The sequence below is a fragment of the Lolium perenne genome, chromosome 6, assembly GCF_019359855.2.
Source record: "Lolium perenne isolate Kyuss_39 chromosome 6, Kyuss_2.0, whole genome shotgun sequence".
NCBI classification, from domain to species: Eukaryota; Viridiplantae; Streptophyta; class Magnoliopsida; order Poales; family Poaceae; genus Lolium; species Lolium perenne.
In genome coordinates, this window is record NC_067249.2 from 18,187,236 (window position 1) to 18,331,414 (window position 144,179).

Genomic DNA, 144,179 nt, shown 5'->3' on the forward strand with positions numbered 1-144,179 from the left:
CCTGGCCCCATTTTATGATTGTACTCCTTCTTGGCCGCATTTTCCTTATTTTTTTCGATAGTTCAAGGAACTGCTCCGATTTCTTTTGCTTCACAAATTCTGGCCAATCATGTTGCAGTTTCTCATATTGTCCTTTGAAATCCGGAGTCTTGCCCTGGTTGACAAAGTCATGGGCTAGATTTTGCTTGTATTTCCGGAATGCGTTGGCCATCCTAGAAAGAGCGAACTGTTTGACTAGCTTGCGCCTCTTCTTGTTTTCCGCAATCTTGTTACCCTCCTCATCGTATTTGCGGTATTCCGGAGGTAGAACGAAATGTTCCATAAGCTTGTTGAAGCAATCTTTTTTTTCTCTCTTATCGACAAAAGTGAAACCAACACGTGCCTTCTTTGGCTCATTCCACTCTGGCGGGTGATCGAGACGGTGTCTCTGACAACGGCTCCGCATTGGCCGACAAACTTGGTGGCGTTCTTCTTGGGCTCCAGCGGCCTGCCGGTTTCTTCGTCGACAACATCGATGGTGCATGTTTCTCCTGCTTTCATCGTCTTGGTTGCGCCACGCTTTGACGACGTACTCGATTTTTTCGACGATCCGGCCGAGGGCTAAAATAAGAAAGAGAGTCGCGCGCGTTAGTACACACACATTTATTCAAATCAGTTAGTTGTATCACCAGACGCTCAATATGTATATATATATATATACCTCGGCGCCGGAGGTGGTTGCTACTTCCAATTGAAGATCGTCGTTTATCGACGTTTCTTCGGCATCATCTGCTTGCTGACGGCGCCCTTCATCTTCACACTCAAGGTTCAGATAAGAAGAGATATCATCTTCTTCTTCTCCGGTCGGCACATATGGAATATCGCCTTTTATGATGCCGAACATATGGTCTTCAGCGTCCGGATCATAGTTGTCCAGAATCGGGTCAGCTCTATCGTCCGCCATATGTCAGTCCTGAAAACATGTAGTCAAAACAAATTAATTGTGTATATGCCAGCATTATCACATCTCTTCTACATATAAAGAGAGAGGGCGACGAGGGAGGCGAGAGGGGGGACGCGTGTATTAGATGTGTATATGCGGACGATCGACCTCGCCTCGCATGCAGTGACCGCGTGACCGAGAGAACGGTGGTGGTGGCGAAAGGGGGGACGCAGTGACCGCGTGACCGAGAGACCGGTGGCGGTGGCGAAAGGGGGACGCAGTGACCGCGTGACCGAGAGACCGGTGTGGCGGTGACCGAGAGGGCGGTGGCGGTGCCGAGGACACATAACCCTCGCCGCCCCCTCTCGATCCCAAATAAAATTTTGTTAAGTTAAAATTTTGATCATTAAGTCTAAATTTTGTGGCGGTGGCGGTGGTGGTGGTGGTGGCGGTGGTGGTGGCGGTGCCGATCCTTCTCTCTCTCGTAAAAAAACAAAAAAAAACCCCGCGCGTATACGGAGGGGGCGGCGAAGGCGTCTCGTCGCCCCCTCCGTATACACGCGGGGTCGGTGTCGAAAGGGCGGTGGCGAAATGGCGGTGGCGGTGGCGGTCCCTCCTTTCTCTCTCTTTCTCTCTAGCGCGCGAGAGGGTCGCGCGGCGCCCCCTCCGTATACACACGGGGCGAGCGCGCAAGTTTTTTTAAGTCAAATTTTACTTTTTTAAGTCAAATTTTCGTTTTTTTTAGACAAACTTTTTAAGTCAATTTTTAGTTTTTTAAAATCAAATTTTAGTTATTTTTATATTTGTTTTTGTTTTGTTATTAGTTAAGATCTGTTTACTAAAAAAACAAAAAACAAAAAACAAAAAAGGCCGGCTGCTCATATCTTCTCTCTCTTTCTCTCCCCTCCTCTCTTTCTCTCTCAGAATCGGTCGGGCCAGCGGCGCGCGCGACGGCGCGGCAGCGAGGCGACGCGGCGGCGGGCGAGGCTAGGACGGCGACGGCGGCGGTGCGAGGCTAGGGCGCGCGGCGGGGGTCTTCGCGCGCTCGGCGCGCGCGCGCAGCGATCGAGGGCGCGCCGGCCGTTACCTTGGCGGCGGCGGAGACTCCGTTCGGCAAGGGCGCGGCGGCGAGGGCCGCGGCGAGGTCGTCGAGGCGCGGCGGAGGCGGCGACGGCGTCAGAGGCGGGGCGGCGACAGCGTCTCGGTCGGGCAGCACCTGCGGAGAAGACGATGGGCGCGCGGAGAAGAAGAAGTGGCGCGGGCGCCGCCCGCGCGGGCATTTATAGCTCCAACCTTTAGTCGCGGTTGGGGAGCCCAACCGCGACTAAAGGGTACCCTTTAGTCGCGGGTGGTGACCCCAACCGCGACTAAAGGATTTTTTCGCCCCAATTTGCGGTTCCGCGGAGAGGACCTATAGTCGCGGTTGGCCAGGCCAACCGCGACTAAAGGCCTTTTTTCAAAATACTTTTCATTTCAAAATTTCAAAAATACAAATAATATATCAAAAAAATCAGAAAAATAAAACTAATTCATTTCAAAATTTCAAAAATACAAATAATATATCAAAAAATTCAGAAAAATAAAACTAATTCATTTCAAAATCTCAGAAATACAAATAATATATCAAAAAATTCAGAAAAATAAAACTAATTCATTTCAAAATCTCAAAAAATACAAATAATATATCAAAAAATTCAGAAAAATAAAACTAATTCATTTCAAAATCTCAAAAATACAAATAATATATCAAAAAATTCAGAAAAATAAAACTAATTCATTTCAAAATCTCAAAAATACAAATAATATATCAAAAAATTCAGAAAAATAAAACTAATTCATTTCAAAATCTCAAAAATACAAATAATATATCAAAAAATTCAGAAAAATAAAACTAATTCATTTCAAAATCTCAAAAAATACAAATAATATATCAAAAAATTCAGAAAAATAAAACTAATTCATTTCAAAATCTCAAAAATACAAATAATATATCAAAAAATTCAGAAAAATAAAACTAATTCATTTCAAAATCTCAAAAATACAAATAATGTATCAAAAAAATCAGAAAAATAAAACTAATTCATTTCAAAATGTTTAAAATACATATAATATATCAAAAAATTCATAAAAAGAAAACTAATTCAATTCAAAATTTTAAAAATACAAATTATCAAAAATTCATAAAAATAAAACTAATTCAATTCAAAAGTTCGTTGGCCCCCTCTTCCCGCCTCTTTCCGCCGACCCCCTCTTCCCTCCTCGTCTTCCCGCCATTTCTTCCCTGTCTTCCCGCCTCTTTCTTCCCGCCAATTGTTTCCCGCCAATTTCTTTCGGCCTCTTTCTTCCCGCCAATTTTTTCCCGCCAATTTCTTCCCGCCACTTTCTCCCCGCCTCTTTCTTCCCGCCTCCTGTCTTCCCGCTCCCATTTTTCCCGCCATTTGTCACTACATATAGGTAGCCCGGCTTGGCCAGCATTATCACATCTCTACAATCTCTCATCACTCTCTCATGGCTTCCACCGCACCCACTCTAACCTACCAGCAGGTGGAGGAGCTTTGCGCCTCGAACTACCCTTGCCCTCAGGGCTACCGCGTCCCTGCCGGCTGGAGCCTAAGCGCCGGCGGCGTGCCGGTCCCTCCCGTCCCTCGAAGTGCTGCGCGCCGGCGGCCATCACGAACCACTACTACCTCGACCTCACGCCGGAGCAGCGGATGAATCCCGCCGGCATCCCGATAACCAGCATACTTGGGACGCCTTCTTCATCAATCGGCGTGAGAGGGCGCTCGCCAGGTATGAGGAGGACGGTCTGCCTCCTGGAAACTTCCACGAGGCCGGCCGTCGGCTATGGTGGTACGGCCGGACTCTGCAGAGCGTCATGGACTACATCATGGCCGGCGATATCCCCCGCCTGCGCTACCCTCAGTTCGAGCCACGAGCGCCGCCCGACGACAGCGACGGCAGCGACGGCGACGATGCCGGCAACTTAGAAGGCGACGACTACCAGTACAACGGCGGCGGCTATGAAGACTACGAGTATGCATATTATACGCCTAGGCAGGAGTATGACTAAATCACTCCAAATTTCATGTATGCAGGAGTATGACTTAGTCACTCCAAATTTCCTGTATGAAGGAGTATGACTTAGTCACTCCAAATTTCATGTATGCATGCAGGAGTATGACTTAGTCACTCCAAATTTCATGTATCATCAGTGCTATCTCGAGTCAATTGAATCATTCGAAAATGGACACCAAACACATCACGGGTAATATAATTCACATGATTCATTCAACAAAGTTTGGTACAATAAATTATTACACATCATTTCTTCCCTTTTGTCCCTGCTTGCTTACGATTGTGCCGTATCCATGGAGCATCCTCATCATTTAACTTAATGCTTGGGTCGGTGTTCACTTTGAAGGGCGGAATTTCAGCAAACATATTATAATCTTCTGACATGTCTGTCTTGTCCTCCACTCCCACGATGTTTCTTTTCCCTGAAAGAACAATGTGGCGCTTTGGATCATCGCATGATGTACTGATCGTTTTCTTATCTTTCCGTTTCCTCGATTTGCTACTCATGTCCTTCACATAGAAAACCTGAGCGACATCTTTCGCTAGGACGAATGGTTCGTCAAGATAACCAAGATTGTTGAAATCCACCATTGTCATTCCGTATTGCTGGTCCACCTTTACCCCACCTCCTGTTAGCTTGAACCATTTGCACCGGAACAAAGGGACCCTAAAGGAGGGTCCATAGTCAAGTTCCCATATCTCCTCTATGTAACCATAATATGTGACCTTTTGCCCATTCTCGGTTGCTGCATCAAAGCGGACACCACTGTTTTGGTTGGTGCTCTTTTTATCTTGGGCGATCGTGTAAAATGTATTCCCATTTATCTCGTACCCTTGGAAAGTCGTTATAGTCGAAGATGGTGTCTTGGCCAACATGTACAGCTGATCTACAACCTTATTGTCACTCATTAAATGTTTTCTCAACCAACTGCCGAAAGTCTCCATGTGGGCCTTCCTAATCCAGGATTCAGGCTTCCCAGGGTTGTCCGAGCGTAAAATATTCTTGTGTTTCTCAAAGTACGGAGCAACCAAGCTGGAATTGGTCAGAACTGTGTGGTGTGCTTCAGTCAGAGAATGGCCGTCCATACATATCATTGATTTCCTTCCGATCGTGCCTTTTCCACTTAGTCTCCCCTCGTGCCGCGATTGAGGAAGACCAATCGGCTTAAGGTCGGGAACAAAGTCAACACAAAACTCAATTACCTCCTCATTTCCATAGCCCTTGGCGATGCTTCCTTCTCGCCTAGCACGGTTACGAACATATTTCTTTAATACTCCCATGAACCTCTCGAAGGGGAACATATTGTGTAGAAATACAGACCGAGAATGGAAATCTCATCGACTAGGTGAACCAGGAGGTGCGTCATAATATTGAAGAAGGATGGCGGGAACACCAACTCGAAACCGACAAGACATTGGATCACATCGTTCAGAATCGTGGTAGAACTTCTGGATTGATTACCTTCGAGAGATTGCATTGAGGAATGCACATAGCTTCACAATGGGCAGTCGAACATTTTCCTCAGGAGCCCCCTCAAAGCAATCGGAAGCAATTGCGTCATAATCACGTGGCGTCGTGAGACTTCAGGTTTTGGAACTTTTTCTCCGCCATGTTTATTATTCCCTTTATATTGGACGAGAATCCTGACGGGACCTTCATACCGCTCGGGCATTCAAAAAAGATGACCTTCTCTTCTTTGGTCGGAGCGTAGCTGGCACGACCTTGAAACCGTTCCGGATGCCGGTCATCATGTTATTTCAAACTTTGCTGGTCCTGCCGTGCTTCCTTTGTATCATTTGACTTCCCATACACGCCCAAGAAGCTTAGGATGTTCACGCAAATATTCTTCGTAACGTGCATCACGTCGATTGCAGAGCGGACTTCTAGGACTTTCCAATATTCTAGCTCCCGGAATATAGATTTCTTCTTCCACATGGCTACGTGCCCGTCAGCTCCCTTCGGAACCGATTGTCCGCCAGACCCTTTCCAAAGATGACTTTCAAACCCTTGACCATATCAAATACCTCGGCACCGGTGTGTTCCCGAGGCTTCGGCCGGTGATCTGCCTTGCCGTTGTAATGCTTGCCTTTCTTTCTTCGGATGACCGTTCGGAAGAAATCGACGCTGCCCAAGGTACCCGTTCTACTTACAATTTGGCAAATGTACACTTTCAGTCTCATGTAAGCAGTGCGTGCATGCATTGTATCCCTTATTTGACAGTCCCGAAAGGTTACTAAGAGCAGGCCAATCGTTGATGGTTACGAAAAGCAACGCTCGTAGGTCAAATTCCTCTTCTTTGTGCTCATCCCACACACGGACACCAGGTCTGCCCCACAGCTGTAAAAGTTCATCAACTAATGGCCTTAGGTACACATCGATGTCGTTGCCGGGTTGCTTCGGACCTTGGATGAGCACGGCATCATAATGAACTTCCGCTTCATGCACAACCAAGGAGGAAGGTTGTAGATGCATAGAGTCACGGGCCAGGTACTATGGCTGGAGCTCGCTCGCCAAAAGGATTCATGCCATCCGTACTTAGACCAAATCTTATGTTCCTTGCGTCAGCTGCAAAATCTTTGAACTCTCTGTCGATCTTTCTCCATTATGCTCCATCTGCGGGGTGTCTCAACTCCCCGTCCGACTTACGGTCCTCTTTGTGCCATCGCAACAACTTGGCATGCTCTTTGTTCCTGAACAGACGTTTCAACCGTGGTATTATAGGAGCATACCACATCACCTTGGCGGGAACCCTCTTCCCGGGTTTCTGGCCCTCAACATCGTCACCTGGGTCATCGCCTCTGATCTTATAACGCAATGCGATTGCATACCGGGCATTCATTCAAATTCTCGTATTCACCGCGGTAGAGGATGCGATCGTTGATGCATGCATGTATCTTCGAGAACCTCTAAACCTAGAGGGCAGACAACCTTCTTTGCTTCGTACGTAGTGGCGGGCAACTCGTTATTCTTTGGAAACATATTCTTCAACATTTTCAGCAAGTTTTCAAATGCCGAGTCAGCTACACCTGCCTGTGCCTTCCATCTCAAGCAAATCCAGCAGTGCAGCCCAGCTTTTTCAGACCATCATCGCATCCGGGTACAGCGCCTTCCGTGATCCTCTAACATGCGATCCAAATTCTCCCTCTCTTTTTCAGTTTCGCAGCGTCTCCGTGCATCAGCAATGGTCCGACCAAGATCATCAACGGGATCATCACGTGCCTCTTCTTCACCTTCCCCTTCACCTTCCCCTTCACCTTCAAAGCATCCTCCATGAAAGTATCACCGAAATGAGCAAGATAGCTTTCATCGATGAAATCATCCCCTTCTTCATCTTCTTCCATTATAACCCCTCTTTCTCCATGCTTGGTCCAACAATTATAGCTTGGCATGAAACCGTGCCGAAGCAGGTGCATGTGAACATCTCTTGAGGAAGAGTAACCCTTCTGATTCTTACATTTAACACATGGACAGATAACAAAACCCTCCTGCTTGTTCGCATTAGCCACTACGAGGAAATCTTTCAAACCCGCACTGAACTCGCCGGAGAGTCGGTTACCGTACATCCATTGTCGATTCATCTGCATTATTATAATATAAAATATATAATTAACCATCATGCATTTGTTAAACTAACTAGCTACAAACAATATAAATTAAACAATGAACTACACACACATGCACATTTTATCAACGACACATCAAAGGTTCAAGTTGCTAACCGCGATCGAGGAGGAAAAAATAAATGAGAAAGCTCAAGTGTGGCTCCAACACTTCATATCATGTTTGTTTCATGCTCTTGGGGCATTTCATCAAACACCTTATGTGCATAAGAGGAACCAAAAGCAAACCTAACACCCACTTGTGAGCTTGTGAAGAGAATGGCACCAAATGGCTAAGTGTTGGCTGCTGGATGGGTATATATAGGGGAGGGGCTTTAGTCCCGGTTGGCCTGGCCAACCGCGACTAAAGGCCTTCGGGCACCTTTAGTCGCGGTTGGCCTGGCCAACCGCGACTAAAGACCCCCCACGTGCACCGGCTGGCCACCGAGCGCCCTGGGCCCAGGCCTTTGGTCGCGGTTCTCCTCCCGAACCGCGACTAAAGGTACCATTTGTCGCGGATCCTGCAGCATCGCGACTTATGGGGCTCACCCGAAGCCTGTTTTTCCACCAGTGTACACAATGGATAGTAGCCATGGTTTACTTATGGAACTAGCCCGTTCATGCTTCTTTGTTGTTTGTCATTAAGGATAGTAAGCAGTAACCACTAACCAGAAACAAAACTAGCATGTGTACCAGATTTCACTATGATAAGCTTGCCCGTAGATTCCTACTGTAGGTACGTGGAATCCATTAGTACAATCAAATATCACCCGCACGCAGATTTTATCAAGGGGAAGACTCCAATACAAAGTTCCAACTTGACACATACAAAGAAGAGGAGGCGAGATGGTGATCTGGTGGTGAAGAAGCAGTGGGTTCCCCCACCATCTGGATGCGTAAAACTAAACGTGGATGGCTCTTTCCATGGTGAAACAAAGGATGGAGGAGTGGGTGCAGTCCTACGTGATGACAGGGGTGCAATCATTTTCACTGCTTGCCATTTTTTGGGTGCTTGATCCTCTGCGTTGGAAGTGGAACTAGTGGCATGTGTGGAGAGATGTAGACTCACGCGCCAGTGGATCAATCTTCCATGCATCGTAGAATTGGATTGCTTGGAGGCGGTAATTTTGATTAACTTACCTGGAGAAGACCGATCAGCTACAACCGACCAGCTGAAGGAGATCAAGTTTTTGCTGGTACGAGAAAGAGAGTTTAGGGTACAGCACATTAACCGAGAGCAAAACTCAGTGAGCCATGCACTCGCTAATTTGGGACGTACTGAAGCCATGTCCAATTTTTGGTTAAGTACGGGTCCACTAGATATACCCCAACTCTGTATCAAGGTTGCAATCCTGATAATTAAGTAATATATTCCAATTTGCAAAAAAAATATAGGTTGCCTTTCATTTAAGAATGGGATCAACGCTGGACAACACCAAGGGGATCCAAACCAGGAGGACAAGCCGTTGAGGTGGTCTCTTCGTGTTGGTTTGTTGTGCTTTCAAGGGTTTGCCAGGCTGTCTATGTGGACGTGGGATTTTATTCCTTTGTGAGTAGTACGTCTTGGTGTGTTTGTATCGCATTTTTCTTTTCTGTAATTTTTTTTTGCGAAAATTCCACCGATCTATTAATAATCATCAACAGTAGTACAAAGATGCCTAAAAGTAATAAAAATTACAAAAAGGTCATTGGACCACCTAGCGACGACTACAGACACTAGCACGAGCCGAAGGCGCGCCGCTGTCCTCGCCCCTCCATCACCGGAGCCAGGCAAAGCTTGTCGTAGTAGAGCTTGTTGTAGTAGACAGACGGGAAGTCGTCGTGCTAAGGCCCCAAAGGACCAGCGCACTAGAGCAGCAACCATCGCCAATGATGACAACCGTAGATCGGAAGAGACTGACCTGAAACCACACAATCGAACACGAGAGACGACCGGATCTCGGGAGATCCGCCGGACACACAACTCCACACGCCCTCCGCCGACGCTAGATGCACCACCGGAGCGAGGATAGGACGGGGAGGACCTTATTCTGACTTCAGGAAGTAGCCGCCGCCTCACCATCCTGAAGAAGACACCGAGAACAAACTAAACGAAGAACTGAAACCTTCCCGCCGGCGAGAGGCTGCGGTCCGCCACACCTCCAAGGCCCCAAGGCCACCGGAGGCGGAGCGGACCGGCAGTGTCGCCGACGAGAGGGACGAAACCCTAGATGGGTTTTACGCCACCACCTGATCGTCTGTGTCTTTCCCGTACCGGTTCGTTTTCTATTCTGTAATTTAACTGTACAATTCTCTCATCCTTAACTAATAAATTGAGGCAAAACTTTTTCCTCTGTTTCAAAGGAAAAAAAATCAACGCTGGATATTTAAATTGTACTCCACAATATGCACACGTGAAGAGCACTATTTATTAATCCATACAATTTAATATCTTTGAAACTATGGATATATAAATAGATATGCAACGAGGAAAGACATGTTACACTTAGAGAACCCATAGTCACACAATATTCTTGTTGCTGACACCGCTATTTTATCGGAATGATGAAGCCCTTTATTTCTTGTAATAAACGTCACAAAAGGTACAAACAAATGAAAAGAACTTATATGGTACCCATTCAACACATATCGAGTGGGTTGGGCTTCATATTTGGATTAGCACGACGAAGAGATTTACGGGTTGGTATTGCCAAAACCAGATCCAGCGCCGCTGCCGCCTCCGTTCCCACCATTGGTGCCTTGTCCGCTTCCACTACCACCACCATTAGAATATGCATTTGCATTACGATATCCATAATAGTAGTTATTACTTGCATCACTAGAGCCGGATCCATAGCCACTACCAGATCCATAGCCACTAGATCCATAATACCCCCCGGTTGCTTGTCCTCCACCACCACCACCACCGCTACCGCCTGAGCTGGAAGATTCACCAACATCACTTTCATATATATACATCGGAGACTCAGCCGACACCGGACCCTGAGCCTGCAATGGAGCCTGAGCCGACACCGGACCCTGAGCCTGCACCGGAGCCTGAGCCGGCACCAAGCCGACTACCGGATCTTCAGTATATCCACCATTATAATATTCACCATTATAACCACCATATCCTGAGCCGGCACCGGACCCGCTGCCGGATCCAGTACCGCCGGGCTGGCTATGGCCACTCCCTTCACCTCCACCTCCACTGCTTGCATGTGCACCACTGCTTGAACTCTGGCCAAAACCAGCTCCGCTCCCTGATCCTGAGCCACCACCACTCACTTCACCCCCACCCCCTCCCTCTCCAGATCCTGTTCCTTGAGAACTAGAGTATCTAGCCACCCTTCCAGCATTGGCCAATCCAATGCTCAAGAGTACAATGAACCCGAGAGCAGCTAGTTTAGCGCTTGCCATTGTGAGAGTTCAGATGAGGTGAGTTGCTAGAGAAGCTTGTATGTGGGTATTTATAGTGCTAGAGGCCATGCACTCCTCTTATTTTTATAGCATGTTGGTTGTGTAGAATCGTCATGGAGGCCAAGTAGAGACTTGAAAAATGAAAGGTGCCAGCCATACTATAAGACAGCACATGCGAACATCCACGGCTCCAGCTGATGCCGGAGAGACGACTTGGAAGTTTCCATAGTCGACTTTGACATATTCCGTGGGAGACGTAAGAAATGTGCATGCATGCAGTCAAACCATGCAAGATGTGCCACCACCATCCATCCTCCTCCTCTCAAAGCAAGAGCTCAACGTACATAAGCCGCCTCTAGCATGCCCAGATGAACCAATCAAACCTATCTTCTCTACTAACGGAGTATATATGCAGTTTTGCATGTACTACATGCTTGGTTTGTCTTAGATCTAAGTAACCATGATTTCACAAAGATTTCATTTAGATGGATGATCAAGTGGGCCGGGATCGGAGGTTTCCACTTACATCGAAGTGGACGTAGTACATGCACACGTCGCCGCTGCTGTACTGCATGCAGTGAACATCCATCCATTGACTAATTTTGGGTCGTGGTTGAACCATACATGTGTGAGCTGAGCTAGCTTAAGCTTTACCCATGCGTATCTACTAAATTAAGCTTTTCATTAATAGAGAAGAATAGGTGGCCAGTTTATTAACGGAAAACCGGCCAAAAACCGGTACAACCACCCATGCCAACCGTCATGGAACACAACCGTCGCTAGGGGACACACAGCCACCCTGGCAACCCACTGAAGCTGCACAAACACCACCGAAGCGAAGATCATCGTCGAGGTTGCTCACCGGCGTCATCGTCATCACTCCGCACTCCGTAGCGACTCCAACTTACCCAAAGAAGCGACCACCAAAGAAGACCTTGCCGAAGCGGCACCACGAAGCTCAGGCTCGCGAAAGCCAAACAGGTGGCTCCTCGTGTAGGGGAAAGAAGCTCCGACTCGGGTGACGAGCTCCAGAGAGGGGATGCGCAAGACCCGCACCGAAGGAGAACTTCACCTGGACCTCCCCTTGCAGGTCATCATACGCCGCCCAATAGAAGACACTTGAAGAACATGGCAGCTCCGGCTCCACAACAACGGAAGACCAACATGGGGAAAACTCGAACACTTCGGGCCAAGCCGACTAACAAGGTTTTACCGCGACCAAACCATCACTCATCAAAGCCATTGTTGCCACATAAGTGTTATCACCAGAATTTGACCGAGTCAGAGGTGGGCCGCGATCAAGATGGGCTTGAAGATTATACGTGGAAGATCTCTGAAGCGGCCTTGCACGAAGAGTTTGGGCTAGATTGCCCGTGTATCTGTATTATAGTAGATCGCATCTTAGATTAAAAGTTAGAGTTTGTCTCGTGCACGGTGGGGATTATTCCCACGTTAGAAAGTCCCCTGGACTATAAATATGTATCTAGGGTTTATGAAATAAACAACCAACGTTCAACCACAAATCAATCTCGGCGCATCGCCAACTCCTTCGTCTCGAGGGTTTCTACCGGTAAGCATCATGCTGCCTAGATCGCATCTTGCGATCTAGGCAGCACAAGCTTTATGTTGTTCATGCGTTGCTCGTACTGAAGCCTTTTTGATGGCGAGCAACGTAGTTATCTTAGATATGTTAGGGTTAGCATTGTTCTTCGTATCATATGCTATCGTAGTGCAACCCTTGCATATCTAGCCGCCCTTACACCTATCTTAGGTGTAGGGGCGGCACCCCGCTTGATCATTATTTAGTAGATCCGATCCGTTACGGTTGCTCCTTGTTCTTCAAGGATTAGTTTAATATCTGCAATAGTTAGGCCTTACAAAGGGTTGGAGGATCCAGCGGCATGTAGGGTGTCGTTTGCTAGTCCTAGACAGGATGTTCCGGGGATCAACCTCGTGTTGGTTTTTAGGCCTTGTCTAGGATCGGCTTACGATCACCGTGCGTGGCCGCGAGGCCCAATCGTGAGTAGGATGATCCGATTATGCGGTGAAAACCCTAAATCGTCGTAGATTGTTTTAGCTTTATCTTGATCAAGCAGGACCACCATATATTCGTGCACCTCGTACGAATCATGGGTGGATCGGCTCCTTGAGCCGATTCACGGGATAACCTGAGAGCCGATCGAGGCTCGTATTTAATGTTTACGTGTATGCCATGCAGGAAACTAAGCGAGGCATCTCCATCACCTTCCTGACTGTGCATAGGTCAGGTGGCACGCCCTTGCATCAGCATCGGACGTGTGTACCAGAGGCTTTGCGGGCCGTCGCTCGGAGGGACCAGGGCCAGCCGCAGCCCTAAGTTGTTCCCGGCTCTACTGTGTTGCCCGTCGCTGCCCGCCGGTGGGTTTTGACCGCAACACATTCTGGCACGCCCGGTGGGACGAGCTTCGTCATCAACCACATCGCCATCTACATCTGAGATGGCGGACGGCACTCCAGTCACGTACGAGGATCTGACCGAGGAGCTCAAGAAGAAGTATGACGAGGTCAAAACGATCCTCGAGGCCGACCTCATCGGCTCGTTTCACAGAACCCGTTCACATGGCATCAGGTGGAAAGGGTTCTCGCCTCAAGGTGCGCTCGATGGAATAGACCTGTCTGCCCCATCAGAAGAACGCACTAGGTCCCTTCGTCAGGAGATTAACTACATGGTGGCTCACTCGCTACACCGCCACTCTGAGAACCTGGTGAACACTTTGAAGCGTGTTGCTCTTCGAGTGATCCAGGAAATCATGAGTCGTCAATACTCTCCGTCAGGACCAGCTCTCGGGACACACCAGGGAGAGATGCCACTCCAGTCCCGGCCACCGCTGCCATTTGCGTTGGCAGCACCAGAGGTGCCGAATTCACCGGCATTCGTCGTCTACAAGATCGGTGGTGACCCTAGCGACTACCAGTTTTTGTACGAGGCGCCTAAGGAGATCCCTCACGGGTACATGTGCACATACGTGCCGGCGCAGAATCGGGCACTCGCAAACCAGACTGCAACAGCAGGGACTTCTGGAAAAGCAGGAGGAACGTCAGCGACAGATCTTGAGAAGCAGACGTGGCTAGCTACGTATGCCACTCCAACAAACCTCCAGAGCGCAGCTCCTGCAGTTGGCTCAGAGCTGGGAAAGCAAGCATGGCTGGCTAAGTACGCCACCCCGGCGAATCTTCAGAGTTCGACTCCTACAGCCAGCACCGCGGATCAAATCAGCACGATCCTGAGAGACCAGTTCGGCATGGTGCCGAAAAGAAGGACAATCGGCTATTCCAAGCCGTACCCCGACGAATACGAATTGGTCCCGCTACCACCCAAATATCGGCTCCCTGATTTCTCCAAATTCAGTGGATCAGATGGTTCCAGCTCCATCGAGCATGTGAGCCAATATTTGGCACAGCTAGGAACGGCCTCAGCGTCGGATCCACTACGTGTGAGGTTCTTCGCACAGTCCCTCACAGGATCGGCTTTCGGGTGGTACACTTCATTGCCACCAGACTCAATCCGGACTTGGAAGCAGTTGGAAGAACAGTTCCACATGCAGTATCACTCAGACGCTTCCGAGTCTGGCCTTACCGATCTAGCACAAATACGTCAGAAGCGTGGAGAAACTGTGGCAGAATACATCCAGCGCTTCAGGAATCTTAGGAACCGATGTTATTCGGTTCGTGTGACTGAAAAAGAAGCAGTCGAATTGGCAGTGGTGGGCCTTGCATCACAAGTCAAGGACGTGGCCTCTCAAGCAGACTACCCTTCACTGGCGCACATGGTTCGTAAACCGCGCAAGATATGAACAGCGCCACCCGGACTTGTACCAGGATAAATTCAAGCGTGCGGTAGTCTTGGTTGAGGCAGACGAAGATGAAGGCTCTGTGGGAGATCAAGAAGTAGCAATGGCTGAATGGACTCGGGGGGCAACCCCCGTGTCCTGCAAATGGGTCAAGCCACCAGGTCCGCCCAGAGGCTTTGATTTTGACGTGACCAAAACTGAGCAAATCTTCGACCTCCTACTCAAGGAGAAGCAGTTGAAGATACCCGAAGGCCTCAAAATCCCCACGGTACAGGAGCTGAACGGAAAGCCATACTGCAAATGGCATAACTCAGTCTCCCATGCCACCAACGACTGCAGGGTTTGGCGTCAGCAGATCCAAATGGCGATAGAACAAGGACGTCTGATTTTTAACCAGTACGCCATGAAGGTCGACACCCACCCCTTCCCCGCCGTTAACATGGTGGAGTGCACTTACCCTGAAGGTTGCCAGCCGGGATCCTCGTTCAGCATCAACATGGTAGAACCTGGACACCACGCTGGCAAGGACGGAGACGAGGGCAGCTGCTCTCGTAGCAAGGGCACAGAGGAAGCCGCTCCACGCGATCGGCTCCGACACGACGGCAAGCGCTACATCACAGAGGGAGAAGTGAGGAATGTAAGATATCAGCGACCTCTCTCTGATCACCTCCTCAACAAGTACGTGAGTCAGTATGACCAACGCCGACGATCCAGCGATGATGATGAAAGAGAGCGTCTGGCTAGAGAAGCCAGAAGACATCGTCGGCATGATCGCGATGAGGAGGAGTACGAGCGCCGTGCCAAGGGAAAGGCAAGGGAGCAAGATGACGAGGATAGGCACTGGGACTGCCCCTTCTTCAGACACTGATGGGACTCAGGAATGAGCCGATTGCCTACAATCGGCAATTGCCCAGAATGCAACCAGAAGAAGAAGGAGGCAGCCAACGTGTCCGTGTTCAAACGTCTAGGGCCTCTCCCACCACAAAGCAAACGCGCTGAGTCCCCTCGGATGGAAGATCTCGAGGATTCGGAAGACGAGGGAGAAGAAGAAGAAGACAGGTACCACCGTCCAAGGTGGTGCCCTGATGGACTCAGCCGTTCCCAAAAGCGCAGGGTTCAGCGACTGCGTGGCTTGGAGGAAGCCGAAAGGCTATACCTGCACACGCTAAGGAAAGCGCGGCCTGATCTGGCCGCAAAGGTCCAGCAAACCTTGGATGAAGAGGGTCGACCACGGAAAATGGAGTGGCGCCCCAAGCAAAGGAAAGCCGATGGTGAAACATCGGCTGGCACAAACATGGTGTTCATCCTTCCTTCGGAGTTCAGTGCTCCAGGATCAGACGAGACACCCAATTTTGACGACTGCAAGCACATCAACGTGACACGGGATGGGGTTAGGCTGGTCTTATTCCCCGGCCTGACTGTGTAGCAAGAACCAACCGATGAGCAAACGTGGCGAGGCCGATCCTAGGGATCGGCCCCAAGGATCTATGAATGAACATTACAAAACCTTCATTGAACGCTTCGATCAATATGGGTGCCGATTCTAGCAATCGGCCGAAATCATCCTCGACATACGTTTTGCCTGGGTTCAGCGCTGATCCAACAGAGGATGCCTGAAGAGCCGATACCCTCAATTACTTGAAAGAATCGGCTCGGGGGGCACTTAGATGGACAAGACACGAGGATACGAAGTTGGAAGTGGCTGTTAAATGTCCAACAGTTCAAGATATATTCTCTGATGATGATGGATATTGAAGTATGGGGGCCGATGCATAAATAAATCGGCCATGTAAAAAAAAACAACAAATTTTTTAAACACAAGCCGATGCATGGCCATCGACTCAAGAGGTACAGCTGATATAAGCAGAAGCCCGATGGAGCAGTTGTTGAGTTACAAGGAGAGGCTCTACTGGATGAATTCCTTCTCAAGACCTCCAACTCCTTCTGCAAGTCTTCAAGTTCAGCAGTGCCAGTGTAAGCATGCAGATCAGGTTAAGGGTGAGTCCAACAAAGGGAGCATACCTATCCTAGGAGTATGAGCACAGCCGATGACGAATCAAGCGGCTATGGCGTTTTGCCTGGCGTAGACCAAGGTGGCGGCTTGGTCGATGTCACTTTCAGAGGTTGTTACGTCCAGAGTCTTGGAGGGCATCAGAGTCTTGGAGAACCCTTTCAGTGCGTCGGTTCTTTGGGCGTAAGCTTTCCTGCCACGTTTTGATGGGAACTGAAGAGGCTCGGGGGGCAGCTCGCCATGAAATATCTTTGCGCTGGAGAGCCGATTTTGTTGGAATCGGCTGGTTCTGCATTCTAGCTTGGAAGCCGATGGTGACACATTTGGCTGATTCATTACTCGCCTGGGATGAGGCTCGGGGGGCAACTCGCCCGAGAGGTTCTTGGCTTTGGGAGCCGATTTTGTTGGAATCAGCTGGCTCTACATCGCAACTGTTCTGAAGAATGATGCTTTTGTTACAGAGTTATCAGTTTCAGCATCCAAGCTGATTCAGCAACAGTTCCAGGGCTCTCTTAAAAACGCCCGCTCAAGATCAAATCGCCGGTCTGCTGCAGTCGGCTGCACCCAGTGCTATCGTCATCGGCAGAACTGGCTAACTTGGAAGGATGACTGAATTGGCCTGTCTCGCAGATTATCGTGAGAGACCAAGGCGTGGCCCCATCTGGTCATTAAGCATTGGTTAGGCTAACAATCGTCAAAGTCAGATGAGGAAAAATCGGCTAAATCAGCATAAAGAACATCGGCAAAATCAAAGGAAATTTTTCATTGATAATAAGATTTCTTACAAAGAGAAGCCGATTGTTCAGCAAAAGGGACAGATTGCTGCTGCTAATCCTATACTAGTAGGTCCCTATTCTAAGGGCTGTTGCCATCTTCGCCGTCGCTGGGGTAGCTGCCCTCATTGCTGCTGTCGACGAATCCCTCGGTGCTGCTACTGTGACCTTCAGCGGAGGCTTCTTCCTCGTCATCATCATCGTCCTCGTCTGACCAAGCCCAGCCCCGGATGCGTTTTGCCGGCGGTTCATCGGAGGAGGTGTCGTCCTCCTGTTCCTTCTTCATGTCGGAGGAGATGTCTTCGTCTTCGACATCCTCTTCTTCTCTTTTGGTGACGGAAGTGAATTTACCCCGGAAGGGAGGGTCGTCGTCGTCGCTCTCCGCCTCCAAAGGTTCGTCAATCAGGAACCGGAGGTCATCTTCCCCGTCAGTTAGGGGCATGGCCCCATCCGACCAGACGAGGTCCTCGCCCTCTGGCACGAAATCGAAGTCCCACTCCCGTGTGTCCCAATGCTTGGGAGCGCGCTTGTTGTACGCCTCCGTCTGGTTGTGCCCTGGGGTCGACTCGCTTGAGGAAGAAGATTGGAGAGAAACGGAAGAGGAGGAAGAGGGCGACATGGCTATGGAAGGAGAGGGTTTTTTGGTGCCGATAGCTAGAACAGAGGAAGGGGATGAAGAGGGCTAATCGATCGGCACGGTTAAATAATGAGGAGCCTGGTGGAGAGTTAATGCCATTGCAGTTTCCGAGGAGGTGATGCTAAAAGCTATCGAATTTTGCAGAGAAGCTGAGAAGACAGGGCATCATGATGAAGGATACTGCAACGTTTCTGCTCTGCCACGACATGACCCTTCGAAGGAAAAACAGAGTGGTTTTGAAATTATCATTTCCAAAACCAGGGGGGCTTGTGTTATCACCAGAATTTGACCGAGTCAGAGGTGGGCCGCGATCAAGATGGGCTTGAAGATTATACGTGGAAGATCTCTGAAGCAGCCTTGCACGAAGAGTTTGGGCTAGATTGCCCGTGTATCTGTATTATAGTAGATCGCATCTTAGATTAAAAGTTAGAGTTTGTCTCGTGCACGGTGGGGATTATTCCCACGTTAGAAAGTCCCCTGGACTATAAATATGTATCTAGGGTTTATGAAATAAACAACCAACGTTCAACCACAAATCAATCTCGGCGCATCGCCAACTCCTTCGTCTCGAGGGTTTCTACCGGTAAGCATCATGCTGCCTAGATCGCATCTTGCGATCTAGGCAGCACAAGCTTTATGTTGTTCATGCGTTGCTCGTACTGAAGCCTTTTTGATGGCGAGCAACGTAGTTATCTTAGATATGTTAGGGTTAGCATTGTTCTTCGTATCATATGCTATCGTAGTGCAACCCTTGCATATCTAGCCGCCCTTACACCTATCTTAGGTGTAGGGGCGGCACCCCGCTTGATCATTATTTAGTAGATCCGATCCGTTACGGTTGCTCCTTGTTCTTCAAGGATTAGTTTAATATCTGCAATAGTTAGGCCTTACAAAGGGTTGGAGGATCCAGCGGCACGTAGGGTGTCGTTTGCTAGTCCTAGACAGGATGTTCCGGGGATCAACCTCGTGTTGGTTTTTAGGCCTTGTCTAGGATCGGCTTACGATCACCGTGCGTGGCCGCGAGGCCCAATCGTGAGTAGGATGATCCGATTATGCGGTGAAAACCCTAAATCGTCGTAGATTGTTTTAGCTTTATCTTGATCAAGCAGGACCACCATATATTCGTGCACCTCGTACGAATCATGGGTGGATCGGCTCCTTGAGCCGATTCACGGGATAACCTGAGAGCCGATCGAGGCTCGTATTTAATGTTTACGTGTATGTCATGCAGGATCTAAGCGAGGCATCTCCATCACCTTCCTGACCAGGTATAGGTCAGGTGGCACGCCCTTGCATCAGCATCGGACGTGTGTACCAGAGGCTTTGCGGGCCGTCGCTCGGAGGGACCAGGGCCAGCCGCAGCCCTAAGTTGTTCCCGGCTCTACTGTGTTGCCCGTCGCTGCCCGCCGGTGGGTTTTGACCGCAACACATTCTGGCACGCCCGGTGGGACGAGCTTCGTCATCAACCACATCGCCATCTACATCTGAGATGGCGGACGGCACTCCAGTCACGTACGAGGATCTGACCGAGGAGCTCAAGAAGAAGTATGACGAGGTCAAAACGATCCTCGAGGCCGACCTCATCGGCTCGTTTCACAGAACCCGTTCACATGGCATCAGGTGGAAAGGGTTCTCGCCTCAAGGTGCGCTCGATGGAATAGACCTGTCTGCCCCATCAGAAGAACGCACTAGGTCCCTTCGTCAGAGATTAACTACATGGTGGCTCACTCGCTACACCGCCACTCGAGAACTCCGGTGAACACTTTGAAGCGTGTTGCTCTTCGAGTGATCCAGAAATCATGAGTCGTCAATACTCTCCGTCAGGACCAGCTCTCGGGACACACCAGGGAGAGATGCCACTCCAGTCCCGGCCACCGCTGCCATTTGCGTTGGCAGCACCAGAGGTGCCGAATTCACCGGCATTCGTCGTCTACAAGATCGGTGGTGACCCTAGCGACTACCAGTTTTTGTACGAGGCGCCTAAGGAGATCCCTCACGGGTACATGTGCACATACGTGCCAGACTGCAGTAACTGGGCACTCGCAAACCAGACTGCAACAGCAGGGACTTCTGGAAAAGCAGGAGGAACGTCAGCGACAGATCTTGAGAAGCAGACGTGGCTAGCTACGTATGCCACTCCAACAAACCTCCAGAGCGCAGCTCCTGCAGTTGGCTCAGAGCTGGGAAAGCAAGCATGGCTGGCTAAGTACGCCACCCCGGCGAATCTTCAGAGTTCGACTCCTACAGCCAGCACCGCGGATCAAATCAGCACGAGCCCGAGAGACCAGTTCGGCATGGTGCCGAAAAGAAGGACAATCGGCTATTCCAAGCCGTACCCCGACGAATACGAATTGGTCCCGCTACCACCCAAATATCGGCTCCCTGATTTCTCCAAATTCAGTGGATCAGATGGTTCCAGCTCCATCGAGCATGTGAGCCAATATTTGGCACAGCTAGGAACGGCCTCAGCGTCGGATCCACTACGTGTGAGGTTCTTCGCACAGTCCCTCACAGGATCGGCTTTCGGGTGGTACACTTCATTGCCACCAGACTCAATCCGGACTTGGAAGCGCTTGGAAGAACAGCCCACATGCGTATCACTCGACGCTTCCGAGTCCGGCCTTACCGATCTAGCACAAATACGTCGAAGCGTGGAGAAACCGTGCGTAATACATCCAGCGCTTCAGGAATCTTAGGAACCGATGTTATTCGGTTCGTGTGACTGAAAAAGAAGCAGTCGAATTGGCAGTGGTGGGCCTTGCATCACAAGTCAAGGACGTGGCCTCTCAAGCAGACTACCCTTCACTGGCGCACATGGTTCAGAAACTGTCAGCATATGAACAGCGCCACCCGGACTTGTACCAGGATAAATTCAAGCGTGCGGTAGTCTTGGTTGAGGCAGACGAAGATGAAGGCTCTGTGGGAGATCAAGAAGTAGCAATGGCTGAATGGACTCGGGGGGCAACCCCCGTGTCCTGCAAATGGGTCAAGCCACCAGGTCCGCCCAGAGGCTTTGATTTTGACGTGACCAAAACTGAGCAAATCTTCGACCTCCTACTCAAGGAGAAGCAGTTGAAGATACCCGAAGGCCTCAAAATCCCCACGGTACAGGAGCTGAACGGAAAGCCATACTGCAAATGGCATAACTCGCCTCCCATGCCACCAACGATCGCAGGGTTTGGCGTCAGCAGATCCAAATGGCGATAGAACAAGGACGTCTGATTTTTAACCAGTACGCCATGAAGGTCGACACCCACCCCTTCCCCGCCGTTAACATGGTGGAGTGCACTTACCCTGAAGGTTGCCAGCCGGGATCCTCGTTCAGCATCAACATGGTAGAACCTGGACACCACGCTGGCAAGGACGGAGACGAGGGCAGCTGCTCTCGTAGCAAGGGCACAGAGGAAGCCGCTCCACGCGATCGGCTCCGACACGACGGCAAGCGCTACATCACAGAGGGAGAAGTGAGGAATGTAAGATATCAGCGACCTCTCTCTGATCACCTCCTCAACAAGTACGTGAGTCAGTATGACCAACGCCGACGATCCAGCGATGATGATGAAAGAGAGCGTCTGGCTAGAGAAGCCAGAAGACATCGTCGGCATGATCGCGATGAGGAGGAGTACGAGCGCCGTGCCAAGGGAAAGGCAAGGGAGCAAGATGACGAGGATAGGCACTGGGACTGCCCCTTCTTCAGACACTGATGGGACTCAGGAATGAGCCGATTGCCTACAATCGGCAATTGCCCAGAATGCAACCAGAAGAAGAAGGAGGCAGCCAACGTGTCCGTGTTCAAACGTCTAGGGCCTCTCCCACCACAAAGCAAACGCGCTGAGTCCCCTCGGATGGAAGATCTCGAGGATTCGGAAGACGAGGGAGAAGAAGAAGAAGACAGGTACCACCGTCCAAGGTGGTGCCCTGATGGACTCAGCCGTTCCCAAAAGCGCAGGGTTCAGCGACTGCGTGGCTTGGAGGAAGCCGAAAGGCTATACCTGCACACGCTAAGGAAAGCGCGGCCTGATCTGGCCGCAAAGGTCCAGCAAACCTTGGATGAAGAGGGTCGACCACGGAAAATGGAGTGGCGCCCCAAGCAAAGGAAAGCCGATGGTGAAACATCGGCTGGCACAAACATGGTGTTCATCCTTCCTTCGGAGTTCAGTGCTCCAGGATCAGACGAGACACCCAATTTTGACGACTGCAAGCACATCAACGTGACACGGGATGGGGTTAGGCTGGTCTTATTCCCCGGCCTGACTGTGTAGCAAGAACCAACCGATGAGCAAACGTGGCGAGGCCGATCCTAGGGATCGGAGGTTTCCACTTACATCGAAGTGGACGTAGTACATGCACACGTCGCCGCTGCTGTACTGCATGCAGTGAACATCCATCCATTGACTAATTTTGGGTCGTGGTTGAACCATACATGTGTGAGCTGAGCTAGCTTAAGCTTTACCCATGCGTATCTACTAAATTAAGCTTTTCATTAATAGAGAAGAATAGGTGGCCAGTTTATTAACGGAAAACCGGCCAAAAACCGGTACAACCACCCATGCCAACCGTCATGGAACACAACCGTCGCTAGGGGACACACAGCCACCCTGGCAACCCACTGAAGCTGCACAAACACCACCGAAGCGAAGATCATCGTCGAGGTTGCTCACCGGCGTCATCGTCATCACTCCGCACTCCGTAGCGACTCCAACTTACCCAAAGAAGCGACCACCAAAGAAGACCTTGCCGAAGCGGCACCACGAAGCTCAGGCTCGCGAAAGCCAAACAGGTGGCTCCTCGTGTAGGGGAAAGAAGCTCCGACTCGGGTGACGAGCTCCAGAGAGGGGATGCGCAAGACCCGCACCGAAGGAGAACTTCACCTGGACCTCCCCTTGCAGGTCATCATACGCCGCCCAATAGAAGACACTTGAAGAACATGGCAGCTCCGGCTCCACAACAACGGAAGACCAACATGGGGAAAACTCGAACACTTCGGGCCAAGCCGACTAACAAGGTTTTACCGCGACCAAACCATCACTCATCAAAGCCATTGTTGCCACATAAGTGTTATCACCAGAATTTGACCGAGTCAGAGGTGGGCCGCGATCAAGATGGGCTTGAAGATTATACGTGGAAGATCTCTGAAGCGGCCTTGCACGAAGAGTTTGGGCTAGATTGCCCGTGTATCTGTATTATAGTAGATCGCATCTTAGATTAAAAGTTAGAGTTTGTCTCGTGCACGGTGGGGATTATTCCCACGTTAGAAAGTCCCCTGGACTATAAATATGTATCTAGGGTTTATGAAATAAACAACCAACGTTCAACCACAAATCAATCTCGGCGCATCGCCAACTCCTTCGTCTCGAGGGTTTCTACCGGTAAGCATCATGCTGCCTAGATCGCATCTTGCGATCTAGGCAGCACAAGCTTTATGTTGTTCATGCGTTGCTCGTACTGAAGCCTTTTTGATGGCGAGCAACGTAGTTATCTTAGATATGTTAGGGTTAGCATTGTTCTTCGTATCATATGCTATCGTAGTGCAACCCTTGCATATCTAGCCGCCCTTACACCTATCTTAGGTGTAGGGGCGGCACCCCGCTTGATCATTATTTAGTAGATCCGATCCGTTACGGTTGCTCCTTGTTCTTCAAGGATTAGTTTAATATCTGCAATAGTTAGGCCTTACAAAGGGTTGGAGGATCCAGCGGCACGTAGGGTGTCGTTTGCTAGTCCTAGACAGGATGTTCCGGGGATCAACCTCGTGTTGGTTTTTAGGCCTTGTCTAGGATCGGCTTACGATCACCGTGCGTGGCCGCGAGGCCCAATCGTGAGTAGGATGATCCGATTATGCGGTGAAAACCCTAAATCGTCATAGATCGTTTTAGCTTTATCTTGATCAAGCAGGACCACCATATATTCGTGCACCTCGTACGAATCATGGGTGGATCGGCTCCTTGAGCCGATTCACGGGATAACCTGAGAGCCGATCGAGGCTCGTATTTAATGTTTACGTGTATGCCATGCAGGAAACTAAGCGAGGCATCTCCATCACCTTCCTGACCAGGTATAGGTCAGGTGGCACGCCCTTGCATCAGCATCGGACGTGTGTACCAGAGGCTTTGCGGGCCGTCGCTCGGAGGGACCAGGGCCAGCCGCAGCCCTAAGTTGTTCCCGGCTCTACTGTGTTGCCCGTCGCTGCCCGCCGGTGGGTTTTGACCGCAACAATAAGACGCCACACGGAACACCAACATCGCCGGTTGGACACCTGCCAACCGCGATGTTGTGTGCGTCCAGCCCAAAGAAACCCAAGCAACATGAAAGAGAACAAGATCTTTAAGACGATGCCCCAAAGGAGAAAAGCGACACCCATCGCCCGACCCATAGGTCTAGGCTTACACCCGAAAAACTTGCTCCGAGGAAAGACGAAGTCGAAGAAGACCCCACAGCGGCACCTCCAAGGAGAAAGCAACGTCCATAGGCGCCGCCACCGCCGGCCGGCGAAAGCCGGGTAGACCTTTCACTTGGAGCTTCTTGATAGCCACCTCACGCAACCAACCATGCCGCCATTGAACCGCACACCCCGGCACAGTGCCTGCGCCAGCGACACGCCAAGACCACCACCAAACCTCGAAGACCAGATCTGGCCACCCAGATCAGGCAACCACCCACGGCCGCACAACACCTCAGGAGCCCGACGCACTTGCCGCCGCCGAAGCGCGCCACCACCAGAGCAAGGGAGGAGAGTTGCCACCCCACCAAACCTCGCCGGAAGAGCCGCCGGGAAGGCACAACTCGTCGCCGCCGTAGCACCTGGCAGCCATCCACGCCGAAGCCACCAGACCGTCGAAGCAACACCCCCTTGGCTTGGACTTCACCACGTCACGCAGCCGAGGGAGGCCCGAGCCTTACCTGCCGCCACCGACCGGGTTACCGCCCCGGGATCCACGAGGGACTGCCGGAGGCCCCCATCCCCTTTGGAAATGAGGTCCGCCGCCGCAGCGAACCGAACCGGCGGCAGCGGCGGTGGGAGAGACGAGGTCACGCCGCCCGGCGGCGGCTAGGGTTTGGGCTCTCCCGGGGCGCCAGAGGAGGCGACACGGGAGTCGCTTTTTCGTATGTCTAATTGTGATGTGGTCTCCCCGGCCGATGTTAGAGAGAACAGAAATCCATTAAAAGCCGTTGATGGTTGGTGCATGCATATTGATATTCATGTTGACGAGCAAAGTCTATGAATATATAATTAGCATTAGCTTGTAAGCGCCAGAGTGGGAATGATGTTGTTGGTTACCAAACCGCATGACAGTAGTTCAGTAGTTTGCTGTTCTAGGTCATTATGTATGAATTGTATTTTCAGGGTAGAGATCACCACATAATTAGTTCAGCGCATCATCAGATTCATCATAAAATTAGTTCTTTTGTTGCTTTTTGTGGATCCTTATCTAATGCAAACTGATTGGATCGAGCAGATTTGCATGCACTACAACAATAGATTGTAGCAGGGAGAAGAGGTTTGTTGTCATGGGTCCATCTCATTCTCAACATTGGAGTGGGGGTATAGGGTTCAGGGTTTATAAAATTTTGACTACAGCTCGTTTTTTCTTACCCGAGCTCCATCATTTTCCAAGTCTCAAAATTGGCTTGGCACAAGTGGGAGGCTCAGCATGCTTTACTTATGGAATTAACCGGTTTTTTGCGATTTCTTGTTGGTAATGCTAGAAGTCTATCTACATGCCAAAGGCGAAGCTACGCAATGATGAATTCAGAGGCTGCGGCATTTTGCAGATGCAGCTCATTTTTTTGAAAATTTTGAAAACATCACTTAAATTTCAAAAAAAACTCTAATTTTTTCATTGGTTTAGACAATGATGTATGTTGTCAATGTTTAAAATTTCAACTCAAAATACCATATATTCTAGCCTGTGCAAACATGAAAAATGTGAGTATATGAAGTAGTGAACAATGTATATTTTCAATTCTCCAAAAAAATGTCAAATTTTGTTAATTTTGTAGGTGTTTCGATATGAGATTTTGCATGTTGGTACAATACATGATAAAACTTTTCCTGAAATCATTGTTTACCTACTTTTCCTGAAATACTAGGAATGGACGGAAAACTGGCACAAATGAATCTTCTTTTGTTAATTTTTTTTTTTGAGAACTTACAAATGAGTCGACTATTTCGATTGGTTCGTGGATATGTAAAGCTGTCTGTAGTGGGCTTTCCCTTAGTTTAGCTACGATGGGCTTTCACACTCCCCCGAAGAGATAACAAGTTTTGGGCTTCAATCTCACTTGTGCTCCAACACACATCCTCCTGTGCGTGAGCTGTGAGCACGCCGCGATGTCGCCGGCGGCGCCGCTGGACGACGACAACCTGCTCTCCGAGATCCTGCTCCGCCTCCCACCGCAGCCTTCGTCCCTCCCCCGCGCCTCCCTCGTCTCCAAGCGCTGGCTCAGCCTCGTCTCCGACCCCCGCTTCCTCCGTCGATTCCGCATCCACCACCGCCGCAACCCTCCCCTCCTCGGCTTCTTCGACCGGGACCTCGTCTTCGCACCTACACTGGAGCCCCCCAACTGCGCCCCGCTCGGCCGCTTCTCCTTGCAGCTCGACCGCTACCGCCACTTCCGGCTCCTTGGATGCCGCCACGGTCTCGTACTAATTCTCCTCGCACCTACGACGCCCGCCAGAGGAAAATCCGGGTGCCAACTCCTAGTGTGGGATCCCGTCACCGACGCCCAGCGCCGCATTGCCCTTCCCCCGCAGTTCGGCAAGGCAAAAGACCTACCCAACCAACGGTGTCGTGCTTCGCGGTGCCGGAGAAGTCCACTTCCAGGTGGTCTTGGTAGTGGCAGACAACAGGGACAAACAAGTTACACGGTTGCTTGCATGTGTTTACTCGTCGGAGACCGGCGCATGGGGCGATCTCATCTCAACGCTGCATCCATCCATGGTTTCTACGAGCAGCAGGCCTGCTGTGCTGATTGGGTATTCTCTTTACTGGTTCATCACTGGGAGTTCGTCGAGCATACTTGAGTTCGATCTGGGTAGGCAGAGCCTAGCTGTGATACCTTTGCCGCTGCCTGTGAATGAGTTTGACATGAGCGGGTACTCGGTTATGCGTGCAGATGATGAGGGGCTTGGGTTTCTCTTTCTGTCAGAGGGAGACAAATTCTTCATGGGTCCTGGCAAGAACTATTGAACTGGACGAGCTACTTTCCTTGGATCCACAGAAGGACCATGCAGTAGTATTAGGGCTTGCTGAGTACAACAATGTGGTGCTCCTCTGGACATCTATCGGCACCTTTATCATCCAGCTTGAGTCATTGCAGTTCAGCAAACTTCTGGACACCCACCCGCTGACTTGTAATGCTTTTGAAAGTGTCTACACTGCAGGTAATAGCATGCCTTACATTTTGGGTAGCTGCCTGTGCATAGCAAAACCAAGTTATTTTTTGATAATTGGTTGATGGAATTGCTGCTCACCTCCTTTCATAATAAGCTAATAATGTTACATTGTATGTTTTCACCTATTTATTTTTCTGTGTCATGATCCCTTCAACATATAACAACATTGTTCTGACAGCTAGCCATCTCTGCTTCTGCAACGAGGTGTAATAACTACTGCATCACAATTTTGGATTCCCTTAGTTGTGGCTGTGAGTAAATAATGTTGTTGCCTGCCTATTGACATATTTGAGAATTGTATGATGGCAGTATTAGTGCATACACACAGTAAAGATGTTCTCAAGATTTGATACATGACGGTTGGAAATTGAAGACAACTACATTTAGAAAATTAGCTTAACACATTAGAAGCTTAAAAAATAGTTGTATTTCTTTTTATTCAATATTGTTATCATTGCACTTGCTAGTAATCTTAAATCCATACTAACAACTTTGGTTTCATATCAACGAAGTAGTGGTCGTTTTTGTTACTTATAAAAGGGTACTGCTGCAAGAGAGAAAGCTCATTTGTGCCCAAGAAAATAATTGAGTTTATTTCATTTATTGGCTAAATGTTTTACACAAATAGCCATGATCACTTTTATTACCAAAGTATTCGGGGGTATGGGTATATATATATCGACATGGCATGGAGCAAGCTTACAATTATTTTTATATAACTTCTCCCTTCCAATCAGCTAATAAGCAAAGTGTTCATATTGTTCATTTTTAAGACACTTAGTCAGTGTGTACTGTTTTGACAATATTCTCTTTATTTAACAGAAGATTTAGTTTTGTTTTGTCATATCAAATTCAAACCTGAATTGTTTTTCCTCAAACTAAATATGCGAATTTACCTAAATATCTAATTGGTCATTGGTTCATTGATTCCATATGCTTGTAGGAACGGCCATTGGTAGTGGAGATGGTGGAGCTGAACTGTTGCACAATATATAAGATGATTGGTCAGATAAATATGCTGTCGCAAATTAATGACGTACTGGATTTCGTAGGTAAGCTTATCTCTGCATAGCAGCAGAATGAAATATTTCCTTCCTTTGCTTTGTGGATACTTTTCTCTTTTACTTTCATTAGATATGTCAAGTCTGAGTGCAACTTGTATGTTATCTCCTCTATGCAAGTACAGTTGATTTCAAATTTCCTTTATTAATACAGGCTTATAACAATTGCCATTACACATCACTGTTTATCTGTGATCCTTATGATACATAGTGCTCGCTTGGAGTTATGTACAATTATGCTAGTCTTATGCAATTTGCTGAAGAAATTTCTCAGCATGTCTGTGTTATCACTCTAACTTACATGTGTATGATCCAAGAGTCTACAGCATCTTAACTCGTACAAGGTTTTCAAATGGTTACTATAGTCAACTGCTAGGTAATAAATATCATGGTGGTATATTCAATAAAATATTGAGGACAATCTTCTTATCAAGGAAATAGATGACAGTAATCTGGATATTATCTAATAAATTTTAGCATTTTTATAATTTATGCTTGGGCGTCCTCTCTAAATAGTTGAGATTGGAAACATGAAAAACATTAAATCTTACCAACAAATAGTGTTGAACAATATTAGCATTGTATTTTGTCACCCTCAATAATAACTGAATGTTAGATACGACATCTAAATGACATCTTTCAAGATTGACCTTGGATTCATCCCTTATATTCTGTCAATGCAGACCAAAGTCCCTAAAGCAAAGATCTTCCGCTTTAAGAACTTTCAGGTTAACCACCCAAGCTTCATAGAGGTGTTTCAACAAGCTTATATTCTCCCTTGCAAAAAACAGAGACGGCAGTGGCGCATCTCTTATAAACTCAAAACCACTAGAAGAGCACAAATCTTTCCCGCCTCTTGTTTCTGTTTTCATTTTGGAATTCAGGCGTTGACCTTATCGATGGTCTTGAAGAACAAAGGCCTTGTTCGTTGTAGAAAGACTTGCAGAGGAATTATTAGGGCGCCCATTAAGGCATTAGCAGACTCCTTCACCACAAGCAGCTGCACTGGAAAAAAAAGAGCCGCACTATCTGAAAACTTGAATTCATGTGGTGGCCACTAAAGCCTATAAGAAATCTCATTGCATCTCTTGCCGACAGATAGGGCTCCTCGACCAGTGATCATGAAGCCAAAGCTGTTATCATCTGGAGAGCGTTTAATTGCAGAGTGGCTGTCTTGGCTGACGACCCACACATGTTCTTTGATCTTTCTGAACTTGTCCAACAGGTTGAGGATCTTGGCTACCTCTCAAACCCATTCTGTAAATAGGAGATTGCTAATGTGGTCAAGGAAATTCCCCTGCACCATTCCCCAGGTCCCAGCGGCTTTAATGGGCTGTTCATCAAGTGATGTTGGTTGATCACATAGGCAGATTTTGCAGCCCTATTTTTGATGATTTTGAGGAATCTTCCATTATTCTTATACCAAGCTAAAAGATACTACACTTGGACATTCAGGAAGCTGCCAACCCCTATCACGCCCAAATGGATATGAGCATGTCAACATTGACTCTTTAGTCAAACATAAGCATTAAAATGTAGCCTCCTATACATGGTAGCCATCAATGGGATGAGTCATGATACATTAAGAGTAACACTCCCTCCCTCCGTTAATAGATGTCCAGTGGTTCGTCTAAATTTGGATGTATCTATGCCTAAAAAATGTCTAGATACATTCGAATTTAGACAAATTTTTGACATCTAAAAATAGACAGAGGTAGTACATCCAAATAGAATATTTCATTTTAAACGAAGCAAGTAAAACTTGCAAAGGTTAAGTACCCTTCTTACCTCCTAAGTTAGTCTGGGCATCCTAAAACAGCTTCGGCCTCTAGTACAGTTTGTTTGGTCCAAACTTCATATTGTGATGGTTTTGTACAGTCTAATTTTGTTCGATTTTGGTTACCAAATATTATATACTCTATACATGATAAGAAATGGCAAGACTAGGTTCGTCCTTGAAACTGCTTTCAACTTGAATAGTCGTCAAGTTATAGTTTTTGATTCTGTGCAGAGTAAAAATAAAATCTATTTTGAACTGAAGGAAGTATTAATTTATTAGATGACGATCGCTTTCTTGAGGGTTACACTGCATGAATTGTATTAATTTCGATCTGCTACTGACAATCTCGCTCATACATTTCTGAAAAATATGCCTACTAGCTGCAAACCAAGTGCATCAGTTTTATTCTCCACGAGCCCCTCATATGTCCATGACAACAGTGAATACACTAACTGATTTGGTTAGCTAGGCAGTTCAGCATTTCCCTCTAACGAGGTATTTGAGCCATGGTCTTTTATCTTCTGCTGAGATCAGTTGGATCCATCTTACAGAAAACATCAGTTGTATCGATATACTTGAGAATATGTGAACCAATAAAAGTTGATGGCATATCACTTGGAATTAAGTGTACTGCTGGTTTTGTCCAATATCTAAGATTATTCAAGTTTTAGCATTTAGTCAAGCTTCCACACTGGTGAAGCTAATGTATAGTGTCAAGTCATACAAAAATTGGGAGATATAACTTTGTTTTTTCTGAATTAATACTTTGACAGCACAAACTGGTTGACTGATGACATTGATTGCTTTGCAGATATCTAAAGTTACATTCCCATGGCTGAGATGTGGAAATGTGTAGGTTCTTCCGTTTCATATGCTCCAAGGTCCATGCTGATTTTGATCATCTATATAGTACACTCTGGTGAACTGTGAAGTGGACTTGTAGGATTTTATCTCATAATTTGGTAGTTCCCGCCTGTTGTCAAATTTTTGTGGACAAGTCGACTGACATGATGACACGAATGACTTGCTTAAGTTAATGTGTTATTCACTTTATTATCTTCATGTTGTATCTAGCAGGGGATCTTAACATTGAATTTCTACAGTGTCCCTTTTTTGTGTGTGTGTGTATTTTTGTTGAACTCTTATGTAATTCTGGCTGGCGATAGTTGAGTCTTGAAATGGCACTTGCCTTGCGCATTTGGCAATATATGGTGTTGTTTGTCACTGCAATAGTGATTCACAAACTTTGACGTTCACAAAGTTGTATACATGTGGCCTATGGAAGTAAACGTACAATGTTTATAGTAGGCGCTAGCAACTTATTAACTATTAGATGTATATATTTGTATATTGTAGTTTTTCCATATTTGCACTTGTATCTGTGCTATATATTGTGGCCTTTGGCCCCTGGTAATACAACAAGTCTATTACCCTAACATGGTATCAGATCTGTAGGTTAGCTCCTCTCCTCGCAGCCGCCGCCGCCCGCCTCGGCCTCTCCCTCGCCGCCCGGTCGTCCGCCCGCCGGCTGCCCGTCCCGACCTCGGCCAGCCGCCCGCCGGCTGCCGCCGCCCGTCCGCCCGTTCCGCCCTTCCCGACCTTGGCCGCCTGCCCGCTGGCCACCCGTCGACCCCGTCCGCCTCCACGTGCGCGTGCCCGCCTGTCTCTATCGCACCCTCCAGTCTCCGTCTCCATCTCAGTTTCGTCCCGTCAGAAAAGAAAAAATGAGCTGTCTTCCTCGTCGGGCTATCTTGCGATTCCTCGATGCCCGGTGATTTTTGATGGCATGAATTACACTGATTTCACTGCCTTTACGCACGTCCACATGCGCGGCATTCGTCTTTGGGGTGTGCTTTCTGGTGAGGTCCTCTGTCCGCCGCGCCCCAATGCTCCTACGACGCCTATTCCACCGACGCCCGTTGCCCTTGCCCCCGATGCTACTCAAGAGGTCAAGGATGCAGCCAAGAGTGCTGATGATACTGCTCTAACTGAGTATGAGTGGAAGGTCCAGGAGTATTCTACCGCTGTTGCCACGTACCGACTGGATCTGACTGACTACGCTCAGTGGATAGATGAGGATGCTCGTGTTGCTGCTGCTCTCACTTCCAGTGTTCTGCCTCAGTATGCTGCTGAGTTCATGGGTCTTCCCACTGTTGCTGCTCAGTGGGCTTTTCTTCATCAGCGCTATCAACCGTCTGGGGATGCTCTTTACCTGTCTATGGTTCGCCAGGAGCATGCTCTTCAGCAGGGTGATTCTACTATTGATGAGTTCTACACTCAGAGTGCTGCTATTTGGCGTCAGCTTGATTCTCTTCGTACAGCTGTGTGTGCCACATGTCCCTGGTGTCTGTGCGCACGGATCTGAAGTTTCAGCGCGTATTTGAGTTTTTGTCGCGGCTCCGCAAGGAGTTTGAGCCTCGTCGTGCCCAGCTGCTTGCCCGTGGTCGTGTTCCGTTCTCTGAGGTACTGTCTGAGCTTCCTGCTGAGGAGACTCGTCTTCGTGGTGCTGGTCTTCTTGAGGTTCCCTCTGTACTTGCAGCTCGTGGTCCTCCTGTGCCGTCGGCTTCGTTGCGGTCTCCAGTACCGCCGATACTTTCTACTCCTCCGGTCCATGGCCAGAGTGAGCCTCAGCAGCCTTGTGGTATGACATCACCTTCTCGTCCTCCCTGCTCCTATTGTGGCAAGCCTGGCCATGATATCTCTAGATGCTGGAGGAGGGATCCCATTTTACGTCAGCAGTACCATGCTCGTAAGCAGACTGGTTGTTCAAGATCTTCTGCAGTTGCACTGTCTGATCAGGACATTATCCGTGTTCTTCGTGGTCTGCTCGCTGCTACAGGCTCTTCCTCGACGGGTACTGCTGGTTCTGTGTCTAGCTCTTCTGGCACTGCGCGACCACCATCTTCTACACAGTCAGGTACGTCATCCCCGTGGTATCTGGATTCTGGAACTTCTTTTCATATGACTTCTGCGTCTTTTATTCTTTCTACTCTTCGCTCTCTTATTTCTCCTGTCCGTGTTATCACGACTGATGGTACCTCTCTTCCTGTTTCCAGTCGAGGCACCCTCTCTACTACCTCTTTCTCTGTTCCTGACGTTTCTCATGTTCCTAGTCTTAAGATGAACCTTTTTCTCGCTAGTCACCATCGATTCTGGTTGTCGCGTCATTCTTGACGCTGATTCTTGTGCTGTTCAGGACCGCCGTACACATGCCCTGGTTGGAGCTGGCCCTCGCAGCCTTGAATCTCCCGGGCTATGGGAGTTAGACAGGCTTCGCGTTCCATCCACTGACACTTCCTCTGCCAGTTCTCATGCGGTTGCTGCTTCCGTCACCGGCTCTTTTCAGCAGTGGCATCATCGTCTGGGTCACCTTTGTGGCTCCCGTTTATCGTCATTAGTGCGTCATGGTCTTCTGGGGTCTGTCTCAGGAGATGTGTCTTTAAATTGTCAGGGTTGTAGGTTAGGCAAACAGATCCAGCTTCCCTATCCTACTAGTGTGTCTGTATCTCAGCGACCTTTTGATTTAGTTCATTCAGATGTTTGGGGTCCGGCTCCCTTTGCTTCAAAAAGGGGTCATCGGTAATATATTTTATTCATTGATGATTTTTCACGGTACACCTGGTTGTTTTTATGCGCTCTCGCAGTGAGGTGCTCTGTATTTATCAGCGCTTTGCGGCCATGGTTCGTACTCAGTATTCCACGCCTATTCGTGTGTTTCGTGCCGATTCTGCAGGTGAGCATATCTCTCAGCACCTGCGTGGTGTCATTGCTGAGCAGGGCACCCTCGCTCAGTTCTCGTGTCCCGGCGTGCATGCTCAAAATTGTGTCGCCGAGCGTAAGCATCATCATATTCTTGAGACTACCCGTGCTATGATGATTGATTCCTCTCTTCCGCCGCATTTCTGGCTTGAGGCTGTCGCTACGTCGACTTACCTCATTAACATTCAGCCTTCGGCTGCCCTTCAAGGTGGCATTCCTCTCGAGCGTCTCTCTGGTAGTTCTCCAGACTACTCGACTCTTCGTTTATTTGGTTGCGTTTGCTATGTCCTCCTACCTCCTCGCGAACGCACCAAACTGACTGCTCAGTCTGTTGAGTGTGTTTTTCTCGGATACACTGATGAGCATAAGGGTTATCGCTGTTGGGATCCCGTTGGTCGTCGGATGCGCATCTCTCGTGATGTCACGTTTGATGAGACACGTCCTTTCTATCCTCGCCCCACCTCTGGTACTTACCCGGTAGATGATATATCTTTTCTTCTATTTCCTGATGCACCTCCCGCTGTCCCTTCTCCTCGACCTCTTACTTCTGATGCACCCCCTTCGACCTCAGCGCCATCCTCTCCTCCGTCTAGTTCCCCTAGTTCTCCTGGTTCTCCGGCTTCAGACCCTTCCTCTGTTGTTCCTTCTTCCTCTTCTTCTAATGACTCGTCTTCCGCCGATGAGCTTCCCTCTTCACGTCCCGTTCGTCAGCATCGTGCTCCAGACCGTCACTCTCCTAGTCAGTATGGTCTCTCTGTCGTCTCCGAGACGACTTCTTATCGGGATGCCGAGCGTCATCCTGAATGGCAGCTTGCCATGGCTGAGGAGATCGCTGCGCTTGAGCGCAATGGCACCTGGGATCTTGTTTCTCCCCCTTCTGGTGTTCGTCCTATCACGTGTAAGTGGGTCTATAAAATTAAGACCCGCTCTGATGGATCTCTTGAGCGCTATAAAGCGCGTCTTGTAGCTCATGTCTTCCAGCAGGAGCACGGCCGTGACTATGATGAGACTTTTTCCCATGTGGCTCATATGACCACTGTGCGTACTTTTCTTGTTGTTGCTTCTGTTCGACGCTGGTCTGTGTCCCAGCTTGATGTTCAAAACGCTTTTTTTAATGGCGAGTTGAGTGAGGAGGTTTACATGCAGCCTCCTCCTGGGTATTTTGTTCCCGATGGGATGGTTTGTCATCTTCGGCGTTCTCTTTATGGTCTGAAACAGGCCCCTCGTGCCTGGTTTGAGCGCTTTGTCTCTGTGGTGACTGCTGCTGGTTTCTCTCATAGTTTTCATGATCCAGCGCTATTTGTTCACACTTCTCCTCGTGGATGCGCTCTTCTCCTTCTCTATGTTGATGATATGATCATTACTGGTGATGATCCTGAGTATATTGCCTTTGTCAAGGCTTGTTTTCGTGATCATTTTCTTATGACTGATCTTGGTCCTCTTCGCTACTTTCTTGGGATTGAGGTCTCCTCCACTTCTGATGGTTTTTCTATCTCTCAGGAAAAGTATATATTCAGGATCTTCTTGCTCGTGCTGCTCTTGGGGATGAGCGCACTGTGGAGACTCCTATGGAGCTTAATGTTAAGCTTCGTCCTACTGATGGTGATCCTCTTCCTGATCCGACACGTTATCGCCATCTTGTTGGGAGTCTTGTTTATCTTGCTGTCACTCGTCCTGATATCTCTTATCTTGTTCATATTTTGAGTTAGTTTGTCTGAGCTCCTACCACCGTTCACTACAGTCATCTCCTCCGTGTTCTCCGTTATCTTCGTGGCACGATCACTCGTCGCCTTTTCTTTCCTAGTTCTAGCTCTCAGCTCCAGTGCTATTCGGATGCCACGTGGGCGAGTGATCCTACGAATCGTCGTTCACTTTCTGCTTACTGTGTGTCTCTTGGTGGTTCGCTTGTTGCTTGGAAGACGAATAAACAGGTAGCGGTTTCTCGTTCGAGTGTTGAGGCTGAGCTGCGGGCTATGGCTTTGTTGATTGCTAAGGTGACATGGTTACGGTGGTTGCTTGCAAATTTTGGGGTCTCTGTTACGACACCCAGCCCACTTTTGTGTGACAGTACAAGTGCTATCAGTATTGCACGTGATCCGGTCAAGCATGAGCTTACCAAGCATATTGGTGTTGATGATTTTTATACACGTGCTCAGGTGCAGGCTCAGGTTGTTGCGCTTCATTATGTGCCTTCAGATATGCAGTTGACGGATTTCTTTACAAAGGCACAAACCCGAGCACAGCATGACTTCTTACTCTCCAAACTCAGTGTTGTGGATCCACCATTAGTTTGAGGGGGTGCTATATTTATATATTTGTACATTGTAGTTTTCCCATATGTTAGGGGGCTTCCTGCATATTTACACCTGTACCTGTACTATATATTGTGGCCTTTGGCCCCCTGGTAATACAATAAATCTATTACCCTAACATTAACATCCTACCTAATCCCATGGTCGACTAGCTAACCAGAACCATGCACTGAAGTATGTGACGTCTCCCTTCAAGTTTAGCGGGATAACAACACATCTTGCGTAGAGATCACAAGAAGCAACTAACCGGGGATCACAAGAAGCAACACATCTTCACTACGCTCGTCGACAGTATGTAAAGGGATCACAGGATAAAAATAACTCAAATCACAGCAAACTGACAATGAATCATCAATATATTGGTAGCATAAAAGTGATGAACAACGAGTTGACGACCCAGTTGAGTACTCTTAACTAGCACGTTGATCTGGACATTCAAGCACAAGCATTAGAACAATCCAGCAGTTTACATTGCAGGGCTGACCTACAAGTTCTTGTGATTGATTTTGACGTACTCGTCCATACGAAGTACCAAGTACCTTGCATATATGGAAGATATATGCATACCATAAAATAGTTGTAATTAATAAAGATCGACAGGTCATGCCGAGATCAGGTTAAGCAAGACAACCAGAACTGGTGTATCCATCTATAGTGGAGTAGCAACGCATGATGAGACATGCAATGCCAAAACCAATTAATTTAAAACATTGTTTATGCCAGCAGTAATACAACATGTGATTATATATTATATGCAAATCAAAGAATTTGTATGTATCACATGAGTGTCATTTGCTTTACCGGCATACACAACTTTGCTAATTTACTGCAACTATAGCGATTTCCTCATACCAGTAGAGAGCAATATGGCACCAAGCTTTGCTTAATTAGGACAGTCACAATACATCTTATCTGTTGTATTAATTTTAAGCTATGAGAAATAGTATCAATACAAGTCAATTAACCATCCATAGATTTGTAAATGTCAACATAGTGAAGGAATGAGGAACCATAAATTCTATTTTTAGGGTAGAGATCACCACATATATAATCATGGGAGCATACGAAGTTAGGTTTTTTTGTTGGGTTGTGGATAATTATCACATGCTAACGGATGGATATTTGCATGCACTACAACCATAGATTGTACAAGGGAGAAGAGGTTTCTTTTCTTGGGTCTATCTCAAGATGGTTGTACAAGGCATGTGTAGCATATTTCACCATGCACAACTTGTTGAACATATATTTTTCGATAAAGTGTTGAACATATATATCACCTTGAACTTAATAATGAGGTTATCAACGCTGGATATTTAACTTGTACTACACAATGTGCACACATGAAGAGCGATATATAGTAATACATAAAATTCAATTACTTTGAAGTTGTGAAGAAATAACTAGATATACAGTGATGGAACACATGCTACATTTAGAGAAGCCCATAGTCACGCAATATTCTTGTTCTGACAGTACTAACGTTTTATCGGAATGATGAAACCCTTTATTTCTTGTAATAAACATCATTAAAGGTACAAACAAATTAAAATAAATTATATGATACCCACTCGACATAGAGAAGGTTGGGCTTCATATTTTGATTAGCATGATCAAGAGTGTTACGGGTTGGCATTGCCAAAACCAGATCCAGTGCCGCTGCCACTTCCACTCCCACCATTTGTGCCATGTCCGCTGCCACCGCCACCACCATTGGAATATGCATTTGCATAGGTATTTTCTTCATAGTATTTATTAGTTGCATCGCTAGAGCCTGATCCACTACCACTACCAGATCCATAGCCACTAGATCCATAATGATCTCCGGTTGCTTGTCCTCCACCACCGCCACCACCGGTACCGCCAGAGTTAGAAGATCCAGCAACATCACCTTCATACATATCTTCACTATATCCACCCGAGCCGGAGCCGGCACCAGACCCGCTACCAGATCCAGTACCATCGTATTGGCTACCGCCACCCCCTTCACCTCCACCTCCACTGCTTGCATGCGCACCGCTTCTTGAACTCTGGCCATAACCACCTCCACTCCCCGATCCTGAGCCACCACCATTCACTTCACCCCCACCTCCGCCCCCTCCAGATCCTGTTCCTTGAGAACTAGAGTATCTAGCCACCCTTCCAGCATTGGCTAATCCAATACTCAAGAATACAATGAACCATAGAGTTGCTAGTTTTGTACCTGCCATTGTGTGAGTTCGAGTGAGGTGAGTTGCTAGAGAAGCTTGCATGTGGGTATTTATAGTGATAGAGGCCATGCATTCTTCTTATTTTTATATCATGTTGGTTTCGGGGGTCTTTCGTCCACATTCAGACAGCACATGCGAAGATCCACGGCTCTAGCTGATGCCGGAGAGACGACTTGGAACTTTCCATAGCCGAGTTTGACATATTCCGTGGGTATCGTAGGAAATGTGCATGCATGCAGTCAAACCATGCAAGATGTGCCAGCAACATCTCGATCATCCTCTCAAAGCAAGAGCTCAACGTACATAAGCCTCTAGCATAAGCCTCTAGCGTGCCCGGATCAACCAATCAAACCTATCTTCTCTATGCCGTTTCCCATTTACTACTTGCTTGGTTTATCTTAGGGCTAAATAACCATGATTTCAAGAAGATCGCATTAGCTGGATGATCAAGTGGACATGGCGCCCCATGGGCTGCGGGATGCCATTTGCGATGCCAAGCAAGCGTTGGACAAGCAGTGCATAATTTGACCCCGCCGGCAGAGTCGATCAAATCGACTTGAGAAATCTGCACGTTGGTTCGCATTGTCTTGTTTGTCTCCGCTGCTGCTGCTACAGTAGACATCCATCCATTGACTGATTTTGGGTCGTGGTTGAACCATACGTAAATGTGTGAGCCAGCGTAAGCTTTATCCGTGCGTATATCTTTGACAGGCGAGGAGATCGCAATAAAGAATTTCGAGAAAATGCTCTAGCTCGATAGGTTACAATAACTGATTTATGATAATTTGTTTCTAGAACTACTATTTAATGAAATGAAGATAACATTGAATTATCTAGAAATGCCGATTTCTCTGAAGGTATTCTTCATGTCACTGTTGTCGCGACATGTATGTCCTCACTTCCTGAAAATAGCCACACCTCACATATTTAACGGATGTGAGAATTTATAGATTTTACGGGTGAAGGCATGAGAGCAAGTTATTTCGCTTTTATTTTTAAAACAAAATATTAAAATAAAATATTCTCTGAACCACTCGTTAAATTACAAGTGATTTTTATCGTTGTGTTCCTTTGAAATTTCCTTTGAAATTAGGCCATATTGAAAGGTTTCGACAAACTTTTTCCACGCATTTTCAAAACTAGTACAATTATACTTGGTAGCGGAGACGCCCCGCACCCCCTAGTATAGATGTTGTGTACTTCTTCTCGAAATAGGCTTTCGCCCCGTTATATTAATATATCAACAAATTGATACAAGATAGCGACCACCATTGGGGCAAACAGCACAACAAAGACCAAGAGAAATCATAAGAAGAAAAGAAAAGAAAGAAAGAATGACAATGCCGGATCGACGAAAACGCTGATGATCCGCAACCGCTGCGCCCTCCGGAAGATTCCCACCACGAGCTTAGCCCTCCGAACCGCCGCATACCAAAGAAGCACCTTCAAGAAGGGATGCGACGATGACGACGCTGCTGCCCGGACAAGCCTAGGGTTTCCCCCGGTATGCGGAAGGGCAGTGGGAAAGGGAAACCCCGACGCCCCTCAAGAGGGAATGGTGGCGCCCGCGAGCGTCACCGCGTCGGTGTCGGCCATCGACAAGGATTTCTCCCGTCCCCCAAAGACCCACGGCCCCGGACACTCCGTCACGGTCCGCCAACCTCGCCACCCACCAATTCGCGTCACCACGGTCACACAACCACCACCACCGTCTCACTGTGGCCCACTGACGAAGGCCGACGAAACCGATAGGAATCACCCCGAGTCGAGGGGAGCCTGGACAGCAGCCACGCGGGAGGACGCCACCTCCACCGCCAGCTGCGGAGACAGACCGGACGCAGCTACAGCCTACAGGAGCAAACCAGGCCCCTCTGGCCCGGCCGAGCCCGAGTATGCTTGTTATTGGAAGTACATGTGACACACTTCCAAGTAATGTGTCCAGTACGAGACTGCATATATGGAACATGGGGGCATGTGAACCCACTTTTTGAAAGTTTGTGATCTCAAAACATGTTTTAAAAATCGAAGCACAAAATAATTTCCCAGATGATCTCAAATATGTGCCCTGGACATGAGTTTCGTGACGAATTTTTTTTTATTTTGTCTCGGCAAAAAAGTGAAATTTTGCAGGGCTATATAGCAGTATATATGTGACGTATTTTGTCTTTTTTAGATTCTGAAATAAAAAAGTGGTTTCTCCGCGAAAACTTTCTACGCACACATGGAACATGCGTACGTACCGGGATATTTTTATTTTAGAATTTTTTAACATTTGGACAATGCATTTTCCAACTAGGGTTCACATCCGTCAAGTACTTGTAAAACTAGTTTGCATCTATTTGGAACTACAAGCGCTACACTCCCAAGTACATGTGCCTGCTGTACTTAGAAGTAAAAGAAAACTTCTTCCACGCGAGGGTTGCTTCTCATTCGACACACTACACTCTCGTACATGGATGATCAGGTCCGTCCGACCCAAATGTGGTTTTCATTAAGCCTATTCTTAACAGAAAAGTTAAGAAAACTGGGTTTCCTAAAAATCCTATTACAAAACTTTTTCTAAAACTGTTTGCTAATCCCCACTAGCCAAACAACAGGGTCTAGACGTCCAGTAAGGCCCGACTGCTAGGTAATAAATAATATGGTGTATTTCAATAAAAGATTGACTGCAATATCTAATAAAATATGACAATCTTCTTCTCAAGGAATCTCATATGTAACATTCGGTAATAAAAACGTTAAATCTTACCAACATATAGTATTGAATATACAATATTAACATTTTAGTTTGTCACCCTCAGTTTAGAACTGAATGTTACACAAGAGATTTAAATAACATCCTTTTTAAACAGAAGGCCTCACGGCCCGGCTTTATAAATAAAGCCCTCCTGGCAACGGTACATGCAAGTTAAAGTTATACAGACCATACACGCACACACGCCCACACGCCCAAGGCGTCACAAGTACGACCCTCCCAGGTCTAGAAGGCAAACAACCCACACGATACAAAGCCGAACGGCACAGCTCAGCGGGCTCAACCAAAGTAGATAGAAGCTGAAGCAAGATCTTGGTCAAGTCGCCGCCTGGGTCCTCCGCTACTCAGCCCGTAGTCGCGCGTAGAGCCTCCTGACGTCGTCCACCGCCGCGTCCAGCATCGCCCGGTCCCTCTGTCTGACCAGAACCCTCCAGGACTGCATATGAATGAGCATATGATAGAAAACATCAGCTGGGTTCCCGATCATCTTTCCTTCAAAGACTAGTTTGTTGCGCGTGTTCCAAAGAGTCCAACACATGGCAGCAAACGTGAACCAAACTAGCCTACGAAGGGGGCCGTAAAGCCCCTGGGCGATTGCAATGAACTCCCCCGGTCCCGTGGGGTTCCAGTCGCAGTGGAGGAGTTCCCTAACCCCAGCCCACATGAGTTTGGCGATGGGGCAGGAGAAGAAGATGTGATTGCAATCTTCAATCTCCTGGCACAGAGCGCACCTCCCGTCCGAGGGTCCGTGGCGCTTGGCAACTTGCTCAGCAGAAGGTAACCTACCACGGATGAGTTGCCAAAGAAACACCCGAATCTTAGGGGGAACCCTGGTGCGCCAAGCTTCTTTGAAACAGGTGACTGTCGCTCCCTGCGTCAGTGCAAGATAGACCGAACTGGTGGTGTATGTCCCTGACGCATCAAGGGACCAGGACACTTTGTCATCCTCAAGACCCGGCTGCCAACCCATGGCCTCCCGACGAAGGTTGTCCCATTCAACCATCTCAACCATCCCAAATTGCCGCCGAAATGCAACACCCCACTCCCCGGGGTGCCCATCCGGTGGCTTGGCATCAAACACCGAGATGGACGGATCCGTGCAGCAACTGAATAGGTGGGGGAACCTGGCCATAAAAGGGCCCCTCCCAGTCCACCAGTCCAGCCAGAACCTGGTGCGCCTCCCATTGCGCGCCACGTGCTTGGCTCCAAGTTTGAAGTACCATTTAATCTTCTGAATGGAATTCCAAAATTGGGAGCCTCTGGTAGGGACCGTTTCGTCGAAGAGATCCCTTCCCCCAAGATACTTAGCACGGATGATGTCCGCCCAGAGACCATCCGCGTCTTGGTACAGCTTCCAAATCCATTTGAGCATCAGAGCGATGTTCATGAGTTTGGTGTTGAGGATTCCCAATCCTCCAAACGCTTTGGGTTTACAAACCGTAGCCCAATCCACCATGTGGTACTTGCGTTTGTTGCCCACTCCTTCCCAAAAGAAGCGAGCCCTGGGTCTGTCCATGGATTTATGGGTGCTGTCAAAAAGCATGTACAAGCTCATGGCAAACTGCGGGAGGCTGGACAAGCACGAGTTTGTCAACTCTAGCCTGCCTGCCGAGGCCAAGAATAACCCCTGCCATGGGTCCACCCTGTGCCCAATCTTCTCTGGCAGGAAGTTCCAGTCCGCTACCCTTAGCGCCTTATCACTGATAGGTAGGCCCAAATATTTGATGGGGAATTCCCCCCGCTTGCAGTTAAGCATGTGGGCCACCTGATGTTGAAGTTCCAGTGGTACCCCGGTCACCACCACTTCACTCTTATCAAAATTGATCTTCAGCCCTGACATATTCTCGAAACACAACAGGATAACTTTGAGGTTCGCAATCCCTGCGCCTGTTGGTTTGATCAGAACCAAAGTATCATCAGCGTATTGTAGATGTGTCACCCCCCCCCAGGGATGAGATGCGGGATCACTCCCTCAATGTGTCCCGCCCGGTTAGCCTTAGCCAGGATGGCCGCTAGCCCATCTACAATGAAGTCGAATAAGATCGGGGAGAGTGGGTCCCCTTGTCGGACGCCCCTCGCATTCCGGAAGTACGGACCAACTTCCCCGTTCACATTTATCGCCGTTTGGCCCCCTTTGACCAACTGCATAAGGCGATGCACTACCCGTGCCGAGAAACCTTTCCGCAAGAGAATCTCCTGCAGGAAGTCCCAGTTGACCCTGTCATAGGCCTTCTCGAAATCAAGTTTAAGAAGCAAGCCCTCTTGCTTTCCCACTCGGAGTTCATGTGCAATCTCGTGGAGAGCCAGAGCGCCCTCATGCAGACATCTCCCTTTGATGAAAGCAGATTGGCTCCGGTCCACCGTCCTATGAGCTAGCGGTGCTAATCTAATCGCGTACGCCTTAGCCACGAACTTGAAAATGACATTGATCAGAGCGATAGGTCTAAACTGCGTGATCCGCTCCGCCCCTTTAACCTTGGGAATTAAGGAGATAATCCCAAAGTTAAGCCGGGCGACGTCCACCCTCCCTAGGGCGAAATCATTCAGCATCTGGAGGATGGGTTCTCGCAGGATTCCCCAGAATCGCTTAAAGAACAGAACCGGTAGCCCGTCCGGTCCCGGCGCAGAGTCCGGTTTCATGCTAGCCAGGACCTCATCGAGGTCCTCAGCGGTGAACGCGACCTCCACGCCCCAGTTTTCCTCGTCCGAAATCTTCTGATCTGCATCCCAGAGATCAGGGCCAAGGGCAAAGACCCGCTCTTCCCCTTTAGCCCCCATCAAGCCCTGATAGAACTGGTAGATGTGCTCCATGAGGGCTCGCGGCTCCTCCACCTCGCCCGCCTCGGTGATGAGCCGTGGAATAGAACACTTGCGTTTGCGGCCATTCGCAATCGCGTGGAAGTAAGCGGTGCACGAGTCACCCTTCAGGGTCCACTGAGTCCTACTCCGCTGACGCCAGTATTCCTCGTCCACCCTGTCTAGTGCAACGAGTTGGTCCTCAAGGAAGTACCGGAGGCCCCACCCCTCCTCATCTAGACCGTTGGCATCCGCCACCCGATCTAGCTCTTCCACCGGCGCTAAGGTTGGTACGGAAGTCCCTCTTCTCTTTACCCAAGTTGGCCCCCCACCCTTTGAGGAATTGCCTGGAGTTCCGCGAGACATATTGCCATGCCTCAACCGAGCAACGGTGCGGCCCATGGTCAAAAATGAAACCGCGAATTTTCTCCCTAAGAAGGTCCCCAAACCCCGGCACCCCGAGCCACCAGGTCTGGAAGAAGAACCTCGACTGGCAAATAGGTGCGTCCTCGCCACTGCTAAACAAGAGAGGGGAGTGGTCAGACCCCACCCTTGTGATCGTAGTGAGCGAGCAAAGAGGGAACGCCGCCTCCCAAACCGGCGAAACTAGAACCCGATCTAGTACACACTGAGTTGGGCGAAGTCGTTTATTCGTCCAGGTGTAACGGGCCCCTGCCCGTTCCACCTCCCGGAGAGCCATAGTAGCGATAGCCTCATTGAACCGTCTAACCCTGGACCAAGAGATATTTGCGTTACTCTTGTCACTAGCCGCGCGTATCAAATTGAAGTCGCCCCCAACCACCACCGGGTATGGGGCCGCCGCCACGGCCTGGGTGAGTTCCCCCAAGAACTCATCAGAGCGACGGTGATCAGCCGGCCCATAGACCAAGAAGAAACACCATTTGAGTTTGTTACTACGTTGGTATATCGATGCACTGATGAAGAAGTTCCCCTTCTGCCATTGACCGACCTCGAAGCAATCGTCCCGAAAGCCCAAGAGCATGCCCCCAGAGTGCCCCTGTGCGGGGACCCAGCTCCACCCGAATTGGCCCCCCATCTCCAAGCTACGAAGCTCGGAAGCGGAGAAATCCGCCTTAATCGTTTCTTGGAGGGCCACAATGTCAACCCGGTGCTGCCTAAGGTAGGATTTGAGTTGTCCGCGCCTCCCTGGCTCCCCAAACCCCCTAATATTATATATGAGGGCTCTCATGAGCGAACGCCCCTCGTCGCCCCGCGCCCCTTGCGCACCGTTAGCCGGGGGCGGCGCACCCTTGCGCGAGCCCGAATGTCGTGAAGTGTTAGGTTCTCGTCCGACGACTCTTGTCCGGTCGCGTCCGAGGCCTCCGGTGTGGTATCCGTACCACTACCAAGAGCCGCATCCTCCCTGGATGGCGCGCCCTGATCGGTGGCCTCCCTAGCCAACCGGTCCAAAGACGCCTGTTCCTTGCGCGCCGCGAGCGCCGCAAGGGAAGCCTGGGCCAGCTCTTTCGCCCTAATCAGCTGCAGAGCCTCCTGAGGTGAGCCCTTGCCGGGGGCAAACACAATGGCGCTGTCCAACAGAACAGACGAGAGGTGTGTATCGGGAAGGGAGGGAAGAATGGAGAAGTCAGCGTCCGTACCTGTCACCGGTGGAAGCTCCAGGTTCTTCGTCGCCGTCATGTTCTGCGCCTTCTTCATCATGGAGATCGCCGCTGCGCCCGCCGTCCTCGAGCTCTTCCGCACCGGCGTCGGCGGCACCGCCGCCTTCTTGGTCGCCTTGACCGGCCCCTTCACCGAGACCGGTACCACCTTGGTCCGCTTGCCCTGCACCAGGGAGACCGCCGCCGTCACCTCGCCATGTAGGTCGAGCGCAGGCCCCGAGCCCTGCCCCGCCGCCGCTCCTGTCTCCACAGCCGTGGCAGCCGGCGTGTCCACCTCCATCACCGAGGAAGTCCAGGTCGGGCTCGCCGGCAGAAGCGAGGGGCTGCTCCCCAGCCCAGGACCGACCGTGTCCGTGACCTGGGACACCGTCTCCCCGGAGGCCAGCGACCCCTCCTCCAGGACCATGTCCGGCTGGGTAGGGGGCAGCCCTCCACCCTCCTTCCCCGGGCCATCCACGTCAACCACGTCCTCCACCTCCGCAAGGATGGCAAAGCGTCCCAAGCCGGCCAACCTTGGGAAGGTCTTGATGTTGGATCCATATTGATCCGCCACCCTCCCCAGCTGTGGAGCACTCCTCGAGCCCCCAAACCCGGCCAGCTGGGCAGAACCCGGGCCACCACCTTGCTTGTCGGTGCCCTTGGCCTTCTCCTTGTCCTTGTCATTTCCGCGCCTGCGGTGCCTGTTCCATGCCTCACCATCAGTGCTCCTCTCCTCGGACTCCAGATCATCCCCGTCGTCGTCGTCTCTCGGAGCCGGCGGGCGGGGTGGGCCACCCGAGCCACCCGCACCCCTCGCCCCCAGCTCCGCATGGATTCCCACCGTAAACGGCTCGCCATTGACACAAAGCTGCACAGTCCCCTTCACCCTCTCCGGGTACCTGCACTGGAATCGCATCCTCACGGGCTCCGTCTTCCACTTCTTGATGGACAGCTCATCCACCTCCATCGGACGCCCGACCATCGTCATTGCCGCCATGAGTCGGTCCTTGACCATCAGGCTCCCAGGCAGTCCAGTGATCTGTACCCAAACAGATGGGAAGGACGGACCCGGTCGGGGGGACACGAACGCCTCACGGATGTCCACATCGCACTTGCTCAGAGGCAGGTAAATCTTGCCGCGCCTGGTGCTCATCCGTAGTGTCTCCCTCGACGGAAACCTGACGCAGAACTCCAAATCAGACACCTTCGTCACCTGCCAGTCCCAAAGGTCGTCGAGGAGGCTCTTGAGCTCGTCCGACAGCTGCAGCGCCGTGAGAGGTGCGGAGGTGAAATGGATCACCGCCTCAAACTGCACGTCCTCCGCCGGAGCTTGGAGCGGCTCCACCTCAATGTTGAAGAAACCACCACCCGTGATGGCGTGACCATAGGACTGCAGCAGCATCGGCCGACCACGCGTGGGACAGCCCGCCGAGACATGGCCGGTCTTGCTGCAGAGGATGCAGACCGGGTCATTGACGCAGTCCGCCTGGAAATGGCCCTCCTGCCCACAGCGAAAGCATTCGCCGCCAACCGCGACTGTCGCCGACCCGCCGGCAGCCTTGGCCTTTCCCTTGGCCTTCGGCTGGGGGGGTGCTCCCTGCACACCACCCTTGGGCTTGCCGTGTTGGGCACCGCCGCCACGCGCCGGCCCCTGCTGCCCGCGGCCCCGCTGCCCCTCCTGCTGCAGGCCCCGCCGGTCCTCACCTTGCCGGCCGCCCTCCCAGCGGCCATTGTTGTTGTTGTAGGGGCCCTCCTGCCCGTTGCCGTCGTAGTAGCGGCCGCCCCCCTGACCTTGCCGGCCCCTGCCATAGCCGTCGTTGTCGAGGCGCCCGCCACCGTCATCGCGCCCGCCGTAGAAGTCAGCGCGGCCGCCGCCATCCGCGCGCCCTCCACCCTCGGAGCGCCCGCCACCGTCAGAGCGGCCGCCCCCGTAGCCGTCGTTGGCGCCGCCCGAGTAGCTGTTGCCGTGCCGCCCGCCGTTGCCACCGGAACCACGGCCCTGGTTGTCGGAGCGGGAGTCCCCGCCGCCGTGATCGTCGAAGCGCCTCTTCCGGCCATCGCCGCCCGCACCACCGTAGCCTCCGCTGCCGCCACCTCCTCCGTTGCCCCCGCCCGCCATCGCCACCACCTCCGCAAAGGATCGAGTGAGAGGGGAAGGAGCTGGAATTCGGACAAGAGTGCGGAAGGGGAGAGTGGTGCCGCGCCGCACTCGCTCTTCAGGTCTCGCAGGGAACCCTAGATCGGGGTCTCTGCATCCTTTAGGGATCCAGAGCCAGCGTCGGAGCTGGGCTTGGGCCAGGTCCGCCAGTTCCACCGAGGCCGCCCGCAGCCCAACAGAGGAAGAAGCCCCTCCTTCTCTGTCCCCACCGCCAAGGGGCGGGCCCAACAGAAGAAAAGGCTGGTCCAGCCCATCCGGCCCAGGAGCACACCAAGGCCCAGGACCAGCACCTTCCGAGGCCGGGGCCCACGAGCGAGAACCAGAGGCTGGGGACGTCGGTGCCTCCGGCGACCCCCGCCGCGTCGCACCCTTCTCCCCGCCGTCCGGCGTCGGGGGCCGGACGACCTCAGCGCTCGGAGTGGATCCCCAGGCCTGGAGCGCGCCGCCGCATCTCCGTGCACCAGCCCCGCGCGAGGCGCCCCGCTCCCGCGGGAGGGGCTCACGATTCCCAAATCGTGAACGCCTACCACCAGGCGCAAAAGCCGCCCGCCGCCGCCGTTGACCCCGACGGCCAGCGCCGCCCACGCCGTCGAGAGCCCGCTCCAGGAAGCCACCCAAGGTTGCCCGGGCAGAGGGTCGACGAGGAGGCGCGCCGTCCGAGGAAGGCTCCTCCTCAGACCCCGAAGCCGAGTCCATCCCCGCGTCCAGCTCCTCCGCCGCAAGGGGGCCGCCCTTCGCCCAGAACTTGCCCCAGCCTCCCGCCGAGAGACGCCCAGGAGCCGACGCCGTCCCGCACGCCGCGCCGGTCGGCGGCGGCCGCCCTACTTCGCCGGCGAGATCTGGAATTTGAAAATCGCCGCTGCGGTCGCCAGAGCCCGTCCGTACGGGCGAACCGTTATCCATCCCTCCTTCAAGATTCATCCCTTATATTCTGTCCATTTAGAGGAAGTCCCTAAATCAAAGATCTTCAGCTTTGAGAACTTTTGGGGTAACCACCCAAGCTTCATAGAGGAGCTTCAACAAGCTTGGAGACTCCCTTGCAAAAACAGAGATGGCAACGGTGCATCTTCTAAATTCAGAAACACTAGAGGACCCTTTAAAATCTGAAGCACAAATCTTTCCCACCTCTTGTTGCTGTTTTCAAATTGGAACTTAGGCGTCGACCTTATCGGTGATCTTGAAGAACAAAGGCCTTGTTCATTGTAGGAAGGACTTCAGAGGAATCATTAGGGTGCCAATTGAGGCATTAACAGACTCCCTTAATACAAGCAGTTGTACTGAGAAAAAAGCTGCACTATCATGCTTCAGAGTTGAAAACTCGAATTCATGTGGTGGCCACTTAAAGCCTCTATAAGAAATGTCATTCCATCTCTTGCCGACGGATAGGTCTCCCTGACCAGTGATTATGAAGCCAAAGCTCTTATCATCTGGAGAGCGTTCAATTGCAGAGTGGCTGTCTTGGCGGTCCCACGCGTGTTTTTTGATCTTTCTGATCTTATTCAACTGGTCGAGGATCTTGGCTACCTCTTGACCCCGTTCTGTATATTAGAGATTGCTAATGTGATCAAGGAAATTCCCCTGGCCCTGATGGCTTTAATGGGTTGTTCATCAAGTGATGTTGGTTGATCATTAAAGAGGATTTTTACAGCCTTTTTGATGATTTTGAGTAATCTGCCATCATTCTTACCAAGCTAAAAGATACTACACTTGGACATTCAGGAAGTTTCTGGCCCCTATCACCCCCAAATGGACATGAACCTGCCATCATTGACTTTTTAGTCAAACATACACCTTAAAATGTAATCTCCCATACATGTAGCCATCAATGGGGTGAGTCATGATACATTAAGAGTAACTACATCCAAATAGAATCTTTCATTTTAAACGAAGCCAGTAAAACTTGCAAAGGTTAAGTATCCTTCTTAGTTCTTACCTCCTAAGAAGTTAGTCTGGGCATCCTAAAACAGCTTCCGCCTCTAATATAGTTTGTTTCGTCCAAACTTCATATTGTGATGGTTTTGTACAGTCTAATTTTGTTCGATTATGGTTACTAGATATTTTATATTTAATAATTAATACTCCCTCCACGCCACAAAAGATGTCTCAGCTTTTCAAAATTTTGATGTATCTAGACATGAAGTTGAGACATCTTTTGTGGGACTGAGGGAGTACATGATAAGAAATGGCAAGACTAGATTCATCCTTGAAACTGTTTTTAGAGTAATGGTCAAGTTATTATTTTTGATGGTGCACAGAGTAAAAATAAAACCTATTTTGGACTGAAGAAAATATTAATTAATCAGATGATGATCTCCTGCTTGAGGGTTGCACTGCATGAATTTTATTTATTTCAATCTGCTACTGACTCTATAGATCACACATTTCTATAAAACTAGTGGTTGGGGAGCCCCATGGGGCGCCTCCTTACCGGTCTGCTAAACATCTATTATCTGACCCAGACCATGCAGCAAAATAAACACAGCATAGCTTACAACAACAATCAACCATCTCAGTGAACAAATATTATGTGATGCAAACCGTATACATAGGTCAGCGCAAGATTGCATTGTTTCCCCTACCATCAATTTATTACAGAGTACCATTTCAACTAATCAATCTTGAATGTATTGCTTGTTTCACACATCTAGAAAACAAACTCATGACAAGCATTATGCCAGATATGCCTTGAATTGACAGAAGCTTACATGCTTTTTTCACCCTGACCAACCCCTCAAGCAGGTAGGACTGAGAAGTCAAGAATCTTCAGTTTATTAACAAAGTCTTCACTCTCCAGCTCATTACATATCTAAATTGTGAAGATAAAACAAACTCATGACAAGCACTATGCCAGATATGGCTTGAACTGACAGAAGCTTACATGCCTTTTTCACCCTGACCAACCCCTCACAGGTAGGATTGAGAAGTCATGAATCTTCAGTTTATTAACAAAGTCTGCACTCTCCAGCTCATTACATATCTAAATTGTAAAGATAAAGGCTGCTATCTAACAGAGTACTCAATCCCCTAAATTTTGGCACATCTAATCTACTCATCTGGCTAGAAGATAATCATAATCCTCTGCTGCTGAAATTGATGTATCCTGAAACTATGAAAGATGCTCGTGTCAATCAAAACTTTATCTTAGGTCACAGAAGTATCACATTTCAATACTTAAGTTGCAAACAAACTCACCAGAATCCAATTAACATTGCTTCACAAATACATGCGCTCAGAATCGGGGTTGCCCCCACCCTCCTGTTTGGGCCTCTATATTGGCCTTCTCAGCACCGTTCCTGGCGACAATTCCAAGTCGTCGTAGTTCAGTGGTCATCATGGTAAAAGCATTACGGGCTTACGGCAGTAAAAAAACCTTAGAATTGACAAATAAATATAATTCTTCTTGGAAAGAGGATAGCATTTTACTTACCTGATTATCCGAGCAGTGTAACAGGTGCCCAACCAACAATACAGTTGTGGTTGTGTTAGTATGGAATCACTAGTAGAAATATGGCCTTTTGCACCGGTTGGTAATGGCCATATGCACCGGATGGCCAACCGGTGCAAACCATCCGGTGCAAAAGGCCCCCCCATTTTGCACCGGTTCGTAATACGAACCGGTGCTAAAGGGTCTGCCGCGGCAGAAAAACGTCCCAAAACGCTGCCGCGGCAGAAAAACACTTTTTTTTTGAATTATTTTCTACTCCTTTTTTTTTTCTTTTTTCGGAATTTCTAATATTTTAGTTATTTCACAAGGTTAGTCTCTAACTACCCTTATCTCTAATCCAATTACTTACTCATGCCCAAACTTCCCGCTCGGTCACCCATCCTCCCACTACTCTAGCACTAGCACGCTTAACTTCCAAGTTCCTTTCCATCCCGCATCTAAGTGTTTCGCGCGCATGTATGTGATAGTAGTATCATATCAATCCTATTAACATGTCGATCGATGTCATATTTCTTTATTGTTCGAATTTCAAATAATTATTTTAATAAACCAAAGTAATGTTGTAATAATAATCCTGAATAAATAAATAAACATTAACTTTATAATTTGTATTATTTTTAATTATTTTCAATTTTTTAATTTTTAATTTTTTTTTTGCCAAACCTAAAACCTAAAAATTTGAAAATCTTATAATTTTCTAAAAGTAATAGCAATCTTTATGCAGGATGCAATTATTAATTTTAATTATAAAAAATAAAAAAAATATGAAATCCTAAATTTCTGGAAAAAAACTAAAATCTTCCTGCTTTCATATTTTCATTTGGAATTTCCAAAATCTAAAAATTAGCTAACCGGGTAAACCCTGGTGAATTCGGATGTAATTTTTTCCCACGATGATTTTGATATATTATACGTTTTTTTTCGACGTCGTATGCAAAAGTTAATGCGGTTTTACCATTTTTCAAACATTTTTTGCAATAAATGTGAAAATTCAAATTTAGCAAGCCATGGGCATTACAAGATGCTCATGAGCAAGCATATATGAACACACTTGAGCATCTGGCGAGCTTAGTAACTAAAACAGAGCCACAGGGAGGAAATTAAGCAAGAAAGGAAAGCCTAGCAACCAATTAGATCAGGAATTCTTGCACAGAGCTACGGCTGGGCTTCACAGCAGCAGCACAGGCATAGCGCAGCAGCTTAGCACAGCAGGAGCAAGCACCATGGCGCTGCAGAAGAGCACAATTGCTCATGTGCAGGCAAGCACGGCACAGCAGTAGAGCTAGCAGAGGAAGAAGAACAAGCACACGAGAGTGAGGGAGAGGTGGCGAACGTACCGGGGTCGAGCAGGCAGACAACCATGGCGGCAACGGCGGCACACGCCAGGGCACGGCGGCGCCAGGCCAAGCCAAGCCATGGCGGCGCCACAGCACCACCCCACCATGGCAGCACAGCCACGGCGGCCCCATCACGCCAGGAGCTCGGGGAGCCGCGGGATCACGCGGATCCCGTAAGCCTAGCCATGGCGAAGAGGGTCGAGGACGAGCGGGAGCGGCGTCTGCTCCAGATCAACACGGATGGAAAGGATCGCCGTCACAGGGCGGTTCGATTACGCCCCATGGCGAGGGCCATGGCGGCCGGAGACCGCCGGAATCGGCCGGCGACGGTGAGGGCGACGCAGGTCGCCAGAGAGAAAGGGGATTAGGGTTAGGTCGAGGCGGCGCGAGGTGGTGAGTGAGTGAGCGACCGCTCGGGTCGGTTGGACCCGAGCTGGTCTAACCCAATCCGCTGGGCTCCACTGACAGGTGGGCCCAGGGGCAATTGTGACTTTTCACAATTCAATTAAAAACCAGAAACTTTGAAATTCAATAGAAAATTGATAAGAGCTCTAAAAAAATAATTAAAAATATGAAAATTGATCAGTATAAAATTCTCTATCTAAATAAAATAGAAAAAAGAATTTTTGAAGACAAATAAGAATAAGTCTTAATTTGATGATTTAAATAAGGATTTAAATCACACATATTATTTTCAATAAAGAAAATAAGTCCATTAATGCATTTGGACTTTAAAAACACCTTGACAACATTTCAAGGTTGTATTTACCCTAAGATAAGTATCTCCAAATCATTCTTAGTAATTACCTCTCACATAAAATAATAAGACATCGGAAAGGGGGGAACAAACCCTAAAAATGGAAAGCATGCATAATTGCTTCTTTAACCATTGCCCTTATTGGACAATGATGCTATTTTTCAGAGACAGAGGACAAGGGTCAGTCCACACCATCCAACTGAAAAACTTTGCAGTGTTCAGGCAAGTTCATCACTTGCTCATGTCATTTGAGTATTTCTATCAAATTACTTGCAAAGTACTATGATTATCACTATTGCATAAAAACCAAAACCACTACTTTCATAACTATGAATATGACTATGTGGTGGGCAATGGAACCATGGATTGTGTTGATATGGTGGAGGTTCCATTGCAAGGGTTTATATCCATCTAGGATTAAACAACAAATGTCGCCAGTGATTCTTGTGCCGTAATACCCATGTTAACCATAAGATCCGGAGTGGGACGGAATAGTCAAAAGTGTTTCCACCTCTCGTTCATCAACGGATGCGCTTTACCTAGTACACTTGTAATCCAAGGGGGCAAGAGGTGAGGCTGGGGAGTCCTAAGTCCCCACGGCATAGTCTGTAGTACACTTGTCGCCCGAAGGAGCAAGCGGTGAGGCTGGGGAGTCCTAAGTCCCCACGGTATTGCGGTCTATGATGGGTTGCAGCTACCGGCGTAGGAGTGTATGGTAGAGCCCAGCACTGTCGTCGTGGTCGGGGTCCACCTTGAAATCTACAGGAATAATGGGACCGGCGTGGACCCAGGGTCGGGGCATGCAACAAAGGGTGGGTGTTCGAGGTAGCGGAGGAACATGATTGGCTAGACCTTATACCGGGCCTCACACCGAAGGAAGTGTGGACGGGAAAGCTGCCCGGTTGGCACCAAGGTTAAGATATCTTATGGGTAAAGCAACACACCTCTGCAGAGTGTAAAGAACTGTGACCTGTCACTCCCTGTTCCGGGATATGGAACTGCGAACGCGGCCGGAAAGGAGCTCCATGAAGTTCTAGTATACCGGTGAAGGCTGACGGACATAGCTTTTGGAAATAAAAGCAATCTCTTGAAGAAATATTTATCAAAACTTGCATTGGTATTAGACTTTTTGGTCTAATATCGTAGTTAGTGCATTAAACACCTCTTATCTATAATGAACTTGTTGAGTACGCTCGTACTCATCCCACTCTTAAATCCCTTGCTTAGATTGTCTGAATTGTCTGGAGGAGGACTACGACAACAATGAAGGAGCCGAGATCATCGGCTATGAAGAACCAGACCTCTCTGGAGGTATCGAAGGCGTAGACTACCTCATAGTCTACGGAACCGGGGAGGCTTCCGGAGGAGATCAAGCCTAGAATCATCTAGTAGGAATAGAAGTCGAGCAGCGTGAACTCTTAATACTTAGCTGCTCGAGAGAATAAATGTACACCTTAATGAGACATCTATATTGTAAGTTAAGTTGGGTTCGCCTCGAACCCAGGAGTATTCCTCTTAGGACCCAAGAGGAGCTCCGAGACGATATGTGTATGATTATTGTAATATTAAATGAATGAGTTATGGACCTGCTATGTTCTGTTGTACTACTCTGAGGGATGTACTATTTGCGGAATGGTACTTCGTGAATGTTATATCAAAGACTGGCATACTACAACATGCAAGTGGTATGCAGGGTCACCACAGTTGGTATCAGAGCAAAAGCTTTGACCTTAGGTTGGAACCTAGTAAATGGGACCAAACGTTAGGAGTCAAATAGGACTAGTAAAGAATTCTCTAAAAATATGGTGTATATTCAATTGAGAATACAACAATCATATCTTTTAGTGCGATAATTCTTTATTATCTCTATTATGATGCATTATTACTAATCTTATAATCTTTCTATTTCTATAGCCAACATGGCAAGTTCACGCCCGGGACGAAACGTGAAAGTGATGGATTCCACACTGAGTGAATATGAAGGAGGACTTGCAGATATTCTACGTGCCATGTTACTTGAATTTGGGTGTGATCCCCAGATCCAAGTAAAGAAATACATGTACTACGATGGTACTGTATTGGCAAAGTGTAGGGTAGGACTGCGACTTCCTGAATCTTTGGGAATGAGCGTAGTAATGCCAGCAGGTGAAGCCAGAACTATCAACACAGCCTACCATATAGCCGTTATGAGAGCCATCACTGATATTCGGGAGCATAAGACGAAAGAGCTTATGGGTTCCGAATTCACCCACATTCCTCATATGCAGGAGGAAGAAGATCCCATGCTTAACCACTTCAAATATGCAAAACGCAAACCAATAGCAGCTGCAAAATACATGGATAATAGCCGCAACTTAATATCATTGCTCTTTCAGTTGAACCATCATCTGACGGGAGCAATTGATACGATGCTAGAGGAGTTTACTGAACCCAAGGAGGAGACTAGGGGGAAAGAACCTATGGAGAATGTGGTGCATACACCAGTTTACTCAGCTGGTGATTACATTAGTATTGATCCTCTTGAGCGTGAAACTATACCCGTTACACCTGGGAACTATCTGGGTAGTTCCTATGGGGGATATGAGGGTGGAGAGGAATCCGGAAACAATCAGCGTTCCGTGACTCCTATAGAAAACTCCACGGGTTGGCGTTGGGGATCTGATACTGGAACTCATAGTACTTCAGTGTATTATGACGGAGAGATGAATGAGGACGCCACGACCCAGAACCAGATGTAATTTTTTCCCACGATGATTTTGATATATTATACGTTTTTTTTCGACGTCGTATGCAAAAGTTAATGCGGTTTTACCATTTTTCAAACATTTTTTGCAATAAATGTGAAAATTCAAATTTGTTAATTTTCCCTAATAGTAGGTTGCATAACATACATGAATCTCAAAAGATTTTTTTTTTGAATAATCTATCATTTTCTTTTCTATTTTACAGTGTTAAAAAAGGCGATCCACGGGGGGGGGGGTGAGGTGCGTGGGGAGCAGAAAAACCTTTTGCACCGGTTCGTGTTACGAACCGGTGCAAAAGGGTAGACCTTTTGCACCGGTTCGTAACACGAACCGGTGCAAAAGAGTTTGTGGCTGACGCCAACCCTTTTGCACCGGTTCGTGTTACGAACCGGTGCAAAAGATCCCGCACGAACCGGTGCTAATGCCCCCTGGACGTGCAGACCGCACGAACCGGTGCTAATGACCCCTTTAGCACCGGTTCGTGCCAAATCCGGTGCAAAAGCACTTTCGAGGACAGGATAAAAGCCCTTGTTTCTACTAGTGAATAGGAGGGGGAGCACACTTTGGCTGCCACCGCAGTCTGCAGATAATACAAGAAAGAAACTTGTTTATTCAGAATCATCGTTCCAGAATTAGCAAAACTAAGTACTTCTGAAATTATTCGCAAAGATCGTGTAAATTAGTTCCTTTGTTGACATCTTTGCTACCACAAATGTTTTTACTATTTACTGGATAATGTGAAGGCATCTACCAGCACTAATGTTTTTACTATCCATTTCTTATTACTGAGGTTAATTTGACCACTGTTTTTGCTTTACGTATATTACGCGCAGGTAAGGATTGAACCATGCCTTGGTCAAATTCCCTACTATTGGGAGGAAACCCTAGCCTCCGGGTCGCCCTCGGGCGACTCCGAGGCGACCCCCGCGCCGCCGCCCACCGACCCCTCCCCCACCTCGCCAACAGCTCCCGCCGCCGCCGGAGGAGGCCGGGCCGCGGCGGACGGAGGCGGCGGGGAGCACCTCCGGCTCTCTTCCCCTAAAAATCCAAATCCCCGAGCTCCCCCAACCCCCTCCTCTTCGTCCGCCCCTGCGCGCCGCCGGCCCTGCCGTGCTCGTCCTCGGCGCTGCTCCTCCGCCGCGCGGGCGTGCTGCCCCTGCTCCGCCGCGCGGCCTGCTGCCCGTGGGCGGTCCCGTCGCGGCGGCGGCGGGGCGTCCTCGTCCCTGCGCGTCGCCCTGGCGTTGGCTGCTGGGAGCCCTACGTCCCCGTCCGTTCTGGCCGTGGAGGCCACGGGGCTGGGCCTGCCGGCTGCCCTCCGCCATGGTGAGGCTCTCCGGCGTCTGCTGTGCGCCGCCCCCTGGTGCCATGCGGGCCTGCTGGGTCGCAGTGCTCCTCTTCCATCCCCCGCTGGTTCTGGCCGTGGTGGCTCGGGTCTCCTCGCGTGAGGCTTGCCCCTGGCTCCTGTGTTTCCCGGCCTTCCATTCTCGCCCCGGGTGTCCGGCCGTTGATCCCGGCCCCCGGCGCGCGGCTCGGCTTGGACGGCCGGCGATGTGGGCCCTCTGCAACTCGACCGCTCCCCCTTCACTGGTGGCCCGTGTCCACCCCTCGCCGCGGTCTCCTGCAGGGTGGGGGAGGTTGGCCTGCCCCGATGTTTTGGTGTAGTTGCACATCCGGGCGAAAGCCTATGGACGACGACGCCTGCGGGCGCCGTGCTCCTCCGTGGAGGCGTCCCCTTGGCTCTGTGCACCTCCCGACACACTTGGGGCAGCACTCGCCTCTTGTCGGCCCGCTGGCCGCCCGCTCGTATACTTGCGGGACGAGGTTGTTGTCATGGTGGCCCGACAGAGCTGCCTGGACGTCCTGGGGTTGCCTCAGCTTGCGCCGCCCTTCGACCACGGGGTCGGCACACCGGTGTCGTCGCCCCAGTCTCGGCTATCCGACGCCCTTCGACTGTGTTTGGTCTCGGCAGCACATCGCCTTCGGCAATGCTGGCGGCACACCGGTGTCGCCGCACGGACTCGGCTATCCGACGCCGTTCGACTGTGCCGGGATGCTTCTTCGCGTGCTCTTGTTGGTGTCCTCGTATTCCACCACCTGCTCCCCTGGTCTGCCTGCCTGCGGTGTGTATTCCTCCGGAGATACCCGTTTAGCGGTCGGCTTGAGGTCCTCAAGGTGACGTCTGGTTGTGGCCTTGTCTGGTTCGTGCTTGTGGCGTGACTCTTCCCCGCATCACCCTTCGACCACGGGGTCGGCACACCGGTGTCGTCGCCCCAGTCTCGGCTATCCGATGCCCTTCGACTGTGCTTGGTCTTGGTTCTGCAGGTCTTCGTCGCCGCCCCTCGCTCGCATGCCAAGTCATAGTGACTGTCCTTTGAGGTGCTAGCCTCCCGAGGGGGTTCGGTTGGCTTCGGTTGTGCTGACCTTCCCCTTCCCTTGTGTTCTTTTGTTTCTTTTTTTGTTTTTAGGTGTCTTCTTCTCCCCTGTACCCCCTGTATCTCCTTCTATCTGTTTGTAAGAACATGAGCCTGCCAGGCTACTTTCGTGGAATATAACAAGCGGTGGGGTTTTTCCCCCGTCAACCTCGAAAAAAAAAAATTCCCTACTATTTGTTCAGATTGTATTATACTCCAGATCGGAAGAACTACCTTCTTACAAGTACGTGAGATGCATGTATACGTACTCCAATGTAATTGTGCATCCTATTAATGCAATTGCAAGTATCTTTATGTCACCATGTTTCATTCATCTAACTGACCAACACAATATTATATCTTACTATTTGTTAGTGAGTTAGTTGACAACATGGCATTCAGATTGGGTCGCCACTGAGACCCGAGGGGCGCCCCAAGAAAAGCTAATCACGAGAGTTTATTACAACATAAATAACAACATGCATAGGCCAAAGTTAGGAACATTTTACTGCTGATATAAATCGAACTTTCTTATTTGTCCAACAAAATAGATTTGGGACATTAGTGTAGTACAAATAGATCACATAGCTCTCAGCCAACAAAAACTAAGGAATTCAGTGACAAGATTAAACAAGTGTACCAAAACAACGTTATATTCTTTTTTATGTATGCACGATCCATGGCTAATTAATCTTGTTTTTACATCCGAAATGTCCCCTCATCCATCTTTGTATGAACAAAATAAAAATATCATCATCAATGTGTTAAAAATGTACCTCAATAACAGAATTAATCTTGCCCAGGGCATAGCTAGCACCTAGCAGCATGGTATTTGCTCGGTCACGTATCTTTCAGTCGGATGAACAGCAGGAACTCGACCAGACCATCGATCTCTTCTGGTTTGTCGAACCATCCAAGAATGTCCGTCAGAAGCACCAGCTGAACAAGCAACAATATAGAATCGAAGTTCAGAAGAAATTACAGATAATTTTAGCGTGTATTAACAGCTACCTAACGGTACTGTCTCGAGCACATTTCTCTCGATATCATCAGCCAATTTCACGGTAATGTCAAACATGACCCAGCTAGAAACGACCACGCATTTACCTGTAAAATCAAGCAGGCAATTTCTTATCAAGGAAAAGGGAACAATGACGAGCAAACCACTCCTACATGTAAATTATGACCTCGGCATGTACCTCGTAGGAAGCATGAACATAATTCGGTGTAAAATATCCAGCAGCAAGCTAGAGAAGCATCCTTACATGCGAGCTGTAGTCCACGAGAGGATCTTGAGCACGGTGGCATTTCCTCGCAAGCGCGGACACGACTCTCACCGCAACCCGGAGGTTCTCCTTGGAGTGCCCACGCACCATCCCACCGCCTCGGTCCGCCACCGAGAGGTCTTGCCAGTTGCCAGAGCACGGGGTCCCGGGACATGATCCTCGTCGAGGTCGCGCGGTGGCTGGCCGCCGCTCGCTTTAGATGTGATGAATTTTGTTGCAACGCTCGGGACGGCGGCCGGTGTTGGATTGTAACGTGGACATGACACGGAGAGCCGGAGAACCCATCGAGTTGTGATCGAACTACATATACGATGACATGCATCACGTGCCAGTTTTGGTTTGCTTAATCTGACGTGGCACATCACCTACGGATGTCAGCTTCCAGTTTCATGGGTTAATCATGGAACAAACTCTTGGAACATATATGTGCTAATCATGCCGAGTTTCACTTCAAAAAAAAAAAAAATCATGCCGAGTTTCATGGGTTCGTGTACCCTTCCCAGGGATCCACCAGCTGATATGGTCAAAATAAAAAGGAAGAATATGCCCTCTCATGTAATTAATTCCACGTTATATTGTGCTACTATACCTTGACTCGTGTGAGAACAAAGATTTTGCCATTTTTAACTTGGATGGCACGATGACGTGGGCATAGCACAGTGGTTGAGGTTGTTGTGGTGCACCCTAACGACCAGAGTTCAAGTCCTGTCAAGGACGAATTTCTGAAATTATCACGCCAAGTCCCGGTTCTACTATATCACTAGTGTTCTAATTTCTCCTAGGCACTGTTTCATTTAAAAAAAAACTTGGTTGGCACAAGTTTCTGGAACTTTCATCTTACACTAGTTGAATGCCCGTGCGTTGCTAAATATTATTATTTTCTGCATATGTAAACATAATACATCTAAAAATTCACCCATAAAGAAATATAATATTCAATAATAAAATTATCCCCTTTTAAGGTGCAATTCGATAAAAAGCTATAGTTAAATTTTCATATGCATAGAAAGTAAACGTTGATCTACTTATATCATTCTCAAGCTAGGTGTCCATGCATTGCTATGAAATAAAAAACATAAATATACACAATATTCTACTGATCAATAGCTCGAGAACAAAGCCCATTTCCAACATCGTCTAGACGAACGTGGCTTCATCCTCGCGCTTCTCTGTCACCAACAACAAGCACAAAGCTCTTCTTTTTCTTTCTCTATATGACATTTGGTTCTTCTCAATCACCAGTGTGTAAAAATAAGGCAATATGCAATCTTTAGAATCCATGGTATTTGTTTTAAGCTTCAATCTAGCATGACAATATGTTCAAAATATAGTAAGGTCCATAGAAGGAGCAAACAGGGTCATATATATGCAAACTTCTCGTGATCAACAACACACGTTAATGCTAACATTCAACTTTTTAAAATTTTGAGCACTCGGAGATTAAAAAATCTGAGGGACGTAAAAGCACTCAGGAGATCAACAAAAAAAATGATTGTCAGCACTTAGATCAAGTTCACGCTACTTTACATCTTTGGACTTGTATCTCAATTAAACCTTATAAGTTGTCATGGCTTGTTGTCCTTGAAATGTCTAAATCGTACCATTGCCAAACCGGAAAATAGTAATCTGAATTAATCCATCTATACATCACAACGGCAGAGAATAAGATTTTTTTCATAATAATAAAATCGACTGTGCTATGCACCGTCATTTTTTCCTTTAAATGCAAATACCAACAATATCAAAATACATAAAGGAATAAAGGCATCAAGTTTGATTGTAGATCTGCATTGCAAAATTATGTATCTGAACTAATTATTTTTCGAAATTTTGTGTCCAAGAAAAACAAGCAGTGCGGTACCAATCATGTCTCCTCGTTGACCATCACACTATCTCTGTAGTATGCATATTTATCTTTCAGCGTTGTAGAAAACTATCACCCACGGTTTGGGCAGCTAAACCAAAATATGTCACTGACTATACATACCTTGAAGTTGCATGATGGCCTATTCATTGGTATTTGAATAGTTTCCAAAGTTTCTTGGGCACTTCGTGATGACCTCACGATGATAAATTACCTAGCATCGGTATTGAATGGATCGTACCGAACAAGGGGGGGGGGGGGGGGGGGGGTGAATGGCGCTACGGCAAGTTTTAGTCTTTTTCAATTTTTATGCAACGGAAGGTAAAGGTGAGAACTTTAGCGATAGCGGTGATCCTACAATGATTCTAGGACAAGTGCAACAAGTAAAGGAATCAACAAGATAACAAGAGTAAGGAGCGAGATAACCGGGGGCGCGGAGGCGAGGCGAGGTTTGTTTCCCGCAGTTCCTTCCACAATAGGAAGTACGTCTGCGTTGAGGAGGTGCTAGTCTCACACAAGAGACTAGACGGCCACACCACGAAGGAAGGCCTCACCTTCTTCCTCGAGAGAGCTCCACGAAGGTGCTCTCCCTCTTCCACTAAGGCACCGGTCGAGGCGGTGATTCCTTCACAAGGTTGGGACGAGCTCCACACACAAGGATGCTCCCAACACCCTATGGGGCTAGTACATCACCAAGCTAGGCTCCATAGCTGCACATCTCCAATGCTCCACCATAGGAACCCTACCACCAAGATCCACTAAGGAATAGCTAGTATTGGTGAAATCTGTAATGTCCCAGGTTTAGAGGCGATCGAGGGGTAGATTTTAGAAAGCGGTGTGCATTGCATTGTAAATTACCGGGGAAATTTCGCGCTTTTAAAACAAAATTGCATTGAAGGGGGACAAGTTTCTCTCTCGACACCTTACAGGGTTAGGGTTTCGAGAGTGCGATGAACTTGTTCCTACTTATCTAAATTAGGGTTTTGAGAAGAGAGAAGTGATATTGCATTGAAATCTTAAGTTGCATGATTGAATTATAAGTTAAGTTGTTTGAATGAATTCAAACCAAATTTGAATTTGAATTTCAAATTCAAACATCAAATGGTTATCACATAATTCAAACTTGAGATGATTTATTAAACAATTATCATTAATCAAGAATATGAATAACAAAACACTTAGACAAAGCTCATTAGAGAGAAACTTGAGCTTTATTGATATTCACACAAAATACAATGTCATTACAATATCCAGAATAGATAAATGAATTTACAACACATTACAAGAATTGATGAAATAGAAAATGAAAAAGGGAAATTACAAGTTATTTAAATGTCCTAAACTACATTGTTGATCATCATGTAATTCTTGCTCAAGAAGATCTTGATCTTCATCTTGATCAGCACTTGGTCCCTGCACACACACACACAAAAACCAAACAAGGATTAAGCCAAGTGGCAAAGCCACTTGGCAGGTTAAAAGAAAACTGGAATTGAGCAGATATGGATCAGCTCTGCCGAGCTGATCATCTCACCACCAGAACCAAGCCAAGTACAAGGCACTTGACACACACACACAGCCAACCTGCTCACCAGGCAGTGTGCATGCTCACCAGCACACACAGGCCAGTGAGTCACCTTAAACTGCAGGCCAAGCTGTCGACCAACAGAGCAAAGCCAGGAGCATATAAAACCTTGCCACAGTAAACCCTAGCATCTTCATCGACAGGATTGCACTGGTAAGCCACCAAGAACACCAAGAACAGCAAGAACAGGAAGAACAGCCAGAGCTGTTCAACCTGTCCAAACTCACCACAGAATCAGTCAAGCTTCAGAAGCTCACCAGGAGGAGCAGGGCAAGCAAATCAACCATAAGATCAACACAGAAGCAAACCTCTACATCAACCACAAATCTTGGAGCTGGAGTGAGGTATACCAGATAAGCATGAGCAAACCATGGTTTTGCTCATAATTAAGTATACTCATGCATCACAGAAGCAAAAAGGGTATGAACCCTGGATGTATCATCACTTGGTTGCTAAACCAATTGGTGCCAGCAAATACAACTAAGGCTAGAAGGAAATCAAACCAGGGAACACTGGTTGTGACAACACAGTGTCACAACCAGAGAAATCCAGCATGGATTTAGTCCTATGTAGCCATCCAGATCCACCAAGCACCTAATAGTCTAGCTAAACCATCAGATTGATAGGCAACATGTGCCTATCTTGTTTATCAACACCAAAGCTACTGGTAATTCACCAAGTGATTAGCCAGTGAGCACCTATTCATCAAAGAAAGCCAACACTGGTGGGAGCCACCCTAACAGCAAGGATTTACTGTCAGGGATACCTCAACCACATCACAAAATTCCACAGTTAAGCTAAGCACATCTATCATTACCCAGATGGGTTCAAAAGGGAGCTAGGGTACCAACAGAGGTTGGCATCCCTCTAGCTCTAATAAATCAACTCAAATGATCATCACTGCAAGGCAGTTCACATCATTTATCTACTCAAATAAGCAAGGTAACAGAGATAAATGAATTACACAAGTAACCAATGCACCAGAACCTTGCACATGATCCAGAAGATCACTGCAAGCAACAATAATGCTTGAGTAAGCAATAGAACCCACTAGCACAAGTGTATGTGTCACACAGATACCAGAATGAGCACCAGATAGGCACTGCCAGAAGCTTAACAATTAAACAACAAGCCATTGTTGATCACATGCTCACCAGAGCTTGCTAACATTTGATACATATGGCTATAAGCAAGCATAGTACCAGATAATTAAATAGCCACACATAATCAACAGTTGCTTCACAGATAATCAAATGGATGATTTATAATTGTATCCAGAAGCACATCAAATACATGATGTACCACTGGATCAAGCTAGACAAGGATGGCACACACACATAATCAAGCCATAACAATAACCAGAGCCATTAAGCAAGTAATTGATTTAACTGTAACATGACCAGTAGCAATTTAGCAAGCCATGGGCATTACAAGATGCTCATGAGCAAGCATATATGAACACACTTGAGCATCTGGCGAGCTTAGTAACTAAAACAGAGCCACAGGGAGGAAATTAAGCAAGAAAGGAAAGCCTAGCAACCAATTAGATCAGGAATTCTTGCACAGAGCTACGGCTGGGCTTCACAGCAGCAGCACAGGCATAGCGCAGCAGCTTAGCACAGCAGGAGCAAGCACCATGGCGCTGCAGAAGAGCACAATTGCTCATGTGCAGGCAAGCACGGCACAACAGTAGAGCTAGCAGAGGAAGAAGAACAAGCACACGAGAGTGAGGGAGAGGTGGCGAACGTACCGGGGTCGAGCAGGCAGACAACCATGGCGGCAACGGCGGCACACGCCAGGGCACGGCGGCGCCAGGCCAAGCCAAGCCATGGCGGCGCCACAGCACCACCCCACCATGGCAGCACAGCCACGGCGGCCCCATCACGCCAGGAGCTCGGGGAGCCGCGGGATCACGCGGATCCCGTAAGCCTAGCCATGGCGAAGAGGGTCGAGGACGAGCGGGAGCGGCGTCTGCTCCAGACCAACACGGATGGAAAGGATCGCCGTCACAGGGCGGTTCGATTACGCCCCATGGCGAGGGCCATGGCGGCCGGAGACCGCCGGAATCGGCCGGCGACGGTGAGGGCGACGCAGGTCGCCAGAGAGAAAGGGGATTAGGGTTAGGTCGAGGCGGCGCGAGGTGGTGAGTGAGTGAGCGACCGCTCGGGTCGGTTGGACCCGAGCTGGTCTAACCCAATCCGCTGGGCTCCACTGACAGGTGGGCCCAGGGGCAATTGTGACTTTTCACAATTCAATTAAAAACGAGAAACTTTGAAATTCAATAGAAAATTGATAAGAGCTCTAAAAAAATAATTAAAAATATGAAAATTGATCAGTATAAAATTCTCTATCTAAATAAAATAGAAAAAAGAATTTTTGAAGACAAATAAGAATAAGTCTTAATTTGATGATTTAAATAAGGATTTAAATCACACATATTATTTTCAATAAAGAAAATAAGTCCATTAATGCATTTGGACTTTAAAAACACCTTGACAACATTTCAAGGTTGTATTTACCCTAAGATAAGTATCTCCAAATCATTCTTAGTAATTACCTCTCACATAAAATAATAAGACATCGGAAAGGGGGGAACAAACCCTAAAAATGGAAAGCATGCATAATTGCTTCTTTAACCATTGCCCTTATTGGACAATGATGCTATTTTTCAGAGACAGAGGACAAGGGTCAGTCCACACCATCCAACTGAAAAACTTTGCAGTGTTCAGGCAAGTTCATCACTTGCTCATGTCATTTGAGTATTTCTATCAAATTACTTGCAAAGTACTATGATTATCACTATTGCATAAAAACCAAAACCACTACTTTCATAACTATGAATATGACTATGTGGTGGGCAATGGAACCATGGATTGTGTTGATATGGTGGAGGTTCCATTGCAAGGGTTTATATCCATCTAGGATTAAACAACAAATGTCGCCAGTGATTCTTGTGCCGTAATACCCGTGTTAACCATAAGATCCGGAGTGGGACGGAATAGTCAAAAGTGTTTCCACCTCTCGTTCATCAACGGATGCGCTTTACCGTAGTACACTTGTAATCCAAGGGGGCAAGAGGTGAGGCTGGGGAGTCCTAAGTCCCCACGGCATAGTCTGTAGTACACTTGTCGCCCGAAGGAGCAAGCGGTGAGGCTGGGGAGTCCTAAGTCCCCACGGTATTGCGGTCTATGATGGGTTGCAGCTACCGGCGTAGGAGTGTATGGTAGAGCCCAGCACTGTCGTCGTGGTCGGGGTCCACCTTGAAATCTACAGGAATAATGGGACCGGCGTGGACCCAGGGTCGGGGCATGCAACAAAGGGTGGGTGTTCGAGGTAGCGGAGGAACATGATTGGCTAGACCTTATACCGGGCCTCACACCGAAGGAAGTGTGGACGGGAAAGCTGCCCGGTTGGCACCAAGGTTAAGATATCTTATGGGTAAAGCAACACACCTCTGCAGAGTGTAAAGAACTGTGACCTGTCACTCCCTGTTCCGGGATATGGAACTGCGAACGCGGCCGGAAAGGAGCTCCATGAAGTTCTAGTATACCGGTGAAGGCTGACGGACATAGCTTTTGGAAATAAAAGCAATCTCTTGAAGAAATGTTTATCAAAACTTGCATTGGTATTAGACTTTTTGGTCTAATATCGTAGTTAGTGCATTAAACACCTCTTATCTATAATGAACTTGTTGAGTACGCTCGTACTCATCCCACTCTTAAATCCCTTGCTTAGATTGTCTGAATTGTCTGGAGGAGGACTACGACAACAATGAAGGAGCCGAGATCATCGGCTATGAAGAACCAGACCTCTCTGGAGGTATCGAAGGCGTAGACTACCTCACAGTCTACGGAACCGGGGAGGCTTCCGGAGGAGATCAAGCCTAGAATCATCTAGTAGGAATAGAAGTCGAGCAGCGTGAACTCTTAATACTTAGCTGCTCGAGAGAATAAATGTACACCTTAATGAGACATCTATATTGTAAGTTAAGTTGGGTTCGCCTCGAACCCAGGAGTATTCCTCTTAGGACCCAAGAGGAGCTCCGAGACGATATGTGTATGATTATTGTAATATTAAATGAATGAGTTATGGACCTGCTATGTTCTGTTGTACTACTCTGAGGGATGTACTATTTGCGGAATGGTACTTCGTGAATGTTATATCAAAGACTGGCATACTACAACATGCAGTGGTATGCAGGGTCACCACAGTTGGTATCAGAGCAAAAGCTTTGACCTTAGGTTGGAACCTAGTAAATGGGACCAAACGTTAGGAGTCAAATAGGACTAGTAAAGAATTCTCTAAAAATATGGTGTATATTCAATTGAGAATACAACAATCATATCTTTTAGTGCGATAATTCTTTATTATCTCTATTATGATGCATTATTACTAATCTTATAATCTTTCTATTTCTATAGCCAACATGGCAAGTTCACGCCCGGGACGAAACGTGAAAGTGATGGATTCCACACTGAGTGAATATGAAGGAGGACTTGCAGATATTCTACGTGCCATGTTACTTGAATTTGGGTGTGATCCCCAGATCCAAGTAAAGAAATACATGTACTACGATGGTACTGTATTGGCAAAGTGTAGGGTAGGACTGCGACTTCCCGAATCTTTGGGAATGAGCGTAGTAATGCCAGCAGGTGAAGCCAGAACTATCAACACAGCCTACCATATAGCCGTTATGAGAGCCATCACTGATATTCGGGAGCATAAGACGAAAGAGCTTATGGGTTCCGAATTCACCCACATTCCTCATATGCAGGAGGAAGAAGATCCCATGCTTAACCACTTCAAATATGCAAAACGCAAACCAATAGCAGCTGCAAAATACATGGATAATAGCCGCAACTTAATATCATTGCTCTTTCAGTTGAACCATCATCTGACGAGAGCAATTGATACGATGCTAGAGGAGTTTACTGAACCCAAGGAGGAGACTAGGGGGAAAGAACCTATGGAGAATGTGGTGCATACACCAGTTTACTCAGCTGGTGATTACATTAGTATTGATCCTCTTGAGCGTGAAACTATACCCGTTACACCTGGGAACTATCTGGGTAGTTCCTATGGGGGATATGAGGGTGGAGAGGAATCCGGAAACAATCAGCGTTCCGTGACTCCTATAGAAAACTCCACGGGTTGGCGTTGGGGATCTGATACTGGAACTCATAGTACTTCAGTGTATTATGACGGAGAGATGAATGAGGACGCCACGACCCAGAACCAGATGTAATTTTTTCCCACGATGATTTTGATACATTATACGTTTTTTTTCGACGTCGTATGCAAAAGTTAATGCGGTTTTACCATTTTTCAAACATTTTTTTGCAATAAATGTGAAAATTCAAATTTGTTAATATTCCCTAATAGTAGGTTGCATAACATACATGAATCTCAAAAGATTTTTTTTTTTGAATAATCTATCATTTTCTTTTCTATTTTACAGTGTTAAAAAAGGCGATCCACGGGAGGGGGGGGGGGGGGGTGGAGGTGCGTGGGGAGCAGAAAAACCTTTTGCACCGGTTCGTGTTACGAACCGGTGCAAAAGGTAAAGATCCCGCACGAACCGGTGCTAATGCCCCCTGGACGTGCAGACCGCACGAACCGGTGCTAATGACCCCTTTAGCACCGGTTCGTGCCAAATCCGGTGCAAAAGCACTTTCGAGGACAGGATAAAAGCCCTTGTTTCTACTAGTGAATAGGAGGGGGAGCACACTTTGGCTGCCACCGCAGTCTGCAGATAATACAAGAAAGAAACTTGTTTATTCAGAATCATCGTTCCAGAATTAGCAAAACTAAGTACTTCTGAAATTATTCGCAAAGATCGTGTAAATTAGTTCCTTTGTTGACATCTTTGCTACCACAAATGTTTTTACTATTTACTGGATAATGTGAAGGCATCTACCAGCACTAATGTTTTTACTATCCATTTCTTATTACTGAGGTTAATTTGACCACTGTTTTTTGCTTTACAGATATTACAGCAGGTAAGGATTGAACCATGCCTTGGTCAAATTCCCTACTATTGGGAGGAAACCCTAGCCTCCGGGTCGCCCTCGGGCGACTCCGAGGCGACCCCCGCGCCGCCGCCCACCGACCCCTCCCCCACCTCGCCAACAGCTCCCGCCGCCGCCGGAGGAGGCCGCGCCGCGGCGGACGGAGGCGGCGGGGAGCACCTCCGGCTCTCTTCCCTAAAAATCCAAATCCCCCGAGCTCCCCCAACCCCCTCCTCTTCGTCTGCCCCTGCGCGCCGCCGGCCCTGCCGTGCTCGTCCTCGGCGCTGCTCCTCCGCCGCGCGGGCGTGCTGCCCTGCTCCGCCGCGCGGCCTGCTGCCCGTGGGCGGTCCCGTCGAGGAGGCGGCGGGGCGTCCTCGTCCCTGCGCGTCGCCCTGGCGTTGGCTGCTGGGAGCCCTACGTCCCCGTCCGTTCTGGCCGTGGAGGCCACGGGGCTGGGCCTGCCGGCTGCCCTCCGCCGTGGTGAGGCTCTCCGGCGTCTGCTGTGCGCCGCTCCCTGGTGCCATGCGGGCCTGCTGGGTCGCAGTGCTCCTCTTCCATCCCCCGCTGGTTCTGGCCGTGGTGGCTCGGGTCTCCTCGCGTGAGGCTTGCCCCTGGCTCCTGTGTTTCCCGGCCTTCCATTCTCGCCCCGGGTGTCCGGCCGTTGATCCCGGCCCCCGGCGCGCGGCTCGGCTTGGACGGCCGGCGATGTGGGCCCTCTGCAACTCGACCGCTCCCCCTTCACTGGTGGCCCGTGTCCACCCCTCGCCGCGGTCTCCTGCAGGGTGGGGGAGGTTGGCCTGCCCCGATGTTTTGGTGTAGTTGCACATCCGGGCGAAAGCCTATGGACGACGACGCCTGCGGGCGCCGTGCTCCTCCGTGGAGGCGTCCCCTTGGCTCTGTGCACCTCCCGACACACTTGGGGCAGCACTCGCCTCTTGTCGGCCCGCTGGCCGCCCGCTCGTATACTTGCGGGACGAGGTTGTTGTCATGGTGGCCCGACAGAGCTGCCTGGACGTCCTGGGATTGCCTCAGCTTGCGCCGCCCTTCGACCACGGGGTCGGCACACCGGTGTCGTCGCCCCAGTCTCGGCTATCCGACGCCCTTCGACTGTGTTTGGTCTCGGCAGCACATCGCCTTCAGCAATGCTGGCGGCACACCGGTGTCGCCGCACGGACTCGGCTATCCGACGCCGTTCGACTGTGCCGGGATGCTTCTTCGCGTGCTCTTGTTGGTGTCCTCGTATTCCACCACCTGCTCCCCTGGTCTGCCTGCCTGCGGTATGTATTCCTCCGGAGATACCCGTTTAGCGGTCGGCTTGAGGTCCTCAAGGTGACGTCTGGTTGTGGCCTTGTCTGGTTCGTGCTTGTGGCGTGACTCTTCCCCGCATCACCCTTCGACCACGGGGTCGGCACACCGGTGTCGTCGCCCCAGTCTCGGCTATCCGATGCCCTTCGACTGTGCTTGGTCTTGGTTCTGCAGGTCTTCGTCGCCGCCCCTCGCTCGCATGCCAAGTCATAGTGACTGTCCTTTGAGGTGCTAGCCTCCCGAGGGGGTTCGGTTGGCTTCGGTTGTGCTGACCTTCCCCTTCCCTTGTGTTCTTTTGTTTCTTTTTTTGTTTTTAGGTGTCTTCTTCTCCCCTGTACCCCCTGTATCTCCTTCTATCTGTTTGTAAGAACATGAGCCTGCCAGGCTACTTTCGTGGAATATAACAAGCGGTGGGGTTTTTCCCCCCGTCAACCTCGAAAAAAAAAATTCCCTACTATTTGTTCAGATTGTATTATACTCCAGATCGGAAGAACTACCTTCTTACAAGTACGTGAGATGCATGTATACGTACTCCAATGTAATTGTGCATCCTATTAATGCAATTGCAAGTATCTTTATGTCACCATGTTTCATTCATCTAACTGACCAACACAATATTATATCTTACTATTTGTTAGTGAGTTAGTTGACAACATGGCATTCAGATTGGGTCGCCACTGAGACCCGAGGGGCGCCCCAAGAAAAGCTAATCACGAGAGTTTATTACAACATAAATAACAACATGCATAGGCCAAAGTTAGGAACATTTTACTGCTGATATAAATCGAACTTTCTTATTTGTCCAACAAAATAGATTTGGGACATTAGTGTAGTACAAATAGATCACATAGCTCTCAGCCAACAAAAACTAAGGAATTCAGTGACAAGATTAAACAAGTGTACCAAAACAACGTTATATTCTTTTTTATGTATGCACGATCCATGGCTAATTAATCTTGTTTTTACATCCGAAATGTCCCCTCATCCATCTTTGTATGAACAAAATAAAAATATCATCATCAATGTGTTAAAAATGTACCTCAATAACAGAATTAATCTTGCCCAGGGCATAGCTAGCACCTAGCAGCATGGTATTTGCTCGGTCACGTATCTTTCAGTCGGATGAACAGCAGGAACTCGACCAGACCATCGATCTCTTCTGGTTTGTCGAACCATCCAAGAATGTCCGTCAGAAGCACCAGCTGAACAAGCAACAATATAGAATCGAAGTTCAGAAGAAATTACAGATAATTTTAGCGTGTATTAACAGCTACCTAACGGTACTGTCTCGAGCACATTTCTCTCGATATCATCAGCCAATTTCACGGTAATGTCAAACATGACCCAGCTAGAAACGACCACGCATTTACCTGTAAAATCAAGCAGGCAATTTCTTATCAAGGAAAAGGGAACAATGACGAGCAAACCACTCCTACATGTAAATTATGACCTCGGCATGTACCTCGTAGGAAGCATGAACATAATTCGGTGTAAAATATCCAGCAGCAAGCTAGAGAAGCATCCTTACATGCGAGCTGTAGTCCACGAGAGGATCTTGAGCACGGTGGCATTTCCTCGCAAGCGCGGACACGACTCTCACCGCAACCCGGAGGTTCTCCTTGGAGTGCCCACGCACCATCCCACCGCCTCGGTCCGCCACCGAGAGGTCTTGCCAGTTGCCAGAGCACGGGGTCCCGGGACATGATCCTCGTCGAGGTCGCGCGGTGGCTGGCCGCCGCTCGCTTTAGATGTGATGAATTTTGTTGCAACGCTCGGGACGGCGGCCGGTGTTGGATTGTAACGTGGACATGACACGGAGAGCCGGAGAACCCATCGAGTTGTGATCGAACTACATATACGATGACATGCATCACGTGCCAGTTTTGGTTTGCTTAATCTGACGTGGCACATCACCTACGGATGTCAGCTTCCAGTTTCATGGGTTAATCATGGAACAAACTCTTGGAACATATATGTGCTAATCATGCCGAGTTTCACTTCAAAAAAAAAAAAAAATCATGCCGAGTTTCATGGGTTCGTGTACCCTTCCCAGGGATCCACCAGCTGATATGGTCAAAATAAAAAGGAAGAATATGCCCTCTCATGTAATTAATTCCACGTTATATTGTGCTACTATACCTTGACTCGTGTGAGAACAAAGATTTTGCCATTTTTAACTTGGATGGCACGATGACGTGGGCATAGCACAGTGGTTGAGGTTGTTGTGGTGCACCCTAACGACCAGAGTTCAAGTCCTGTCAAGGACGAATTTCTGAAATTATCACGCCAAGTCCCGGTTCTACTATATCACTAGTGTTCTAATTTCTCCTAGGCACTGTTTCATTTAAAAAAAAACTTGGTTGGCACAAGTTTCTGGAACTTTCATCTTACACTAGTTGAATGCCCGTGCGTTGCTAAATATTATTATTTTCTGCATATGTAAACATAATACATCTAAAAATTCACCCATAAAGAAATATAATATTCAATAATAAAATTATCCCCTTTTAAGGTGCAATTCGATAAAAAGCTATAGTTAAATTTTCATATGCATAGAAAGTAAACGTTGATCTACTTATATCATTCTCAAGCTAGGTGTCCATGCATTGCTATGAAATAAAAAACATAAATATACACAATATTCTACTGATCAATAGCTCGAGAACAAAGCCCATTTCCAACATCGTCTAGACGAACGTGGCTTCATCCTCGCGCTTCTCTGTCACCAACAACAAGCACAAAGCTCTTCTTTTTCTTTCTCTATATGACATTTGGTTCTTCTCAATCACCAGTGTGTAAAAATAAGGCAATATGCAATCTTTAGAATCCATGGTATTTGTTTTAAGCTTCAATCTAGCATGACAATATGTTCAAAATATAGTAAGGTCCATAGAAGGAGCAAACAGGGTCATATATATGCAAACTTCTCGTGATCAACAACACACGTTAATGCTAACATTCAACTTTTTAAAATTTTGAGCACTCGGAGATTAAAAAATCTGAGGGACGTAAAAGCACTCAGGAGATCAACAAAAAAAATGATTGTCAGCACTTAGATCAAGTTCACGCTACTTTACATCTTTGGACTTGTATCTCAATTAAACCTTATAAGTTGTCATGGCTTGTTGTCCTTGAAATGTCTAAATCGTACCATTGCCAAACCGGAAAATAGTAATCTGAATTAATCCATCTATACATCACAACGGCAGAGAATAAGATTTTTTTCATAATAATAAAATCGACTGTGCTATGCACCTTCATTTTTTCCTTTAAATGCAAATACCAACAATATCAAAATACATAAAGGAATAAAGGCATCAAGTTTGATTGTAGATCTGCATTGCAAAATTATGTATCTGAACTAATTATTTTTCGAAATTTTGTGTCCAAGAAAAACAAGCAGTGCGGTACCAATCATGTCTCCTCGTTGACCATCACACTATCTCTGTAGTATGCATATTTATCTTTCAGCGTTGTAGAAAACTATCACCCACGGTTTGGGCAGCTAAACCAAAATATGTCACTGACTATACATACCTTGAAGTTGCATGATGGCCTATTCATTGGTATTTGAATAGTTTCCAAAGTTTCTTGGGCACTTCGTGATGACCTCACGATGATAAATTACCTAGCATCGGTATTGAATGGATCGTACCGAACAAGGGGGGGGGGGGGGGTGAATGGCGCTACGGCAAGTTTTAGTCTTTTTCAATTTTTATGCAACGGAAGGTAAAGGTGAGAACTTTAGCGATAGCGGTGATCCTACAATGATTCTAGGACAAGTGCAACAAGTAAAGGAATCAACAAGATAACAAGAGTAAGGAGCGAGATAACCGGGGGCGCGGAGGCGAGGCGAGGTTTGTTTCCCGCAGTTCCTTCCACAATAGGAAGTACGTCTGCGTTGAGGAGGTGCTAGTCTCACACAAGAGACTAGACGGCCACACCACGAAGGAAGGCCTCACCTTCTTCCTCGAGAGAGCTCCACGAAGGTGCTCTCCCTCTTCCACTAAGGCACCGGTCGAGGCGGTGATTCCTTCACAAGGTTGGGGCGAGCTCCACACACAAGGATGCTCCCAACACCCTATGGGGCTAGTACATCACCAAGCTAGGCTCCATAGCTGCACATCTCCAATGCTCCACCATAGGAACTGTAATGTTCCAGGTTTAGAGACGATCGAGGGGTAGATTTTAGAAAGGGATGTGCATTGCATAGTAAATTCTGGGGAAATTTCGCGCTTTTACACAAAAACTGCATCGAAGAGGGACAAGTTTCTCTCTCGACACCTTACAGGGTTAGGGTTTCGAGAGTGCGACAAACTTGCTTCTCACTTCACTAGTTTAGGGTTTTGAGAAGAGAGAGGAGAGTTGCTTGATTGAATTCCAAATGATATGACATGGTTGAATTCAAACCAAGGTTGAATTTGAATTTCAAATTCAAACATTAAATAGTTACTTAAATAATTCAAATGAAGAAATTCATTAAGTAAATAATCAATAATAATCAAGATAAACAATAATATTAAAGTAAAGCATTAGAGAAAATTTTGAGCTTTATTGATCATCACACACATTACAATATCATTACAATATTCATAAGTGAAATAAAAGAATAATTCAACACATTACATAAATGGCAGAATAGAAGAAAGGAAAATAAAGACAAATTACAAGTTAATATCCTAGTCTAAATTTCTACAAGAACATCTTCACTTAATCTTGGACTTGATGATCTTCTGGATCATCTTGATCAATTCCTGATTCCTGCATACAAGCACAACAAAGAAAGAAGTTATGCCAAGTGGCATAGCCACTTGGCAGGTTAAAAAAAAGAATGGAAATAGAGGATAATATCAAGTCTGCCGAGCTGATCCTCTCCAAAGCCAAGTTCACAGGATCTGGTTCACACAGACACACAAGCAGCACACATCGTGTGCATGCTCAACACCCAGGCACTGCCTGTGCATGTGGCACAACACACACACAGCATCAGTGAGTCACCAAAGTGACCAGAGCCAAGCTGTCGACCAGGGAGAGCATAGAGGCACCATACTTAACCTTTTCAGTGCTCAAACCCTAGTCATTTGCTCATCCATCGACAGCAGCAGTGGTAAGTTCACCAAGAACAGCAAAGCACACCAAGAACAGGTGAACAGCTAGAGCTGTCTCATCTATTCACAATCACCAGAAATTAAACCAAGATCTCAAGCTTGCTAGGAGGAGAAGGGCAAGCAAACCAAGCATCACAGAAGAAATCCTCTACAACAACACTTAATTCTAGGAGCTGGAGTGAGGTATACCACACAAAAGCCTGAGCAAGATCATACCTTGCTCATAATTAAGCATACAATGCATCACTGGAGCACAGAAGGGTAGATTACCCTGTGTGTGTCATCATTTGGCTGCCAAGCCATTTGGTGCAAGCACAGATGGGTAAGACCAATAGGTTAACATCCTAAGGGAACAACAGCTATGCAAATCCATGCATAACTAGAGGAATCCAGCCAAGAATGCAACCATAGTTAGCCTAAACCACTCACTAAGCACCTACAACTAGCTAGACCATCAGATTATAGACAATTACTTGTCTATATATTTTTGTCAACACCAAAAGGTCACTGGAAGTCCAAGATTGGATCAAGCCAGTGAACAATTATTCCATTCCAGTCAGCCAACATAAACCATGGCAAATCACAGATAGGGGAGCAACCAGGACAGCAACACAAGTGCTGCCAGGGCCACCTCAACCCTGAGCCAGCACAAGAACCTATACCTCATTATCCATTTGGATTCAGTAGAGGGCTAGGGTACACAACTGAGAGCTGGCATCCATCTAGCCCTGTCACAATTAATTAGATGATCACAACTGCAAAGCAGCTCACATCACTTATCCACTTCAGTAAAATTCAGGCAACACGGATAAGTGAACAAAACAAATAAATCAAAGCACCAGGGCTTTGCAGTGATCCAATGGACCAGTGCAAGCAACAGCAGTTGCTTAAGCCAACAACAATACACACCAGGTTAAGTCTGTATGATACACACACAGCACAGAGTGAGCAACAGTGAGCCACAAACACCAAAGAGCAGCTTTTACAAGCAACTGGAGATCATATGATCACCAGAAGCTTGATAGAGCATGCTACTGCATGCTAGAACTCATTCTAAGCAAGTAACACATGAACAGATAATTAAATAACTGAATAATTGCATCACAGATAAGGGCATCAGGCTTTATAATTGTATCCAGAAGCACATCAAAGGCTTGATGAACCAAAGGATCACAATGTACAAGAAAAGCACATGACAATTCATCACTGAATCACACTGCTAAGCCAACAGTACAGCTCAATGGAGCATAATCATGAACCAGAACTCAATGAACTAGCCCAGAGGCACTGGCACTTGTTAATATACAAGAATTAACCACCACAATCAAGCCAGGGACAAGATTAAGCACAGCAGTAAGCTAAGCACAGCAGAGCATCAAGCAACAGCAGGAGCTACTAAATTACACAGGGCATCACAGCATGCTCATAAGCACTAATTCATGAATCGCCACAAGTGAGCAATTGAGCAAGAACAACACAAAGAAAGCAAGCATGGTCACGGCAAGCATCTCAACCGGCAGATGCAGGCCAGCAGCTGAGCAAGACCAAGTACATGAGGAGAAAAGGAAGCAGAGCGAGAGAGGGAGAGAAGGAAGCTACGGTTACTCACCAGGGAAAGGAAGAGCAGAGCTCGGCCATGGCGGCTACGGCGGCACGCGCCGGAGCACGGCGGCGCCTGGCCAAGCCGGGCCATGGTGGTGCCACGGCTGTTCGCGCCCACAGGGGCGAAACCACAGCAGCGCCGTGACGCCAGGGACGTCGGCGGCGACGAATCGCCGCGGAACTCCACGGTAGACGAGCAGAGGCGAAGGGGGCACGACGAGGAAGCAGCAAAACGCAGATCGGCGCGGACCAATCGATGCGCCGTCGTGCGGCCGTTCGACTGCGTTCGATCTCGCCGGCGGGGACGGCCGGTGGCGGTCGGAATAATTCGGCGATGGCGAGGCGACCACGGTGTCGCGAGAGAAAGGGAGAGATTAGGGTTTCTGCGCGAGGAGAGGGGAGAGAATGAATGGGCCGACCGAGCCCAAAGGGTGGCTCGGGTGCGACCTAACCCGTTGGGCCACCCTGACAGGTGGGGCCCAAGGGCATTTAGGTCCTTTCCTAATTCCAAGAAATACAGAAACTTTGAAATTTTGTAAGAAATGTTGAATAGCTCTAAAAAAAATAATTAAAAATATGAAAATAGATCAGCATAAAATTCTCTAATTAAATAAAATGTCAAGGAGAATTTTTGAAGACAATTAAGAATGAATCTTAATTTGATGATTTAAATAATAATTTAAATCACACATATTATTTTCATTAATGCAAATAAGTCCATTAATGCATTTGGACTTCAAAACACCTTGACAACATTTCAAGGTAGTATTCTACTCTTAAGCTAGTATTCCCAAAGTATTCTTAGTACTAACCTCTTACATAAAATAATAACGACATCGGAAGGGGGGAACAAACCCTAAAAATGGAATCATGCATAATTGCTTCTTTAACCATTGCCCTTATCGGACAATGATGCTATTTTTCAGAACAAGAGGACAAGGGTCAGTCCATACCTTCCAACTGCAAAACTTTGCAGTGTTCAGGCAAGTTCATCACTTGCTCATGTCATTTGAGTATTTCTATCAAATTACTTGCAAAGTATTATGGTTATCACTATTACATAAAAATCAAAACCACTACTTTCATAACTATGAATATGACTATGTGGTGGGCAATGGAACCATGGATTGTGTTGATATGGTGGAGGTTCCATTGCAAGGGTTTATATCCATCTAGGATTAAACAACAAATGTCGCTAGTGATTCTTGTGCCGTAATACCCGTGTTAACCATAAGATCTGGAGTGGGACGGAGTAGTCAAAAGTGTTTCCACCTCTCGTACATCAACGGATGCGCTTACCGTAGACACTTGACCCAGGTTGGGCAAGCGGTGGGGTGGGGATCCCATTCTAATTCCCCACGGTAAGTGGTCTATGATGGGTTGCAGCTACCGGCGAAGGAGTTTGGTTAACGAGTCCCAAACTGTTGTCGTGGTCGGGGTCCATCCTTAAGTGGTATAAGAGGACCGACGAGGACCCAGGTTCGGGGTATGCAACAAAGGGTGGGTGTGCGAGGTAGCGGAGGAACATGATTGGCTAGACCTTATACCGGGCCTCACACCAAAGGAAGTGTGGACGGGAAAGCTGCCCGGTTGGCACCAAGGTTAAGATCTTTTATGGGTAAAGCAACACACCTCGGCAGAGTGTAAAGAACTGTGACCTGTCACTCCCTGTTCCGGGATTGAGGAACTGCGAACGCGGCCGGAAAGGAGCTCCATGAAGTTCTAGTAAACCGGTGAAGGCTGACGGACATAGCTCTTTGAAATAAAAACAATCTCTTGAAGAAATGTTTATCAAAACTTGCATTGGTATTAGACTTTCTGGTCTAGTATCGTAGCTAGTGCATAAAACACCTCTTATCTAAAATGAACTTGTTGAGTACGCTCGTACTCATACCACTCTTAAACCCCATGCTTAGATTGTCTGAACCGTCTGGAGGAGGAGGACTACGACAGCAATGATGGAGCCGAGATCATCGGCTACGAGGAACCAGACCTCTCAGGAGGTGTTGAAGGCATAGACTACGTCATAGTCTACGGATCTGGGGAGGCTTCCGGAGGAGAACAAGCCTAAAGATATCAGGAGGAGTAGTAGTAGCCGAGCAGCGCAAACTCTTACTATTTAGCTGCTCGATAAAATAAATGTTTGGCTTAATAAGACTATGGTATTGTAAATTAAGTTGGGTTCACCTCGAACCCAGGAGTTATCCTCTTAGGACCCAGGAGGAGCTCCGAGACGACTTGTGTATGCTACTTGTAATAATATGTGAATGAGTTATGGACCCTGCTATGTTCTGTTGTACTACTCTGAGGGATGTAATATTTGCGGAATGGTACTTCGCGAGTGTTATATCAACGACTGGCATACTACAACATGCAGTGGTATGCAGGGTCACCACAGTTGGTATCAGAGCCAAAGCTTTGACCTTAGGTTGGAACCTAGTAAATGGGACTAAACGTTAGGAGTCAAATAGGATTAGTAAAGAATTCTCTAAAAATATGGTGTATATTCAATTGAGAATACAACAATCATATCTTTTAGTGCGATAATTCTTTATTATCTCTATTATGATGCATTATTACTAATCTATTAATCTTTCTATTTCTACAGCCAACATGGCAAGTGCACGACCAGGAAGAAACGTGAAAGTTATGGATTCCACACTGAACGAATACAAAGGAGGACTTGCTGATATTCTACGAGCCATGTTGCTGGAATTTGGGTGTGATCCCCAGATTCCAGTAAAGAAGTACATGTTCTATGATGGACCGGTGTTGGCCAAGTGCAGAGTAGGACTGCGACTTCCCGAATCATTGGGAATGAGCGTAGTCATGCCAGCTGGAGAAGCTAGGACAACCAACACAGCCTATCATATAGCTGTTATGAGAGCCATAACCGACATACGGGAACATAAGACAAAAGAGCTTATGGATTCCGAGTTTTCCCATATTCCCCATAATCAGGAGGAAGAAGATCCCTTGCTCAACCACTACAAATACGCCAAACGCAAACCCATAGCAGCGGCAAAATATATGGATAATAGCCGTAACTTCATATCATTACTCTTTCAGCTGAATCATCATCTGATAGGAGCTATTGATACGATGCTAGAGGAATTTACCGAACCCAAGGAGGAGAGTAGGGGGAAAGAACCTATGGAGAATGTAGTGCACACACCAGTTTATTCAGCTGGTGACTACATCAGCTTTGATCCACTTGCACGTGAACCTACACCTGCTACACCTGGGAACTACCTGAATAGTTCCTATGGGGGATACGAAGGCGGAGCGGAATCCGGAAACAACCAGCGTTCCGAGACTCCGATCGAGAATTCTAGGGGTTGGCGTTGGGGAAATGATACTGGAACCCATAGTACTACGGAGTATTATGATGGAGAGATGAACGATGATGCAACAACCCAGAACCAGAGCTATCCTAGTAATGAAGGAGTGGATGGAGGATATCCGACACAGGTTGAGTCGGGTATGGGTTTTGGTAACCCTTATGGTGGGGCTACAGGAGAGTACACCCGATGGGTGGACTATGATGCACTCAACGATCAGTTTGTGAACACTGATTTCTCCTTAGGGTCATCATCGGATTCGGACTACAAGCCAACGGGGAGACCTTACGTTCCAGGGTCTATCAGGAGGACGACACGTTCGACCGGATGGAAGCCTGGAATGTACCGGGAGTGAAGACCGATTAGAAGTCCACCAAGGGAGGCGTGGCTATAATACACAAGTACCAAGTGTATTATAGTTTGTAATATTTGTATAAATTTGTACATATACTTTAATAAGTGAGTTTGCATACTCACATCGACTTGAGTATTGTAATAAGACCACTTATGTATGTATATACAGGGTATATGTTTTGTATGAGTTGGATTTGCTTCTTGATTTCCATTGCGTGACTAGTTCCGTGCACAAAGTTGAGCTCAGAAAACTTGCGCATGGAGTAATTATGAGTATCATCTTGTGTTGCAGAACTAGGGGGATTATGTCGGGAACGTTAGGAAACGAGACGGAAGCGCAGCGCATGGAGCGCGAAGCAAAGGAAAAGGAAGAGGCTGAGGGTGCAGCCCGAGATCAGTTTCCACCACCACCACCACCCATGACGCAGCAAAACTTTATCCAGTACATGCAACTGGCGGAAGAGAGGCAGCGTGTAACACTGGAGCTGCAGAACAAATTCCTTCAGGATCTGATGCAGCAGAATAGGGTGGAGAGACCTGAGAACCAGGGAGTCACATTAGCAGACTTCCAAAACACCAAGCCGATATCTTTCGCATACGCGCCAGAGCCGATGGACGCGGAAGATTGGCTGATGGATACTGAGCGCAAGCTCAACACTGTTGGATGCAATGACCAAGAGAAGGTTCGATATGCTACCCATCTGCTATGTGGACCTGCCGCATCATGGTGGGACAACATTGTAGCCGTGTATCCGGCAGGAAAGGTATTCACCTGGGAGGAGTTTGCAAGGAAGTTCAGGGAATCCAATGTCCCTGAAAGTATTGTGGAACTGAAGCGTCGAGAGTTTGAGAGTCTCGAGCAGAAGGATAAGGCAATCCTGACTTATGTCAGGGAGTTTTCAAAGCTGTCCCGGTATGCTGTTGAGGAAGTCAATACCGAGGACAAGAAGAAAAAGAGATTTCTGAGGGGGTTAAGTCCCCAGTTCAAAGTACAGCTGCGGATGATGAGAGCAACGGAATTCCAAGAGTTGGTGGATGCAGCCATCACTCTTGAAGATGACTTCAAACAACTGCAAGAAGAGAAGAGGAAGAAGGCCAAGTATGAGCCTAAGAGGTTTGTTAGTAACAAGCCCAATACCAGCTTGAGTTTCAAGCCACGGTATAACAACAACAACAACAACAACAACAGCAATCAGAGGAGGAACCAAGGATATCAGTCTGCAAATCAGATTATATGCCATTCCTGTGGTTTCAAAGGTCATGTCATGAAGGATTGTAAGAAACCCAAGATCATATGCTTTGGGTGTCGTCAGGAGGGGCACATGCTGAAGGACTGCCCCAAGAAGAATAGTGGAGCCGGAGGAAATCGAGGAAACACCGGAGGGAATTGGAAGAATAAGAAGCCCTTCGGCAAGCTGAATTGTACCAGTCTGGAGGAGGTGGTCAATTCTGACCAGGCGGTGATAGGTACGCTTCAGATACTCACTCATCCTGGCAAAGTACTTTTTGATACTGGTGCAACTACATCATTCATTTCTCAACAATTCATCATCAAACATGGGATTAGTTGCACTAAGTTAGATACACCCATAACCATACTTTCTGCGGGGGGAACGATATTAGTAACCCATGCCAAACAAAAACAAGTCATTATGATCAATAAGTGCGCGTTTGACGCGGACCTGTTCATTTTACCGATGAAGGACATTGATGTCATTCTTGGTATGAACTGGTTAGAAGCTAATGGAGCATTGATCGACTGTGTAAACAAGACGGTGTCATTGAAAAGTCCCGATGGAAGTAGAATGATCTACCAAGGCGACAAACATACTCAGATTGAAGTGGAGCTGCAGTTGAATAGCATGAAGGAGGTGAAGTTAGAAGATATACCTGTAGTAAATGAATTCCAGGATGTGTTTCCTGCGGAATTACCTGGTATGCCACCAGATAGGGAGATAGAATTCACTATCGACCTAATTCCAGGAACAGCTCCGATTGCCAAAGCACCATATAAGATGGGGCCTAAGGAATTGAAAGAACTTAAGGAGCAATTGGATGACTTGGAACAAAAGGGATTCATTCAAGAGAGTGTTTCACCATGGGGATCACCTGTGATCTTCGTGGATAAAAGAGATGGAGGAAGAAGGATGTGCGGAGACTACAGGAATCTGAACAACGTCACAATCAAGAACAAGTATCCACTTCCAAGAATACAAGATCTATTTGATCAGGTTAGAGGAGCGGGAGTCTTTTCCAAGATTGATCTAAGATCGGGTTATCACCAGATAAAGATCAAGAAGGAGGACGTTCCGAAAACTGCCTTTGTCTCAAGGTATGGACACCATGAATATCTTGTAGTACCTTTTGGATTAACCAATGCCCCAGCAATATTCATGAATCTCATGAATAAGATTTTCATGCCATATCTAGACAAGTTTGTCATCGTATTCATCGATGATATTCTGATATACTCCAAGAACAAGGCAGAACATGCCGAACATTTGAGGTTAGTGTTGCAAACACTAAGGGAACACCAACTTTATGCCAAATTCAGTAAGTGTGAATTTTGGCTAGATCAAGTGGAATTTCTTGGTCATGTCATTAGCAAGGATGGAATCGCTGTCAACCCGAGTAAGGTAGCAGCAGTTCTAGAATGGGAAGCACCCAAGACTGTCAAGGAAATCCGAGGATTCCTTGGAATGGCAGGATACTATCGGAGATTCATTGAAGGATTCTCTAAGATAGCAGGACCTATGACAAAGTTGCTAAGGAAGAATACACCATTCGTGTGGTCAGAGGAGTGTGAGAAGAGTTTTCAAACTCTGAAGGAGAAACTCACCACGGCACCGGTGTTAGCAGTTCCTAAGTTGGCAAGGATTACACCGTGTACTGTGACGCATCCAAGCATGGATTGGGTTGCGTACTCATGCAGGATCGGAAAGTGATATCCTATGGATCGAGGCAACTCAGACCTCATGAAGTGAACTATCCAACACATGACTTGGAATTAGCAGCTGTCGTGTTTGCATTAAAAACTTGGAGACATTTTCTCTATGGAGCTAAGTGTGAGCTCTATACAGATCATAAAAGCCTCAAATATTTCTTCACTCAGAAGGAACTCAATATGAGGCAGAAAAGATGGCTAGAATTGATCAAGGATTATGATCTGACAATCAATTACACACCAGGGAAGGCTAATGTAGTAGCAGACGCCCTGAGTAGGAAGAGTACCGGAGGAGTGGAACAAGAAATATCACCGGAGTTGAGAAAGGAAATAAGTCAAGCCCAAATACAACTTTGGGAGAAGGAAGCCCATGAAGGATTATCGGCGTTGCAAGTAGCCGATGAACTTAATGTTAACTTGAAGAATGAGATAATGATGGGTCAGATGGACGATCCATTTATTGTAGAGGAGATGAGGAGAATAGATGAGGGAAGACCATCAGAATTTCACCGAGGAGAATCTGGATCTTTGTGGTTCCAGAAGAGGATTTGCGTTCCGGATATTGCTGAAATTAAGGAAGTAATACTCCGGGAAGCTCATCAAACCCCATACTCAATACATCCGGGAAGTACAAAGATGTACATGGACTTAAAGGAACTATTCTGGTGGAATAACATGAAGCGGGAGATAGCACAATATGTGGCAGAATGCCATACCTGCCAGCGAGTGAAGGCTGAACATCAGAGTCCCGCAGGGAAGTTACAACCTCTACCTATTCCAGAGTGGAAATGGGAGGAGATAGGGATGGATTTCATCACCGGACTACCCATGACCAGTAAAAAGAAGGACATGATATGGGTAATCGTGGACCGGTTGACGAAAAGTGCACATTTCTTAGCGGTAAACCAGCAGGATAAAGGAGAGAAACTTATCGATCTTTACATCAAAGAGATCGTAAGTAAGCATGGAGTGCCAAAGAAGATCGTATCGGATCGAGGATCCGTGTTCACATCAGCATTCTGGAAGCAACTTCACGAAGCTTTAGGATCCAAGTTGGATTATAGTACCGCGTATCACCCACAAACAGGCGGACAAACTGAGAGAACCAATCAGATCTTAGAAGATATGCTTAGGGCTTGTGCCCTAGACTTCGGAGGATCATGGGAGGAGCATCTACCTTTAGCAGAGTTTTCATACAACAATAGTTATCAAAGCAGCATCAAGATGGCACCATTTGAAGCTCTGTATGGGAGGAAGTGTAGATCACCAATATGTTGGTATGAAGCCGGAGCAAGCAAAGAGTTCAACCCTGATTATGTCAAGGAAAAACAACAAATCATTGACATTATCAGAGACGGGCTCAAGATAGCCCAGAGTCGGCAAAAGAGTTATGCCGATCAGAAGAGAAGGACATGGGAGCCACAAGTTGGAGACATGGTTTATCTTAAGGTAAGCCCGATGAAAGGACTCCAGAGGTTTGGAGTAAAAGGAAAGCTCAGTCCTAGATATATAGGACCTTTCAAGATACTGAGTCAGAATCGAGGTTTAGCCTTTGAATTGGATTTACCCGGAAGGCTAGATCAAGTTCACAATGTATTCCATGTGTCACAACTTCGGAAATGTTTGAAGACCCCAGATGAACCAATATCACATGAGGAGCTTGAGTTACAACCAGATCTGACGTACATCGAGAAGCCAGCCAAGATTCTCGAAGAGAGCTGGAAACAACTCAGAAATAAGGCGATCAAGTATTGCAAGATACAATGGAAGCATCATCCCGAGAGGGAAGCCACCTGGGAAAAAGAGGAAGACCTAAGGAAAACATACCCCGAGCTGTTCAGGTATTCCAACCACAACTTCGGGACGAAGTTTTCTTTAAGGGGGAAAGGCTGTAATGTCCCAGGTTTAGAGACGATCGAGGGGTAGATTTTAGAAAGGGATGTGCATTGCATAGTAAATTCTGGGGAAATTTCGCGCTTTTACACAAAAACTGCATCGAAGAGGGACAAGTTTCTCTCTCGACACCTTACAGGGTTAGGGTTTCGAGAGTGCGACAAACTTGCTTCTCACTTCACTAGTTTAGGGTTTTGAGAAGAGAGAGGAGAGTTGCTTGATTGAATTCCAAATGATATGACATGGTTGAATTCAAACCAAGGTTGAATTTGAATTTCAAATTCAAACATTAAATAGTTACTTAAATAATTCAAATGAAGAAATTCATTAAGTAAATAATCAATAATAATCAAGATAAACAATAATATTAAAGTAAAGCATTAGAGAAAATTTTGAGCTTTATTGATCATCACACACATTACAATGTCATTACAATATTCATAAGTGAAATAAAAGAATAATTCAACACATTACATAAATGGCAGAATAGAAGAAAGGAAAATAAAGACAAATTACAAGTTAATATCCTAGTCTAAATTTCTACAAGAACATCTTCACTTAATCTTGGACTTGATGATCTTCTGGATCATCTTGATCAATTCCTGATTCCTGCATACAAGCACAACAAAGAAAGAAGTTATGCCAAGTGGCAGGTTAAAAAAAAGAATGGAAATAGAGGATAATATCAATTCTGCCGAGCTGATCCTCTCCAAAGCCAAGTTCACAGGATCTGGTTCACACAGACACACAAGCAGCACACACATCAGGTGTGCATGCTCAACACCCAGGCACTGCCTGTGCATGTGGCACAACACACACACAGCATCAGTGAGTCACCAAAGTGACCAGAGCCAAGCTGTCGACCAGGGAGAGCATAGAGGCACCATACTTAACCTTTTCAGTGCTCAAACCCTAGTCATTTGCTCATCCATCGACAGCAGCAGTGGTAAGTTCACCAAGAACAGCAAAGCACACCAAGAACAGGTGAACAGCTAGAGCTGTCTCATCTATTCACAATCACCAGAAATTAAACCAAGATCTCAAGCTTGCTAGGAGGAGAAGGGCAAGCAAACCAAGCATCACAGAAGAAATCCTCTACAACAACACTTAATTCTAGGAGCTGGAGTGAGGTATACCACACAAAAGCCTGAGCAAGATCATACCTTGCTCATAATTAAGCATACAATGCATCACTGGAGCACAGAAGGGTAGATTACCCTGTGTGTGTCATCATTTGGCTGCCAAGCCATTTGGTGCAAGCACAGATGGGTAAGACCAATAGGTTAACATCCTAAGGGAACAACAGCTATGCAAATCCATGCATAACTAGAGGAATCCAGCCAAGAATGCAACCATAGTTAGCCTAAACCACTCACTAAGCACCTACAGCTAGCTAGACCATCAGATTATAGACAATTACTTGTCTATATATTTTTGTCAACACCAAAAGGTCACTGGAAGTCCAAGATTGGATCAAGCCAGTGAACAATTATTCCATTCCAGTCAGCCAACATAAACCATGGCAAATCACAGATAGGGGAGCAACCAGGACAGCAACACAAGTGCTGCCAGGGCCACCTCAACCCTGAGCCAGCACAAGAACCTATACCTCATTATCCATTTGGATTCAGTAGAGGGCTAGGGTACACAACTGAGAGCTGGCATCCATCTAGCCCTGTCACAATTAATTAGATGATCACAACTGCAAAGCAGCTCACATCACTTATCCACTTCAGTAAAATTCAGGCAACACGGATAAGTGAACAAAACAAATAAATCAAAGCACCAGGGCTTTGCAGTGATCCAATGGACCAGTGCAAGCAACAGCAGTTGCTTAAGCCAACAACAATACACACCAGGTTAAGTCTGTATGATACACACACAGCACAGAGTGAGCAACAGTGAGCCACAAACACCAAAGAGCAGCTTTTACAAGCAACTGGAGATCATATGATCACCAGAAGCTTGATAGAGCATGCTACTGCATGCTAGAACTCATTCTAAGCAAGTAACACATGAACAGATAATTAAATAACTGAATAATTGCATCACAGATAAGGGCATCAGGCTTTATAATTGTATCCAGAAGCACATCAAAGGCTTGATGAACCAAAGGATCACAATGTACAAGAAAAGCACATGACAATTCATCACTGAATCACACTGCTAAGCCAACAGTACAGCTCAATGGAGCATAATCATGAACCAGAACTCAATGAACTAGCCCAGAGGCACTGGCACTTGTTAATATACAAGAATTAACCACCACAATCAAGCCAGGGACAAGATTAAGCACAGCAGTAAGCTAAGCACAGCAGAGCATCAAGCAACAGCAGGAGCTACTAAATTACACAGGGCATCACAGCATGCTCATAAGCACTAATTCATGAATCGCCACAGTGAGCAATTGAGCAAGAACAACACAGCAGCAGCGCATGGTCACGGCAAGCATCTCAACATGGAGATGCAGGCCAGTAGCTGAGCAAGACAAAGTAGATGAGGAGAAAAGGAAGCAGAGCAGAGAGGGAGAGAAGGAAGCTACGGTTACTCACCAGGGAAAGGAAGAGCAGAGCTCGGCCATGGCGGCTACGGCGGCACGCGCCGGAGCACGGCGGCGCCTGGCCAAGCCGGGCCATGGTGGTGCCACGGCTGTTCGCGCCCACAGGGGCGAAACCAAGGCAGCGCCGTGACGCCAGGGACGTCGGCGGCGACGAATCGCCGCGGAACTCCACGGTAGATGAGCAGAGGCGAAGGGGGCACGACGAGGAAGCAGCGAAACGCAGATCGGCGCGGACCAATCGATGCGCCGTCGTGCGGCCGTTCGACTGCGTCCGATCTCGCCGGCGGGGACGGCCGGTGGCGGTCGGAATAATTCGGCGACGGCGAGGCGACCACGGTGTCGCGAGAGAAAGGGAGAGATTAGGGTTTCTGCGCGAGGAGAGGGGAGAGAACGAATGGGCCGACCGAGCCCAAAGGGTGGCTCGGGTGCGACCTAACCCGTTGGGCCACCCTGACAGGTGGGGCCCAAGGGCATTTAGGTCCTTTCCTAATTCCAAGAAATACAGAAACTTTGAAATTTTGTAAGAAATGTTGAATAGCTCTAAAAAAAAATAATTTAAAATATGAAAATAGATCAGCATAAAATTCTCTAATTAAATAAAATGTCAAGGAGAATTTTTGAAGACAATTAAGACTGAATCTTAATTTGATGATTTAAATAATAATTTAAATCACACATATTATTTTCATTAATGCAAATAAGTCCATTAATGCATTTGGACTTCAAAACACCTTGACAACATTTCAAGGTAGTATTCTACTCTTAAACAAGTATTCCCAAAGTATTCTTAGTACTAACCTCTTACATAAAATAATAACGACATCGGAAGGGGGGAACAAACCCTAAAAATGGAATCATGCATAATTGCTTCTTTAACCATTGCCCTTATCGGACAATGATGCTATTTTTCAGAACAAGAGGACAAGGGTCAGTCCATACCTTCCAACTGCAAAACTTTGCAGTGTTCAGGCAAGTTCATCACTTGCTCATGTCATTTGAGTATTTCTATCAAATTACTTGCAAAGTATTATGGTTATCACTATTACATAAAAATCAAAACCACTACTTTCATAACTATGAATATGACTATGTGGTGGGCAATGGAACCATGGATTGTGTTGATATGGTGGAGGTTCCATTGCAAGGGTTTATATCCATCTAGGATTAAACAACAAATGTCGCCAGTGATTCTTGTGCCGTAATACCCGTGTTAACCATAAGATCTGGAGTGGGACGGAGTAGTCAAAAGTGTTTCCACCTCTCGTACATCAACAGATGCGCTTACCGTAGACACTTGACCCAGGTTGGGCAAGTGGTGGGGTGGGGATCCCATTCTAATTCCCCACGGTAAGTGGTCTATGATGGGTTGCAGCTACCGGCGAAGGAGTTTGGTTAACGAGTCCCAAACTGTTGTCGTGGTCGGGGTCCATCCTTAAGTGGTATAAGAGGACCGACGAGGACCCAGGGTCGGGGTATGCAACAAAGGGTGGGTGTGCGAGGTAGCGGAGGAACATGATTGGCTAGACCTTATACCGGGCCTCACACCAAAGGAAGTGTGGACGGGAAAGCTGCCCGGTTGGCACCAAGGTTAAGATCTCTTATGGGTAAAGCAACACACCTCTGCAGAGTGTAAAGAACTGTGACCTGTCACTCCCTGTTCCGGGATTGAGGAACTGCGAACGCGGCCGGAAAGGAGCTCCATGAAGTTCTAGTAAACCGGTGAAGGCTGACGGACATAGCTCTTTGAAATAAAAACAATCTCTTGAAGAAATGTTTATCAAAACTTGCATTGGTATTAGACTTTCTGGTCTAGTATCGTAGCTAGTGTATAAAACACCTCTTATCTAAAATGAACTTGTTGAGTACGCTCGTACTCATACCACTCTTAAACCCCATGCTTAGATTGTCTGAACCGTCTGGAGGAGGAGGACTACGACAGCAATGATGGAGCCGAGATCATCGGCTACGAGGAACCAGACCTCTCAGGAGGTGTTGAAGGCGTAGACTACGTCATAGTCTACGGATCCGGGGAGGCTTCCGGAGGAGAACAAGCCTAAAGATATCAGGAGGAGTAGTAGTAGCCGAGCAGCGCAAACTCTTACTATTTAGCTGCTCGATAAAATAAATGTTTGGCTTAATAAGACTATGGTATTGTAAATTAAGTTGGGTTCACCTCGAACCCAGGAGTTATCCTCTTAGGACCCAGGAGGAGCTCCGAGACGACTTGTGTATGCTACTTGTAATAATATGTGAATGAGTTATGGACCCTGCTATGTTCTGTTGTACTACTCTGAGGGATGTAATATTTGCGGAATGGTACTTCGCGAGTGTTATATCAACGACTGGCATACTACAACATGCAGTGGTATGCAGGGTCACCACAGGAACCCTACCACCAAGATCCACTAAGGAATAGCTAGTATTGGTGAAATCTGTAATGTCCCAGGTTTAGAGGCGATCGAGGGGTAGATTTTAGAAAGCGGTGTGCATTGCATTGTAAATTACCGGGGAAATTTCGCGCTTTTAAAACAAAAATTGCATTGAAGGGGGACAAGTTTCTCTCTCGACACCTTACAGGGTTAGGGTTTCGAGAGTGCGATGAACTTGTTCCTACTTATCTAAATTAGGGTTTTGAGAAGAGAGAAGTGATATTGCATTGAAATCTTAAGTTGCATGATTGAATTATAAGTTAAGTTGTTTGAATGAATTCAAACCAAATTTGAATTTGAATTTCAAATTCAAACATCAAATGGTTATCACATAATTCAAACTTGAGATGATTTATTAAACAATTATCATTAATCAAGAATATGAATAACAAAACACTTAGACAAAGCTCATTAGAGAGAAACTTGAGCTTTATTGATATTCACACAAAATACAATGTCATTACAATATCCAGAATAGATAAATGAATTTACAACACATTACAAGAATTGATGAAATAGAAAATGAAAAAGGGAAATTACAAGTTATTTAAATGTCCTAAACTACATTGTTGATCATCATGTAATTCTTGCTCAAGAAGATCTTGATCTTCATCTTGATCAGCACTTGGTCCCTGCACACACACACACAAAAAACCAAACAAGGATTAAGCCAAGTGGCAAAGCCACTTGGCAGGTTAAAAGAAAACTGGAATTGAGCAGATATGGATCAGCTCTGCCGAGCTGATCATCTCACCACCAGAACCAAGCCAAGTACAACGCACTTGACACACACACACAGCCAACCTGCTCACCAGGCAGTGTGCATGCTCACCAGCACACATAGGCCAGTGAGTCACCTTAAACTGCAGGCCAAGCTGTCGACCAACAGAGCAAAACCAGGAGCATATAAAACCTTGCCACAGTAAACCCTAGCATCTTCATCGACAGGATTGCACTGGTAAGCCACCAAGAACACCAAGAACAACAAGAACAGGAAGAACAGCCAGAGCTGTTCAACCTGTCCAAACTCACCACAGAATCAGTCAAGCTTCAGAAGCTCACCAGGAGGAGCAGGGCAAGCAAATCAACCATAAGATCAACACAGAAGCAAACCTCTACATCAACCACAAATCTTGGAGCTGGAGTGAGGTATACCAGATAAGCATGAGCAAACCATGGTTTTGCTCATAATTAAGTATACTCATGCATCACAGAAGCAAAAAGGGTATGAACCCTGGATGTATCATCACTTGGTTGCTAAACCAATTGGTGCCAGCAAATACAACTAAGGCTAGAAGGAAATCAAACCAGGGAACACTGGTTGTGACAACACAGTGTCACAACCAGAGAAATCCAGCATGGATTTAGTCCTATGTAGCCATCCAGATCCACCAAGCACCTAATAGTCTAGCTAAACCATCAGATTGATAGGCAACATGTGCCTATCTTGTTTATCAACACCAAAGCTACTGGTAATTCACCAAGTGATTAGCCAGTGAGCACCTATTCATCAAAGAAAGCCAACACTGGTGGGAGCCACCCTAACAGCAAGGATTTACTGTCAGGGATACCTCAACCACATCACAAAATTCCACAGTTAAGCTAAGCACATCTATCATTACCCAGATGGGTTCAAAAGGGAGCTAGGGTACCAACAGAGGTTGGCATCCCTCTAGCTCTAATAAATCAACTCAAATGATCATCACTGCAAGGCAGTTCACATCATTTATCTACTCAAATAAGCAAGGTAACAGAGATAAATGAATTACACAAGTAACCAATGCACCAGAACCTTGCACATGATCCAGAAGATCACTGCAAGCAACAATAATGCTTGAGTAAGCAATAGAACCCACTAGCACAAGTGTATGTGTCACACAGATACCAGAATGAGCACCAGATAGGCACTGCCGGAAGCTTAACAATTAAACAACAAGCCATTGTTGATCACATGCTCACCAGAGCTTGCTAACATTTGATACATATGGCTATAAGCAAGCATAGTACCAGATAATTAAATAGCCACACATAATCAACAGTTGCTTCACAGATAATCAAATGGATGATTTATAATTGTATCCAGAAGCACATCAAATACATGATGTACCACTGGATCAAGCTAGACAAGGATGGCACACACACATAATCAAGCCATAACAATAACCAGAGCCATTAAGCAAGTAATTGATTTAACTGTAACATGACCAGTAGCAATTTAGCAAGCCATGGGCATTACAAGATGCTCATGAGCAAGCATATATGAACACACTTGAGCATCTGGCGAGCTTAGTAACTAAAACAGAGCCACAGGGAGGAAATTAAGCAAGAAAGGAAAGCCTAGCAACAAATTAGATCAGGAATTCTTGCACAGAGCTACGGCTGGGCTTCACAGCAGTAGCACAGGCATAGCGCAGCAGCTTAGCACAGCAGGAGCAAGCACCATGGCGCTGCAGAAGAGCACAATTGCTCATGTGCAGGCAAGCACGGCACAGCAGTAGAGCTAGCAGAGGAAGAAGAACAAGCACACGAGAGTGAGGGAGAGGTGGCGAAAGTACCGGGGTCGAGCAGGCAGACAACCATGGCGGCAACGGCGGCACACGCCAGGGCACGGCGGCGCCAGGCCAAGCCAAGCCATGGCGGCGCCACAGCACCACCCCACCATGGCAGCACAGCCACGGCGGCCCCATCACGCCAGGAGCTCGGGGAGCCGCGGGATCACGCGGATCCCGTAAGCCTAGCCATGGCGAAGAGGGTCGAGGACGAGCGGGAGCGGCGTCTGCTCTAGATCAACACGGATGGAAAGGATCGCCGTCATAGGGCGGTTCGATTACGCCCCATGGCGAGGGCCATGGCAGCCGGAGACCGCCGGAATCGGCCGCCGACGGTGAGGGCGACGCAGGTCGCCAGAGAGAAAGGGGATTAGGGTTAGGTCGAGGCGGCGCGAGGTGGTGAGTGAGTGAGCGACCGCTCGGGTCGGTTGGACCCGAGCTGGTCTAACCCAATCCGCTGGGCTCCACTGACAGGTGGGCCCAGGGGCAATTGTGACTTTTCACAATTCAATTAAAAACCAGAAACTTTGAAATTCAATAGAAAATTGATAAGAGCTCTAAAAAAATAATTAAAAATATGAAAATTGATCAGTATAAAATTCTCTATCTAAATAAAATAGAAAAAAGAATTTTTGAAGACAAATAAGAATAAGTCTTAATTTGATGATTTAAATAAGGATTTAAATCACACATATTATTTTCAATAAAGAAAATAAGTCCATTAATGCATTTGGACTTTAAAAACACCTTGACAACATTTCAAGGTTGTATTTACCCTAAGATAAGTATCTCCAAATCATTCTTAGTAATTACCTCTCACATAAAATAATAAGACATCGGAAAGGGGGGAACAAACCCTAAAAATGGAAAGCATGCATAATTGCTTCTTTAACCATTGCCCTTATTGGACAATGATGCTATTTTTCAGAGACAGAGGACAAGGGTCAGTCCACACCATCCAACTGAAAAACTTTGCAGTGTTCAGGCAAGTTCATCACTTGCTCATGTCATTTGAGTATTTCTATCAAATTACTTGCAAAGTACTATGATTATCACTATTGCATAAAAACCAAAACCACTACTTTCATAACTATGAATATGACTATGTGGTGGGCAATGGAACCATGGATTGTGTTGATATGGTGGAGGTTCCATTGCAAGGGTTTATATCCATCTAGGATTAAACAACAAATGTCGCCAAGGATTCTTGTGCCGTAATACCCGTGTTAACCATAAGATCCGGAGTGGGACGGAATAGTCAAAAGTGTTTCCACCTCTCGTTCATCAACGGATGCGCTTTACCATAGTACACTTGTAATCCAAGGGGGCAAGAGGTGAGGCTGGGGAGTCCTAAGTCCCCACGGCATAGTCTGTAGTACACTTGTCGCCCGAAGGAGCAAGCGGTGAGGCTGGGGAGTCCTAAGTCCCCACGGTATTGCGGTCTATGATGGGTTGCAGCTACCGGCGTAGGAGTGTATGGTAGAGCCCAGATCAAGCCGTCGTGGTCGGGGTCCACCTTGAAATCTATAGGAATAATGGGACCGGCGTGGACCCAGGGTCGGGGCATGCAACAAAGGGTGGGTGTTCGAGGTAGCGGAGGAACATGATTGGCTAGACCTTATACCGGGCCTCACACCGAAGGAAGTGTGGACGGGAAAGCTGCCCGGTTGGCACCAAGGTTAAGATATCTTATGGGTAAAGCAACACACCTCTCGCAGAGTGTAAAGAATCGTGACTCGTCACTCCTCGTTCCGGGATATGGAATCGCGAACGCGGCCGGAAAGGAGCTCCATGAAGTTCTAGTATACCGGTGAAGGCTGACGGACATAGCTTTTGGAAATAAAAGCAATCTCTTGAAGAAATGTTTATCAAAACTTGCATTGGTATTAGACTTTTTGGTCTAATATCGTAGTTAGTGCATTAAACACCTCTTATCTATAATGAACTTGTTGAGTACGCTCGTACTCATCCCACTCTTAAATCCCTTGCTTAGATTGTCTGAATTGTCTGGAGGAGGACTACGACAACAATGAAGGAGCCGAGATCATCGGCTATGAAGAACCAGACCTCTCTGGAGGTATCGAAGGCGTAGACTACCTCATAGTCTACGGAACCGGGGAGGCTTCCGGAGGAGATCAAGCCTAGAATCATCTAGTAGGAATAGAAGTCGAGCAGCGTGAACTCTTAATACTTAGCTGCTCGAGAGAATAAATGTACACCTTAATGAGACATCTATATTGTAAGTTAAGTTGGGTTCGCCTCGAACCCAGGAGTATTCCTCTTAGGACCCAAGAGGAGCTCCGAGACGATATGTGTATGATTATTGTAATATTAAATGAATGAGTTATGGACCTGCTATGTTCTGTTGTACTACTCTGAGGGATGTACTATTTGCGGAATGGTACTTCGTGAATGTTATATCAAAGACTGGCATACTACAACATGCAGTGGTATGTAGGGTCACCACAGTTGGTATCAGAGCAAAAGCTTTGACCTTAGGTTGGAACCTAGTAAATGGGACCAAACGTTAGGAGTCAAATAGGACTAGTAAAGAATTCTCTAAAAATATGGTGTATATTCAATTGAGAATACAACAATCATATCTTTTAGTGCGATAATTCTTTATTATCTCTATTATGATGCATTATTACTAATCTTATAATCTTTCTATTTCTATAGCCAACATGGCAAGTTCACGCCCGGGACGAAACGTGAAAGTGATGGATTCCACACTGAGTGAATATGAAGGAGGACTTGCAGATATTCTACGTGCCATGTTACTTGAATTTGGGTGTGATCCCCAGATCCAAGTAAAGAAATACATGTACTACGATGATACTGTATTGGCAAAGTGTAGGGTAGGACTGCGACTTCCCGAATCTTTGGGAATGAGCGTAGTAATGCCAGCAGGTGAAGCCAGAACTATCAACACAGCCTACCATATAGCCGTTATGAGAGCCATCACTGATATTCGGGAGCATAAGACGAAAGAGCTTATGGGTTCCGAATTCACCCACATTCCTCATATGCAGGAGGAAGAAGATCCCATGCTTAACCACTTCAAATATGCAAAACGCAAACCAATAGCAGCTGCAAAATACATGGATAATAGCCGCAACTTAATATCATTGCTCTTTCAGTTGAACCATCATCTGACGGGAGCAATTGATACGATGCTAGAGGAGTTTACTGAACCCAAGGAGGAGACTAGGGGGAAAGAACCTATGGAGAATGTGGTGCATACACCAGTTTACTCAGCTGGTGATTACATTAGTATTGATCCTCTTGAGCGTGAAACTATACCCGTTACACCTGGGAACTATCTGGGTAGTTCCTATGGGGGATATGAGGGTGGAGAGGAATCCGGAAACAATCAGCGTTCCGTGACTCCTATAGAAAACTCCACGGGTTGGCGTTGGGGATCTGATACTGGAACTCATAGTACTTCAGTGTATTATGACGGAGAGATGAATGAGGACGCCACGACCCAGAACCAGAGTTATCCTAGTAATGAAGGAGTTGATGGAGGGTATCCTACACAGGTTGAGTCAGATACAAATGTTGGAAACACCTATGGTGGAGCTACAAGGGAGTACACCCGATGGGTGGACTAAGATGCACTCAATGACCAGTTTGTGAACACTGATTTCTCCCTTGGATCATCATCTGATTCCGATTACCAGCCGACGGGGAGACCTTATGTTCCAGGGTCTATCAGGAGGACGACACGTTCGACCGGATGGAAGCCTGGGATGTACCGGGAGTGAAGATCGACTAGAGTCCACCAAGGAAGGCGGGACTACAATACACAAGTACCACGTGTATTGTAGTGTGTAATATTTGTAGAAATTTGTACATATACTTTAATAAGTGAGTTTGCATACTCACATCGACTTGAGTATTGTAATAAGACCACTTAAGTATGTACATACATGGTATATGTTTTGTATGATTTGGATTTGCTTCTTGATTTCCATTGCGTGACTAGTTCTGTGCACAAAGTTGAGCTTAGAAAACTTGCGCATGGAGTAATTATGAGTATCATCTTGTGTTGCAGAACTAGGGGGTTATGTCGGGAGCGATAGGTGAGGAGACCGAAGCGCAACGCATGGAGCGCGAAGCAAAGCAAAAGGAAGAGGCTGAGGAAGCAGCCAGGAATCAGTTTCCACCACCACCACCCATGACGCAGCAGAATTTCGTCCAGTATATGCAAATGATGGAAGAGAGACAACGGGTAACGTTGGAGCAGCAGAATAAATTCTTCCAGGAGCTGCTGCAACAGAACAGGGTAGAGAGACCAGAGAATCAGGGAGTCACCTTAGCAGACTTCCAGAACACCAAGCCTATATCTTTTGCATACGCGCCCGAGCCAATGGACGCGGAAGATTGGCTTATGGACACTGAGCGAAAGCTCAATACTGTTGGTTGCAACGACCAGGAGAAGGTTCGTTACGCTACCCACTTGTTGTGTGGACCTGCCGCATCATGGTGGGACAACATCGTAGCCGTTTATCCGGCTGGAAAAGTATTTACCTGGGAGGAGTTTGCGAGGAAGTTCAGGGAATCCAATGTCCCTGAAAGTATTGTGGAACTGAAGCGTCGAGAGTTTGAAAGTCTCGAGTAGAAGGACAAGGCCATCCTGACTTATGTCAGGGAATTCTCAAAGCTGTCCCGGTACGCTGTTGATGAAGTCAACACCAAGGACAAGAAAAAGAAGAGGTTTTTGAGGGGGTTAAGTCCCCAGTTCAAGGTACAGCTCCGGATGATGAGAGCGACGGAGTTTCAAGAGTTGGTGGATGCTGCCATCACTCTGGAAGATGATTTCAAACAACTGCAGGAGGAGAAGAGGAAAAAGGCCAAGTTTGAGCCTAAGAGGTTTTCCAGTAACAAGCCCAATACCAGCTTGAGTTTCAAGCCAAGGTACAACAACAACAACAACGACAACAACAACAGCAACTACTACGGTAGCAGGAAGAATCAAGCATTTCAGACTGCAAATCAAATAGTTTGCAGAAGCTGTGGACTCACAGGGCATTTTGCCAAGGATTGCAAGAAACCAAGGATTATATGCTTTGGTTGTCGCCAGGAGGGGCACATGCTGAAGGACTACCCCAAGAGAAATACGGGAGGAGGTCAGTCTGGAGGAGGAGGAAGCCGAGGAGGAAATAATGGAGGGAACAGGAAGAGTAAGAAGCCCTTCGGCAAGCTGAACTGCACTAGTCTGGAGGAGGTGGTCAACTCCGATCAGGCGGTGATAGGTACGCTCCAGATACTCACTCATCCTGGCAAAGTACTTTTTGATACTGGTGCAACTACATCATTCATTTCTCAGCAATTCATCATCAAACATGGGATTAGTTGCACTAAGTTAGATACACCCATAACCATACTTTCTGCGGGATGAACGATAGTAGTAACCCATACCAAACAAAAACAAGTCATCATGATCAATAAGTGCGCGTTTGACGCAGACCTGTTCATTTTACCGATGAAGGACATTGATGTCATTCTTGGTATGAACTGGTTAGAAGCTAATGGAGCATTGATCGACTGTGTGAACAAGACGGTATCTTTGAAAAGCCCCGATGGAAGTAGAACGATCTACCAAGGCGACAAACATACACAGATTGAAGTTGAGCTACAGTTGAACAACATGAAGGAGGTGAAGTTAGAGGATATACCTGTAGTGAATGAATTCCAGGATGTGTTTCCTACGGAATTACCTGGTATGCCACCAGATAGGGAGATAGAATTCACTATCGACCTAATTCCAGGAACAGCTCCGATTGCAAAAGCACCATATAAGATGGGGCCTAAGGAGTTGAAAGAACTTAAGGAGCAATTGGATGATTTGGAACAGAAAGGATTCATACAGGAAAGTGTTTCACCATGGGGATCACCTGTAATCTTCGTGGATAAAAGAGATGGTGGTAGAAGGATGTGCGGAGATTACAGAAATCTGAACAACGTCACAATCAAGAACAAGTATCCACTTCCAAGAATACAAGATCTATTCGATCAAGTTAGAGGCGCGGGAGTCTTTTCCAAAATTGATCTAAGATCCGGTTATCATCAGATAAAGATCAAGAAGGAAGACGTTCCGAAAACAGCCTTTGTCTCAAGGTATGGACATCATGAATACCTTGTAGTGCCTTTTGGATTAACCAATGCCCCAGCAATTTTCATGAATCTCATGAATAAGATTTTCATGCCATATCTAGACAAGTTTGTCATCGTATTCATTGATGATATCTTGATCTATTCCAAAGACAAAGCCGAACATGCTGAACATCTGAGATTAGTGTTGCAAACACTAAGGGAACATCAACTCTATGCCAAGTTTAGCAAGTGTGAATTTTGGCTAGATCAAGTGGAATTTCTTGGTCATGTCATTAGTAAAGATGGAATAGCTGTTAACCCGAGCAAGGTAGCAGCAGTTCTAGAATGGGAAGCACCCAAGACTGTCAAGGAAATCCGAGGATTCCTAGGAATGGCAGGATATTATCGAAGATTCATTGAAGGGTTCTCCAAGATAGCAGGACCAATGACAAAGCTGTTAAGGAAGAACACACCATTCGTGTGGTCAGAGGAGTGTGAGAAGAGTTTTCAAACTCTGAAAGAGAAACTCACCACAACACCGGTGTTAGCCGTTCCTGAAGTTGGCAAAGATTACACCGTGTACTGTGACGCATCCAAACATGGATTGGGTTGCGTACTCATGCAAGATCGGAAAGTGATATCTTATGGATCGAGGCAACTCAGACCTCATGAAGTGAATTATCCCACACATGATCTAAAATTAGCAGCAGTTGTTTTTGCACTCAAAACTTGGAGACATTTTCTCTATGGAGCCAAGTGTGAGCTCTATACAGATCATAAGAGTCTCAAATATTTCTTCACCCAGAAGGAACTCAACATGAGGCAGAAAAGATGGCTTGAACTGATCAAGGATTATGATTTGACCATCAATTACACTCCAGGGAAGGCCAATGTTGTAGCAGATGCCTTGAGTAGGAAGAGTACCGGAGGAGTGGAACAAGAGATATCACCAGAATTAAGGTAGGAAATAAGCCAAGCCCAAATACAACTTTGGGAGAAGGAAGCTCATGAAGGACTATCGGCTTTATAAGTAGCCGATGAGTTAAATGTCAATCTGAAGAATGAGATAATGATGGGTCAGCTGGACGATCCATTCATCGTGGAGGAGATGAGAAGAATAGATGAGGGAAGACCATCAGAATTTCACCGCGGAGAATCGGGATCATTATGGTTCCAGAAGAGAATTTGTGTTCCGGATATTACTGAAATCAAGGAAGTAATACTCCGGGAAGCCCATCAAACACCATACTCCATACATCCGGGAAGTACAAAGATGTACATGGATCTAAAGGAGCTATTTTGGTGGAACAACATGAAGAGAGAGATAGCACAATATGTGGTGGAATGCCATACCTGCCAAAGAGTGAAGGCTGAACATCAGAGTCCGGCAGGGAAGTTACAACCTTTACCCATTCCAGAGTGGAAATGGGAGGAGATAGGAATGGATTTCATCACCGGACTACCCATGACCAATAAAAAGAAGGACATGATATGGGTAATCGTGGACCGGTTGACGAAGAGTGCACACTTCTTAGCGGTAAATCAGCAGGACAAAGGAGAGAAACTCATCGATCTTTACATCAAAGAGATCGTGAGTAAACATGGAGTGCCCAAGAAGATCGTGTCAGATCGAGGATCCGTGTTCACGTCAGCATTTTGGAAGCAACTTCACGAAGCTTTAGGATCCAAGTTGGACTATAGCACCGCCTATCATCCTCAGACACGTGGACAAACGGAAAGAACTAACCAGATTCTAGAGGATATGCTTAGGGCTTGTGCCCTAGACTTCGGAGGATCATGGGAGGAGCACTTGCCACTAGCAGAGTTTTCATACAATAACAGCTATCAAAGCAGCAGCAAGATGGCACCGTTCGAAGCTCTGTATGGAAGGAAGTGTAGATCACCGATATGTTGGTATGAAGCCGGAGCAAGCAAAGAGTTCAACCCTGATTATGTCAAGGAAAAGCAACAAATCATCGACATTATCAGAGATAGGTTGAAGATAGCCCAAAGTCGGCAAAAGAGTTATGCCGATCAGAAGAGAAGAACATGGGAGCCACAAGTTGGAGACATGGTATATCTCAAGGTGAGCCCGATCAAAGGACTTCAGAGGTTTGGAGTAAAAGGAAAGCTAAGCCCTAGGTACATCGGACCTTTCAAGATTCTGAGTCAAAACCGAGGATTAGCCTTTGAATTGGAACTACCGGGAAGGTTATCTCAGGTTCACAACGTATTCCATGTGTCGCAACTCAGAAAATGTTTGAAGACCCCAGATGAACCAGTATCACATGAAGAGCTCGAGTTACAACCAGATTTGACATACATCGAGAAGCCAGCGAAGATTCTCGAGGAGAACTGGAAACAACTCAGGAATCGAGCTATAAAGTATTGCAAGATACAATGGAAGCATCATCCCGAGAGGGAAGCCACCTGGGAAAAGGAGGAAGACCTGAGGAAAACATACCCCGAACTCTTCAGGTATTACAACCACAACTTCGGGACGAAGTTTTCTTTAAGGGGGAAAGGCTGTAATGTCCCAGGTTTAGAGGCGATCGAGGGGTAGATTTTAGAAAGGGATGTGCATTGCATTGTAAATTACCGGGGAAATTTCGCGATTTTAAAACAAAAATTGCGTCGAAGGGGGACAAGTTTCTCTCTCGACACCTTACAGGGTTAGGGTTTCGAGAGTGCGATGAACTTGTTCCTACTTATCTAAATTAGGGTTTTGAGAAGAGAGAAGTGATATTGCATTGAAATCTTAAGTTGCATGATTGAATTATAAGTTAAGTTGTTTGAATGAATTCAAACCAAATTTGAATTTGAATTTCAAATTCAAACATCAAATGGTTATCACATAATTCAAACTTGAGATGATTTATTAAACAATTATCATTAATCAAGAATATGAATAACAAAACACTTAGACAAAGCTCATTAGAGAGAAACTTGAGCTTTATTGATATTCACACAAAATACAATGTCATTACAATATCCATAATAGATAAATGAATTTACAACACATTACAAGAATTGATGAAATAGAAAATGAAAAAGGAAAATTACAAGTTATTTAAATGTCCTAAACTACATTGTTGATCATCATGTAATTCTTGCTCAAGAAGATCTTGATCTTCATCTTGATCAGCACTTGGTCCCTGCACACACACACACAAAAACCAAACAAGGATTAAGCCAAGTGGCAAAGCCACTTGGCAGGTTAAAAGAAAACTGGAATTGAGCAGATATGGATCAGCTCTGCCGAGCTGATCATCTCACCACCAGAACCAAGCCAAGTACAAGGCACTTGACACACACACACAGCCAACCTCGCTCACTGTGCAAAGGTGCATGCTCACCAAAGACACACAGGCCGCTGAGTCACCTTAAACTGCAGCCAAGCTGTCGACCAACAGAGCAAAGCCAGAGCATATAAAACCTTGCCACAAGAAACCCTAGCATCTTCATCGACAGGATTGCACCGGTAAGCCACCAAGAACACCAAGAACAGAAGAATGTGAAGAACAGCCAGAGCTGTTCAACCTGTCCAAACTCACCACAGAATCAGTCAAGCTTCAGAAGCTCACCAGGAGGAGCAGGGCAAGCAAATCAACCATAAGATCAACACAGAAGCAAACCTCTACATCAACCACAAATCTTGGAGGTGGAGTGAGGTATACCAGATAAGCATGAGCAAACCATGGTTTTGCTCATAATTAAGTATACTCATGCATCACAGAAGCAAAAAGGGTATGAACCCTGGATGTATCATCACTTGGTTGCTAAACCAATTGGTGCCAGCAAATACAACTAAGGCTAGAAGGAAATCAAACCAGGGAACACTGGTTGTGACAACACAGTGTCACAACCAGAGAAATCCAGCATGGATTTAGTCCTATGTAGCCATCCAGATCCACCAAGCACCTAATAGTCTAGCTAAACCATCAGATTGATAGGCAACATGTGCCTATCTTGTTTATCAACACCAAAGCTAATGGTAATTCACCAAGTGATTAGCCAGTGAGCACCTATTCATCAAAGAAAGCCAACACTGGTGGGAGCCACCCTAACAGCAAGGATTTACTGTCAGGGCTACCTCAACCACATCACAAAATTCCACAGTTCAGCTAAGCACATCTATCATTACCCAGATGGGTTCAAAAGGGAGCTAGGGTACCAACAGAGGTTGGCATCCCTCTAGCTCTAATAAATCAACTCAAATGATCATCACTGCAAGGCAGTTCACATCATTTATCTACCCAAATAAGCAAGGTAACAGAGATAAATGAATTACACAAGTAACCAATGCACCAGAACCTTGCACATGATCCAGAAGATCACTGCAAGCAACAATAATGCTTGAGTAAGCAATAGAACCCACTAGCACAAGTGTATGTGTCACACAGATACCAGAATGAGCACCAGATAGGCACTGCCAGAAGCTTAACAATTAAACAACAAGCCACTGTTGATCACATGCTCACCAGAGCTTGCTAACATTTGATACAGATGGCTATAAGCAAGCATAGTACCAGATAATTAAATAGCCACACATAATCAACACTTGCTTCACAGATAATCAAATGGATGATTTATAATTGTATCCAGAAGCACATCAAATACATGATGTACCACTGGATCAAGCTAGACAAGGATGGCACACACACATAATCAAGCCATAACAATAACCAGAGCCATTAAGCAAGTAATTGATTTAACTGTAACATGACCAGTAGCAATTTAGCAAGCCATGAGCATTACAAGATGCTCATGAGCAAGCATATATGAACACACTTGAGCATCTGGCGAGCTTAGTAACTAAAACAGAGCCACAGGGAGGAAATTAAGCAAGAAAGGAAAGCCTAGCAACCAATTAGATCAGGAATTCTTGCACAGAGCTACGGCTGGGCTTCACAGCAGCAGCACAGGCATAGCGCAGCAGCTTAGCACAGCAGGAGCAAGCACCATGGCGCTGCAGAAGAGCACAATAGCTCCTGTGCAGGCAAGCACGGCACAACAGTAGAGCTAGCAGAGGAAGAAGAACAAGCACACGAGAGTGAGGGAGAGGTGGCGAACGTACCGGGATCGAGCAGGCAGACAACCATGGCGGCCACGGCGGCACACGCCAGGGCACGGCGGCGCCAGGCCAAGCCAAGCCATGGCGGCGCCACAGCACCACCCCACCATGGCAGCACAGCCACGGCGGCGCCATCAAGCCAGGAGCTCGGGGAGCCGCGGGATCACGCGGATCCCGTAACCCTAGCCATGGCGAAGAGGGTCGAGGACGAGCGGGAGCGGCGTCTGCTCCAGATCGACACGGATGGAAAGGATCGCCGTCACAGGGCGGTTCGATTACGCCCCATGGCGAGGGCCATGGCGGCCGGAGACCGCCGGAATCGGCCGGCGACGGTGAGGGCGACGCAGGTCGCCAGAGAGAAAGGGGATTAGGGTTAGGTCGAGGCGGCGTGAGGTGGTGAGTGAGTGAGCGACCGCTTGGGTCGGTTGGACCCGGGCTGGTCTAACCCAACCCGCTGGGCTCCACTGACAGGTGGGCCCAGGGGCAATTGTGACTTTTCACAATTCAATTAAAAACCAGAAACTTTGAAATTCAATAGAAAATTGATAAGAGCTCTAAAAAAATAATTAAAAATATGAAAATTGATCAGTATAAAATTCTCTATCTAAATAAAATAGCAAAAAGAATTTTTGAAGCAAATAAGAATAAGTCTTAATTTGATGATTTAAATAAGGATTTAAATCACACATATTATTTTCAATAAAGAAAATAAGTCCATTAATGCATTTGGACTTTAAAAACACCTTGACAACATTTCAAGGTTGTATTTACCCTAAGATAAGTATCTCCAAATCATTCTTAGTAATTACCTCTCACATAAAATAATAAGACATCGGAAAGGGGGGAACAAACCCTAAAAATGGAAAGCATGCATAATTGCTTCTTTAACCATTGCCCTTATTGGACAATGATGCTATTTTTCAGAGAAAGAGAACAAGGGTCAGTCCACACCATCCAACTGAAAAACTTTGCAGTGCTCAGGCAAGTTCATCACTTGCTCATGTCATTTGAGTATTTCTATCAAATTACTTGCAAAGTACTATGATTATCACTATTGCATAAAAACCAAAACCACTACTTTCATAACTATGAATATGACTATGTGGTGGGCAATGGAACCATGGATTGTGTTGATATGGTGGAGGTTCCATTGCAAGGGTTTATATCCATCTAGGATTAAACAACAAATATCGCCAGTGATTCTTGTGCCGTAATACCCGTGTTAACCATAAGATCCGGAGTGGGACGGAATAGTCAAAAGTGTTTCCACCTCTCGTTCATCAACGGATGCGCTTTACCGTAGTACACTTGTAATCCAAGGGGGCAAGCGATGAGGCTGGGGAGTCCTAAGTCCCCACGGCATAGTCCGTAGTACACTTGTCGCACGAAGGAGCAAGCGGTGAGGCTGGGGAGTCCTAAGTCCCCACGGTATTGCGGTCTATGATGGGTTGCAGCTACCGGCGTAGGAGTGTATGGTAGAGCCCAAAGACTGCTGCCGTGGTCGGGGTCCACCTTGAAATCTACAGGAATAATGGGACCGGCGTGGACCCAGGGTCGGGGCATGCAACAAAGGGTGGGTGTTCGAGGTAGCGGAGGAACATGATTGGCTAGACCTTATACCGGGCCTCACACCGAAGGAAGTGTGGACGGGAAAGCTGCCCTGTTGGCACCAAGGTTAAGATATCTTATGGGTAAAGCAACACACCTCTGCAGAGTGTAAAGAACTGTGACCTGTCACTCCCTGTTCCGGGATATGGAACTGCGAACGCGGCCGGAAAGGAGCTCCATGAAGTTCTAGTATACCGGTGAAGGCTGACGGACATAGCTTTTGGAAATAAAAGCAATCTCTTGAAGAAATGTTTATCAAAACTTGCATTGGTATTAGACTTTTTGGTCTAATATCGTAGTTAGTGCATTAAACACCTCTTATCTATAATGAACTTGTTGAGTACGCTCGTACTCATCCCACTCTTAAATCCCTTGCTTAGATTGTCTGAATTGTCTGGAGGAGGACTACGACAACAATGAAGGAGCCGAGATCATCGGCTATGAAGAACCAGACCTCTCTGGAGGTATCGAAGGCGTAGACTACCTCATAGTCTACGGAACCGGGGAGGCTTCCGGAGGAGATCAAGCCTAGAATCATCTAGTAGGAATAGAAGTCGAGCAGCGTGAACTCTTAATACTTAGCTGCTCGAGAGAATAAATGTACACCTTAATGAGACATCTATATTGTAAGTTAAGTTGGGTTCGCCTCGAACCCAGGAGTATTCCTCTTAGGACCCAAGAGGAGCTCCGAGACGATATGTGTATGATTATTGTAATATTAAATGAATGAGTTATGGACCTGCTATGTTCTGTTGTACTACTCTGAGGGATGTAATATTTGCGGAATGGTACTTCGTGAATGTTATATCAAAGACTGGCATACTACAACATGCAGTGGTATGCAGGGTCACCACAAAATCTCTCTTGGTAGAACTATAGATCGGGGTCTCCTCCACCACTCCTCAAAGTTTGGGCATGATTGGTTGGATGGATGGGGAGAACCTCAAGGATTAAGCTCAGCAACAATGGAGGAGAGAGAGAGGGAAGAGATAAAATCGTGTTGGGGAAGAAGGAGCCCTTAAATAGGCTCCTCCAAATCCAACTGTTATGTCCAGTTTTTGCCTAAGCGGTACTACCGCTTTTGGAAAGCGGTACTACCGCTCTGAGTTCGAATTCCCCAGATCTGGTCAACGTGGACGCAGAGCGGTACTACCGCTAGAGGTACCGCTCGAGGTACCGCAATGGGGTCCAGACCTTACTGGATCTAAAGCGGTACCGGAGCGGTACCAGAGCGGTACTGCTGTAACTAGTTTACGGTACCTAGGCGGTACCGTGAGCGGTACTACCGCTCGTGAGCGGTACTACCGCTCCAGGTACTGCAGGGGTACCGCAACTCGTACTGTGGGACAATTTCGGCCCAGAACTCAGAGCGGTACCGTGGGCGGTACCTGTAGGGGTAGCGGTACTACCGCTACAGGTACCAGTAGTACCGACCTGGCTAAAACTGGTTTTCTCCCCTTTTTCTCTCCACCCATGTCACCTCGCTAAACACACACAAAACCAGAAAACCTATCAACTACGCTTCAGTCTTCCGATCTTGACGTGTCCAGCGAGGTCACCGTGCACTTGGAAATGTAACAATGATACTCAAGGCACACGGTGAGATTACTCAAGTGTTGTCATCAAACACACAAAACTTAGGGTGTAACCTTTGCTCTTACCATCTCCCCCTTTTTGGTGTTTGATGACAACACAAGAGTTGACAATAACATATGATATTATGATGAGATACTTAGATTTGCAAAAGCTCGACGGAGCTCCCCCTACACATGTGCATATCATGAATATGTATTTGAATACAAATACACATGTTCTAGAGACATCACTCCCCCTAGTTTTTACAAACCAAGCACATATGCAACATGGATAAATGACATGTTTAAGTAGCATATGCACAATATGGAGGCAACATAAGATCATGCAAGGAGATTTGGGTGAAGTTATTGAAGGATAACGTTGCATAGAAAACAAAAAAATTTCCTACCGCGAACACGCAATCCAAGCCAAGATGCAATCTAGAAGACGGTAGCAACGAGGGGATTATCGAGTCTCACCCTTGAAGAGATTCCAAAGCCTACAAGATGAGGCTCTTGTTGCTGCGGTAGACGTTCACTTGCCGCTTGCAAAAGCGCGTAGAAGATCTTGATCACCGGCGCCACGAACGGGCAGCACCTCCGTACTCGGTCACACGTTCGGTTGTTGATGAAAACGACGTCCACCTCCCGTTCCTGCGGGCAGCGGAAGTAGTAGCTCCTCTTGAATCCGATAGCACGACGGTGTGGTGTCGGTGGCGGTGGAGAACTCCGGCGGAGCTTCGCTTAAGCGTGCGGGAGCTATGGAGGAGAGGGGGCGGCTAGGGTTTGGGAGGGGGTGGCCGGCCACTTGGGGGGTGCGGCCAGGTGGTGGTCTTGAGGTGGCCGGCCCCCTCCCCTTGTCCCTCATTATATAGGTGGAAGCCCCAAGGGTTGGACTACAAGTCTCCGAATAAGACCCGAACCCAAAACCTTCCATATGATAGGGAAACCTACCCAAGCTAGGACTCCCACTAGAGGTGGGAGTTCCACCTTCCATGGAGGGGGTGGCCGGCCCCCTTTGGGGGAGTCCACTTGGGACTCCTCCCCCTCTAGGGTTGGCCGGCCATGGAGGTGGAGTCCCTCCGGGACTCCACCTTCCTTGGTGGTTTCTTCCGGACTTTTCTAGAACCTTCTAGAACCTTCCATAGAACCTTTCGCATCATTTTAAATCACATAAAATGACATCCTATATATGAATCTTATTCTCCGGACCATTCCGGAACTCCTCGTGATGTCCGGGATCTCATCCGGGACTCCGAACAAATATTCGAACTCCATTCCATATTCAAGTTCTACCATTTCAACATCCAACCTTAAGTGTGTCACCCTACGGTTCGTGAACTATGCGGACATGGTTGAGTACTCACTCCGACCAATAACCAATAGCGGGATCTGGAGATCCATAATGGCTCCCACATATTCAACGATGACTTTAGTAATCGAATGAACCATTCACATACGATACCAATTCCCTTTGTCACGCGATATTTTACTTGTCCGAGGTTTGATCTTCGGTATCACTCTATACCTTGTTCAACCTCGCCTCCTGACAAGTACTCTTTACTCATACCGTGGTATGTGGTCTCTTATGAACTTATTCATATGCTTGCAAGACATTAGACGACATTCCACCGAGAGGGCCCAGAGTATATCTATCCGTCATCGGGATGGACAAATCCCACTGTTGATCCATATGCCTCAACTCATACTTTCCGGATACTTAATCCCACCTTTATAACCACCCATTTACGCAGTGGCGTTTGGTGTAATCAAAGTACCTTTCCAGTATAAGTGATTTACATGATCTCATGGTCATAAGGACTAGGTAACTATGTATCGAAAGCTTATAGCAAATAACTTAATGACGAGATCTTATGCTACGCTTAATTGGGTGTGTCCATTACATCATTCATACAATGACATAACCTTGTTATTAATAACATCCAATGTTCATGATTATGAAACTAATCATCCATTAATCAACAAGCTAGTCAAGAGGCATACTAGGGACTCTTTGTTGTTTACATATCACACATGTACTAATGTTTCGGTTAATACAATTATAGCATGACATATAAACATTTATCATAAACATAAAGATATAAATAATAACCACTTTATTATTGCCTCTAGGGCATATCTCCTTCAGTCTCCCACTTGCACTAGAGTCAATAATCTAGATTACATTGTAATATACCTAACACCCATGGCATTCTGATGTTGGTCATGTTTTGCCCTAGGGAGAGCTTTAGTCAACGGATCTGCTACATTCAGATCAGTGTGTACTTTGCAAATCTTTACTTCTCCATCTTCGATGTACTCGCGAATCGAGTGGTAACGCAGCTTGATATGCTTCAGCCTCTTGTGTGACCTTGGCTCTTGTGCATTGGCGATGGCACCCATGTTATCACAGTAAATGATTAATGGGTCCAATGCACTAGGAACCACACCGAGATCTACAATGAACCTCTTCATCCATACCGCTTCTGATGAAGCCTCTGAAGCCGCTATGTACTCTGATTCTGTTGAAGACTTCGCCACCGTGCACTGCTTCGAGCTTGCCCAGCCATCGCAGCACCATTCAATATAAACACGTACCCAGACTGTGACTTAGAGTCATCAGGATCAGCGTTCCAACTTGCATCGGTGTAACCACTTACAACGAGCTCTTGGTCACCTCCATAACAAAGAAACATATCCTTAGTTCTTTTCAAGTACTTCAGGATATTCTTGACCGCTGTCCAGTGTTCCATTCCTGGATCACTTTGATATCTGCTAGTCAAACTAACAGCATGTGCTATATCCGGCCTAGTACATAGCATGGCATACATGATAGATCCTACTGCCGAGGCATAGGGGATATTACTCATCCTTTCTCTTTCTTCTGCCGTAGCCGGTCCTTGAGTCTTACTCAAGACCTTGCCTGGTAACATAGGTAAGAATCCTTTCTTACTTTCGTCCATTCTAAACTTCTTTAGAATCTTGTCCAGATATGTACTCTGTGATAGCCCTATTAGGCGTCTTGATCTATCTCTATAAATCTTGATGCCTAATATATACGATGCTTCACCAAGGTCTTTCATTGAAAAACTATTATTCAAATAACCTTTTACACTGCTTAATAGTTCTATATCATTCCCAATCAATAATATGTTATCTACATATAATATCAGGAATGCTACAGAGCTCCCACTCACTTTCTTGTAAATACAGGCCTCTCCATGACACTGTATAAACCCGAAGTCTTTGATCACCTTATCAAAGCGTCGGTTCCAACTTCTTGATGCTTGCTTCAGTCCATAGATTGAACGCTGAAGTTTGCATACTTTGTCAAGCATTTTTAGGATCGACAAAACCTTTGGGTTGTACCATATACAACTCTTCCTCAATGTCTCCATTAAGGAACGCCGTTTTGACATCCATCTGCCAAATCTCATAATCGAAAAATGCAGCTATTGCTAACAAAATCCTCACAGATTTTAGCTTCGCTACAGGTGAGAAAGTCTCATCGTAGTCAACTCCTTGAATTTGTCGGAAACCCTTTGCGACAAGTCGAGCTTTATAGACAGTAATATTACCATCAGCATCTGTTTTTCTCTTGAAGATCCATTTATTTTCGACAATTTTCGCTATCAGGTAAGTCTACCAAAGTCCATACTTTGTTATCATACATGGATCCCATTTCGGATTTCATGGCTTCTTGCCATTTGTTCGAATCTGGGCTCATCATCGCTTCTTCATACGTCGCAGGATCCTCATCATTGTTATCCACAATCATGACATTTAGACAAGGATCATACCAATCAGGAGTGGCACGTTCCCTTGTCGATCTGCGAGGTTCAGTAGTTTCCTCGTTCGAAGTTTCATGATCATTATCATTAGCTTCCTCTGTTGCCGGTGTAGGCGGTACAGGTACAACTTCCGGTACTGCGCTACTCTGATCAACGAGTATAGATTCATCAATCTCATCGAGTTCTACTTTTCTTCCAATCACTTCTTTAGTGAGAAATTCTTTCTCAAGAAAGGTTCCGTTCTTAGCAACAAAGATTTTGCCTTCGGATCTGTGATAGAAAGTGTACCCTATAGTTTCCTTAGGGTATCCTATGAAGACGCATTTCTCCGCTTTGGGTTCTAGCTTGTCCGGTTGTAACTTCTTTACATAGGCTTCGCAACCCCAAACTTTAAGGAACGATAGCTTAGGTTTCTTATTAAACCATAATTCATACGGTGTCATTTCTACGGATTTTGATGGTGCTCTATTTAAAGTGAATGCGGCTGTCTCTAATGCATAACTCCAAAATGATAACGGCAAATCAGTAAGAGACATCATAGAGCGAACCATATCTAAGAGAGTTCGATTACGACGTTCGGACACACCGTTTCGTTGTGGTGTTCCCGGCGCTGTCAATTGTGAAAGTATTCAGCATTTCTTAAAATGCATGCCAAACTCATAACTCAGATATTCACCTCCACGATCAGATCGTAGAAATTTAATCTTCTTGTTACGTTGATTTTCTACTTCACTTTGAAATTCCTTAAACTTCTCGAAAGTTTCGGATTTATGTTTCATGAAATAGATATACCCATATCTACTCAGATCATCTGTGAAGGTTAGAACATAACGATAACCACCGCGCGATGCTACGCTCATTGGTCCGCACACATCTGTATGTATGATTTCCAATAAGTCAGTAGCTCGCTCCATCATACCAGAAAATGGAGTCTTAGTCATTTTACCCATTAGACATGCTTCGCATCTATCAAGTGACTCAAAGTCAAGTGATTCAAGTAATCCATCAGTATGGAGTTTCTTCATGCGTTTCACTCCAATATGACCAAGACGACAGTGCCACATATAAGTAGAATTATCATTCAATTTAATTCGCTTAGCATCAACGTTATGTATATGCGTATCACTACTATCGAGATCTAATAGAAATAAGCCATTCTTTTGTTGTGCTCGACCATAAATGATATTATTCATAAAAATAGAACAACCATTATTCTCAGACTTGAATGAATAACCGTCTTGCATTAAACAAGATCCAGATATAATGTTCATGCTCAACGCGGGTACAAAATAACAATTATTTAGGCTTAAAACTAATCCCGAAGGTAGATGTAGAGGAAGTGTGCCGACAGCGATCACATTGACCTTGGATCCGTTTCCAACGCGCATCGTCACTTCATCTTTCAGTAGTGTTCGTTTATTCTTTAGTTCCTGTTTCGAGTTACATATATGAGCAACCGAACCAGTATCAAATACCCAGGTACTAGAACGAGAACCTGTGAGATAAACATCTATAACATGTATATCAGATATACCTTCTTTCTTCTTCTTGACAAGGCCGCTCTTCAGATCAGCCAGATACTTGGAGCAATTACGCTTCCAGTGTCCCTTCTCCTTGCAGTAATAGCACTCAGCATCAGGATTAGGGCCGTTCTTAGGTTTCACAGGAGGCGTGTCAGCTTTCTTGCCACCCTTCTTGAATTTTCCCTTAGACTTGCCCTGTTTCTTGAAACTGGTGGTCTTGTTGACCATCAACACTTGGTGCTCTTTCTTGATCTCAATCTCAGCAGCTTTTAGCATGCCAAAGAGTTCAGGTAACTCCTTGTTCATGTTCTGCATATTGTAGTTCATCACAAAGTTCTTGTAACTTGGTGGCAGTGATTGAAGGACACGATTAATCCCACCGTTAGGAATCACTATTCCCAAGTCACTGAGTTTCTTCGCATGCCCGGTCATGGCGAGCATGTGCTCACTAACGGAGCTGCCTTCTTCCATCATACAGCTGAAGAAATGTTTCGATGCTTCATAGCATTCCACAGCCGCATGAGTCTCAAAAATAGCTTTCAGCTCATTCATCAACTCATGAGGATCGTGGTGCTCAAAACGTTTTTGAAGATCGGATTCCAGACTGCACAGGATGGCACACTGAACTTGAGAGTACCGAGTTTTCCGAGTCTCGTAAACAGCTTTTACTTCATCGGTTTCAGTTTCTGCAGGAGGGTCACCTAGCGGTGCATCAAGCACATATTGCAGATTTCCGCCATAGAGGAAGATCCTCACATGACGAAACCAGTCGGTGAAGTTGCTACCGTTGCTCTTAAGTTTTTCTTTCTCTAGGAACTGGTTAAAATTGATTGGGGACGCCATCTCTACAACATATATTTGCAAAAGTTTAGACTAAGTTTATGACAAATTGAGTTCAAATTTTAATTCAACATAATTAAAAATCTAGGTGAACTCCCACTCAAAACAATATCCCTCGCATTGTCTTAGTGATCACACGAACCAAATCCACCGCACCTAAGTCCGATCATCACGAGACAAGTTGTGATTTCAATGGCGAACACTCAAAGTGTTCATCATATCAACCATATGATTCATGCTCTACCTTTCGGTATCACGTGTTCCGAGACCATGTCTGTACATGCTAGGCTCGTCAAGGCCACCTTAGTATCTGCATGTGCAAAACTGTCTTGCACCCGTTGTATGTACTTGTTGATTCTATCACACCCGATCATCACAAGATGCTTCGAACCGACAAGACTTGGTAACGGTGCTACTAAGGATGAACACTTTATTATCTTGAGATTTTAGTGAGGGATCATCTTATAATGCTACTGTCGCGATCTAAGCAAAATAAGATGCATAAAAGGATTAACATCACATGCAGTTCATATGTGATATGATATGGCCCTTTTGTCTTTGCGCCTTTGATCTTCATCTCCAAAGCACGGACATGATCTCCATCATCTTCGGGCATGATCTCCATCATCGTCGGCGTAGCGTCAAGGTCAATGGCGCCGTCTTCATGATTGTCCTCCATGTAGCAACTATTACAACTACTTTGAAATACTACTCAACATGAAATTTAAAGACAACCATAAGGCTCCTGCCGGTTGCCACAATACAATAATGATCATCTCATACATATTCATCATCACATTATGGCCATATCACATCACCAAACCCTGCAAAAACAAGTTAGACGTCTCTAATTTGGTTTGCATATTTTACGTGGTTTAGGGTTTTCGAGAGAGATCTAATCTACCTACGAACATGAACCACAACGTTGATACTAATGTTTTCAATAGAAGAGTAAATTGAATCTTCACTATAGTAGGAGAGACAGACACCCGCAAAGCCTCTTATGCAATACAAGTTGCATGTCGAACGAGGGACAAGTCTCATGAACGTGGTCATGTAAAGTTAGTCCGAGCCGCTTCATCCCACTATGCCACAAAGATGCAAAGTACTCAAACTAAAGATAACAAGAGCATCAACGCCCACAAAACCATTGTGTTCTACTCGTGCAACCATCTATGCATAGACACGGCTCTGATACCACTGAAGGATAACGTTGCATAGAAAACAAAAATTTTCCTACCGCGAACACGCAATCCAAGCCAAGATGCAATCTAGAAGACGGTAGCAACGAGGGGATTATCGAGTCTCACCCTTGAAGAGATTCCAAAGCCTACAAGATGAGGCTCTTGTTGCTGCGGTAGACGTTCACTTGCCGCTCGGGCAGCACCTCCGTACTCGGTCACACGTTCGGTTGTTGATGAAAACGACGTCCACCTCCCGTTCCAGCGGGCAGCGGAAGTAGTAGCTCCTCTTGAATCTGACAGCACGACGGCGTGGTGTCGGTGGCGGTGGAGAAATCCGGCGGAGCTTCGCTTAAGCGTGCGGGAGCTATGGAGGAGAGGGGGGCGGCTAGGGTTTGGGAGGGGGTGGCCGGCCACTTGGGGGGTGCGGCCAGGTGGTGGTCTTGAGGTGGCCGGCCCCCTCCCCTTGTCCCTCATTATATAGGTGGAAGCCCCAAGGGTTGGACTACAAGTCTCCGAATAAGACCCGAACCCAAAACCTTCCATATGATAGGGAAACCTACCCAAGCTAGGACTCCCACTAGAGGTGGGAGTTCCACCTTCCATGGAGGGGGTGGCCGGCCCCCTTTGGGGGAGTCCCCTTGGGACTCCTCCCCCTCTAGGGTTGGCCGGCCATGGAGGTGGTGGTTTCTTCCGGACTTTTCTAGAACCTTCTAGAACCTTCCATAGAACCTTCCGCATCATTTTAAATCACATAAAATGACATCCTATATATGAATCTTATTCTCCGGACCATTCCGGAAGTCCTCGTGATGTCCGGGATCTCATCCGGGACTCCGAACAAATATTCGAACTCCATTCCATATTCAAGTTCTACCATTTCAACATCCAACTTTAAGTGTGTCACCCTACGGTTCGTGAACTATGCGGACATGGTTGAGTACTCACTCCGACCAATAACCAATAGCGGGATCTGGAGATCCATAATGGCTCCCACATATTCAACGATGACTTTAGTGATCGAATGAACCATTCACATACGATACCAATTCCCTTTGTCACGCGATATTTTACTTGTCCGAGGTTTGATCTTCGGTATCACTCTATACCTTGTTCAACCTCGTCTCCTGACAAGTACTCTTTACTCGTACCGTGGTATGTGGTCTCTTATGAACTTATTCATATGCTTGCAAGACATTAGACGACATTCCACCGAGAGGGCCCAGAGTATATCTATCCGTCATCGGGATGGACAAATCCCACTGTTGATCCATATGCCTCAACTCATACTTTTCGGATACTTAATCCCACCTTTATAACCACCCATTTACGCAGTGGCGTTTGGTGTAATCAAAGTACCTTTTCGGTATAAGTGATTTACATGATCTCATGGTCATAAGGACTAGGTAACTGTTGCGGTCAAAACCCACCGGCGGGCAGCGACGGGCAACACAGTAGTGCCGGGAACAACCTAGGGCCTCGGCTGGCCCTGGTCCCTCCGAGCGACGGCCCGCAAAGCCTCTGGTACACACGTCCGATGCTGATGCAAGGGCGTGCCACCTGACCTATACCTGGTCAGGAAGGTGATGGAGATGCCTCGCTTAGTTTCCTGCATGGCATACACGTAAACATTAAATACGAGCCTCGATCGGCTCTCAGGTTATCCTGTGAATCGGCTCAGGGAGCCGATCCACCTATGATTCGTACGAGGTGCACGAATATATGGTGGTCCTGCTTGATCAAGATAAAGCTAATGCGATCTACGACGATTTAGGGTTTTCACCGCATAATCGGATCATCCTACTCACGATTGGGCCTCGCGGCCACGCACGGTGATCGTAAGCCGATCCTAGATAGGGCCTAAAAACCAACACGAGGTTGATCCCCGGAACATCCTGCCTAGGACTAGCAGATGACACCCTACGTGCCGCTGGATCCTCCAACCCTTTGTAAGGCCTAACTATTGCAGATATTAAACTAATCCTTGAAGAACAAGGAGCAACCGTAACGGATCGGATCTACTAAATAATGATCAAGCGGGGTGCCGTCCCTACACCTAAGATAGGTGTAAGGGCGGCTAGATATGCAGGGGTTGCACTACGATAGCATGTTATACGAAGAACTATGCTAACCCTAACACATCTATGATAACTACGTTGCTCGCCATCAAAAAGGCTTCAGTACGAGCAACGCATGAACAACATGAAGCTCATGCTGCCTAGATCGCAAGATGCGATCTAGGCAGCATGATGCTTACCGGTAGAAACCCTCGAGACGAAGGAGTTGGCGATGCGCCGAGATTGATTGGTTGGTTGAACGTTGGTTGTTGTTTTTTCCATAAACCCTAGATACATATTTATAGTCCTGGGGACTTTCTAACGTGGGAATAATCCCCACCGTGCACGATACAAACTCTAACTTTTAATCTAAGATTCAATCTATCATAATCAAAGATACACGGGCAATCTAGCCCAAACTCTTCGTGCAAGGCCGCTTCAGAGATCTTCCACGTGTAACCTTCCAAGCCCATCTCCCTTACGGCCCACTTCCTGATTTGGCCAAAATCTGGTGATAACACATGCCCCCCTGGTTTTGGCAATGATAATTCCAAAACCACTCTGTTTTTCCTTCGAAGGGTCATGTCTTAGCAGAGCAGACCTGTTGCAGCATCCTTCATCATGATGCCCTGTCTTTTCGACTTCTCTGCAAAATTCGATAGCTTTAGCATCACCTCCTCGGAAACTGCAATAGCATTAAATTTCCACCAGATTTCCCATTATTTAACCGTGCCGATTGATTAGCCCTCTTCATCCCCTTCCTCTATTCTAGCTATCAGCACCAAAAAACCCTCTTCTCCCTCAGCCATGTCGTCTTCTTCTTCCTCTTCCGTCTCTCTCCAATCCTCTTCCTCAAGCGAGTTGGTCCCAGAGCACGACCAGATGGAGGCGTACAACTGCCGGGCTCCCAAACATTGGGACAAGCAGGAGTGGGACTTCGACTTCGTGCCGGAGGGTGAGGACCTCGTCTGGTCAGATGGGGCCATGCCCCTAACCGACGGGGAAGATGACCTCCGGTACCTGGTTGATGGAGCACTGGAGGCGGAGAGCGATGACGACGACCCTCCCTTCCGGGGCAAATTCACCTCCGTTACCAAAGAAGAAGAGGACGACGAAGAAGAAGACGTCTCCTCCGACCTGAAGAAGGAACAGGAGGACGACACCTCCTCCGACGAACCACCACCAAAGCGTATCCGGGGCTGGGCTTGGTCAGACGAGGACGATGATGATGACGAGGAGGAGGCCTCTGCTGAAGGTCACAGTAGCAGCAACGAAGAACTCGCCGACAGCAGCAATGGCGGCAGCTACCTCAGCGACGGCGACGACAGCAACAGCCCTTAGAGTAGGGATTTACTAGCATAGGGTTGGCAGTAGTAATCCGTTCCCTTTTGTTGAACAATCGGCTTCTCCTTGTAAGAAATTTTATTATCAATGAAAACTTCTTTTGACTTTGCCGATGTCCTGTATGCTGATTCAGCCGATTTTCCCTCATCTAACTTTGTCGACCGTTAGCCCAATCAATGTTCAATGACTGATGGCAACGCATCAGTCTCCCACGATAATCTGCGAGACAGGTCAATTCAGTCATCCCTCCAAATTAGCCAGTCTTACCGATGATGATAGCACTGCCGATCGCAGTAAGACGTGGGTTTAGTCTTGAGCAGGTGTCTTTACAAGGGCCCTGGAACTGTCGCTGAATCAGCTTGGATGCTAAAGCTGATCCCTCTGTAGCAAAAGCACCCCTTTTCAGAACAGTTGCGATGTAGAGCCAGCCGATTCCAACCAAATTTGCTCTCCAGAGCCAAGAAACTTTCACGCGAGTTGCCCCCCAAGCCTTACCCAAGGCGAGAATAGTGATGAATCAGCCAAACACATTACCATTGGCTTCCAAGTTATTAATATGGAACCAGCCGATTCCAACGAAATCGGCTCTCCAAAACAAAGATATTTTAGGGCGAGCTGCCCCCGAGCCTCAATCAAGGCGAGAATACCGGCATGGATGCACAGATCAAACAAAAAGGCTCTGACCTTAGGTAATCTGGTAATCCGAGATAGCCACCATGAAGAATCAGCCAGACTTGCCCCCATTGATCAGTTTCCTTTCACTGGGCGCCGATGTTGTAGATGAAACACCAACAGCTTAACTGACGCAAAGGGTTGACCATCTTGGCGACAATGTGAGCACATAGCCGGTAGAATTTTTTTTTTACTGGCCGATTTTTTCTAATCGGCCCATAATGTTTTACTGCGCACATGTTTACACATGTTTATCTGCACATGTTCCTCTGACTATATGCCCCCCGAGCCGAATCTGCCAGGTGACTGCAGATATCGGCTTTGTGGTTAGCCAAGGCACTGTACTTGCACGTCGGCTCCGCGAGGATTCGTGCTGACTTTCATCCGCCGACGTGGCCACTGCCCAGTGGATCGATGTTGAACACAAGCAGAACATGTGGTGAAGATAATTTTGGCCGATTGCTGGGATCGGCCTCATATTGATTGAAGCGCTGACTGAAGGTTCTGTAATGTCCCTTCATAATTTTGGGGCCGATCACAAGGATCAGCCTCACCCCGTTTGCTCATCGGTTTGTTCTTGCTACTCGGTCAGGCTGGTGGATAAAACCAGCCCAACCTCTGACTTTATCATGTTGATGCGCTTGCTGTCGTCCACTTTGAGTGCATCGTGTAATTGTGGAGCGCTAAGCTCCGTCGGAAGGACGAGCACCATGTTTGTACCAGCCGATGTTTCATCATCGGCTTTCCTTTGCTTGGGACGGCACTCCATTCTCCGTGGACGACCTTCTTCGTCCAGGGTTCGCTGAACTTTCGCAGCCAGATCAGGTCGTGCCTTCCTTAGCGTATGCAAGTATAACCTTTCGGCTTCCTCCAGGCCGCGCAATCGCTGAACCCTGCGCTTTTGGGAGCGGCTGAGTCCATCAGGGCACCACCTTGGACGGTGGTACCTGTCTTCTTCTTCTTCTTGTCCCTCGTCTTCTGAATTGTCGAGATCTTCCCATCGAGGGGACTCAGCACGTTTTCTTTGTGGCGGGAGAGGCCCTAAGCGCTTGAACACGGACACGTTGGCTGCCTCCTTCTTCTTCTGGTTGCATTCTGGGCAATTGCCGATTGTGGGCAATCGGCTCATTCCTGAATCCCAGCAGTGTCTGAAGAAGGGGCAGTCCCAGTGCCTGTCGTTGTCGTCTTGCTCCCTTGATTTTCCTTTGGCACGACGCTCGTACTCCTCCTCATCGCGATCGTGCCGACGATGTCTTCTGGCTTCTCTAGCCAGACGATCTCTTTCATCATCATCGCTGGATCGTCGGCGTTGGTCATACTGACTCACATACTTGTTGAGGAGGTGATCAGAGAGGGGTCGCTGATATCTCATGTTCTTCACTTCTCCCTCTGTGACGTAGCGCTTGCCATCATGACGGAGCCGATCGCGTGGAGCGGCCTCCTCTGTGTCCTTGCTACGAGAGCAGCTGCCCTCGTCTCCATCTTTGCCAGAGTTGTGCCCAGGTCCTACCATGTTGATGCTGAACGAGGATCCTGGCTGGCAACCTTCAGGGTAAGTGCATTCCACCATGTTAACGGCGGGGAAGGGTTGGGTGTCGACCTTCATGGCGTACTGGTTGAAAATCAGACGTCCTTTTTCTATCGCCGATTGGATGTGCTGACGCCACACCCTGCAGTCGTTGGTGGCATGGGAGAGCGAGTTATGCCATTTGCAGTATGGCTTTCCGTTCAGCTCTTGTACCGTGGGGAATTTGAGACCTTCGGGAATCGTCAACTGCTTCTCCTTGAGCAGGAGGTCGAAGATTTGCTCAGTTTTGGTCACGTCAAAATCAAACCCCCTGGGCGGGCCTGGTGGCTTTACCCATTTGCAGGACACGGGGGTTGCCCCCCGAGTCCATTCAGCCACTGCTACCTCTTGATCTCCCGCAGAAACTTCGTCTTCCTCTGCCTCGACCAGGACTACTGCACGCTTGAATTTGTCCTGGTATAGGTCCGGGTGGCGCTGTTCATATGCCGACAGTTTCTGAACCATGTGCGCCAGTGAGGGGTAGTCTGCTTGGGAGGCCATGTCCTTGAGCGGTGTTGCAAGGCCCGCTACTGCCAACTCGACTGCTTCCTTTTCAGTCACACGAACCGAATAACATCGGTTCCTAAGATTCCTGAAGCGCTGGATGTATTCTGTCACAGTTTCTCCACGCTTCTGACGTATTTGTGCTAGATCGGCAAGGCCAGACTCGGAAGCCTCTGAGTGGTACTGCATATGGAACTGTTCTTCCAACTGCTTCCAAGTCCGGATCGAGTCTGGTGGCAACGAGGTGTACCACCCGAAAGCCGATCCCGTGAGGGACTGTGAGAAGAACCTCACGCGTAGAGAATCCGACACTGAGGCCGTTCCTAGCTGTGCCAAATATCGGCCCACATGCTCGATGGAGCTGGAACCATCTCGATCCTTGAATTTGGAGAAATCAGGGAGCCGATATTTAGGTGGTAGCGGGATCAATTCGTAGTCGTCAGGGTACGGCTTGGAATAGCCGATTGCCCTCCTTTTCGGCACCATGCCGAACTGGTCTCTCAGTATGGTGCTGATCTGATCCGCTGTGCTGGCTGCAGGCGTTGAACTCTGAAGATTCGCCGGGGTGGCGTACTTAGCCAACCATGTTTGCTTTTCCAGCTCTGAGCCAACTACAGGAGCTGAGCTCTGGAGGTTCGTCGGGGTGGCGTACTTAGTTAGCCACGTCTGCTTCTCAAGATCTGTCGCTGACGTCCCTCCTGTTTTCCCAGAAGTTCCTGATGTTGTGGCCTGGTTTGTGAGCGCCCAGTTACCGCAATCTGGCACATACGTGCACGTGTACCCGTGAGGGATCTCCTTCGGCGCCTCATGCAAGAACTGGTAGTTGCTAGGGTCACCACCGATCTTGTAGACGACGAATGCCGGTGAAGTCGGCACTTCTGGTGCTGCCAACGCAAATGGCAGCGGTGGACGGGACTGGAGTGGCAACTCTCCTTGATGCGTCCCGAGAGCTGGTCCTGACGGCGAGTACTGGTGCCTCATGATCTCCTGGATCACGCGAAGAGCGACACGCTCCAACGTGTTTACCAGGTTCTCAGAGTGGCGGTGTAGCGAGTGAGCCACCAAGTAGTTGATCTCCTGCCGCAGGGACCTGGTGCGTTCTTCCGACGGGGCAGAGAGGTCTATCCCATCGAGTGCACCATTAGGCGAGAACCCCTTCCACCTGATGCCATGTGAACGGGTTCTGTGGAAAGAGCCGATGAGGTCGGCCTCGAGGATGACTTTGATCTCGTCATACTTCTTCTTGAGCTCGTCGGTCAGATCCTCGTACGTGACTGGAGTGCCGTCCGCCATCTCAGATGTAGATGGCGAGGTGGTTGATGTCGAAGCTCGTCCCACCGGGCGTGCCAGAATGTGTTGCGGTCAAAACCCACCGGCGGGCAGCGACGGGCAACACAGTAGAGCCGGGAACAACCTAGGGCTTCGGCTGGCCCTGGTCCCTCCGAGCGACGGCCCGCAAAGCCTCTGGTACACACGTCCGATGCTGATGCAAGGGCGTGCCACCTGACCTATACCTGGTCAGGAAGGTGATGGAGATGCCTCGCTTAGTTTCCTGCATGGCATACACGTAAACATTAAATACGAGCCTCGATCGGCTCTCAGGTTATCCTGTGAATCGGCTCAGGGAGCCGATCCACCCATGATTCGTACGAGGTGCACGAATATATGGTGGTCCTGCTTGATCAAGATAAAGCTAATGCGATCTACGACGATTTAGGGTTTTCACCGCATAATCGGATCATCCTACTCACGATTGGGCCTCGCGGCCACGCACGGTGATCGTAAGCCGATCCTAGATAGGGCCTAAAAACCAACACGAGGTTGATCCCCGGAACATCCTGCCTAGGACTAGCAGACGACACCCTACGTGCCGCTGGATCCTCCAACCCTTTGTAAGGCCTAACTATTGCAGATATTAAACTAATCCTTGAAGAACAAGGAGCAACCGTAATGGATCGGATCTACTAAATAATGATCAAGCGGGGTGCCGCCCCTACACCTAAGATAGGTGTAAGGGCGGCTAGATATGCAGGGGTTGCACTACGATAGCATGTTATACGAAGAACTATGCTAACCCTAACACATCTATGATAACTACGTTGCTCGCCATCAAAAAGGCTTCAGTACGAGCAACGCATGAACAACATGAAGCTCATGCTGCCTAGATCGCAAGATGCGATCTAGGCAGCATGATGCTTACCGGTAGAAACCCTCGAGACGAAGGAGTTGGCGATGCACCGAGATTGATTGGTTGGTTGAACGTTGGTTGTTGTTTTTTCCATAAACCCTAGATACATATTTATAGTCCAGGGGACTTTCTAACATGGGAATAATCCCCACCGTGCACGATACAAACTCTAACTTTTAATCTAAGATTCAATCTATCATAATCAAAGATACACGGGCAATCTAGCCCAAACTCTTCGTGCAAGGCCGCTTCAGAGATCTTCCACGTGTAACCTTCCAAGCCCATCTCCCTTACGGCCCACTTCCTGATTTGGCCAAAATCTGGTGATAACAGTAACTATGTATCGAAAGCTTATAGCAAATAACTTAATGACGAGATCTTATGCTACGCTTAATTGGGTGTGTCCATTACATCATTCATACAATGACATAACCTTGTTATTAATAACATCCAATGTTCATGATTATGAAACTAATCATCCATTAATCAACAAGCTAGTCAAGAGGCATACTAGGGACTCTTTGTTGTTTACATATGTAACACCCCAAATTTCAATAAAAAGAAAGTTAGAGAAATCCAGAAAGCAAAATTTCAAACCAACAAAAACTTTTCTATTTGCATATAGTACCATGCATAGGACTTGTGCATTTGAGTGATATGCCATGATGATTGTTATTACTTGTATTTGCTATGCTATAAAACCCTAATGTGATCATATGAAGCTCACCAACCAAATAAAGCAAAGAGGAAGAAAATCCATAAAATGCAAAACCCTAAAGACCCTCACATATGCCCTATGGCATTTTTATAAATTTTGACCCTAGACCTATTTGGTCTTCACCATTAGTTGAGTAATGTTATTTAACACTTATTACAACTTTTGGAATCAAAGTTTCACAATTCAAATGAATTTCAAACACAAATCCCACTCACATATGATAATGGTCAATTTTGACAATTATAGTCTGATCACCACTTTGAGCCCTTGCCATTCATTTTTCCCAAACCAACTCTTGCTAACTCTTTGCACCATTTCAAAGTCAACATCAAGGTGAACAACTTTGGTGAAGAGCACCATGCCAAATTCATCTTTGATCATGAGCAAGGCTCATCCAAAGTTTCAACTTTCTCACATATGCAACATTCCCCACTTAGCCATTTTGGCCAATTTTTGAATTCTAACAATTCCACCACCACCTCAAATCACCTCTGGTCAAATACAACTTATATCAACACTCACTTTTCAAATAGATGCACCATTTGAATTAATTCAAATTTAGACATTTTTCACAATTTCCAAATATGGCACTATTTACACACTATAGCAAATAGTGATCTAACCCAACAAATCTACTCTAACCTACACCATTTGGTCCCCTGGTCCCCTCTCACTCTCAATGCAGCATAGAAACCCTAGTGGTGCATGCATAGCATGCATGCACACACCATGCCGGCCATGGCGCCACCTTGCCGAGCCTCCCCTCTCTCCCTTGCTCCCCAACCCTGGCCACCGTGCCAAAGCTCGCCACCGCACACTCCTACACCTCCCTAGCCACGCCACTGTCAAGCTCGATGACGACCAACGCCGGAGGACGCGCGCCCAGAACGCGCCCGGATGCCGCTCGTGTCGCGCGAGTGCACGCCGTGGACGTGCACTAGCCACGCGCCGCGTAGCCACCTCGAGCACGCCCTGGACCCCCTGCGAGCGCCTTGAGCACGCACTCGACACCGCGACGCCGTTGGACACGCTCTCGACCACGACCCGCACACGCCGTCGCCGGAGAAGCCAACCCTGGTCCGCCGCGGACGCGACGGACATGGAAGAAATGCGACACCACCAGGCCCTCCCCGACCAAGCTGTCGCCAACCAGAGGACCGTGGCGACGCCACGAACACACCTGCGCCCTCGCCTAGCTCGATAGCTCGCCGGAGCAGCCGCGCCCATGTCGCCCACCTCACTGCCCCGCAACCCTCTCTTGATTCTATAAATAGGAGGTTCCCTGGACCAAACCAACGACACCAGCTCACTCCCCACCTCTCACTGCCACTCAACCACCCCACCGTTCGTCTGATTCACGCCGGAGAAGGGCCAATCGGAAGCTCACCGCCGCGGAAGCCCTGCAGCAATCACCGGCGATCCCGACCACCTCAGGCGACGCCACCTGTACCAGGAGAACCGCCGTCGTCCACAACTTCGTCAAGCACACTGCCAACCCTAGCTGGAGCCGCCGTAAGCTCTCCGACCCCCTAGGCTCGCCGCCAGCACGTCGGGTTCTCGTCGGAGACGACGATGAACCACGACCGTCGATCTGCCATCTAATCCAACGCATCTTATTCATCCATACCGATTCGGTGTTTAAACGCCGCTGACAGGTGGAGCCCCCTTGTCAGGCAGCCCACGCGGGCACAGACGCGTGGTGGGCTGGCCTTGGGCCGTTTTAAATCATTTAGGCCCAGTTAGTTTTCCCGCCGGCCTGTTTAATTCAAATCCTTTTTAAACATTTCCAAACTTTCTCAATACTGCCCAAACTTTGAAATTCAATAGATTCAAATTGGCTAAACCAAATTTAGTGAACTTTATATGGTTGGAAAGCTAGAGAAATTATCTAGCCAATGCCACTGGCCTCATGGCCAGATTCTTTGTAGAATAAATGTGATAAAAATAACAAGACAGGGACTTTTCCCTATTCAAATAATTCTTAAAAATCAACCAAAATAGATATTAAGTTAATTCCAACTCTAATAGCTCACATTTGACTTACACTAATTGTTTATGCAATAAAATGGTGTGGTCACCTTGCATGATCATGCCCTAGCTTAAGTAATGGATCATTTGACTAGTTTAACTAGTTGATATTGTCCAAAACTATTAAAGTAAATTATGTGGAGTCTTACACTTCATTTAAAACTTGTCTCACATGAATTCATGGGATGTTTGGACCCCCGGTCCCAAACTCTCTTATATGAATTACTTGAGATTTAAATCAAATGTAGGGTTATTTAAATAGTATGAGGTGATCTACCTCATTTAAATCCTTTTCACAAATGATGATGATGGACATTTGACTTAGGTCAATATGAGTTCATACATGATTGTTTGAGAAATTAAATCTTAAGAAGATTTCAATGAGAGGAAATTATTTCTCAAGAACCCTATGGAAACTATCATTTACATATGAAATGCAAAGAAGTGAATTCTATTTAACCCCCACAACCCATGCACCTAAGTAGATTATTGTGTGTGCATAGAATAGTTTGTGTGTTATATGTGATGTATGGAATAGCCATTGAATTAGTGAGTAATTATACTCGTATTCAAATTTAGACGGTAGCACCGGAGAGTACGCCGAAGAAGAAGGTTGCTACCAAGAGGAGGAGGAGGAACAGTTTGAGAACTACCAAGGCAAGCTACTACCAATGCAAGCTATTATTCTTGCAAAGTGCAAAGCCCCTTGGGGCAAGGCACCATGATTCTTATCTTTTCTTACATGAACCTATCCCAAGTTTTTACTTTACAAGTTTTACTTGTTTTCTAAAGGAGTTACTTTTATAGTTAACTTTGGTCAAAGTACAAGTGGGTTACTAGAGTAATGAGTTAGTCTCTTCCAAGCAAAGCAAGTTAGCACCCCTCATGAATTAGAGCTAGTGCTAATGAATTAAAACTTGACTACTCTAGATGGGAACAATGTGAATTTGAAGGATTTTTGAAACCTTGGAATGAAGATGCATTCCATTGAATGATTTTGAAGGTGAAGGTGAACAAGAGAAGACGGTGATTTTTGATAAAACCATGGTGTTGGTTTGAATGCGATACCTTTCCAATTATTGAGTACCCCCACAATACCTGATTATGGGTAGGGCTTAACTGGAAGTTTATGCGTCTTAGTATGGGTTCCCTCTAAACAAGCGTCATCGGGGTTATGCCGAAAGCTGCCTCTACCACAAAAGAAATGATATGATAGGATGCGAAATGAGGTGAATGTCCGGCCCAAGCCCTGTGCAGTTCCCAGGCTGACCGTCTGTCTTCACTGGGAGGCCAAGCTCATGGGGAGAGGTGCTCATACTAGGATTCGTAAGTGAAAGGTTATGGTTGATGATCCGCGTACTGTGTTACGATGATTCGGGGTAATCCCGACGGATGAAATCAAATGTTGTGGCACAAGTGTGCAACCTCTGCAGAGTGTAAACCTATTCGAATAGCCGCGTCCACGGTTACGGACGGTTGGAAAGGCCATACAGTTTCCGATGTCATATCTTTGAAAATGATGTGGAAAAGGATGATGGTGAAATGACTTGTGGTGAATTGAATTGAAATCACCACTTGAATGGTGGGAATGACACTAATGTTCCCACTTGAGTTAGTTAGCACCTGAATAAGCTTTTCTCAAACTTTGTGAGCTAAAACTAGCTTTACGCAAATAAACTAGAGCTTAGCAAACCATACTAGATTGTCTAGCACTTACATTAGTATTAGTTTGCTAGTACTCAACGTACTCACGGCTTTGTCCCTGGCTATTCAAATGGCCAGAGTATGAAGATGAACAAGGAGATGACCAGCAGGACGCCTACGACAACTAAGCGCCTTCCGACGTCAAGCGTTGGCCTGTGAACTAGAGAGTCCTTGTATCTTACGCTTCCGCTATGTTGAACTATGAACTTGTGTTTGTTCGTTGATCCATAGATCAACTATTCGTGTAATATGGATCATGTGATTCCAATTTGTAAGACTTATGGTTTGTAATGAATGATGACTGTGATACTTAACTATTATGCCTCGCAACAACAATATTCCTGGGATTGCGATGTATGACATAATAGGCATCCGGACTTAAAAATCCGGGTGTTGACAAGTTGGTATCAGAGCCATTGTTTGACCTTAGAAGACCTTAGTTAGAATGGGCGTTCTGAAAACCTTAACTTTGAAATCAAATGAAAGAAACTATTTGTGAAAAAATTTCTACACTCTTGTCTTGGAGACTTTGCCAAAATTTGAGGAATCATGTCTATCTTATTTGAATCAACTTAAAACTTTGCCACACTTTGCACTCTCTAACTTACTCATCCAATTCTCTTTCAGATGGCGCTGAATGAACCCATCAACACCAAGTTTTACCAGCTTGGGAACGGAGGAAGCTTGATCTTCGAGCACGACCTCAACGCCCTCTCTGACTTCCTTGGGCGCCCACACCCCGAGTTTCACGGGGTTCAGCTGGACGACACGCCCGGAGGAGAGTTGCAGTGGGTGATCACAGCCGACTTGAGGGGCAAGATGGAGCCTCCCACTTCGGAGAGGATCCTCTTCTCCTTCCGCGAGAGCAACTGGCTCGACGGACTCGCACGTGGCCTTCAGGAGGCACTTGCGCGCCTCTGTGGACAGAACGTGGTGAGCATCCTCGCCTCTCGCTACGCCCACCTTGTGAGGCGTGATGCCGCGGGAGTGCCCATGGAGCTGCAGCCGCACCCGGAGTTGAGGCACCATGCTGAGCACCTGGACTTCATGCTCTACCAGACTCAGAGGGACCTCGACGCCTCTCGCGCTTACGCGAACCAGACCCATGCTCACATCACCGAGCAGGGTGAGGCAATCAAGCTACTCAACAACGACCGCAAGAGCCTTCGCTAGCAGCGTGCCAAGAAGGACGCTACGATTCGTCGCCTTCGCGCCCGGATCGCGTCACTTGAGGCAACTGTCAAGGCCCAGGAGGATCAGATTCGTCAGCTGGAGGATGACGATGGAGGCATCGACATTCGGGGAGGAGACGCCTTCCTGAGCGACGACAACGACTTTGAGGAGGACGAGAACACCGAGGAGGAGGACTACGAGTTCCTGGAGGCAGGACCCGACGACTACGTCCCGATCGATGTCGATGATGAGGAGTAGTTGCACTAGTTCACTTATAGTAGGTGTGAGTTGTATCCCGTCCCTTGTATCGTAGCATGAGAATGGTTCTTAAAACCATTGGAGTATGTGTGTAGTTGTACTATGTGTTGCATGAATGAATGAATGTTATGTTTGTCATGAAAAGATTACAAGTTTTCAAATTGTTTTCAAACTTAACCAAAATGAACCATAGAATGTTCCCTCTTATCTCATAATCTTCTACATCTTCAGATGGCCCCTCCAAATCGCACCAACGACGCGATGCTGCAACTGCTGCAAACCATGCTTGCAGACCGGGAAACCGAAAGAGCCGAACGCCAAGCCAACCTCATTGCCTTGCAGAACATCGCCAACCAAGGCCATGGAAATCATGACCACCCCGGATCCAAGCTCAAGAACTTCCAAAACACCAACCCTCCGGTGTTTAGCAAGACCGAGGAGCCCCTCGACGCCGACGATTGGCTCCAGACTATGGAGAACAATCTGGAGGTAGCCGGAGTGGAAGCCAACGAGAAAGTCTTGTTCGCCACTCACTATCTCGCTGGACCAGCCCGCGCTTGGTGGACAAGCACCCGTGCCATGAACGGAGGTCAATTCATGACTTGGGAGGATTTCAAACTCAAGTTCAGCAAGTACCATGTACCCCCGGGTCTTATCAAGAAGATGAGGGATGAATTCCGTGAGCTGAAACAAGGTCGCATGACGGTGGTTGAATACCGCGACAAGTTTCTCACACTGTCGAGGTATGCCCCTGATGAGACCGACACCGTTGAGAAGAGGAAGGAGAGATTCCTGAACGGACTGCATGATGAGATGCAGACTGTCCTCGTCAACATCCCCTTCGCCGACCTCGAAGCCCTTGTTGACTCCGCCATCCAGATGGAGGGCAAGTTAAACCAAGCCAATGAGAACCGCAAGCGCCGCATGGCGAATCAGAGTGCATCAAGCCACCCCCAAAAGTTTCGCCCTAGCTCAAGCGGAGGTTTCACTCCGAGAAACAACAAACCCCAGATGCAGAACTCTCGCCCCGGTTATCAGAACCAGAGTGGAGGAAACTCCAAGCCAGGAGGCTACAACAACAACAACAACAACAACTACAACCGCGCTCCACCCCGAGCCCCTAACAACAACACCACCAACACCAACACCGCTCCCAGAACCGGAAGCAATGCCGTCCCCGTTGCGAACAAGCAGGACAAGACCACTATCACTTGTTATGAGTGTGGTGTAATGGGGCACTACTCCAACGAGTGTCCCAAGCGTCTTGCCAAGCTCACCGGCAACACCGCTGCACCTGCCCAGCAGCAACGCCGTGTCTCCACCGGCAAGAAGTTCGCCCCTAACAACCCCAACAACCGCAACGGCCGCCTCTACCACATGAACACTGAAGAAGCCCAGGAAGCACCAGATGTTGTACTGGGTATGTTTTCTGTCAACCACATCCCTGCCAGAGTGTTGTTTGATTCCGGAGCATCTCATTCTTTTGTCACCGAAGACTTTGCATCAACAAGTAAAATTCAACCTCTCAGTTTGAAACATGTTATGATAGTCCAAATCCCCGGATCAACCACCAAAGCCAGAAAATTTTGTAAAAATGTGCCAATCAAAATCCATGATGTAGATTTCTTTGCAAATCTAATCATACTTGGAACCAAGGGTTTGGAAGTTGTCCTAGGAATGGACTGGATGTCCAAGCACAATGGATTGATAGACTGCGCCAAGAAAGCCATAACCATGACTAGCAGCACCGGTATCGTAGTTGAGCACGTCTCTGAAAAACTACCCAGAAAATTTACCTGCAACCAAAGTGTATCCAAGCCAACTCTGGATCAAATCAGGGTCGTTTGTCGCTACCCTGATGTATTTCCGGATGATCTACCCGGTATGCCCCCGGATCGGGATATCGAGTTTATCATCGAGTTAATCCCCGGAACTGGACCCATAGCCCAGAGAGCCTACATCATGAACGCCACCGAGCTTGTGGAGCTGAAGAAGCAAATAGATGACATGTTAGCCAAAGGTTTGATTAGACCAAGTGCATCCCCCTGGAGATCCCCCGTCTTATTTGTCGACAAGAAGGATGGTGCAAATCGTTTATGCACGGACTATCGTAAGCTTAACGATGTCACCATCAAAAACAAATACCCCTTACCCAAGATCGAAGACTTGTTTGACCAACTCACCGGATCCCGAGTTTTCTCCAAGATAGATCTTAGAACTGGATACCACCAACTGAAGATCCAAGCCACCGACATTCCAAAAACTGCCTTTACCACCAGATATGGGTTGTATGAGTACAACGTCATGTCATTTGGACTGACCAATGCCCCCGCTTATTTCATGAATCTCATGAATAAGATCTTCATGAACTTTTTGGACAAGTTTGTCGTTGTATTCATCGACGACATCCTCGTCTACTCCAAGTCCGAAGAGGAACATGAACAGCATTTGGAGATTGTCCTAGAAACCCTTAGACAACACAAGTTATACGCCAAGTTTAGCAAGTGTGAGTTTTGGCTGGAAGAAGTTGGATTCCTGGGACACATCTTGTCTGCAGGAGGAATTGCTGTAGATCCCGCCAAAATCAAAACTGTGATGGAATGGCAAGCCCCAACCACACAAACCGAGGTCCGCGCTTTTCTTGGATTAGCCGGATACTACCGCAGATTTGTAGAAGGTTTTTCGAGCATCGCTCGACCAATGACCCAACTGCTGAAAAAGGACAGAAAGTTTGAGTGGACCGACAAATGTGAAGAGAGCTTTCAACAGCTCAAGAGTAGACTGACAACAGCCCCAATCCTGATCATGCCAGATATCGCAAAGCCCTTTGACGTATATTGCGACGCCTCCAAGACTGGTCTTGGATGTGTGCTTATGCAGGAAGGCAAAGTTGTATCCTACCTTTCAAGATAGCTCAAGCAACATGAACAGAACTACCCAACCCATGACCTCGAGCTTGCAGCCGTGGTCTTAGCCCTGAAAGTTTGGCGTCATTACCTCATGGGTAATCGATGCGAGATCTACTCTGACCACAAAAGCCTCAAATACATATTCACCCAGAAGGAGCTAAACATGAGACAACGCCGATGGATCGAATTGATCAAAGATTACGACATGGAGATTCACTACCACCCCGGCAAGGCCAATGTGGTAGCGGATGCTTTGAGTCGACTGCCGTGTCAGTTGAACTCCATGCTCGCAACCGAACAGCCCAGCTTGCATCAAGAGTTTGAACAGTTCAGACTTGAACTTGTTAGTGAAGGATTCCTAGCCAGCATAGAACTGCAACCCACCTTGGTTGGTCAGATCAAGGAAGCCCAGAAAGACAACGCTAGCATTGACGGAATCAAGAAACAGATAGCCGCAGGAAAAGCCCCCGGATTCACCGTAGACGAAGCCGGAATTCTTTGGTACAAAGAACGTCTCTGCGTACCATCGGACTCTAACTTGAAACAGGTCATTCTGCAAGAAGCCCATGACACCCTTTATTCAATCCACCCCGGAGGTACCAAGATGTACCAAGACCTAAAAGAACAATTTTGGTGGCACGGAATGAAGAGAGAGATCGGTAGCTATATCGCTAAGTGTGACATCTGTCAGAGAGTCAAGGCAGAACATCAACGACCCGCCGGACTGTTACAACCCCTCCAGATTCCGGAATGGAAATGGGACTCCGTAGGAATGGACTTTATCACCGGACTGCCCAAATCCAGCAAAGGCAATGATTCAATATGGGTAGTGGTCGATAGATTGACCAAAGTCGCCCATTTCATCGCCGTCAAAACCACCTATCAAGGCCCAAAGTTAGCTCAACTTTACATCTCCAGAATAGTCGCTCTGCACGGAACCCCCAAATCGATAGTGTCAGATAGAGGATCACAGTTCACCTCAAGGTTCTGGCAGAAAGTGCATGAAGGACTAGGCACTCGCCTAAATTTCAGCACCGCCTATCACCCTCAGACCGACGGACAGACTGAGAGAGTAAACCAGATACTGGAAGACATGCTTAGAGCATGCGTACTGGAATACGGATCCAAGTGGGAAGACTGCCTACCTTACGCAGAATTCTCTTACAACAATAGCTATCAAGCCAGCCTACAGATGGCCCCCTTTGAAGCCTTGTACGGAAGGAAGTGCCGTACCCCCCTGAACTGGTCGGAAGTCGGAGAAAGCCAAGTTTTCGGCCCAGATGTTCTTCGGGAAGCCGAAGAGAAAGTCCACAAGATCCGAAAGTATCTCAAAACGGCGCAATCCAGACAGAAGAGCTACGCTGACAAGAGACGTCGGGAGATGACCTTTGAGATCGGAGACTTCGTCTATCTCAAAGTATCCCCCTTGAAAGGAATGCAAAGGTTCCAACTGAAAGGAAAGCTTGCACCCCGCTATGTCGGACCTTTCAAAGTCCTCAGCCACCGAGGTGAAGTATCTTATCAACTAGAGTTGCCTGAAGAGATGTCGGCTGTGCACGACGTGTTTCACATCTCACTTCTCCGGAAATGCCTTGAAGTCCCGGAGAAGACCGAAGTGTTCAAGAACATCGATCACCGATCGGTGGATATCAACAAGGATCTGACTTACCGCGAAGTGCCGATTCGCATCCTGGAAGAAGCTTACCGAACCACCCGCACCCGAAGCATCAAGTTTTTGAAGATCCAATGGAGCAATCATACCAAGGATGAAGCCACGTGGGAACGCGAAGACTTCATGAAGAAGGAGTACCCAGATCTCTTTAGTACCTAACTTTCTTTTCGATCTCGGGACGAGATCTTTTGTAAGGGGGAAGGGTTTGTAACACCCCAAATTTCAATAAAAAGAAAGTTAGAGAAATCCAGAAAGCAAAATTTCAAACCAACAAAAACTTTTCTATTTGCATATAGTACCATGCATAGGACTTGTGCATTTGAGTGATATGCCATGATGATTGTTAGTACTTGTATTTGCTATACTATAAAACCCTAATGTGATCATATGAAGCTCACCAACCAAATAAAGCAAAGAGGAAGAAAATCCATAAAATGCAAAACCCTAAAAACCCTCACATATGCCCTATGGCATTTTTATAAATTTTGACCCTAGACCTATTTGGTCTTCACCATTAGTTGAGTAATGTTATTTAACACTTATTACAACTTTTGGAATCAAAGTTTCACAATTCAAATGAATTTCAAACACAAATCCCACTCACATATGATAATGGTCAATTTTGACAATTATAGTCCGATCACCACTTTGAGCCCTTGCCATTCATTTTTCCCAAACCAACTCTTGCTAACTCTTTGCACCATTTCAAAGTCAACATCAAGGTGAACAACTTTGGTGAAGAGCACCATGCCAAATTCATCTTTGATCATGAGCAAGGCTCATCCAAAGTTTCAACTTTCTCACATATGCAACATTCCCCACTTAGCCATTTTGGCCAATTTTTGAATTCTAACAATTCCACCACCACCTCAAATCACCTCTGGTCAAATACAACTTATATCAACACTCACTTTTCAAATAGATGCACCATTTGAATTAATTCAAATTTAGACATTTTTCACAATTTCCAAATATGGCACTATTTACACACTATAGCAAATAGTGATCTAACCCAACAAATCTACTCTAACCTACACCATTTGGTCCCCTGGTCCCCTCTCACTCTCAATGCAGCATAGAAACCCTAGTGGTGCATGCATAGCATGCATGCACACACCATGACGGCCATGGCGCCACCTTACCGAGCCTCCCCTCTCTCCCTTGCTCCCCAACCCTGGCCACCGTGCCAAAGCTCGCCACCGCACACTCCTACACCTCCCTAGCCACGCCACTGTCAAGCTCGATGACGACCAACGCCGGAGGACGCGCGCCCAGAACGCGCCCGGATGCCGCTCGTGTCGCGCGAGTGCACGCCGTGGACGTGCACTGGCCACGCGCCGCGTAGCCACCTCGAGCACGCCCTGGACCCCCTGCGAGCGCCTTGAGCACGCACTCGACACCGCGACGCCGTTGGACACGCTCTCGACCACGACCCGCACCCGCCGTCGCCGGAGAAGCCAACCCTGGTCCGCCGCGGACGCGACGGACATGGAAGAAACGCGACACTACCAGGCCCTCCCCGACCAAGCTGTCACCACCCAGAGGACCATGGCGACGCCACGAACACACCTGCGCCCTCGCCTAGCTCGATAGCTCGCCGGAGCAGCCGCGCCCATGTCGCCCACCTCACTGCCCCGCAACCCTCTCTCGATTCTATAAATAGGAGGTTCCCTGGACCAAACCAACGACACCAGCTCACTCCCCACCTCTCACTGCCACTCAACCACCCCACCGTTCGTCTGATTCACACCGGAGAAGGGCCAATCGGAAGCTCACCGCCGCGGAAGCCCTGCAGCAATCACCGGCGATCCCGACCACCTCAGGCGACGCCACCTGTACCAGGAGAACCGCCGTCGTCCACAACTTCGTCAAGCACACTGCCAACCCTAGCTGGAGCCGCCGTAAGCTCTCCGACCCCCTAGGCTCGCCGCCAGCACGTCGGGTTCTCGTCGGAGACGACGATGAACCACGACCGTCGATCTGCCATCTAATCCAACGCATCTTATTCATCCATACCGATTCGGTGTTTAAACGCCGCTGACAGGTGGAGCCCCCTTGTCAGGCAGCCCACGCGGGCACAGACGCGTGGTGGGCTGGCCTTGGGCCGTTTTAAATCATTTAGGCCCAGTTAGTTTTCCCGCCGGCCTGTTTAATTCAAATCCTTTTTAAACATTTCCAACCTTTCTCAATACTACCCAAACTTTGAAATTCAATAGATTCAAATTGGCTAAACCAAATTTAGTGAACTTTATATGGTTGGAAAGCTAGAGAAATTATCTAGCCAATGCCACTGGCCTCATGGCCAGATTCTTTGTAGAATAAATGTGATAAAAATAACAAGACAGGGACTTTTCCCTATTCAAATAATTCTTAAAAATCAACCAAAATAGATATTAAGTTAATTCCAACTCTAATAGCTCACATTTGACTTACACTAATTGTTTATGCAATAAAATGGTGTGGTCACCTTGCATGATCATGCCCTAGCTTAAGTAATGGATCATTTGACTAGTTTAACTAGTTGATATTGTCCAAAACTATTAAAGTAAATTATGTGGAGTCTTACACTTCATTTAAAACTTGTCTCACATGAATTCATGGGATGTTTGGACCCCCGGTCCCAAACTCTCTTATATGAATTACTTGAGATTTAAATCAAATGTAGGGTTATTTAAATAGTATGAGGTGATCTACCTCATTTAAATCCTTTTCACAAATGATGATGATGGACATTTGACTTAGGTCAATATGAGTTCATACATGATTGTTTGAGAAATTAAATCTTAAGAAGATTTCAATGAGAGGAAATTATTTCTCAAGAACCCTATGGAAACTATCATTTACATATGAAATGCAAAGAAGTGAATTCTATTTAACCCCCACAACCCATGCACCTAAGTAGATTATTGTGTGTGCATAGAATAGTTTGTGTGTTATATGTGATGTATGGAATAGCCATTGAATTAGTGAGTAATTATACTCGTATTCAAATTTAGACGGTAGCACCGGAGAGTACGCCGAAGAAGAAGGTTGCTACCAAGAGGAGGAGGAGGAACAGTTTGAGAACTACCAAGGCAAGCTACTACCAATGCAAGCTATTATTCTTGCAAAGTGCAAAGCCCCTTGGGGCAAGGCACCATGATTCTTATCTTTTCTTACATGAACCTATCCCAAGTTTTTACTTTACAAGTTTTACTTGTTTTCTAAAGGAGTTACTTTTATAGTTAACTTTGGTCAAAGTACAAGTGGGTTACTAGAGTAATGAGTTAGTCTCTTCCAAGCAAAGCAAGTTAGCACCCCTCATGAATTAGAGCTAGTGCTAATGAATTAAAACTTGACTACTCTAGATGGGAACAATGTGAATTTGAAGGATTTTTGAAACCTTGGAATGAAGATGCATTCCATTGAATGATTTTGAAGGTGAAGGTGAACAAGAGAAGACGGTGATTTTTGATAAAACCATGGTGTTGGTTTGAATGCGATACCTTTCCAATTATTGAGTACCCCCACAATACCTGATTATGGGTAGGGCTTAACTGGAAGTTTATGCGTCTTAGTATGGGTTCCCTCTAAACAAGCGTCATCGGGGTTATGCCGAAAGCTGCCTCTACCACAAAAGAAATGATATGATAGGATGCGAAATGAGGTGAATGTCCGGCCCAAGCCCTGTGCAGTTCCCAGGCTGACCGTCTGTCTTCACTGGGAGGCCAAGCTCATGGGGAGAGGTGCTCATACTAGGATTCGTAAGTGAAAGGTTATGGTTGATGATCCGCGTACTGTGTTACGATGATTCGGGGTAATCCCGACGGATGAAATAAAATGTTGTGGCACAAGTGTGCAACCTCTGCAGAGTGTAAACCTATTCGAATAGCCGCGTCCACGGTTACGGACGGTTGGAAAGGCCATACAGTTTCCGATGTCATATCTTTGAAAATGATGTGGAAAAGGATGATGGTGAAATGACTTGTGGTGAATTGAATTGAAATCACCACTTGAATGGTGGGAATGACACTAATGTTCCCACTTGAGTTAGTTAGCACCTGAATAAGCTTTTCTCAAACTTTGTGAACTAAAACTAGCTTTACGCAAATAAACTAGAGCTTAGCAAACCATACTAGATTGTCTAGCACTTACATTAGTATTAGTTTGCGAGTACTCAACGTACTCACGGCTTTGTCCCTGGCTATTCAAATGGCCAGATTATGAAGATGAACAAGGAGATGACCAGCAGGACGCCTACGACAACTAAGTGCCTTCCGACGTCAAGCGTTGGCCTGTGGACTAGAGAGTCCTTGTATCTTACGCTTCCGCTATGTTGAACTATGAACTTGTGTTTGTTCGTTGATCCATAGATCAACTATTCGTGTAATATGGATCATGTGATTCCAATTTGTAAGACTTATGGTTTGTAATGAATGATGACTGTGATACTTAACTATTATGCCTCGCAACAACAATATTCCTGGGATTGCGATGTATGACATAATAGGCATCCGGACTTAAAAATCCGGGTGTTGACAACATATCACACATGTACTAATGTTTCGGTTAAACAATTATAGCATGACATATAAACATTTATCATAAACATAAAGATATAAATAATAACCACTTTATTATTGCCTCTAGGGCATATCTCCTTCAGTTATCATACCATAGCCTTGAGAATACCCAAACTCACAATAAGATGCCTCCATAGGGTTGTTGACGTAGCCATAAGAAAAGATAGGCAACTAGAACCAAAAAGGCTACAAACAACAAAGGTCCCCATCCACCTAGGAACTTCTCCCCCTTTGGCATCGGAACACCAAAAAGGAGGGTAAAGAAACTAGAAGGATGGAGGAAAAAGAACATACAACCAAGCTTGCAAAAATCACGAGAAAACAAGCTTGAAGGAGGTTCTTCAAAAACAAGATAAAAAGAAAGCAAAGAAGAAAGACAAAAAGAAGGTCACAAAGAAACACAAAGAACCGAAAAACCCCTCAAGGAGGGGGGTTGGTGCCCGAAGCCACCGTGTAAGAGTATAGTAGTGTGAGGTCGCGTAGATGTATCTAGGACTCACGGACTACAACTCAACATGAAGCTCATAAGTCACTCAATTGACAAATAGCATATGCTTTGGATTTCTTTATGCATTATGGGGGGAGGGATAGCTCAATAGATTTAAACCGCACTCCCCCTATGTTCATGCGTGCCTTTCATCTAGATATAAAGGTTAGGAGTGATATGTGCGCACGACGGTCAAGCAAAGTTCGATGGATCGATGATATTTAGCTCATGCCTCAACTCAATGAAACGCTTCTCATCCAAGGGCTTCGTGAAGATGTCCGCCAATTGCTCCTTGGTGCCAATATAGGATAGTACAATATCTCCGCGAGCAATGTGATCCCGGATGAAATGGTTCCGTATCTCAATGTGCTTCGTCTTGCCATGAAGAACCGGATTGTAGGCGATCTTGATTGCGCTCTCATTGTCACACAAAAGAGGCACCTTGCTATACTCGAGTCCATAATCCCGCAAGGTTTGCCTCATCCACAAGATTTGAGCACAGCTACTTGCCGCGACAATATACTCAGCTTCCGCGGTGGAGACGGAGACACAATTTTGCTTCTTTGAGGACCAACACACCAAAGATCTTCCAAGAAAGTGACAAGCTCCGGATGTAGACTTCCTATCAACCTTGTCGCCCGCCCAATCGGAGTCGGTGAAACCAATCAAAGCAAAGTCCGTGTCCCTTGGGTACCATAATCCGAAGTGTGGGGTATCAACTAAATATCGAAAGATCCTTTTGACCGCCACTAGGTGGCTCTCCTTCGGACTTGCTTGAAACCGTGCACACATAGCAACACTTAACATTATATCCGGGCAAGAGGCACAAAGGTAAAGAAGCAAACCTATCATCGAACGGTAGAGCTTGGTATCCACCGCCTTGCCGGTCTCGTCAAGAGAGAGTTGACACTTGAGTTGCATCGGAGTTCCAATGCCCTTGGCGTTCTTCATATCAAAGCGCTTGAGCATGTCTTGGAGGTACTTTGCTTGATTGATGAAGGTGCCTTGTCGCATTTGCTTGATCTCGAACCCAAGAAAGTACTTGAGTTCACCCATCATTGACATCTCAAACCTATTTGTCATCAACATAGCAAACTCATCATTGAATTTTGTGTTAGTCGAGCCAAATATGATGTCATCTACATAGAGTTGGCATACGAAAAGCTCCCCATTGACTTTCTTAGTAAAAAGAGTGGGATCAATTTTCCCCACTTCGAAACCACGGCCTTCAAGCAACTCCTTTAGATGCTCATACCAAGCTCTAGGAGCTTGTTTGAGTCCATATAGGGCCTTTTTGAGCTTGAAGACATGGTCCGGGAAATGGGGGTCCTCGAACCCCGGGGGTTGCTTCACATATACTTCCTCATGTAAAGGACCATTAAGAAAAGCACTCTTAACATCCATTTGTTGCAACTTAAGGCCATGATGTGAGGCAAAGGCCAAAAGGATACGGATGGACTCAAGCCTTGCAACGGGTGCAAAGGTTTCACCAAAGTCCACGCCTTCAACTTGAGAATAGCCTTGTGCCACCAATCTTGCTTTGTTGCGGATGACCGTGCCACTTTCATCTTGCTTGTTCTTGAAGACCCATTTGGTGCCGATAACATTGCGGCAATGATCGGGTCGCTTCATGAGAGTCCACACATCATTCCTCTTGAAGTTGTTGAGTTCCTCTTGCATTGCATTCAACCAATCTGGATCCTTGAGAGCATCATTAACTTTGAGTGGTTCCGCCATAGAGACAAAGGCGTGGTGCTCACAAAAGTTCGCTAATTGCCTCCGGGTGGTTACTTTGCTCTTTAGATCACCAATGATATTTTGCAAGGAATGAGACTTGAGATGCAAGTGTCTTGTAATAGGGTCTTCACGGCGAGTGTCGGCTAGAGGAGAAGATTCTTGTGAGTCCTCTTGCCCTTCATCACGGTTTAGGTCCTCGCCTTGACCTCCATTGTTGTTGAAAGGGGCATCATCATCATGAGAACCGGATGGCTCGGGGGTATTAGGAATAGTATTGTCCATAAAGATTATCCCCGAACCACTCGGAGAAGAACTTGAAGCTTGGCCTTGGTCACTTGATGTTGATTGTTGTGGTAGATGAGCTTGTGGTGAATGTTGTTCTTGATCTTGTTGAGGTGAACTTGGACTTGATTGTTGTTGTAGTTGTCGAGGTTGAACTTGAGGTTGTTGTAGAGGTTGAGGTTGAACTTGATGTTGTTGTAGAGGTTGACTTGCATTTGTAAGATCAACGGAAGGAGCTTGGACTTGTGGTGTAGATGGCTCCACTTGGGTGGAACTTGGTCCTTCCCCGGTACTCATAGAAGGTAGCTCTTGAGGTCGGCGAATGCCAACACCCATCCTTCCTATGGTATCCGGGGGAATTGCATCTCCTTTCTCACAAGAAGCACTTCGCTCCTCCAAAGATCTATCATCTTCATCGAATGTCACATCACAAGATTCTACAACTCGCCCGATTGACTTGTTGAAGACTCTATAGGCGTGAGAATCCGTAGCATAGCCAACGAAAATCCCTTCTTGAGCTCTTGAATCAAACTTGGATAGGCGTGTGTCTTTGACAAGCACATAGCATTTGCATCCGAAGACCTTGAAGTATAACACATTTGGCTTGTTGCCGGCGAGGATCTCATATGGTGTCTTCTCAAGACCGTTGCGAAAGTAGAGACGATTAGTAGTGTGGCATGCGGTAGAGATAGCTTCCGCCCAAAAATTGTAGTTAGACTTGTATTCCATCATCATGGTTCGAGAGGCTTCGATCAAGGTTCGATTCTTCCTTTCGGCGACCCCATTTTGTTGGGGAGTATATGGCGTGGAGTATTGGTGTTGGATTCCTTCTTTGCCGAGGAAGTCATCCAAGGTGTAGTTCTTGAACTCCGTTCCATTGTCGCTCCTTATTGCGAGGATCTTGTTGTCGTACTTGCGTTGAACTTGGTTGGCAAACTCCATCATGGTCCGTTGAGTCTCACTCTTGTACTTGAAGAAGAATACCCAACAATAGCGTGAATAGTCATCAACGATGACGAGGCAATACTTCTTTCCTCCAAGACTTTCATGAGACGGTGGACCGAAGAGATCAACATGTAAGAGCTCCAAGCATCTTGTGGTAGAGATGATAGTCTTGGCCTTGTGAGGAGCTCCATGCATTTTTCCTTGTACGCAAGCCCTACAAACACGATCCTTACAAAAAGAGACATCTTCTTTTAGTCCGAGAATGTGGCCACCCTTGTGGAGACTTTGCAAAGTCCACATGTTGACATGGGCTAGTCGGCGATGCCATAACCAACCCTTTTCACCTTTGGCGAATAGGCAAAGAGCGGAAGACGTTGTCTTTCCGGAGAAATCGACAACATACAATCCGTTCTCTACATATCCAACAAAAGCTACATTGAGTGTCTTGCTCCACAAGAGGACCACCATATGTTCATCAAAGAAAGTACATAGACCCATGTGAGCAATTTGATGAACGGAGAGTAAATTGAACCAAGGGTCTCGACAAGGAGAACATTCACAAGTGAGATGTCGGGTGTTACCACCACCTTGCCAAGACCCAATACCTTAGAGCACGTGTTGTCGCCATATGATACGGTAGAGTGAGAAGGCTCAAGGTCGAAAATAATATTCTTGCTTCCGGTCATATGACTTGTGGCTCCACTATCAACCAGCCAGCATAGTCCTACAAGGAATCAAGTCTTGGATTTAGGTACCCATTTTTCAATGGGTCCTAGCATGTTAGTAACAAGGGATTTGGGAACCCAAATAGTCCAATCAACATTGTCCTTTTGAGGACCAATAAAGCGAGCACGAATATGTCCATAGTAATCAACAAAAAGAACATGAGAAGGGTTGTTAGAGCCGGCGAAACCCGTCGAGACGGAGTTGGATACTCCATCCCTTCTTGAGCTAGCATCGCTCTCCTCAAGGTTGATCTCCATGTTCTCCTTGTTCTTCTTCTTCTTGGTCCTCTTATTCCTCTTCCTCTTTGGCTTGGTAGCCACTCCTCTTTCATTGCAAGAGCCCTCTTTGGCTCCATATTTAGCTTCAATGACTCTTTCCAAGTACTTGGCTTGAACTTGGAGTCTATCAACTTTGGCCTTCAAACGGTTGACTTCATCTTCATGCTCCGGGTGAGGATGGCAAATATCAAACACTTGTACTTCCTTCGCCTTGTTCACCCGGAAGTGTTCCATCAAAGCTTCTTCTCGGAGGGCGTTCATCTTCATGAGTATGCGCTTGTCACTCTCCATCTTGGCAATGTCACTTTCATGAGTGCAACACGCACGGTCCTTGCTCAAAGGGAAATGCACCTTTAATGCTTCTTCTTGCATGGAATTGACCTCCATGAGCTTGGCTTCCCTTCTCTTCAAGGCGGCTATTTCTTCCTCATGATCACAACAAGTGTCCTTCTCCTTGCTCATGCGGAGACATTCCACCAAGGACTCCTCTTGCTTGCTACTCAAACTTAATAGCTTGGCCTTGGTGGTCTCAAGAACGGCAATTTCTTCTTCATGATTGCAACATGAGGTCTTCTCTTTGAACAAGCGATAATATTCATCCAAGGCTTCTTCTTGAAGAGCATTGACTTCCAAGAGAAGAGCATTGTGCCTCCTCAAGGAAGTAACTTGATCAACAAGCTCATCATGGCAAGAGTTGGGGTCTTCATCATCTTTCTTCTTGTTGGCTTCCTCGAGAGAGAGCAACTTCTTTTTGAGCTCACCCAACAAATCAAGAGTATGGTCTCGATCCTTGGTGAGTTGAGAAACAATAGCTTCGTTGGTGTCTTCAAGGACAATGACACTAGCTTCAAGAGACATGCATAGATTTCGTTCATCATCAAGCTCCTCTTTGAGAGAGGCAATCTCATTTGCCGCTTCCCTTTCCAACCTCTCCCTCTCCTCAATGAGATCTTGTGCCGCACCAAGTTGGGCTAAGAGAGCCCCAACATGAGTCTTGGTATCCCCTTTCATGTTAGTGAGAAAAGAATCCAAAGAATCCAAACCCATAATCTCACATTTAACGGT

The 144,179-nt window shown here is 47.0% G+C and overlaps 3 protein-coding genes, 1 long non-coding RNA gene and 1 pseudogene across 4 annotated transcripts; 1 reads left to right on the top strand and 4 right to left on the bottom strand.

The window, feature by feature from the left end:
- Positions 1 to 10,027: 10,027 nt before the first annotated feature.
- On the bottom strand, positions 10,028 to 11,020 carry LOC127310069 (uncharacterized). The gene has a single exon (XM_051340770.1). The coding sequence runs from the start codon at positions 10,994 to 10,996 to the stop codon at positions 10,271 to 10,273; it is 726 nt and encodes a 241-aa protein (XP_051196730.1). The 5' UTR covers positions 10,997 to 11,020; the 3' UTR covers positions 10,028 to 10,270.
- Positions 11,021 to 26,579: 15,559 nt separating this feature from the next.
- On the top strand, positions 26,580 to 36,538 carry LOC127310720 (uncharacterized; annotated as a pseudogene).
- A 1,412-nt stretch (positions 36,539 to 37,950) lies between these two features.
- LOC127310063 (uncharacterized) lies at positions 37,951 to 38,769 on the bottom strand. The gene has a single exon (XM_051340763.2). It carries the CDS (start codon positions 38,761 to 38,763, stop codon positions 38,176 to 38,178), a length of 588 nt encoding a protein of 195 aa, XP_051196723.1. The 5' UTR covers positions 38,764 to 38,769; the 3' UTR covers positions 37,951 to 38,175.
- A 3,089-nt stretch (positions 38,770 to 41,858) lies between these two features.
- Positions 41,859 to 44,716, bottom strand: LOC127310719 (uncharacterized). The gene is made up of 2 exons (XM_051341368.2): positions 43,696 to 44,716; positions 41,859 to 43,405 (listed from the first exon to the last, which is right to left on the bottom strand). The coding sequence occupies exons 1-2, from the start codon at positions 44,714 to 44,716 to the stop codon at positions 41,859 to 41,861; spliced, it is 2,568 nt and encodes an 855-aa protein (XP_051197328.2).
- Positions 44,717 to 56,909: 12,193 nt separating this feature from the next.
- LOC139832911 (uncharacterized) lies at positions 56,910 to 59,884 on the bottom strand. The gene is made up of 3 exons (XR_011747742.1): positions 59,797 to 59,884; positions 59,562 to 59,724; positions 56,910 to 56,954 (listed from the first exon to the last, which is right to left on the bottom strand). It is a non-coding gene; the product is annotated as an uncharacterized lncRNA (long non-coding RNA).
- Positions 59,885 to 144,179: the final 84,295 nt, after the last annotated feature.

Bases quoted from the DNA above. Each gene is read 5' to 3' on its own strand.
- LOC127310069 (XM_051340770.1), bottom strand. From the start codon at position 10,996: ATGGCAAGCGCTAAACTAGCTGCTCTCGGGTTCATTGTACTCTTGAGC.
- LOC127310063 (XM_051340763.2), bottom strand. From the start codon at position 38,763: ATGGCAGGTACAAAACTAGCAACTCTATGGTTCATTGTATTCTTGAGT.
- LOC127310719 (XM_051341368.2), bottom strand. From the start codon at position 44,716: ATGGGCCGCACCGTTGCTCGGTTGAGGCATGGCAATATGTCTCGCGGA. The intron at 43,406-43,695 runs GTTTCTCGGCAC...TCAAACCAACAG, and splicing joins GGAGATTCTCTTGCGGAAAG to GCGCAGGGATTGCGAACCTC.